This window comes from Microplitis demolitor, chromosome 1, assembly GCF_026212275.2.
Source record: "Microplitis demolitor isolate Queensland-Clemson2020A chromosome 1, iyMicDemo2.1a, whole genome shotgun sequence".
NCBI classification, from domain to species: Eukaryota; Metazoa; Arthropoda; class Insecta; order Hymenoptera; family Braconidae; genus Microplitis; species Microplitis demolitor.
Window position 1 is genome coordinate 15,178,613 of NC_068545.1, and position 144,179 is coordinate 15,322,791.

General features: G+C 32.9%; 5 protein-coding genes across 13 annotated transcripts in view; 2 read left to right on the top strand and 3 right to left on the bottom strand.

Annotated features, from left to right (window-relative positions):
• The window catches only part of LOC103576833 (charged multivesicular body protein 1b), a 14,039-nt gene extending 10,813 nt beyond the window's left edge, over positions 1-3,226 (bottom strand). The window contains exons 1-3 of one of the 4 annotated variants that reach the window (XM_053738395.1): positions 2,121-2,959; positions 1,892-2,032; positions 1,076-1,226 (exon numbers count right to left, since the gene is read on the bottom strand). In XM_053738395.1, coding sequence (XP_053594370.1) covers positions 1,076-1,097 — 22 coding nt within the window. In that variant the 5' untranslated portion in view covers positions 1,098-1,226; positions 1,892-2,032; positions 2,121-2,959. Of the gene's footprint in view, positions 1-1,075; positions 1,227-1,294; positions 1,864-1,891; positions 2,033-2,120; positions 2,960-3,044 lie in introns of those variants that run through there. The other 3 variants (XM_014444328.2, XM_014444327.2, XM_014444326.2) reach the window with 3 other exon arrangements.
• A 5,428-nt stretch (positions 3,227-8,654) lies between these two features.
• On the top strand, positions 8,655-99,626 carry LOC103577772 (bromodomain and WD repeat-containing protein 3). 6 transcript variants are annotated; one of them, XM_053739555.1, is made up of 23 exons: positions 8,655-8,857; positions 9,039-9,341; positions 9,428-9,486; positions 9,566-9,595; positions 29,836-29,895; positions 42,268-42,418; positions 46,797-46,895; positions 46,988-47,325; positions 48,172-48,326; positions 68,396-68,713; positions 68,787-69,204; positions 72,142-72,367; positions 72,432-72,756; positions 73,088-73,283; positions 73,727-73,975; positions 74,563-74,784; positions 74,879-75,257; positions 76,543-76,942; positions 77,016-77,249; positions 77,329-77,509; positions 78,773-78,932; positions 96,595-96,915; positions 98,428-99,626. In XM_053739555.1, exons 2-23 carry the CDS (start codon positions 9,299-9,301, stop codon positions 99,324-99,326), a joined length of 5,463 nt encoding a protein of 1,820 aa, XP_053595530.1. In that variant the 5' UTR covers positions 8,655-8,857; positions 9,039-9,298; the 3' UTR covers positions 99,327-99,626. The 6 variants fall into 6 exon arrangements, with proteins under 6 accessions (XP_053595530.1, XP_053595664.1, XP_053595627.1 ...); XM_053739689.1 differs by having other exon boundaries at positions 78,773-78,890; XM_053739652.1 differs by having other exon boundaries at positions 9,102-9,341.
• Positions 99,627-106,157: 6,531 nt separating this feature from the next.
• Positions 106,158-106,628, bottom strand: LOC103577773 (CCHC-type zinc finger nucleic acid binding protein-like). Its single transcript, XM_008558576.1, has one exon. It carries the CDS (start codon positions 106,626-106,628, stop codon positions 106,158-106,160), a length of 471 nt encoding a protein of 156 aa, XP_008556798.1.
• A 723-nt stretch (positions 106,629-107,351) lies between these two features.
• Positions 107,352-108,203, bottom strand: LOC106694093 (uncharacterized). The gene has a single exon (XM_014444249.1). It carries the CDS (start codon positions 108,201-108,203, stop codon positions 107,352-107,354), a length of 852 nt encoding a protein of 283 aa, XP_014299735.1.
• Positions 108,204-143,648: 35,445 nt separating this feature from the next.
• The window catches only part of LOC128668237 (uncharacterized), a 996-nt gene continuing 465 nt past the window's right edge, over positions 143,649-144,179 (top strand). Inside the window, exon 1 of the mRNA XM_053740711.1 lies at positions 143,649-144,179. This exon is cut by the window's right edge and continues 465 nt beyond it. Within this exon, the coding sequence (XP_053596686.1) occupies positions 143,649-144,179 (531 nt within the window).

The following is a 144,179-nucleotide window of genomic DNA, read 5'->3' on the forward strand; positions in this document are numbered from 1 at the left end:
ATTTCTGCCTCAATACACTGATTTTATTGAACATAATCGGAAATTAAATTTAAAAAATTTACGATGTTAACATTGTAATCGTGGACTAGACTTTCATTGGTGTCAATTTGAAAATGTCTCATTTTAAAATTTGCTATAGTTTTTGTTAAAATTACGATGTAGTTCATATTCTTTACTATTTAACATCATACTTAAAATTAAATTAATATTGGAGAATCCCAGTATGTAACAGAAGTAAAAATTTTACTAGCTTTGTAACGAAATTCCCTGACTTTTTCCTGATTTTTCCAGTACATTTATAATTCCTGACATTTCCAGGTTTTTCAGAAATGTGGCCATCATAGTCTTTACTTCGAGCACGACAGTCCTTCACCTTACTTTAGACTTGATGATGATGATCAACCAAGTCAAAAGCAAGTAGTTTTTTTTTTTTTTTTTTTTTTTTTTTTTTTTTTTTTTTTTTTTTTTTGTAAAATTTGTTTTTCATGTTTCACCTTAATTTTGACTTTTTCGCTTTATAATTTAAGTCGAATAAGCCTAAACCAAGCCAATGTCGACTTGGTTTAGACTTTTTCGCCTTAAATCATGACTAAGTAAGGTAGTTAAGTCTAAACCAAGGTGAAAACTAAATATATTTCATACCTTCGTCAAAAAAGTCGAGTTTGTCTTGTGAAAAGCGACTCTAAGTTTCAATTTGGTAAGCCAACACTAAATCAATTCTTATTTATGACCTGGGTATTCATGCAAAACTTTATAAATTTCATTCACTTTCCTTGCTTAAAAACTCCGATAGATTTTTATAGCTGTATGTATAAGGCTTTATACTTAACTATAGTATTTCTCATAAAACTTATTCATTCTTATAAAATCTCTATGGGAATTTATGAGAATCTATTGGAATTTATGAGATTTTCTGAACAGGGTTAAATGATATTTATCTGTGAAAAAAAAAAAAAAAAAAAAATCAACAGTGTAGTTCCTGAGTCAAAAAAATCTATCGTGAATGATAATATACACTTTGATTAGTGTACTAAATAGTTTAAAATAGTTTATTACAATAAATAAAAAAGGATACTCTCCATCTGTGAGACAGACATCGCTGATTGTTCGGCCCCCGTTTTGATGAATTATAAAATACAGCTGACTCAGGAAACGATTTGGTAAATTTTGTATAAACTTTTATCTTTTAGCCTGTAATCTGTCGTTCGACAATTGTTTTCAAATATCTACAGTAATGAAGCAGATATTAATCAATAAAATTAACATAATAAAACATTAGTATTAATAATTTTACTTTCACAGAAACAGCAATAATGAGTGAAAATGAGTGATTTTCAGAGACAAAAAAAAGGTAAATATATGACTCATAAACACTTCAGACGAATGTCAAATCAAAATATCATACTGTAATGATAACTTTAGACTGACCGAATTATTCCAAGCGTGACTGTTTTCAATCCAAATTTCACAACACATCAATTATTAACACTTAATTTTGTAAACTGGAAACTTTCATATAAACAATTCAGAACAATTAGAAGAAAAAGTGAAAAAAATATAGGTGGGACAAGAATCGTTTACTACACAGCAATAATAATTATTTAAAATATTTCTGCTGTGTTATGTTATGACTTTCTGTCTGGTGATAACTCTAATAGCCACTTTATCCACAAGTTAACTTCAATATTTCTGATAGCCACCCTAACCGTAAGTTAACTACAAGCTACCAAGCTACTGCCGTATTTTAAAGGTAACAAAGGAAAGTGTTGTAGAGCAAGCAGTTACTTTTAAGTTGACAGTAAATTGTCTGTAGCTTGAATTCAATTTAACTACAAGTCCCTGATAGCCACACCCCTAATAGCACAGTTTGCTTCAGCAAAAGTTTACTTACAAAAGTTTCGTTGAATTTTTCGTCAAATTTCCGTCAACTTCGGACTTTTCCATTTTTTACGACAGCTTGTTTGCAACTTGCTATTGAATTTGACGTAAATTTACTGCCCAAATTAGAATGCAAATTCACTCCAAAAGCTGACTAGAAAAAAAATGTTGTTAATTTTCAGGCAAATTTTATGTCAATTTGTTGTTAATTTGAGTTGAAAAATTGTTAAGTATTTTTTTACCGTCAAATTGTAGACATTTTTAAATATAAATTTGATTACCCCCTGGCATGGTAAAAATGAACATTACTGACTTTCCTTGATAGCCAGACATTGCTCTACAAGTGTTGTAGAGCAAAACTTTCAGTTAACTTAACGAGAAAGTTTCTGACAAACCTTGGCTGTATAATACTTTTCTTTAAGTTGGGTTCAGAATACGGCAGTAGCTTGAATGTAACTTGTCAGAAAAACTTGTCGTCAATTTGAAGTGAAACTTTCAATTAACTTAACGCCATTTTCTGACGTTAATACTTGTAGTCAAATTGAATAGAAAGTTGCAGACAATTTACTGTCAACTCGAAGGTAACTGCTTGCTCTCCAACACTCTCCTTTAAGAACGGTTTTCAGATAATTTTGTCCCAGCTTTTCTCTGAAATAAAAGCTCTAAACGCAAAATAAAGACACAGACCCGATGCTTTACTCTATGAACTAGCGAAGTGCACTTGAATTTTTTGATAACTTCCATTTGTTTACGAGAAAAGCTTGGACAAAGTTCCTATTTAATGTACAAGTGCAACAGAGATAGTACCGTTTATCCAGTTGATTGCGAATAGAGAAACAAATGAAAACGCGTCTTAAGTTACCTTTAAAATACTGCAGTAGCTTGTAATTAACGTACAGTTAGGGTGGCTATCAGGGAAATTTTATATTAATTTATTAATCCGAACAAAAACAGTTTCACTGTAAAAAACGCGCCAAGTCCACGTTCATAGAACTCAAATTTATTTGAAACAAAATTTGATTCTTTACAAAAAGATGTGAAATAAAAAGTGATACTTTACAAAAAGATACGATATAAAAAAGTAACCAAGTAACGGTTATAACTCAAAAATTGAAGAAATTTTGTTGCAAATTTAACAATTGAAAAAAAAAAAATTTTAATCGTACTTGGCGTGCGTCATTGAGTACCCCAAATTTTTTCGGATGAATCACAAGCCATTTCTCAATACCGTTTTTATTTAATCAGTTGTATGCTATTGATTTTGGTTATCGGTATGAAAAGGTTTCATGAACAAGACATTATTCTTTAAAACCAGCTTTGATGGCCTTGATGACTAGTCCGAATTATTCGTCGCGCTGCACACTGACTGCTAAGTAATACTGTTTACAGAGGTCGTTCTATTTGGATGTACTTCAGTTCGACCTATCCGCGGGAAGATTTGAATAAAACAAAAATGTAAAATTGGATTTGAAACGAAATTAAAGTTTCTTCGAACTTATTCTTAGATTAGTTTGACTTACTCCATACACAATTCAGTTTTGCGAAACTTTTATGAAATAATAATTCATTAATTATATTTATGCATTTAAAAGGTCCACCTATTTATAAATTTGCTTACATTACAATTACATTCATCAATCCTGAAAAAATTTGGGGTACTCAATGACGCACGCCAACTACGATTAAAAAATTTTTTTTTCAATTGTTAAATTTGCAACAAAATTTCTTCAATTTTTGAGTTATAACCGTTACTTGGTTACTTCTTTATTTCGTATCTTTTTGTAAAGTATCACTTTTTATTTCACATCTTTTTGTAAAGAATCAAATTTTGTTTCAAATGTATTTGAGTTCTATGAACGTGGACTTGGCGCGTTTTTTACAGTGAAACTGTTTTTGTTCGGATTTCATATCTTTTTGTAAAGTATATATTCTTTGAGTAAAACATGATTTAAAGATCGAAACGAATTAAAACATTAAGGTTAAAAATCATTTTATTTAAAATTAAACAAAATTATTTAATTATTTGTTTATTTAAAATCATATAAGAGGTATATAAAAAAAAAACTTAGAATTGCACCTAAGAAACATATCGCAATTCGAGAACTGAACCATGCATAGTTTGTGTTTGAGGCAACACAACACAACTGGCAAAACCAAGCGAGGATTTGTCCGTTTTGCAGTTAAAAGAAAAATATTTTAAAAAACTAAAAACATGGTTTAAGAATTTTTTCATTTAAAATTAATCGAAATTATTTACTTTTTTATTTATTCAAAAGTTATACATCATAAAGACGTTTTTTAACTATTATTGCACGACTCATGATGTGAAGCATCTGAAAGTGCTTTACGATCGAAAAATTTTTTTGACTCATTTCGGAATAAAATTTGGTAATCAGCAAAGCCTTGGAACTACAGTCGATAAGGTTACCAACTTTAAATAAGACGGAATTTTCATAACAAGATATTAAAATAGTTTTTAATTAATGGAAAATATAAGTGAAAATCTTATTTATCATGCTTTTCAGCGTACGTCTCTGCATTCAACGTATATAAATATGCATGCACAGGAAATCTTCACATACACAACCAAAAATTTGCAGACATAAAATTTTCACAAATAAATACAATATATATGCACTCACGTTGAATGCAGAGACGTACGCTGAAAAGCATGATAAATTAGATTTTCACTTATATTTTCCATTAATTAATAACTAATTTACTAACTATTCAGATTGATGCTGTATATTAAGATTTTTCACAATATCAATATAGATTATTTTATATAAATTTCATAATGACAAGTACAATTAAAAGTTCATATTTTGTTTGATTGGATATTCACTTTTTTTTTGTAATAAATCTTAAATTTAAATGTTCCCGGGCATCTGGAAGGAAATCCCACTGCGTCACAAGTATTAATGCGCATGCGCGACATAGCTACACTGGTAATGAGATGTTAATTAATTAAAATTGATAATAAAAGGCGATAAGACGTTAATTATGATCAAACAAACAAAGATTATGAAAGAACAAACGAAAATGAATATTAATTAATTGATAACAGGAAGAAATGAAATGACGATAAGTTAGAGGGGGCTAAGTTGAGGTTGAAGATTCAATTATTTAATTATAAATAAACAATAAACGAACAAACAACAACAATCGACGGACAATAACTAACAAACGACGAACAAACGATTGGAGCATTGAAAAATTAAAAAAGTGTGAAAATCAAAATTGATAGGGACCAGCTTCAGCAAGCCAACTTTTTGGATTTACAACTTTTGCCACCAACTTTCTCAGAAAATGTCTATCAACTATTGAAGGTACCAACTGTTGGCGGTCAACTTGAAGTCCAGTTGCGGCTGCAAGTTTCTCGTCAGTTTCTCGCCAACTTGGCTATCAGGGTTTATTGTTATTATCATATTGTTGACAGTAAATAACACAGTGCATAATACTTATATTTAATATAAGTATTATGTCAAGAATATCGTCGTTTGAAACTTCCGCTTAATTTTATGTAAGTGTCACCTACAGGCGACAATCGAGATTGAATCTATACAGCACTCGTTTAGAATTGCCGAGACCTTAAAACTCATGGAATTTAACACAGGTTGTTACCATTGTTAACGATAGATCTATAAATTTAGTAAACCTCTATACAGTTTATGTAATAGATGTAATAGATAATCTAATGTACCACAGTTTATTTTTATCTATTGGAAAAGGTACCCTGATAGCCAAGTTGGCGAGAAATTGACGAGAAGCTTGCAGCCGCAACTGGACACCAAGTTGACCGCCAACAGTTGGTACCTCCAATAGTTGATAGACATTTTCTGAGGAAGTTGATGGCAAAAGTTGTAAATCCAAAGAGTTGATGGTCACTTTCTGAGAAAGTTGGTGGCAAAAGTTGCTTGCAAAAGTTGGCAATCATAAGTTGACGGTAAGTTTCCTTTCAATTTCCTCAGAAACTTGCATTCCAGTTGCAGCTCCATACTGGCGCCAACTTTCTCAGAAAGTTGGCGGTAACTTGTAGCCAAAAGTTGCAAAAGCTGAAGTTATCGATAACTTGTCGTCAAATTGGTCGGAAACTAATGAATGACCAACTTTTTCACGATCAACTCATGTTATCAGGGTAATGAGTACTATATAGGCTATATAGAAACGTTGTAAAAGTATAATGAGTATAACACAAAACAAATAGACTATGGGTGCGTTCTACTAAGCACTCACAACGATCACGCTACGTATATTTAGATAGGAAATTGATTGTGACCGCTTAGTGGAACGCACTCTATAACTATTGTATTTATTACTTTTGCAACTTTTTTGTATTGTACTTCTTACTTTTGCAACTATGAAGGCATAGTTAAAGTCAGCCTTTCATAAATCCTCTATATTTACACGACGACATATATATCTATATATATACGTGCTTACAGCACATGAGTATCCATTGCAAATGCGCCTTTTTTTACTATAGTTCCTATGTATAGAAGGTTATGTTGCCCACGAGAAAAAAGTTAAAATCTAAAAATCTGGGTCGCTATAGTTTGTGACAGTGAATTTTATTAATTTAAAATAGAATTCATTTTTATTAATGACAATGATTAATTAATATCGGTAATATAAGATATAGAGTATTATTATAGACTATTGTTGAAGGAAAAAAAGGTGTGTAGAATTAATAAAATTTTGCAACCTAAAAAAACCGTTCTGCTCACAGTAAACATACTCGGTCGTCTGGCGCTCCGTTTACTTGAACGGAACTTGGCGCCAGACTCTACCGAGTTTGTGGATTATCACCGTGGTAAAATCACAAGTGAGGGGCAAAATGGACCCCTTAAGAAAAAATGGTTTATATGCTCATTGGTTCTTACTTGTTTTACTTCATTCTAGCACCATACCATGTTTTTTGTCTTAATTTGCTGCGTTTTTTAAAAATTAAAAATACCAAAACTTGGGGCGATATCGGCCTTCCGAAAAAAAGTTTTAATATTTGATTTTTTTACCCCTTACCCTGCTTAAAAAATCCGATAGATTCTAAGGTATAAGGGTATAAGGCCCTATATTTAACTATAGCACTTCTCATAGAACTTATTCATTCTTATAAAATGTCTATGGGAATTTATAAGAAACTATTGGATTCTATAAGATTTTCTAAACAGGGTAGCTTTTCCTAGTCTTTTACCGTTAATTAATCAATATATGCTCCAAAAATAAAAAAATAAAATTTCGGGCAAAATGGGCTCTATAAGAAATCTGCTAAAATAACATTCTATGAACAATAACATTATAGTGTATGTAAAGTATAAATATTGATATTCAATTGATGATGACTAGTAAAATTCGGAATTTCATTAAATTGCAATGAGAAAGTCTGATCATGTTTGAGCAGTAAATAATTCATAACTTAATATGAATTTCTAATTTTAATATTTTTTAAATTTTAGCTTATACACAATTCTCAGCAAGTCTAAGTAAGTTTTCACTCTCCTTTACATTTAAACATTAGTCACATTGTTGAAACGTAATGTCAACAATACGACGTTATTTTTTAATCTGCGCATGACGAATTGGCGACATCTCTAAAAAGTGCGTTTCCAATAGTGTCGCGTCGCCACGACGCTCCCACAAGTTCATTTGTGGACTCGTGCACTACCCTAACAGCCACTTTAGCTTCTTGAAATTGATGGTAATTTGATGTTAAAATTACCTGAAATCTGCTCTCCGGATTTGCAGACAATTTCACAGCAAAAGTTGAAAATCAAAATTTGCGGTTAATTTCTCTTCGATTTAGAGGTAATTTTTTACGAAAAATAACCCTGATAGCCACCCTAACCATAAGTTAACTACAAGCTACTGCCTTATTTTAAAGGTAAGTGTTGGAGAGCAAGCAATCACCTTAAAGTTGACAGTAAATTGTCTACAATTTTCTATTTAATTTGACTACAAGTATTAACGTCAGACAATGACGTTAAGTCGATTGAAAGTTTCACTTTAAATTGACGGCAAGTTTTTCTGACAAGTTACATTCAAGCTACTGCCGTATTCTGAACCCAACTTAAAGGAAAGTATTATACAGTCAAGGTTTGCCAGAAACTTTCTCGTTAAGTTAGGTGAAAGTTTTGCTCTACAGCACTTGTAGAGCAATGTCTGGCTATCAAGGAAAGTCAGTAATGTTCATTCTTACCATTTCAGAAGGTAATCAAATTTATACTTAAAAATGTCTACAATTTGATGGTAAAAAAATACTGAACAATTTTTCAAGTCAAATTAACATGAGATTTGTCTGAAAATTAACGACATCTTTTTTCTAGTCAACTTTTGAAGTGAATTTGTATCCTAATTCGAGTAGTAAATTTATGTCAAATTTAGTAGTAAGTTGCTTACAAATGTCGTAAGAAATGGTAAAGTCCGAAGTTGACGGAAATTTGACGAAAAATTCAACGAAACTTTTGTACAGTAAACTTTTGCTCAAGCAAATAGTGATATTAGGGTGTTTTCGATTGCGGCTCTTGCCTGGTGTCAACTTTCTCAGAAAGTTGGCGGTCACTTGTAGCCAAAAGTTGCAAAAGCTAGAGTTGTCGACATCTTGTTGTCAAGTTGGTCGCAAACTAATGAATACCAACTTTTGGACGAGAAACTCGTGCTATCAGGGAAAATTGTGTCAATAGTAGAAAATCTCAAGTTGACAGCAATTTAACGTCAAAGTAAAGGAAACTTTTGCCTAGTAGCTCTGACTTTCCGGATTGATCTGTTCTGTCTGGAAATCCGACATCAAAATGATATTCATCCCCAATCTACTTAAACTAACCTGCAATTTGTCCGATGTATAAATTTAAGAATTTTGATAGAGTAACTCATGATTCAATAACTATATACATTTGGATTGTAGAACTATTTTATAATGACATTAGTAGAGTTTTTTTCGATCACGTAAATTTTTTTTATTTTGCATTCTTAATTTATTATTGTAAGTCCAGATAAGTTATTCTTTGACTTCAACGCATCTATTAATTCTCTTATTTATGTTCTAACCACATACACACTGTCATAATACGTATGTACAGATATATATATATATATATATATATATATATATATATATATATATATATATATATATATATATATATAATTGACTGTTCTTGTAGTGGCACATGGTGTTTGTACATATACATGAGTGAAGTTTGTATTCTGACCAGCTAAATTTTTAGATAAAATAGACTGGACAAGTGTAAATAGTATTAAGAGAAAAAGTATTTCCAGTGAATTATAGTAAATTAACATCATAATAAAATGCAATGAAAAAGGAAGGCTATTAATGACCTTCTGAATAAATGTATAACATGATGAGAAAAAATACTTTTGTTTTCTAATAAGTAATTACCACAAGTTTACTTATCTTGCAATAATGGAGAGAAATATGTTTGAAAATAAATCTACAATTGAACGAGGTACTTATCAATAAATTAAAAGTGTAATTATTATAATTATTTGTTTATGTGTAATTATTTGTTCATATATAATGATTTTATTTCAGAATTATATTTTCTGATTGCGAAATTTCTTGAAAATAGCCCTTGTATTGAAACGGCAAAAGTGAGTATTCTAGTCAATTAGTCTATTAGTTATTTAATTATTTTTCATGCAGAACACTAATCTTCTTGTGAATTTTCAGATTCTTAGATGTGAATTAGAAACATATAAGGTAAGAGAATCTCACTCAGAATTGTCATCATGGTTATACTTGAATCAAAACAATACCTGAGATTTTAATTTTCCAATTTTATCTATCTGTTGTGACTTTTCCCCTCTAGGAATAAGTGACTTTTATTTATTTGATGTTTGAAAACGCGGAAATATTTATTTGCCGGATAATTTATGAATATCGATGAGTGTGGATATAGCAGTCATCCGACAGCTTAAAACTTTAACTATCGATATCTTTGCGAGAAATGTGAATGCAAGAAATTTAAAAAGTAGCACTGGCGTGTATTTCAAATTTCTTTTCACGTATTTTTGACTTTTTTCATCCACTGCTTTTCTAAAGCTATAATTTTGACATTAAATCTTTAACAAGTTCTCTCATGAATATATATTAAGATAAATTGATGAAAGTTACTTATTTATATCATTGTTAAATGTTCTACTCGTGCCTATTTTTTTCTTTTTAATCAGTAAAATTATCAGAACACAAATTTAACCTTATGAATTACCAAAATGAAGAAAATGAAAAAAAAAAAAAAAAAAGTACACGTATTTATGGTAACAAAACCTATAAGTGCATCTTTTAATTTTTTTAATTTTCAAATTGTATCCGTAAATATTAAGTATTTTCTCATCAGACAAATCTTTATATCAGCATATATTTATAAAAAAAATTTATATAAATAAAAAAATGTCAGGCATATTTCTGTATTTTTAAATACTACATGTGCATCTCTTCATTCTTTCATTTTTGAAATTACACCCGTAAATATTAATTATTTTACTATCAGAAAAACTTTTATATTAGAATACATCTATGAAAATAACTTATATAAATAAAAAAAATGGAAGGCACGTGTATGTACTCTCAAATACGAATGTATTTAAAGCTGTAAGATGGACAGCGGAGGCATAAGGCCCACTAAGATTGCACCGTTTACGGTTAATGAATGTGCATCTTTGTCGACTTGAGCGTAGGTTCGAGTCCAGGAAATGAAGGAATGATTATCACGTGTCTCACTACGTCATTCGACGCAATGAAGTATATTTTTTTTTAAATATACAAAAATATTAAAACTATCGTATTTGAGAGTACATACACGTGTCTTACATTTTTTTATTTACATAAATTATTCTCATAGATGTATGACAATATAAAAGTTTTTCTGATGAAAAAATAATTACTATTTGCGAGTCTAATTTGAAAAATGAAAAAAAAAAAAATGCACTTATAGTATTTAGGAATACAAACATGTGATTGACGTTTTTTTATAGATATAAATTATTTTTACAAATATATGCCAATATAAAAATTTGTCTGATGAAAAAATAATTAATATTTACGGATACAATTTCAAAATTAAAAAAATTGAAAGATGCACATATAGATTTTATCACCAAAAATACGTGTAATTTTTTTTTTTTTTTTTTTTTTTTTTCATTTTCTTCATTTTGGCAATTCATGTGGTTAACTATGTGTTCTGATAATTTTATTGATTAACAAAAAAAAAAATGCACGAGTAGAGCATCTTACAATGATATAAATCAGTAAATTTTATCAATTTATCTTAATATATAGTCATGAGAGAATTTGTTAAAGATTTAGCCACTTTTTAAATTTCTTGTATTCACATTTCTCGCAGGGATATCGATAGTTAAAGTTTTAAGGTGTCTGATGTCTGCTACATTCGCACTCATGAATATCTCTATTGAAGTGACAGCACATTTGTTTGAGACGCTGTTGTATGTTTTTTGTTTGAGTACTTAAAGTAAATTTATACTATTTTGTACACGGAAAACAACAAGATAAGGTAAATGTCCCAATACCGGAAAGATTTGATAATCATTATATTGTATTTCAACTCGTACGCGATGAAACTAAATAAAACTTTCTTTATTTGAAACCTTAATCTTTCAGTTAAAAAATAAGATATAAAATAGATTTTAGAAAATATTAAAAATATGAAAAAAAAAAAAATGTTAATTAGAGCAATAGTCCCGGATTCATGACTTTTTCATGTCTCTTAATGGTTTTGCTAAGAAATCAGTCAATGGTCTTAAGCTTATAGAAAATGCATAGAATTACTTTTCAATAATTTTTTTTTTGTATATGCATTTTAAATGACATAAAATTCAAGAAAACATATTAAAAATATGAAAAAAATAGTATTATCATATTAATTTTACTGTTCGTCTATTGGTACACCAAAATGAACCCGTGCCCAGTACCGGAACAGCTAATCATATTAATGTTATCGATAGACATTAACGGTGACTTTTATTGACTGGCTAAATCAAGTACAATATTAATTATTACTGAAGCCCTAATATTTAATGCAGTATGTATGATTGTTATAAAAAATAGATTAAGTATAGATAAACTCTAATTTAAATCATAAAAAATAAATTTTTGTTTTTAGTTTTTTTTTTAATTATTTTTCTAGTATAACCTCAAATGATTCATTTTGTTTCTATTCTTTAGTTCAAAATATTTATTTTCATTGAATATTCAATCATTTTGAAATTTTAAATACATTTTACATTATGGGTGTGATATAGCAGATATCAGACAAATTTAAAATTATTAATAAATCAAGTAAATAATTAATAATATAAAATTAAAAAAAAATGCAAATTCAAAAAATTTTGAAATTAATAGTGCTTTTTTTGTAAATATTATTTTTTTAATTATTTATCTTATTTATTTATAATTTTAAAGTTCTCTGATGTCTGCTACATTCATACTCGTTTTAAATTAATATTATTTAATAATTATTAATATTTTCACCATGAATAAATGTAAAAAATAACTTATTTTATTTACTGTTCCGGTATTAGGACAACCAAATTCTCGTATTGGGACAAGGCTATTTCAGCGTTCCAGTATTGGGTCTTTTGGGTGTCATGGGAAAATTTTTTTTTTTTTTATATTAAATTTAAGAAAAATGAACTAATTTGATTATTTTTGAATTGGTAAATGTCTATTCTATATAATGTGATAAATTATTTTGGTTTATAATTTATTTGAATATTTTTAAAACGATAAAAATCAGTCATATACCCTTCGTCGTTCCGGTATTGGGACATTTACCTTAGTACTGGTTACTGTTCTGCGCAGTAATCAACGAACAATATAGGTAAAAAGACATTTTAGCATGACTGATTCATGTTAGAACAGGAGTAACAGGAGACATTTAAATGTAGTAACCGTTCATGTCAGAACAGGACTGAGTACTGTTTTGGATATTAATGACAACTATTTTGACAGTAACCAGTCATATGTTTCATGTACTGTGTAGGACAGCACTAGTTACTGTTTAAAAAGTAATAATAATAATAAATAATGATAAATAAATAATAATAGTTCGTCGTAAGCTATGACTCACTCCTGTTCTAACATGAATCAGTCATGTTAAAATGTATTTTTACCTATATTGTTCGTTGATTACTGCGCAGAACAGTAACCAGTACTATCTTGTTTTTTCCGTATATATATATATATATATATATATATATATATATATATATATATATATATATATATATACATATATATATATATATATAGTTTACTTCGAACATTTATCAAACTCATTTTATTCACACAATTAATCGTGTTTTGTTTATATTTCAAGTATCGATTATACTTTAAGGGCATTCTCAGACAGTGCTCCCCACTTTTTAAAAATTTTCAATGATTTTCAATTGTCATGAGCGTATCAAAATTCGATCAATTGATAAAGAAAAAAGTTAAACCCAAACTAAAAAATCGGTCTGTCGGTTGACCCTGCGGGCCAGCCCCAAAACTTCCCGCCCATTTCGAGCTCCTCGAGCTCGAAAAATTGTTGCAGATACATTTTCGAGCTCGAAAATACTTTTGTATACCTTTATTTTCGAAAAAAAACGGTTTTTATTATTTTTTCTCAAACGATATCTCTCGAACGAATAAACCTATTGAGACGTTTAAGGGGGCAATCGACGCGTTTTATTGAGTTCTACAACTGATCAGATTATGAAAATGATTTATTGAGTCGTTTTTGAAAAATTTCCAAAATACTAAAAAAAATTTTTTTTTCTAATTCTTTCGACAACGGTTTCTCTTGAAAGAATAAACCGATTTTGACGGTTGAGGTAGCATTCGACGCGGCTTTTAAAGCTTCAGAGCCCAGTTGATTTTGGAATCAATCCATCAAGAACATGAAAAGTTATCCAAAAAAAACATTTTTGAAAAAAGTTTATTTTTTGATTATCTCTGAAAGAGCCTTACCGATCAAGCTCAATTTTTTTTCAGCTTCTAGATATTCGCAAGCCGCGTTGAATGACACCTTGACGATCAAAATCGGTTTATCCGTGCAAAAGTTATAGATATTTACATACTTACGTACGTACATACATACATACATACATACATACATACATACATACACTTGGACATCATCGTGAAATTAGTCATGATAGCTTCCTAGAACCTCAAAACGTCAAGATCTGTTAGAAATTCGATTTTCGAAAATCGGACTGAAACCAATAACTTTCCGAATTTTTGAAAATTTGCAATTTTCTTAGCAGGAAATTAAAAAAGGACAACGTAGTAGTAATTTCGCGAAGGTATAGATTAAAAAAAAATTATAATTCATATCAATAGGCAGTTACACGATAATCGTTAAATAAATTTCAGTAAAACCTTCATCCCTGGCAGATCCGATTTCACTGAATGCCCTGAAATCCCTCCGTGTAAATGTGAAAAAATTCCACACAACATACATTTAAATTACTCCGTACTCCTCCGGGTTACACGATGTTTACCTGCTATTCCCACCGGAGCTTCAATAGAAGAAAGAGTGCACTAAAACAATACTTATTTGACACCACTGATAATTCAGTGGAAATTTAAATTGTCTGCTTAAATTACCTCCTTTACAATGTATTAAATAAATTGTAAATCTTTGTTCCTATAGTAGAAACTCTATACTTCTTATTAAAATAATTTTTTTTTTGTAAGTCCAACTTTAATTTTTAAGAATAATTATTCACAGAAGTATTGATAATAAATACTAATGCCACGATGTAAAATAGGATATACTATGTTACCATCACAAAAAGTACTTGTCACTCTCTCAAATAACAAAGGAGTACTCGTGCCCAAATTGCTTTTAAGTTTGGAATATAACAGTTCTGAAATAAGTTTCGTACCCAGGACTTTACAACTGGTGGGCGCGATCTCGTGGCTAGCATCGAATTACTTCCGCTGCAGCTTATAGCACCGGTGACTTCCCTCTCCTACATATATACATACATATCTTTATTCCTAAGTTATTTTTCTCTTAGTTTAAGTATTTTTTTTTCTTGGTTGGAGCATACGAAAATTTTTGCGTTATAAAAAAAGGCCATTCGGCAGCCGAAATGGAAGTAAATTTCTCATTATTTGATTATTTCAACCTTTCAAAGAAACATTAGAAGCAAAATAAATTTTTTTTCGACATGCTCAGAAATTCTCAAGGTTATGGAGCAAAAAAAAATTGTCAAAAAATTAAAAGTTAAATGCAAAAAATTTAAGAATTGAAATTAGGAAATAAAAAAAATCATTGGAATGGTAAGTTAAATAACGAAAATTAAAGTTGAAGAGAATTGAATAATCTACAAAAAAGTATTATGTGCTTTTTACTATGATATTGATAGTAAATACAAAATTAGATAAAATAATTTAAGTTCAAATTTCAATTATGATAGATCTGTCATACTTGAAATCAGTCATAAAAACTATCAATAAAACAAAATTGAATCTACACACTTGAATTGAAATATCCATATTTTAGGAGTGATACACGGCATAATATAAATTCGATCAGTTTTATAAATTTCCTAATGAGTGCAATAGTTACGACTCTATGGAATTTATTGAAAGTAGGAGAACCAATGCAGTAGCAAAATTTCATTTAATGAGTGGTAAGATAAGAAATTTCATTGGTTTAGACACAAATATAGGCATGAGAATTAAAGCTTATTTGAAGAGCTTTCAGATTAATTTTACACAAAGTCGATAAGTTATAACATTCAAAAAATATCGAAGACAGAATAAATAAAAATATGAATTTTTGACATTTCGAAAATCGGAATGCTATAACTTCTAAACTAATCGACCGATTGAGCTCATTTTCCAACTTGATCAAGGTAGTCTCCTACAGAATACGTATACCAAGTTTCAATGCGATCGGTTTAAAACTGTGGTAATAATCAAAGTGACAACCTGCATAAAATTAGTTTTTATAATATTTTGTAAATTTTTAAAACCATTTTTCTATTAGAAAAAGTGGTCAAATCAATGAGCTGCATAGTGAAATTAAAGGCAATCGAGCGAGCTTTCAGATAGAACAAACAAAAATAAGCTATCTCTTTCCGTTTAAAAGTTACATCCGGTTGAATCGGTAAACAATATTTTTTTTGAAAATTTTACAAAATTTCAATTAACCATATAACTACTAAACTTATTGGCCGATTTAGCTCATCTTGGAACTCATCCAAGGTAATCGTCTATAGAATAAATGTACTAAGTTTCATTAAGATCGGTGCTGAGCTTAGAGGTAGCAAAAGTTTTTGAAAATTCCATCATGGGGACAAATACAATAGTTAGATTTCTATGAAGTCTACTAAAAGGCCATTCGGCAGCCGAAATGGAAGGTAGATTTTCCGATTAATCTATATAAAAAGTTTCATACATACATATCTTGTCATATATGTTAGTGTATAGTCATAATATGAAATTAGACTCGTTTTCTAAAAGTGAGGGTAAAAAAGGACAACGACTATTTTCGATAGAGAACTTCAGATAGTTGAATTGACAGAACATTATATAGGTAATGTACCACATTAACCTTCACTTAAATGAAGTGTAGAAAATTAAATTAGTATGAGATCATAATTGTAATCGCTATTACGATGGCAAGACGAGTTATAATTATAGGACGTACAGGTACGATTGAAACATCATAAATAATAAAAGAAATACTTTTAAAATATAAAATAGCTATTAAATTTACAGGTTATTTTTTGTTTACAATAAAATACAAGTGACAAAATTGTATTATAATGGAAAATGCATGATTTATTTGGAATGAAAACCATATTTTTAACATTTTTGAATCAGTTTTAGTTTCAATGTTATATTAACTTCAACAGTAACCAAAAATTGATTTTTTCGAAAAATCGTCAAAATTTTATGTAGCTATTACTTCAAAACTAATCGACCGATTTAGCTCATCTTCGAACTTAACCGTTACAATCGTCTATAGAATAAGTGTAGAAAATTTCATTAGGATCGAATAAGAATTGTATACTGAAAAAAAATATTGCTGTAATAGCAATATTGTTAGGTTAGAGTAACCATCTAAAGTTTAGAAAATCGTAGATTGTTAATATAGTAATACTTCATTTGTGTAAAGGCTAGATTGCTATTTTACCCATATAATATTTCGTTAAATCGACTATCTTGGTTATGGTTGGTACGGCAATAAGTATTGCTGTATTAACAATACGTATTGATATATTTACAATCCGGATTGCTATATTAACCATATGCATTGCTATATTAACAATTTGGATTGCTATGATAGCAGTCTATAGGGATCGACAAAACAGCAATACCAAGTATGGGGAACATAACCAAAAAATATGGTTGAATTGACAATACTTTCATTTTAAATTGAAAATAGTTAATGCAGCAATTTAGTATCGCCAAGTTAACGATACATTTTGTTATGACAACTATCTACCATTAGCAATACTTCAGATGGTTACGATAACCAAATTTTTTTGTCAGTGTAGGCATAATCGTTATGACAAAACTGCGTTACATCCCATATATATATATATATATATATATATATATATATATATATATATATATCAAATAGGGATCAATAGTTTCAAATTAGGGGTCTATTTTTATTTTTTTGATGAACATTGAAAAATCGAAAGGGTATCTTAAAATATGGTGTAGGAATAATATGGTGTAGGAATATAATTTTTAAGAACTAAAATTGCTTACAAAAAAGATTCAATGACATTTTATGATTAGTCCGATAGTTTCACCGGAAAAGTAAAAAGATCTCCAATTTTACTTCGAGTTCTAAGAACTTTTGAACAGATGGATTTATCAAAAAATGATAAGAGACTTTTTTTGTAGAGCATTCAATTTCCTATAAAAAAAAAAAACTGTATTGAGAATTTCTGAATTCTTATTAGTTGAAATGGTATAAAATTCAGAGCGAGCAAAAACAAGTTCTTCGAATTGTATCAAACTTTGACGTCGGATATCTTGTGAATGGTTGAATTTCTGTAAAAATTATAAAAGACCTTTTTTGTAGATCAGAAAATTTGCTCCAAAATGTTTGAGGACAGGTTTTTTGTATCTTGATTTTTTCGGAAGTTATGTATTTTTTACCATGTTACTAAATAAAAAATAAAAAATTATCAATAGCCACCTCTAAATATCAATATTAAGAGCTCAAATTTTAACTGTCACCATATTTTAAGATACCCTTTCGATTTTTCAATGTTCATCAAAAAAATAAAAAAAGTTTGGAAAATCCCAATGAGCATGCCTTAAGCGCAATAGAACAATAAAAATGCGTAAATGATAGCGTTCACGCCTAAGACATGCAATTGTTTACTTCAATTTAATGATAATAAAAAACATGCAGTCATTTATTATTTATTTTATTAATTTAATATTAATAGCGAATAAAGTTTTATCTTTTATCTTATGTGATGAAATTAAATCGATAACGGAATTTGACTGTTATCCCGGGTCAAAAAATTAGATCTCTTTTAAAACAAATGATAAATTCGAATATTTTTTCTTTAATTCAAGCTTATAAATCGTATTTATTTTATATAGGAATTTAATCTATTTTCGCCTGTACTATTCCTTATCCAGGCCCAAATTAGATTCATTTTCGGAGAATATTTAATCTGTTTTAAACCGGGTTTAGACTAAAAACAGAGTTTTTTATTATAACTATTAGCCTGTGTTCGATTGGTTTTAAGGACTAGAACAGACTTTATTTACTGTTATTTTTAGTCTGTTTTAATCGCTTTTAGATCAAAAACAAGACTTTTTATAAATATAAATAATAATGATCTAAATTTATAACTTTATTTTAATTTTTTGATATTTGAAACATGCTAATGCGCTTCCGTCCCGAGTAAAAATAAAATTTGACATTTAAAAAATTAAATTTTCATCTTCTGCCGCAACACCGCTGCAACACAGCCGTTTCGAGGACAAAACCGCCGCACGCTAAATTCTTATTCTCTGCCGTCATAGCCTCAACACCGCTGCAACACAGCTGTACGCTGTTTATTTTAATCCAAACCGTCGCTGCAACACAGCTGCACGCTATCATAATTTTATAAACATCACTGCCGCAACACAGCAGCTCCGGGTGAAAATATTTATTATTATTATTGTTATTATTTCATTTAATTGAATAGAATAGAAATAATTGTAATTATCAAATACTTATTTAATTGTCCGGAAAAATAGAATTATATATGGCCATATATTAAAATTTTCCAATATATACATAGCTATGTATAGAAATTTCAAATAAATAAAAAAAAAAAAAAAAACACTTATTCAGTTACAGTATTCTTTTTTTTTTTTTTTTTTTTTTGTTCAATCATTTTGGTGATGCGGGAATCATCAGATATGTGTTTAATTTAATTTCTAATTCAGTCAAAATTTTCTATTTTGCGAAAAAACGCTAAAATATCGATTAATCGCGCGGGCTTTAGTGGGATTCGAACCCAGGACCTAACGAACGAAAGACCGACGCATTAACAACTGGGCTACGCTACCGACAGTGACTACTAATGAACTTGTGCTGTATGAGATTGAAAGAATACATCATTTGTAAAACAGCAAAATATAATTGAAAATTTATTATTATTAATAACAAAAAAATTTCTTATTTTTTTTTTCGTGTGCTATAACATCCGGTATGTAAGTAATTGTGATATGTGTAATTTTGGTTTTATAGTTATGTATAAAATTGTTTAAAAAGTATATTGGCTCTATATATGGCCATATATGGTCATATGTAACTCGTTTTTCCTATACGATTAACTACTATGCTTACACTGTGTGTCTGCCCGTAGCACAATTTTTTTTAAAACAAGAGGTCGAAAACAGCTTAAAATTTTTGTAAAAGATAAAAAACAGATCAAATAGTCCAATTTTAGACTAAAATCAGATCAAATTTTTCGACCCGGGATATCGTTTGAGGCTTGACGGTTACGATTTCATTTTTTATTATTCGTTCTTTTGTTCGAATTTTTCCGAGAGTGGTGTTATCTCCTTTGTAGGTCAAGCTAAGCAAAAAATCTTAACAGATGATAAAACAGTTAGTAATTACACCATCATGTATGTATAGTTTCTGCTTGTTCATAGTTATTTCAATTCTATTTCATGAAAAATAATATATATGACTGCCGAAATCGCAGAAAATTCACTGAACTGACAGTCGGAAAAAATTAACTGTATTGAAACGGAATTATTTTGACACACAATTTTCACAATGGTTTTAGCGAATTCTCTAAGGAATAAAACAAAAAAAAATTTTAATCGTAAAAATAATTTTTGACAAAGTTGTGGTGTTATCAAGTCTAGTACTCCTGAGGATATCACACTCTTATTCGTTTAATTCAACAGAAAAACGAGTTTTTCCTGAGAAATCTTATTTAATCGATAAGAAAATCTATTTAACGTGTTCTGTAGTTATTATTATTTATCTCAATATGTTTTTTATACATAATTTTTTTCATTTAAATTATGAAAATCACGATTTTTAGGCGAGAGTAGAGCATACCTGCGCGCTTCACGCTTAAGGCATGCAATAGACCCCTAATTTGAAATAGTCTAATATATATGTATAAAATTTTTAATGAATGGTATTTTCGAACCCTACTCAACTAATTATAATAAGTTGAGACAAAATTCCTTAAAAAATCGACCATAAGGGCAAATACAATAGTTTGATTTTAGAAAAATCTACCTAAAATGTTATATTGTTTCAAAAAACTGACACATCTTTCTTAAAAAAAATATCTCTCATATTTAGAAAAAAAAGCTCTTAAAACAAGTAAAAATTTTTGTGTTTAAGCATAAAAATATGTTGACTTGTGGAAAAAAAAATTTTTATTTTTTGAATCGTTAAAAAAAATTTTTGATATCAAGATTAACTTTCTTGGTTCAAGTGAACTGTATTACTTTGTGAAAAATAAGTTGTTGGAAGTAAAATGATTTACATAAAAGACTCTATCACATTTTAAGATACGTCTGATAGTTTCGCTGAAAAAGTAAAAAATCTAGAGATACTTTAATGTGAGTGAATAAGTCAAAAAATTTAGAGTGATCATAAAGCACCCTCAGTGCTTTCGCGCTTGAGGTGTGCAATATTACTAGAATTTACTATGAATCCAACTTTGACCTCGAAAAACTTTCAAAAAATAATAAGAGATCTTTTTGTAGAACGTTCAATTTTCAACACAAGCATTCATTGATTTTTCCGATACATTAATTTCCTGGTGAGTGATAAAATTCTAAACTGTAAAAAAAAATTTTCCAGTTATTTAAATCAGAAATCGAAAAATGCGATAGGCTACCTCTAAAACTTGAATTTAAGAGCCAATCTTCTGACAGAATTTTTATTTTGACACTAGCTTTTGCCCGCGACTTCGTCCGCGTGGAATAGTGACTTCCGGCAAATTTTTTGGTTCTTCCCACATAGTTCCCGTTCCCGCAGAATTTTCAGGATAAAACCTATGTTTTTTTTTCGAGTTTCAAACTATATATCTGTATAATTTTTAAATTAAATATAATTATTTTAAAGAACTTCTGCATATACTACATTTTTTGTTTTATTATCTTGTGGCAGAAGAACATATTGATTTTCGCCACAACCCGATCTTGATAACGCGACATATAACTGGCCGTGCGAAAAACAGTCTTGGCGTAAATCGATCCCCACGTGTTTGAATGTTTGCCCCTGTGATTTATTTATTGTGACTGCGAAAGATAATTTAAGCGGAAATTGTATTCTTTTAAAATTGAAGGGTAAGTCGTTGGGTATCATTGGGATGCGGGGTATGAGGACCGTTTGACCAACTGCTGGACCAGTCAAAACTATTGCAACGATGACGTTATTGCGCAGAAATTTTACTTGAAGTCGGGTCCCGTTGCATAAATTTGGTGGTTTGAGATTTCTTAGTAAAATTATTGGGGCACCTATTTTTAACTTAAGAGAATGTGGGGGAAGGCCGCTTGGGTTCAAGGAATTGAGGAACTCCTGTGGGTAATGAACTACATCTTCTTGATCCATCACGGTATCAATGGATGTGTAGGTTACAATATCTCCCGGGAGTTTACTCAAAATGATATCATTTATTTCGTCAACGCTACTATTTCTTGCCGCCAATATTGCTCTTTGACACATCCATTGATGGTCCTTGTTTTCTATTTGGCTGATGTCAGGGTATACCTTAGTTACTAATTCCTCGATGTTACCCACTTTTACTCCTAAATCGCAATCAATTTCAATTTTATTATTAGAATGAGGTATATTCCCGTCTCCTACAGAAAGTAATTTTGAAGGGAAAGTTATACTACCTCCCCCCAAATGTGCTCTCATATTTGTTGATAATTTTAAAATATTTACAAATTTCCATAATGGAGAACTTTTAAGGCAAGCCTTCACAATGTCTGCTCTAGTTCCTCTTACTATTACCGGTAAAGTTTGGCGAAAGTCCCCAGCAAACATAACAGTAATCCCACCCATGATTTTATCACAGCTTCTAAGATCTCTAAGAGTTCTGTCTAGAGCTTCTACGTGAGCTCTATGTATCATGGTACATTCGTCCCAGATTATTAGACTGACGTCTTGTAAAATTTTCCCCAAGGGGCCATTTTTGCGTATAGAGCACACGCTATCTTTCTCTAAAGACACAGTCAGGGGCAGTTTAAAAGTGGAATGAGCTGTGCGTCCACCTGCTAATAAGGTTGCAGCAATACCTGACGACGCTACTGCCAAGGCTAGCTTTCCCAGAGACCTTACTTTTGCTAATATAAGATTAGTGATAAACGTCTTGCCGGTCCCACCGGGAGCATCCAAAAAGAAAATTCTTCCTTCATTAAAACGTACACTGTTCATGACACAATTATACGTTGTCACCTGGTCATTAATTAATCTTGGTTCATTTTGTGCGATATACTCATTCAATTCATTTATGTTATATGGTTTTCGCAACGCTATTTCTAATGGGTCCAGAAGCGAGTTATTTCTTTTTGCTGCAGGAAGCCCAAAGTCGGATAGGGATTTATCTGAAAACTCATGAATTTGATCTTCAATTATGATTAGTCCATCATTGTATATATCATCATTATATGCTAATGTCATATCCTGATTCTCATTACGCATTCTGTTTAATATATCTTCACATAAAGCATCACGAAATTTATTCCATAACTCTAAGGGATCAGAGGGTTGGCAAAATATAAGGATAGTGGTAAATAATTCTCTTAATTTTGTAGCTGGCTCGGATATGATAGCATCGGACATGGTATTTTGCCAATGTTCATCTCCCTCCAGTAAACCTAATTCCTTGCAAGCGCCTTGGTACGTTTGGAAAATAACACCATTCACGGTTCTTAGATGTTGAAATGACATTGGACCGCGAACATATTGCAATAACATTCTTAAATAAAAACATTCAGTTTGAGTTGGATGAATGTTATAAACACGGCCTAAAGTTGTGTCTTTTTTTACACCGGGATATCCCTCAACATCTTGCCCGCGTCTTCTTCTAGAAAATGAATTTCTTTGCCAAACGTAATACTGGGGAACTTCGTGATATAAAAGGGTTTTTGCGAAATCGTCGCTTTTGCAGAGATCAAAGAACGCTGTAAGTGTCGTTGATGAAGGATTGTTCACACGATCTTGGAGATTTTCATTATTATAAAAATATACTCTTTGTCCATTTTCCAAATGAACGGCTAAATGAACTACTGCCGGTAAACGTTCATGAATAGAGAATTGGAAAATTCTCCAAAACGCCTCAGAGGAACTTATATAGCGACCATTTAGATATTTTTCTACTTCATCGTTATTACTTTGTAACGAAAATGTGGCTTGATCAGAACCTTTATGAATATACTTACAGATGTATTTAATAGCTTTGACCGATTGACAAAACTCTACGTTAATGTGTGCATTGAAAATTCGTGATAGCAGTGGATTATAGGGAACCACCCAACGATTATCCACGCTCATTTCTGTACCTTTTACACGAATTATAGCTGTGTTTCCACCATTATCTGGAGACCTGCGTCTGTAGGTTGGATAACCGTCATCCCCCGTTTGTGTTTCCGAAATAAAATGCCTAGGGAACTTTTTAGAACAAACGTTTTCTTTCATACATGGTGATGAAGGATTATGAAATCCGCAAGGACCATGTATCATATTTTTTATAACAATATTATGAAGAATCGGATCTTGTTGTATGTCAGGTATTTCAGCCGATATTATTGCATCTATAGAATCTGGTTGAACTTTGTTAGCCAGCCACAATAAAATGTGGGCGTGAGGTAAACCTCTTTTTTGCCATTCTACACTGTAAACAAAGGCTTTCGATGGGCCAAAAATATTTTTCTTCGTTAATAGGTCTATCATTTTCTTGAGTTTTAAATGAAATACCCTAGAAATTAAATCATGTCTATCATAAGAATGTTGATTGGGCAATAACTCACTTTTTATTTCTGGCCATTCGGGGTTACATGTAAATGTAATGAAGAGGTCAGGTCTTCCAAATTTCCTGACATATGTCATGGCATCTTGACTTTTTTCATTCATGAATCTGGGGGATCCTGTAAATGACGACGGCAATATAACGTGCTGGCCAATATTAGAAGCGTTTATATGTCCATCATTTACGACGGCATCTCTTAAATGAATGTACTCTTCTGCTCTCAATTTTTTTTGATTTCTTTTGATGAAGTCTAGCCTCTCAGAGATCATTTTTGCCGCCATATCAACACAATATTGGTTGAATAATCCTTTGAAATAATGTATACTGTTAAAGTCATTTAGTCTCACCATGAATCTAAATGCATAAAACTGCATACATGAAACAGTTTTAGATGTAGCCGTAGTATTCTGCTGTGGAATATTAATACAGTATCCGTCGTTTCCAAAGGGAAACAGTAAGGGATATTGAAGCGGGTCATAAGATCTATGAATTTCAGAAACTCGTTGAAGTCGACCATCTCTCGCAGTCAATACAATATCACGAGGACCTTTGTCTTCATCTATCATAAGAACAGCTACTTCATCTACTACTGGCGCATTATACCGACCTCTATGCTCATTATTAGGTTTTACATCAGCATGAATGATAAGTTTTAAATCATTCGGTGGTCTATTTTCTAGATTGTACTTAAAACTTTGAATATACGTATTATGATCATGAAGATATGATTGGAGAACATCGATAAGATCGATTTGCAAGCTTGGGTTTAAATTTGAGCGCAAGGATACCTGATCTGCATGGGAAACAAAATATATTTGCAGGAATTCGGGTTGTGCCCCTACAGCTGGAAGTAAGTCACCGATTAAATGATAAACTTGCCCTTGGACTTTAAAAGTGGGCATAAAGTTTCCCTCACGAATTTCTTTGGCACCAAATGAAGTCATCTGAAATAATGTATTATATTGTCTTGAGTGGTTTAAGAAATGCTTAGATAAAGGATGTGAGCCTGATATCAGTTCCTTTAAAACGGATGTTGGTTCCGGAATTATAGGTATATTTACTTTACCACCACTACAACACAGTCCAGGAGTTTCAGCTGCCCATTTTTTTGCTTGGCATAAGTTGCATATTTTATCCATTCTACCAATATCAATATCATTTAGCTCAGAATAGTCAACGGTACAATCATAAGCAAAAGCAGCATTTAATAAATTATGTTGTCTGCGAGTTCTATTCCTAGTTGATCGGGCATTTTGCTGTGCTAATCGTTGGGATCGTTCAGTGCTTGATTCCCGATCACGGTTAGCCAAAGTTCGGGAATTCTGTGAGGCCAAACGTTGAGAACGTTCAGCACTGGATTCCCGATTGCGGTTAGCCAATGTTCGGGCATTCTGTGTGGCCAAACGTTGAGAACGTTCAGCACTCGATTCCCGATCGCGGTTAGCCATAGTTCGGGCATTCTGTGAGGCCAAACGTTGAGAACGTTCAGCACTCGATTCCCGATCGCGGTTAGCCATAGTTCGGGCATTCTGTGAAGCCAAACGTTGAGAACGATCAGCACTCGATTCCCTTGCACGGTTTTGTCCAGTAATTGCTCGTTGTGTAGCCAACCTGTGCATATTTTCATCCTCAGTTTCATTGCTGCGCAAAACTCGCAGCCGCTTTGCAGTAGCAGTCTGCCGAGAAAGCTGAGTTCTTTTTCTCGGCATAATAGTGATGAAGAAAAAACGTAGAAAATGAAAACTTAACTAAAGCGTATCACGTAATAAAAAAAAGAAACGTAAGATTAAGAAGATTAATAATTAGGAACCTAATTACTTTTATTTTAAACGAATATGTCAAAATAACAACCGTAAAACGAAAATAAGGTAAACTAACTTTATGCTTAAACTTAACCCTAATCTAATGAGAATAAATAGGTAGACCACACCTATTTACAGGTTTTATCTAAAGCAAAAAAAAAAAATTGAAACTAAATACGTTAAACTAAACCCTAATCTAATAAGAATAATTAAGTAGGCGACACCTATTTAGGTACCTACAGGTATTATGTACCACAAAAAAAATTAGAAACTAAATACTATTTTTAAATAATCTACCTACATGAAAACAAAAAAGTGTTATTATTGTGTAACTAAATACTATCCTAAAACAAATAAAGTACCTACTATATAGAAAACAACTACAAAATGAAACTGTGTTTAAAAAGTAATATTAGGATGATAATTATATCGCATAAACAAATTAGCGCTGCATTCAACCGTTCAGTAGGGAGCCGACCGCGCGAGTGAGCCGCGCGGCATGGTATCTCGTTGAGCTACACCCCTCCCGGCTTGCCCGCAAGCACCGCCTCTCTCCCGCCGCGCCGGCAAGCGCAGAGAGCGAGTTGGTTTTGTTTCGGAGTTATTTATGATTGTAATTTTTAAAGTTTTTTGTTAAAATTAAGTTATATCAAAGACAATTTTATTCACAATGAAGTACTCTTAACCAACAACATATTTATTTGAATATAAAGATTATAATATTATTATGTTGATACAACTTAAACAAATTATTTCGACCAAATTAGGTACCATAAAAACGGTTTTTGTGAGTTAATCTTAAAAGATAGACATATAATGTCGCGGACTGTTTTTTAGATCATTAAAAGAGCTATTATTCTTTAATACATATTTTTTGTGTATCTTGAACCGTTTTCACGGCGCACGCAACGGAAGGCTTCAAAGATGAAATAATTTCTCCAGTTTTTTACACATTTACCACTATATCTTTGCTCCTATTGGTCGTAGCGTGATGTTATATAGCCTATAGCCTTCCTCGATAACTGGACTATCCAACACAAAAAGAATTATTCAATTCGAACCAGTAGTTTCGGAGATTAGCGCGTTCAAACAAACAAACAAACAAACAAACTCTTCAGCTTTATAATATTAGTATAGATATTTCATTAATTTCTGGTGGTGCCAAAAAAAAATGTTGTTTTTCGGCGCACCCTAATTTTTATATTATAAAATAATTCCAACTTTTAGTATTGATTACAAATACATTTTACAATTGTCTGATTATGCTGCACCGAGTAAAAATAATTATCTTGATATTTTTATTTTAAGTCAAAAATTTTTTTTTCAAGTCGACATATTTTTATGCTTAAATTGAAAAATTTTTAATTGCTTAAAGTGTTTTAATTTCTTAGCATAGAGATACTTTTTTGAAGTAAGTTTTTCTTTAAATATGAAAATGAATTGTATTTTTTAATCGAACAATTGAAAGCAGAACATAGTAAAATGACGAGTTATTTAAAAATTCAAGTTGTAGTAAAACACAAGTACCTATTATAGAATCTGGAGATTGCTTGTTAATTACATATAACCATATATAATTATGTAAGATTATATATAACCATGGGATTTTTTTTGTGGCATTATATATAATTATATGCAATTACATAAAATCATATATAATTATTAGAGTGTGCCAATTTGAGGTGACTTTTTTTTTCAACAAAATTCAACAAAAAGCAGGCTGAAAACTTGCGGGAAGGTGAGAAAAGAAGCCTTTTCGAAGCGGAGCTCTTAATATTAATACTTAGAGGTGCCTATTTCTAATTTTCCATTTTCCATTAAAATAACATGGTAAAAAATATTATTTTTAACTTCCTGCTAAGAAAATTGCAAATTTTCGAAAATTCTGGAAGCTTGGTCGGTAAGGCTCGTTCAGAGATATTCCAAAAATAAACTTTTTTCAAAAATATTTTTTTTGGATAACTTTTTATGTTCTTGATGGATTGATTCCAAAATCAACTGGGCTCTGAAGCTTTAAAAGCCGCGTCGAATGCCACCTCAACCTTCAAAATCGGTTTATTCTTTTAAGAGAAACCGTTGTCGAAAGAATTAAAAAAAATATTTAAATTAAATATATTGTGATACATGTTAGTGTATAGTCATCATAGTATTTTCGAAATTTCTCAAAAACAACTAGATAAATCTATTTAAAAATTTGATCAGCTGTAGAACTCAATAAAACGCGTCGATTGCCACCTTGACCGTCTCAATCGGTTAATTCTTTCGAGAGATATCGCTGGAAAAAAATGGTAAAAAACGTTTTTTTTTTTTTTTTTTTTTCGAAAACAAAGGCATACAAAAGTATTTTCGAGCTCGTCGAGCTCGAATATGTATTCAGAATAATATTTTCGAGCTCAAGGAGCTCAAAAACAGCGGGAAGTTTTAGGGCTGGCCCGCAGGGTCAACCGACCGACCGATTTTTTTTTATTTTCCTAGCTAAACATTCGCACCTCATATAAATAAGTCCATAGAATATTCTTGTAGAGAATTTACCGCTCTACAAAAAAGGTCTCTTATCATTTTTTGATGAATCAATCTGTTCGAAAGTTATTGGAGCTGGAAGTCGAATCTATAAAAAATTTGCAGATCTTTTTACTTTTCCAGCTAAACTATCAGACTTATTAAAAAATGTCATAATACCTTTCTTGTAGACAATTTTATTCCCTACAAATTATTTGTAATATAGCTCATTCAAATTCCGCATTGTTTTCTAGTTGTTTTTATTTTAATGTTAAGTTCTCAGAATAGATTAGAAGACTATTATTTTAACGAGCTTAGCATTCAAATGAAAATAACTAGAAAAAAATGAGGAAGTTTAATAAACTTCATTAAAAATAATTTGTATGAAATTAGATAGTCTATCAAAAAGGTCCTATGACATTTTTTAATCAAACTGATAGTTTACCTAGAAAAGTAAAAAGATCTGGAAATTTATTATATATTTGAATTCCAGCTCTAATAACTTTTGAATGGATGGATTTATCAAAAATTGATAAGAGACCTTTTTTGTAGAGCGTTAAATTCTCTATAAGATTATGCTATAGACTTATTTATATGAGGTGCGAATGCCGAGCTAGAAAAATAAAGAAATAAAATATTTTTTTTCTCATGTTATTTAAATGGAAAATTAGAAATAGGCACCTCTAAATATTAATATTAAGAGCTCCGCTTTTAACAGGCTTCTTTTCTCACCTTCCTGCGAGTTTTCAGCCTGTTTTTTTGTTGAGGAAAAAAGTCACCTCAAAATGGCACACCCTAATAATTAGATAATTTTTTTTTACTCGGGTGCTTAAATTACATTGTATTACACGATTTTTACACGCTATTCTCACCGGAGCTTCAATGAAAGAAAGAGTATACCAAAACTACACTTATTTTACACGGCGGCTGTTTTAGTGGGAATTTCAATTTTACGCTTAAATTACACCATATTATACGGTTTTTTAACAAATTTTTTTAACAAATTTTAAGTTGAATTTTCATTTCAATACTAGGCTTTTAAGTGTGCACTTTTGGAATACCTAAATTTTTTATGTCATTATCATATCATTCGTGCCAATTGTTTTTTGAGTTCATCAATTTTATTTTTATTGCATTACAGATTTTACCGCAACGACTTGATTGGAAAGGAATATCTCATGATCAAAATTTCGAAGAATGGGTATGTATATCGTTATCACTTTACAAATAAAAATCTTACATGAAATGTATCTTCATTATGTTTTAAATATTTTTATTGTTCATAAAGAAGAACGGCATAATTTTTATGATTATTAATTTCTTCAGCGAAAGGCAATTTCTAGTTGATTTTTTGAAACGTCGTCTATCGCATTTGTCTTCGTGGCGAATTTTTCGAAGAATTTTGGCATTACCGATCATAATTATTCCAGTAGGTTCAAAAAGTATGATTAGGTCAAAATTTTATATGGATATAAGGGTGTTTCGGAAAGAAAAACAATTTTTTTTTCTCAAAAACAGGTTAAAAAGTTTCATTCCGATATAAAAATACGCTTACTAAAATTAGAGCTCTTAATATTAACAACAAGAAGTTCTGCATTGCACTTTTCTATTTTCAATAAGAATAACATTGAAAAAATTTTTTTGCATCTTTTGAGTTTTATTACTAGCTAACAGCGCGTCGTAGGAAAAAGTAGCAGAACATTTTTGTAGGTAATTAAAAGCTCTACAAAAGAATATTCTTTTCAAAATTTCATAAAGTCAACCATTTTAAAGTTATAGGCGCAGAAAAGTTAGAGTATCTATAATTGTGCCTTTTTTTTATGTTTGTAGCAAAACTATTAGTTTTATCAAAAAAATAGACATGAATGTTTTTATAATATATAAATCTTGATGTTAATAGATACTAATTAATAGGTTCTTTATAAAATAATCAATATATTTCACATTTTTAAATAATTTTTCAGTAGAAATTAGATCTAAATGTACTTCCTATTCTAATTTCAAAAGAGGCCATTCGGCAGCCGAAACGGAAGGTAGATTTTTCAATTAATCGATATAAAAAGTTAGTTTTATACATACATATCTTGCGATACATGTTAGTGTATATTCATGATATGAAATTAGACTCGTTTTCTAAAAGTAAGGGTAAAAACGACAATGATTATTTTCGATAGAGAACTTTAGATAGTTAATTTGACATAACATTATATAGGGTACCGGCGGGTAATATTAGGTGTACAAAAAAGTTCTACCCGTTTTTTGTCAAAAAAAAATATATTTAAAAATTTTAAATAAAATACAAATTTTAATCAAAATAACCACCATCAGCATCTACTACCCTTTGCCAACGCTCAGGCAACTGATGGATCCCACGGCGATAAAAGGCTTGATCTTTTGTCGAAATGAAATCATCTATTGTTTTTTGCATTTCGTTTTCATTTTGTAAGTGTTTGTCAGCCAAGTAATTTTGCAATGAACGGAATAGGTGAAAATCACACGGTGCAAGGTCTGGTGAATACGCCGGGTGCGGTAAAACTTCCCACTGTAAATCATTTATAGTGTGGTGGACGATTGAACTTCTATGAGGCCTGGCGTTATCATGCTGCAGTATCACTGGTCGAGGTTTTTGTCCCGCAAATCGTCTTTTACTGTTGATTTCATCTGCTAATTTTTTTAATTGACAACTATAGCGTTCTCCAGTAACGGTTTCTCCTGGTTTGAGTAACTCATAATATAGCACGCCCCACTCATCCCACCAAATACAAAGCAATATTTTTTTCCCAAAAACATTACGTTTTGGTGTTGATGTCGTTGGTTGTCCTGGGTCTACCCAATGTTTTCGACGTTTAGGATTCTCATAGTAAACCCACTTTTCGTCCCCTGTTACAAGTTTCCACAAAAAACTTTTTTTTTATGTCGTGAAAGCAACGACAGGCAGGTGTCAACTCGTCTCTCTCGTTGTTCTGGAGTTAATTCATGAGGTACCCATTTTCCTTCTTTTTGAATCTTACCTAAAGCATGTAATCTTTCAGAAATAGCTTGTTGAGTAACGTTTAACTTTTTCGCAAGTTCTTGTTGTGTTTGTGCAGAATCTTGATTCAGTAATTCTTCCAATTTCTCGTCACTGATTGTTGAAGGTCTTCCAGAGCGTGGTTTATCATTTAAATTAAAATCTCCGTTTGTGAATTTCCGAAACCATCTTCGACAAGTACTGTCATCAATAACACTGTCATTATAAGTTGCACAGATTATTCTTTGAGCTTCAGCAGCACTTTTTCCTTGATGGAATTCATATAAAAGACAATGGCGGATATGCTCATTACTTGCTTCCATTTTTAACTTAATAAAAAAATATATATATCGAAGATTAATATATTAAAAGTTTGATGAATTTAAAGAGTACAAACAGCTGTGCATGTACATATACGTATTCATAGCTAACCTATAAATAGCTGTTAGATAACTCCATCTTTGAAAAACGGGTAGAACTTTTTTGTACACCTAATAAGACCTAGCTAAGGGAGATTTTGAATAGAATCGAAAATATTGCATTTAATTATCGGAATGTATCATAGATCTGCTATTTTAATGCATTAGCCATAAAATGTAATGACGTAATGATAATTTATACTAGAAACAAACAAAAAATTTAACTTTTACAAACACCATACGAATAAGCCTTTTTTTTACTGCGGTAGGGTAATAAGGCCTACGGGTTAAACAAACTGGAATAGTTGAATTGTACTTAATAAAATTGGTACTAGAGATGAATCATCACTTAAATTTAGCAACAATACTTTTTTAAAAACAGAAGACTAGATTGTTTTGTTCAACAGCACTTAAAACTATCAGAATCCTTTTTAAGAGTCAGAAGAGTAGATTGTTTTTTATAATTTCTTCTGCGCTATGATATCATGTGGCGGATGATGAAATATAGAAGACAGGGAACGTGGTATCGGGACTCTATGAACTTGTCGTAACATCTCTAAGCAAGACCTTTCTATTAGAGTAGCTTTCAGCGGAGGCGATTATTTTAAATATCATTTCTGTCACTTAGGCCTTATTACCCGCGGATACCTTAGGTAATGTACCAAACTAACCTTCACACAAATAAAGTATAGAAAATTTAATGACTATGACATCATAATTGTAATCGCTGTTACCATGGCAAGACCAGTTACAATTATAGGACGTACAGGTACATTTGATACATCATATGTAATAAAAGAAATACTTTTAAAATATAAAATCGCTGTGAAATTTACAGGTTATTTTATTCACAATAAAATACACGTGAGAAAATTGTATTATAATGGAAAATGTATAAGTTACGTGGAATGAAAACCATATTTTCAATATTTCTTGATTTTATTAAAAATTTCAAGGCTATCTAATTATTTGAAGAAATGGTCAAAACATGCAGCTTAAGGTCATAAATTAAAGATTATTATACAAGCTTTCAGATACTTTTTACAGAAATTGTCTAAAAGTATTAGTTTTAAAAATTACCTGAACTTGAAAGTGTACAAAAAGTGATTTTTTCGAATAACCCTTAAAATTTCAAACAGCCATAACTTCTAAAATAATTGAACGATTTAGCCCACCTCCGAACTTAACCGTAATAATTGCCCATTGAATAAGTGAATAAAATTTCATTAAGATCTAATGAAAATTGTAGGCGCAATCGTGTCCTCAAAACTGCTTTATATCCCATATATATATGTATATATATATGTATAAATTTTTTAACGAATGGTATTTTTGAACCCTACTCAAATAATTATAATAGGTGAAAAAATTCCTTGAAAAATCGACTATTAGGACAAAAAAAAACAATAGTTAGATTTTTAAAAAAATCTACCTAAAAATAGTATATCACACACCAAAGGAGGAAAGTAAGGCATTCCAATCCGCGTGTATAATTGGCAAAGACGCGGATTGGGACATCCTACCTTCCTCTGTGGTGTGTATACAATTTTTCACCGGATCTGTACCTGAAAGTTTAAATTTCTGCCTCTAATTGTGGGAAGAATAGCGCTGATTTTTATCATTTGTTTTTTCATAAGACACAAACGACTTTTTTACCGCTAATTAGAACAGGAATTCAAACTGTTGGTGCAGATATGATGGTAAAAACTATTTTAATATTTCACAATAATTAAAACAGAAAGTGAATTTAAAGCTAGTTTTTTTTACTGAAAAATGATTAAAAGTTGTACAATTTTTCAATTATTACAGGAATAAACTACTAATTAGTATCAATTAACGATAAAATTGATGTTTAACGGAAAAATTTAAGCCCATTTTTTTTATAAAACTCTGACAGTTTTACTGTGAAATCCCAAAAAACAGTGAAATTGAAAGTACACGGAAAAACAATTCTAATTAAATTTACGATAATAATATCGTAATTTGTCCTATTGATTATTGTAGTAGTATACTAGACTTTCAAAATCGTAATTTTTACGATGTAGCGTTGGAAATTTTTTTCAAGAAATAATACTTCAGACAAATGATAAGAAGTCTTAAGCTCTTTAATGTAAATTACGATGTGAATATCGTAAAATTTGAAAAGAAATTTAAAATAAAAGAATAAAATAATAATCGTTCGGACGTTGGATTCGAACCGAAGTACTTTCGAGTGCAAAGTGTCCGATGCCTTGGTCCACTCGGCCACCGAAGAGTCTACACTTTAGATAGATTTTAAGGTCCATATAAATGATTTGAACAAACATCAGAGCGCCTCTTGCGGAGGACAAAGTTAATTTTTAAAAATTACGATACAATATCGTAATTTTTATAGCTTACATCGTATTATAACAGAGGCAGCACTATAAAATTTATTTTATTCAAAAGTACATAGAAAGATAAATATAGAAATAAATATAGTTTTTAAATTGTAATTTTTATTTATTTTTTTTTTTTTTACGATGTTAAATTGTAATTTTTTGAGTAATTTTAAATCATAAAAGTATTTGTTAGAATAACGATCTTAAATAGTAGAAAATGTAACCCACATAGTAAATTTTAAAATAAGATATTTTAAAATTGACGCTAATAAAAGTCTAGTCCACGATTACGATATTAACGTCATAAATTTTGCTAGAATTTTCGTTCCGTGTATATATTCCCATGTATCGTCATATATGCCCCATATATGGACATATGTGATCTATATATGACCATATATAGTTCGTTTTTCCCGGAGAGCTATTCTGACTATTTTAAGAATAATGTCCGCGGGTGTGTGTGTGTGTGTGTGTGTGTGTGCGCGCGCGCGCGTGTGTGTGTGTGTGTGTGTGTGTGTGTGTGTGTAAACTCTTTGTAACTTTTTAAGTAATGAATCGATTTGGATGATTAAGACGGCAATCGAAAGAGCTTGTTGGCCATAAACTTTCCTGAAAATTTCAGATCATTTGATCAAGTAGACTCGAAAATATATGCAAATTACTGCAAAAACTTTTTTTTAGTTTTTTAGTGATTTCTCATTAACGACTTGAACGATCGACTTCAAAATCTAATCAGCTCTAAAATTTGATGCAACGCGTTGATTGCCGCCTTAGCCATCTCAATCGGTTGATTTGTTCGAGAGATATCGCGGGAGAAATAAATGGTAAAAAACAGTTATTTGCGAATATCTTTGACATTACTCAACCAAACAATTTCAAAATCTGATCAGCTCTAGAACTTAATAAAATACGTCGATTGCTGCCTTAATCATCAAAATCGGTTCATTCGTTCACGACATATCATTGGAGAAAGAAATGGTAAAAAACGGCTTTTTCCAAATATCTTCGAAACAGCTAAACTAATCGATTTCAAATTTTAATCAGCTCTAAAATTCAATGAAACGCGCCGATTGCTAGCTCAAACGTCAAAATCGGTTAATAAATTCAAAAGAGATCGGCGTTGAAAAAATTAAAAAAATAACATTTTATGTTATTTTTCCGGATAAATCATAATATAATGTACTTGAATATGTCTATGTGTAAAATCGTACCAACCATTCCTCTTTATGGTTTTTTTCGATCATCATATAATGTCATCTAACTCGTTTTTTAGTTTAAATCATATTATCAACAAAAAAATTCAAAAAATGAAATTTTTAATATTTTTCTCGGATATTTCATATTTCATTGTTTCTGACACAAGTCAAAACTTAATTAAATCTTAATTTTGATCCCTGACATTGATTTCTGCCTCAATACACTGATTTTATTAAACATAATCGGAAATTAAATTTTTAAAATCGCTTCTTTATCAATGATTTTCGATTCTTAAATTTTCAAACTTCAGCATAAAACGTAATTTGTTAGAGCTTGAAAAGATCATAAAAAAAATAACCGCATGTAATAGCATTTTCGAGCCCTAAGAGCTCGAAAATACATCCGCACTAATGTTTTTGAGCTCCTTGAGCTCGAAAACAGCGGGAAGTTTTGGGGCTGGCCCACAGGGCCAACCGACGCCCAGACGTTTTTTACCGGCTACATGTGCCTGTCTGTGTGTTCGTTTGGATGTACTAATGCAACCGATAAAAAAAAAAAATTGGGGGACCGTGCATGATGAAAAAATTTAAAGTTTAGATCTGAAAACTAGAAAATTGAAGCTACAATTTGCTTTTTTTATTTTTACTCTACGGCCATTTCCTACCGAGTTACAGTATGTTGAAAATCACTCAAAAATTTGGAATTTTTTTTCCTATATCCCTTAATTTTTGTGACCAGTGTATCTCCTTTTTTTATCGTCGAACTTTTAAAGCTTAGTAAGGGAGGGTGGGGCAGAGCGGTTCCCCTGAAATTTTGATCAAGAAGAAAAATTTTTTTTTTCGTCTCATTACTATACATCGGATATATTTGCGTATTTTTAGCCATACGCATGACACTCGGGGCAAAATGAACCAGCCAAAAATTGTGAAAAAATAATTCTTTCAATTTTTTATCGTCAAATGTTGAAAAATTTCATATATACATGCATTTTTTGGCTGATTCTCTATAACTGGGGCTAATTTGGCCACTACAAATATTCGAAATTAATAATTTATGTTTTAATTGTTAAAATTTTTCAAATAATGCAAAATGATGTGTAATCTGAAAAATCAAAAAACATGTTTTTCGGGTTTAAAACAATAACAAATAAGAAATACAGAATTGTTTTTTTTTTTATACAGTAACAATCAGTAATTAAGCTAATTGAGGGAAACGATTTATCACACCTTAAAAAATTTCCTTTGAGTAATATAAAACCAAAAATAGTTGTCAAGAGAAAGATATACATTCTTAATGATAAAAACAAAAAAAAAATTATCATTTTTTGGAGAGAATCCTCTCTGTCCCACAAAAATAAAAAAGTTTTTCAGAATTTCGGCAATATATCTATAATTTTGTTTGAAATAGGAGAAAAGTAAAGTGATCTGATAGTTGAAAGCCACAATAATAATAATCGGCATAGGAGGCCGCTCTGCCTCACCCTCCCCCATACATACTACATAAAAAATGTTAATTTCGATAAATTCAGTGATTAAGTGAATCATAAGTAAATTTTATTGATCTAAAACAGCTCTCGTAATACATAGACATTTGACCGGGTAATATCTCAAATTTTGTTATCTGCTGATGTGTGTACATAATGAATACGTCTTCCGTAATCGATATAAGTTTTTACGACTGTAATAAATAAAATGTATTAATGGCAGATCTGGTCAATTACTTTCAAAAAAAATTTTTTTTTTAGCATTTTGAAAACTGTCTGCCACAATGTTAAACGCGCGATAACGGTCTGCCATTATTATTTTTCGTTAATAATAATGATATATTTTGAAATTTCAAAACGGCAGACGTGGTCAAATGCATTCAAAATTTGCCAAAAATTGACACCTATCTTACTTGCGCACACGCCGCGACCACCACTTTGGGTTTAGTGAGTCCCCACCTCATGTACGGTAGGTATAGGGGCCTCGATGAGCAAAAACCCAGGTTTGGTCAAATACATACAGGCATCCGCTCACTGGCTCTTAGACTATTATTATAATAATCAATTAATATATTATAATAATCAATAATAATACTTGCTTTTTCTTAAGAGAATAAAAGTATTTTAAACAAATAGTTGAAAAATAAGAAAAATAAAAATAACAAATATATGTATATTATTTATATCATGACAATAATTTTTAAATATTAATTTATTAATTAATAATTCAATTAATCGTGAACCAAAGTTATTTAATGTTACATACAAATTATATTGATTTATAGCCATTCCGACGAAAGCTTGAAATTTTTTTCTTATCACGGTTTCTTTCCCCACTCTTTAAATGTTAGTTTTAGTGGCTTTGCATATACTCATTATAATATAATAGTGGTGAAAGAAAGAACTGGTGAGAAAAAAATCCCAAGCTTTCATCGGGATGACTATAAATAATTACATTGATCACTAGTGGCATGGTTCAAAACTCCGCCTGAAATTAACCAAACTTTTAGCTGCATTAAAGTTTTAAATGTAAGATTGTACTGAGTCTTATCTTACATTGTTGTCAGTTAAATGTCGCTTACCAGCTCCAACGTGAAATTTTTGTCACAACAGATGGAGCTCAGTACAATCCGACATTGTACCCAGTCCAATCTCGTTCTTTCCGTGTACTTTACTTTTTCTGCGGCTATTACTTTAAAATGGTTAACTTTATAGATTTTAACAAATGAGCTTTTTTGTAGAGCATTCAAATACCTACTATAATGTGCTGCAAATTTTTCCGGCGACGTATTGTTAGCTAATTATAAAAATCAGGAAACCTCTTATTGTTAATATTAAAAGCTCTAGATTTCATAGTCGTATTTTCATATTGAAATTAAACATTTTAACCTGATTCCGAAAAAAAAAAAATTTTACTTTCGAAACCCTAATAAACATACTGATTATTAATCTGAGATCACGATCGTAAGTTGGCGCGATGGACAGCAGCAAGGACTTTGAATCGAGCCACCTTAGGCTCGAGCCCAGCAGTCGCCGGTTTTATGTTTTTTATCAATAAGAAACAAAATTAACCCATCTTTGTAATACCCTCATCCATTATATTAATACGTAAAATCCGAAGAGATTTGTTTTTTCGCGTTCTGATACTTTTCTGAAAAATAATCACTGACTGCGGAGTTTCGATGAAATTAGTAGAATTTTATAAAATTTCCTGATGGTTCATAAAATTTGATACAATTTTATGGATATTCATGACAAAATTTTTCGACTACTCTTATAAGTTTGACTGAATAACGTGAAGTAGAGAGCCTGTTGTACTGTAACAAAAAATTATTAGTAAACCAAAAATGACAATTGTACTAATTAACAGTGATATTTCCGAGAATGTTTGATCTACAATAACAGTATCTTTATTGATATAAACATGAAATGTATGTAGAGAATGAAAAATATTTCCTTTTTATTATATAAATGAGAATAGGTTTTGTAACTTGTGGATGATAGGAATTACTTGAGAGTAATGAACGTATTGAAACAATTAGTGGCCCTGAAAAGGGCCGTTGAGTTTGGCCCTGAGAAGTAGTGATCGTCAAGGAAAGAGGTTAACTAGGGAATCCTCTATTAACATGGCCAACGTTATCGATCGTGTGATAATGCGATGACCTAAAGATAAAGGATATTTAATAGGTTCTAGGCCAGAATATCCAATGTAAAAATATCCAGTGGAAAAAATATCCATCAGTCATTAATTTTCTACATAAACGGATAATTTTTTCAATGGATATTATTGCATTGGATATTTTTGTGTTGGATAATTTTATTATGGATATTCTGAACGGTCACCATTTAATATGACGTGCACGGTGCTTGGTTTTCGTCGTTCTATGATTTAAAAAACGATCCATGATAGGAATATCCTCCTCTATCGAATTACAAAGCAAAGTGACGGCTTCATCTATATTTGGTGGAAGGGATCCCGAGTAACTGCTGCTACGCTAGTTAGAGATAATGTGTTCCGTTGCCCAGTAGATCACTTCGTCGCTTACGTCCTTCATCGTAGTTTAGTGTTGCTTGATAGATAGTAGTAAGTGGAATAAATTGAAATTCCTACCAAAATCGTGTCGGGCAACAACTTTATATCGGTACCAGCGAGCCAATCCCAGCTTTCCTAGTTCCTTCACTACAACTTTGAACTTACTAATACTCAAGCTTATAAATTTTGACTATTTGAAATTGGTTATTCGTCAGTTTTCAGTCAGTGATCTATCGGTCATCTATCAGTCATTTCTAAGTTAAGTTTATGAAAAGTATCTTGAAGCTTTCAGTATTCTGATGAGACTATACTCATATTCAGACAATTTTAGATACTTTCGGATTCGTTCGGACACCTTCGGCCAAATAAGTAGGTAGATATATGTCGAAAATTTGTGGACAACACTAATTTCACATAATAAAAAGAAAATTAATTAATAATTTAATGTTTTTTTTTGTCAAATATTGTAAACTATAATGGACAATATCGATTTTCAATGCAGTCGAACAGTCAAACACCTATTTGCTGAATAAGAAAAGCATACACTAGGATAGTATTTAGGCCGCATTAATAATAAAGAAAAGTATGCAGAATTCAGTATTGTCAATCACCCACTCGAACGAATAGACGTACTCACTTCGTCCTCGCGCCCAGCTTGCGAGCAATGGACAACTTGCCGCACTTATCGCACAATATACTATTAATTTTCCTATCAAAAAAATCCATATGCGAATCCAGCCTAGATTCCTATGTGGGTTCCCACATGGAGTTTTCGGATAGATTCCAATATGGTTTCCTATAGGAATATTAACCTGTTCTCTCATTTATATACAGGTATCAATAGACGATAGATATAGAAATCCAGATACCCTGGATTCTATAGAAATTACTTATAGTGAAACCCAGATTCATACATGAATTTTTTACAAAGAAATCCATGTATTCATTCCTATGTCAAGTTCGTATATGGAAATCCGATACCCACAGTTTCCTACTTGGATTCGTATATGGGAATCCAGATACACATGGTTTCCTACATGGATTCGCATATGGGAATCCAGATACCCATGGTTTCCTACATGGATTCTTATATAAATCTATACACTCCTATATCAATTCCTATGGATTCTTAAATAAATCTATATTTTCCTATATCGATTCCTATAGGTTCTCATGCAACCCCACATGATTTTCTGTCATAGGGTTACTTTAAAAAGTGCAAATCTTGTGATTATCTTTTTGTAAGTGAAAAGATTAAAATAATATTTTTAATTCTGTTTTCGGGTTATTTGAGCTTGAAGACAGTAGATCGACCGTTAGTCAGATTGATTTGTTTTATTTACATTAGCCATGACAATCTCTTGTGTTGAAGTTATACTTCTGTATAGTAGGTCCTCGTTACAAGACTAGCTCGGGGCTGTAGGGGAAAAAATTCATAGAATTGAGGTATCCCCTTATTGTGCTTAACAGCGTTTGCACCCAAACCTCACTATAAGATTATCGCCGTTTTGCGTTTTATTTATGTATTCAGTTCAACTCTACTCTGTTGAACAGTGATTATACTTCATATATAATCATAAATAAGCAGCATTTTGTCGTTCTTTTTTATTAATTAAAAGAGCCATCCAGCCTTACCCGTAATGGAAAGGTAGATTTCTTATGTAAATACAATAAAGCTACAATAGTGTAATTAATACTTATTTTGTAAGCTTAAACATGAATTTCAAGGAAAAGGGTTATGTCTTATCAGTTAGAAGTTATTAGAAGACTAAGCTGCAAAAATAAGCTTTTTTTTATTTTTTGTGAAATTTTCGATATCATCAAATTGTTAGAAAAGATGTTTCAAAAAATCAAGTATTACATCGAAAATTAAAGCTAATCGTTTAAATTTTAAAATACTTTTTTACAGAATTTAGTTATCATTTTCGGTTCAAAAGTTATTTTAGGATAAAGTCAGAAAATTCATTTTTATGAAAATCAGAAAAAATTTTAAACACCCACAACTTCCAAACTAATCGACCGATTGGGCTCATCTTCGAATTTGATCAAGGTAATCGTCCAATAAATAAGTGTATAAAATTTCATTAAAATCCGTTGAGAATTGCGGGCACTATCGTGGTGACAAGGCGCGTTATATTATATATATAACATGTATATACATACATATATAAACTTTTAAGTTGATGGTATTTTTTGACTCTACTAGGTAAAATAAGATATATGGTGGCAAAATTCTTTGATAATTCGATCATGAGACCCATTACAATAGGCCGATTTCTAAAGAAATCTACCTAATTATGTGATACCACGAATTTTAAGTATTCTTTATGAAAATAAATTATTTAATCTACAATTTTTATGTATATACATTTTATCTCGATTTTAGTCGTACTGGTCGTTAGTCTTATATCGAGGTTTCGGCGCGAAACTTTTATTGAGTTGTTGTTGGGGGGAGCGTTCAGAGTGAGTTTTAACAAATTTAGGGGGAGAGTCTTATAACGCTTAGTCTTATAACGAGGTTCTACTGTACTTTATTCAGAACAAAATTTTCATCACCTTGTATTTTTGCAGAAAAAAAGTTATCCGCACATCCATTCGAATTATTTATTACAAATATGTGCAAGAATTCACTCAATGCTCGAACGAGATGTACCTTCTTGTGTCCCGGTTGCTATATCTCTACTTGGAGCTGGTGGGCAGTCACTTCTACGAACGAAGGAAGGTAAGATGATATATCTGATAGTGGATTTTTTTGCGTCACCTTAATTTATATATATGTATGTATATATATATATATATATATATATATATATATATATATATATATATATATATATTAGAGTGCTTCGTTTCCGGCGAAAGTATTTTTTTATTGCTCATCAAGCAAAATATTGTTTTTTATGCTAAAACTAAAATTCCTGCCAAGTTTGAGCTCTTAATTCCAATCCTAAGTACTTTCCATTTGATTTCCAAGATTTTCCATTTAAAATACGCGTAAATTAAATTACTTTTTTTTTTAACTTTCTAATACTCAGCTGCGTTTTATGATATCGACGCGGTTTTAGCCGCAAATTGTAGGGCATTTGGTGTTCTTCAAAAGTGCCCATAGTATCTTAGCTGTAATTCCAGCTGTTTCACTGATGTCCGCTGAGGAAGTCATTTTTCGTATCAAATTGACCTTTATTGGCTTGCAGAACGTAAACCAATGAATGTACACCAAAAATGTAAATGGGAATTTTATAGGAAATTTTATTCCCTTCAAAAAAAGCCCTATAAGTCAAGCCGCTAAAGTCCTTAGTTTCCGAGTTAAAGGAATTTCAATAATTTAAAAAATGTTAGTGGGAAATTAATCCCCTTTTTTCTATTGTTTAACTTATTTATTAATTATCTAAATGATCTGAAAATAAAATTGAATTAGTATTCTAGTTTAAGTTAATTTATAAGGAGGATGAATGGGTGAATTGGGTAGTATTAAATAAAAGTCGTGATTGGGTATCAAATTGAAGAATATATTTGGACCCAAAAAGTTAGGGAAAGCACTACGGCATAAAACCCTTTGAAGAAGTTACAATGAACGGTATGAAAATATTGATATCAGAAGAATGATGATAACTCGTTGAACAATTGACACAAGAACAACGTATATGTATGAGTGTATGCGTGTTAGATGTATGTATGAACGTATACAGTTAGGTATTACGCGATGCTGGATCGTCGTATTGCGTTGTAAGAATTATATGCAAGATATACACGTCTGTATATAAGCAAGAAATTCCAATTGTCCGCTGGGGAACAATTGGATAGTACTTGGTACTAGAGACCGTTTAATTGATGAAAGCTTCGAATATATGTATGCGCAGAGGCGAGATTACCGACGGATCAGATCGGTCTTACGATTCGAATCGCGCAGAATGCTGATAGCTTGCAGTTAGCTTGCAGAAGTTGGAAATTCAATGTTATTGCCGATGGACAATATGATGCGACTAGTCGTTGAATGGAATGATGTCTAGATCAAATCTATTGAATTAGATTACTTAATTATGTTCGTGACAGAGACGAATATTTACTGCAGTTAATTGAATCTGATCAATTGGAATTGACCGATTATTAGTTGGCGACTAGGCCGTTACTTAAATGTATACTGAACTTAAGTAATTGATCACGGATGAATATTTATTAACAATGATAATAATGACGAACGCGGGAAATTTCACCTCAAGATATACTGAATGTTTAATAATAATGAATGATGTATAATTATTAACTAGTCACTGTTAATTGTATTGTTGTCATCCAATATTAATATTAATATTAATATTAAATGCCGAACACAATTAAATTGACTAATCAATGAAACACGAAAGGAATCCCGGGTTGAATGGGTAGGACCCACGCGTAACAGGTTCCGACTTGTTTTAAATACGACGCAGTAACCACGGGAATTTGAGATTGACAAAAATATGGGTTAATTTTTATGAAATAAGTCCAATTAATACCTGGATGATGTCAAGGAATACTTATCTCTTTACGATGCAGTTAAATTATAACAGATAATTAATTTATTTAATGAAATTAGAATTGTTAGCTTGAGAATTATAGCCAAAATGCTCACAGTGTGTGCGCTCGGTAATAAGACTCGTAGTCAACTGGTGCAGAAAAACGCGGTGACACCGGTGCGTTGGTTCGACCAAACGGAAAAATCAGACAACCGTGCGACAGAGAGATGCTGAAGGCATAAGTGCGACGATGAGACATAGCGAAACCGAAGCTATAATGAGCGCGCGCGTTTGCGGTGCGACTCGACGTGGTGGTGAATTTAAATTACGTACCGCCAGGTGGTGACTCTTTTAAATGTTTTGGAATTTTACGTTAATAAGATGACAATTAACATCAGACTTCCATTATCGACGGAACAAAAAATATATTATTAAAAAAAAAAATGACAATTGCTATTTTATTTTTTAAATTATACGAATAATACGATGGAAGTTATAAAAATTACGATGTTACATCGGCAGATATACGACTCAGCCATAAGTGATTCTACCAAAAATAAAGCTCTACCCAATCGAAGTCAGCCGAATCATACCTACCTAGAAAATTTCCGCTCCCATAAAAAAATCTACTAATGAAAATATCAACCATGATATAATCACTACCAGAAAAAAAACACTACCAAGTTGCATTTATGAATAAACTCTACCCGTTTGAAATCCCAACCATTAACTTTAGAATGTATATTTTACAGACAATAAATTTATTTTTAATTAATTAGGAATCATTTAGGGAGATTTAGGAGTATAATTTTATTATTCAGCATTGATTAATTAGTGGATAATTATTTAATATTGTTTGAGCGTTTAGTGCGCATTTCAGAAAATATAATTAACACGACTTTTTCGTTAGCTAATAGTAAACTATTTGGGAAGAAAGTTATGAAACGTTTTAGTTTAAAAATCCCGAATGCTAATTGCTCATTAATTAATTAGTTCTGAATAATAGAGCCATATCCCTAAATCTTCCCAAATAATTCCCAATCAATTAAAAATAAATTTATTGTCTGTAAAATATACATTCTAAAGTTAAAGGTAGAGATTTCCAACGGTCGAGTTTTATCCATAAATGCCTTGGTGGTGTTTTTTTCTGGTTGTAATTATATTATGGTAGATATTTTCATTGGTAGAGATTTTGAGATGGTAGTTTTTTTTATTGGAGCGGGAATTTTCTAGGTAGGTATGATTCGGCTGACTTCAATTGGGTAGAGTTTTATTTTTAGTAGGGTCGCTTATGGCTGAGTCGTATACCTGCTTGTTACATCGTAATTTTTAAATAATAACTGCGTCCTCCGTAAGAGGCGCTCTCGTGACTTCTGTTTATTCAAATCGTTTATATGGACCTTAAAAGCTATCTAAAGTGTAGGCTCTTCGGTGGCCAAGTGGTCCAAGGCGTCGGACACTTCGCACTCGAAAGTACTTGGGTTCGAATCCAACGTCTGAACGATTATTATTTTATTCTTTTATTTTAAATTTCTCTTCCAACTTTACGATATTCACATCGTAATTTACATTAAAAAGCTTAAGACTTCGTATTATTTGTCTGAGGTATTACTTCTTAAATGAAATTTCCGACGCTACATCGTAAAAATTATGATTTTGAAAGTCTAGTCCACCACTACAATATTCAATAGGACAAATTACGATATTATTATTGAAAATTTAATTAGAATTCTTTTTCCGTGTAGTAGGACATTGCAACCTGCGTAATTTTCACCCTCGCCTTCGGCTCGGGTTACAATATTACGCGGGTTTCATTGTTCTACTTTCCTCCCCGGGTGCTTAATATACTATTTTATCGATCATTTCTCTGATTGAAATCGATTAGAATTTATCAATCAGATTCAATCGGAGTTTTTAATCAGAGTGATTTTTGTTTTATCCGATTCCTCAGTAATAATCGCACAGTAATTACATTACCAGCAGTAATTGTTTGACATTAATCGTCACAAGTCACTTTAAGGTCCGCATTAATATTAACAATTGAAGTTTTTTAAATGCTGATTATTTAATTAAATTTACATTAAATCATACTTTTAATTTTTCCACAAGTTTTAGAATAGTAAACAATTGATTTAAAAAAAAAATCAAGCCAATATCTTATAGTGTATCTTTAAAATATATTTTTATAGTTAGACCTACAATCCGCAGAAATACTTAAACTTACCCTTTCTGCTGTTATCGATAAGAACCAAAAAAAAAAACTATTGGATCCTAAAATTTACAAGCTGCACGATTTATCATCAATATTAGGGATATCATTTCAATGTCCTTGTTATACCTTTCTTGGAAAAATTTCGAAGCAAATGAACAATCACTGTTAATAGTTCTCACTTTTTTTATTTTATTTTTTTTTTTTCCCTTATTGTCTCCTCTTAAATGTATCATTTTAGATTAACTTTTACTAATTATGTGATTCATCAGTTTAATTCTGTCGTGGTCATTTTATTTGTTGCTGTATATTTTATAATTTCATATATTCTGGTATTTTTTTTTAATATGCATTTAATAATTAAATCTGTAATTAATCTATTAATTTATATTCAGATATTTTAAAAGAATGTCATAGCGTTGTGACATACTCCGGCAGATCAGGAAGAAAGCCTTATTTTGAACAAACTGGGAATTTAGTATCCGACAATGTTGGTTAGTTTTTATTGTATTTATTGATTACAAACTGAATACGAATGTGTAGTAGTAAATATTACAACTTTTTTTTTTTTTTTTTTATTAAACAGTTCGGGTTCTTCAAGGCCGAGAAAATACTGGATCATTGAATCGACGAGAGGCAATTCCACCTAAATTTTATTCTAAACTACAACTGTACCGCCATACTCTAGGTCATCTTTCAGCTGTTTACTGTGTTCTATATGATCGAACAGGTAAATACATCATAACTGGGGCCGATGATTTACTTGTCAAAGTATGGAGTGCAATCGATGGTCGCTTGTTTGCTACATTCCGAGGAGCTTCATCAGAAATAATGGACATAGCTGTGAATTTTGACAACACTCTTTTAGCGGCCGGAAGCTTAGATAGAATTTTACGAATTTGGTGTTTCCAAACAATGTCACCAGTTAGTATAAATTTTTTAAAATAGTTTATTTTTAGCAAATGATTGAAGTATGCTAATATATTCACAGAAAAACTACTACACTGAGAGAAAAAAAATTAATATAAAGTAATTATTTTTCTTGTTTCCATAAATACTCAAAATAAGTAATTTTTTTCTAAAATTAAATTGATGGTTCTTATTTTAGGAAAACTATTGATTCACTTTGTTAATCAATTTCTTGAAGCATCATTTACTTGAGGCTAAAAATATTTCTCCTATTTAGTTGATACCTTCTCAAATTTATTACAATTAAAAACTTTTAGAAAAAAATTATTTAGTTAAATAAAAAAAAAAGAAATTGAAGGAAGATATAATTACAAATTAGAAAAAAATTTGTTTTTTTAACAAAATGAAATTTCTTGTTGATAGTAATAAAAGTAAAAAATATATTAATTTTTTCGAAAGTTACTTCTATAAACTATTAAATATTTAAATTTTATTATTTAGTTGGATAAATTAATATTCAAGATGCCAAACATCGATGAATAACTTAAAAGTTTATTAAAAACATGATTTCCAATAAGCCGCCATGGCTGAGCGTCATAAAGTCGCGCGTGATCAGTCTGGGTTTGAATCTGGAACATAAATTCGGTAAAAGTCATATTTGTTACCCTTGCCTATGGATAGGTGGGGAAATAGGTATCCGGGTTGCGATTTTTGTTTTCACTCCTTAGGTTTGCAGTATACTATTTTAAAGTATGCAAAATATAGGTTCTGCTAATAAAGTAACAGATATTTGGATAAAAATATTTTTCTAATAATTAGGATAATATCTAAATTTATAAAAATAATGTTTTTTTTTTTCAGATTGCAGTTTTATGTGGACATTCGGGCATGATAACTTCTGTTAATTTTTGTCCTATTATATGCAATGGTATCAATTACTTGGTATCAACAAGTACAGACGGATCAGTTGCATTTTGGTCTTACACTCAAAAATTCAATGAAAGAGCAGTATTTCAGTGAGTTAATTTTATTTTATTATTTTATAATTTCATACGGTTACTGTCTCAATGGGCTACTATCGTAAAGTAATTGTGGCAATAAGTTATTCCGTAATAATATGTACCCTGATAAAATTATAGCATAAGAGTATATTAAATAAAAATACCCATTAACATTAATACTAACAATAAATAATCATGGACATGAAGTATATTAATTTTTGATTAAATTTTGAAAAAATCGGTGTATCAGTATATATAATGTAAAAAATAACCGGGGTATGTCGAAGCGATGTAGGTGTTAAAATTTGCGGTGTTAAATTTCAACACCGAAAGCGGCGTGAAGATAACGTCTCCGCCAGTATAAATATTCTTTACTGGTATTAAATAAAATTTCCCGGTGTTAAAACACTTTACTGTAGGAATATTTTTACTTACTCGATCACTACAGTTAAACAGTGTGTGTGCATGTGTGTTTGAATGTTTGCGCTAGTGTGTTTGAGTGTGTGTGTGTGAAGATATTTTTTGCCTTTTTTGAGCTTTCCAAAGTTAATACTCTGAGCGGACGCTGTTTACCCCGCTTTTACAGCGGTATTTTAACACCGCCGAATTACGCCTCCTACACCGGTATTATTTTATTTCTTCTTAATAATATAATTTATTATTTTTTTTTTTCATTTTAACACCGCGCGGAGTTAAAATGAGTCCATTTTTAACACCGCCCTTTTTACAGTGTATGTACTCGCAGAAGAGGTGAAACTTTTTTAGCTTATATTTATTATAAGCCGTAAAGAAGTTTCATTTTAAAAAATCTAATGCATAGCTAACGCATTTATTATTATTACTTGTTTGTTTAAATCCCCAAGGAGTGATCTCCAGTAGTCTGATTGCTGAGGTCCGTTCCTTAGTGCTATCCATTACTGTTGCTATGCTCTATCAACAATATGGTTAGCAAGCACAGTAGGCCAAATTCTATTGACTAAGTAAACGAAGGGATCCATGGATAACAGCTTTCTGCATCCGCGATGCCAGAAAGTCAACTTGCGACGAACAAGTTGGTATTTCAGTTAACGCAGAAACAAAAGATTCTTTCATCCCTTCAAGGATGCCAACAATGGGTGCGACTCAAGCTTGACGCAGTAGTCTAGCTTAAATTTGCCAATTTTAAACAGGAGATCCTGTGTATCGGTTGTTTGTACTCTTTTTAAACCGAGATATTATACTGAACAGTGATTAAAGCCATGCTTAAAGAACACGCTGTGCATGGCCTTGTCCATGTGCATACTGAGCAGTTTTCGGGTCGAGGTTGTGAAATATTGGGGGTACTCTGGGAGCTTCAGCTTAAACATTCGCTCTCTCCTACATATACTATTCACCCGTATGCGATCATAGATGAATTTTGGGAACCGACCAAGCGATTCATGACATTGCGTGTAATAAGATTCGTAACCAATACTATGATCACATATATCGACGTTCTAATTAGCAAATTGTCTAACTTAATATATTTTAGTAGGTGATTCTGTGCACTTTTAAGATAGTAATAGTCAGAAAAAATATTATTTGAGTAACCTAGACAAAAATATTATACATATACTGGATATGAATCAATATAATCATATGTCAAAAATGTAGCTTCTTTTTCAACATGTTTTATGCTACGGCTACTGGTCACCTCTTTATGTATGGCCATACTTGCGCCATATATGTGCATTCATGTTTATGTAAGGCAACCATGTATGAGTTTATCGGACTTTCCATAAAAATGTCTGAGTATATCCACTTTTGCGATATGATTATACATGTTCATACTTGTGCCGTATATAAGTATACATGATTACAGATGCGCACATATAGCCTGTGACGTTACATTGCCGAACAGGTAGAATTAGAGGTGGAGTAAGTGTGAGTTTAAGTGTGTTGAGAGTATGAGAGTAAGAGTACGAGTACAGTATGTTGTATGTTTGGAGTCTGTGTGATGGAGCGTGGATTCAACGAGGAATGTCTAGCTTTGTCGTGGATAGTGGCCAAGATAACGTGCCTCTCGACCAGTGACGTCAACTAGGCCCAGGCTTAGCCTTCAGGGTTGACGTGGTTATCACGGAGGAGGAACTGAGATGTCACCGCCCCTTCGTGTTGGTACCCGGAGTTAGCTGGGGTACGTTTACGTTTATTTGGGGATGGCAGGCCTCGTTTGCGATGCTCGAGGAAACCAAAAGTTCGTTAACTTTGGATACCATGGGGAGCGACACTACGAGAAAGTCTGTGAGTCCACGGCTTGTATGTGATGAGAGAAGAATGGATGGAGAAGCGAGAGTGACTGAAAAGAAGTAGAGCGTGCGAGTGGAATGGGAGATTAGAGTGAATCAGATGTGTGAATACCGGCGAGTGAGAGAGTTGAAATTCAGAGTTAGTCGAGTGCGAGTAAACCCAGTAGTCGAGTTTGGGGTTTTAGAACGAGTGGTTGTGAGTCGAAGAGCCGCCGAGGTATGCCTCGACCGCTACCCTTGGTTGATGGCGTCATGAAGCCTGTGGCTTTGGGGAGAGTGCTCTGGGAGCCGATTGCCGCGAGGCTTGTCGTTCTGAGTTACCGCATTATTTATTTATTTTTAAGATTTATTTGGGGAAGTGTATCGAGTGTTGAGATTCGTCGTCATCAAGAGGTTCCCGATGTTATATTCTGGTATTTATTTGTCTGACGGACTAAGAGGACTAGACCGTGGGTCTTTTGGGCCCTCAGTGTCGCTCCCGCGTCATATTTACGATGTTTTGTTTAGTTTTCTTTCCTTTATTTAATTTTATTTTAATGTAATTAATCGGCTTCTTCCACAAAATAAGAACCGCGACCCTTTCTCCACAACCTAGCATACTGAGCGCACCAGGACATGCCGCTACCATCTCTCATGTCTCTCATCTCCAACGGATTTAGATTTTAAGTTTTAATTAACGTGTATGTTTAGACCGGTTGCTGCTACCGGGGAAATAAAAGTCGTCTGGCGCCCGTCAGGATCTGAAGGAGATGAGAGGGATGATCGGTGGGTGAAGTGGAACGTATCCCGATTTTGTTAATTTGAGTATTTTCTTGAGTAAAAGTTATGTGTAAATTTGGTTGAGTCTGATTGAGTACAATGAAATATTACGGTACAAGCCATACATGGCTATGTCAAAAATTCATATGTTCTTTTGTATTTCTTATATTTTATTAATTTGATTATAAAGCAATCAAATTTATACATATTTTAGCTTAATTATATTTTTCGATGAAAAAGTTGTAAAGTAGTACTGTATTTCATAAGATTATTTGAGAAGAGTTGTCTTATTAGGTACTTAATGAAAATATTACTTGTTTTGTTCTAAAACATTGTCTAAATATACCTCTAGACATCGGGACAATAAAGTCTACATATTGTCTATACAAATCAGGTGATTCCGAGTTGAGCGCGAGACCCGGAAATTGCCTGAGCCATGTCCGACTTGAGCGCAGGGTCGTAATCTCATCGTCCGACTTGAGCGCAATCGGTAAATTTATATCTGATTAATTTAGCTTCACAAAGTCACAAACCGTCATATGACAGATATCAAGTATCCGAACAAAAACAGTTTCACTGTAAAAAACGCGCCAAGTCCACGTTCATAGAACTCAAATTTATTTGAAACAAAATTTGATTCTTTTCAAAAAGATGTGAAATAAAAAGTGATACTTTAGAAGAAATTTTGTTGCAAATTTAACAATTGAAAAAAAAAAAAAATTTTAATCGTACTTGGCGTGCGTCATTGAGTACCCCAAATTTTTTCGGATGAATCACAAGCCATTTCTCAATACCGTTTTTATTTAATCAGTTGTATGCTATTAATTTTGGTTATCGGTATGAAAAGGTTTCATGAACAAGACATTATTCTTTAAAACCAGCTTTGATGGCCTTGATGACTAGTCCGAATTATTCGTCGCGCTGCACACTGACTGCTAGGTAATACTGTTTACAGAGGTCGTTCTATTTGGATGTACTTTAGTTCGACCTATCCGCGGGAAGATTTGAATAAAACAAAAATGTAAAATTGGATTTGAAACGAAATTAAAGTTTCTTCGAACTTATTCTTAGATTTGTTTGACTTACTCCATACACAATTCAGTTTTGCGAAACTTTTATGAAATAATAATTCATTAATTATATTTATGCATTTAAAAGGTCCACCTATTTATAAATTTGCTTACATTACAATTACATTTATCAATCCTGAAAAAATTTGGGGTACTCAATGACGCACGCCAACTACGATTAAAAAATTTTTTTTTTCAATTGTTAAATTTGCAACAAAATTTCTTCAATTTTTGAATTATAACCGTTACTTGGTTACTTCTTTATATCGTGTCTTTTTGTAAAGTATCACTTTTTATTTCACATCTTTTCGTAAAGAATCAAATTTTGTTTCAAATGTATTTGAGTTCTATGAACGTGGACTTGGCGCGTTTTTTACAGTGAAACTGTTTTTGTTCGGATTTCATATCTTTTTGTAAAGTATATATTCTTTGAGTAAAACATGATTTAAAGATCGAAACGAATTAAAACATTAAGGTTAAAAATCATTTTATTTAAAATTAAACAAAATTATTTAATTATTTGTTTATTTAAAATCATATAAGAGGTATATAAAAAAAAAACTTAGAATCGCACCTAAGGAACATATCGCAATTCGAGAACTGAGCCATGCATAGTTTGTGTTTGAGGCAACACAACACAACTGGCAAAACCAAGCGAGGATTTGTCCGTTTTGCAGTTAAAAGAAAAATATTTTAAAAAACTAAAAACACGGTTTAAGAATTTTTTCATTTAAAATTAATCGAAATTATTTACTTTTTTATTTATTCAAAAGTTATACATCATAAAGACGTTTTTTAACTATTATTGCACGACTCATGATGTGAAGCATCTGAAATTGCTTTACGATCGAAAAATTTTTTTGACTCATTTCGGAATAAAATTTGGTAATCAGCAAAGCCTTGGAACTACAGTCGATTAGGTTACCAACTTTAAATAAGACGAAATTTTCATAACAAGATATTGAAATAGTTATTAATTAATGGAAAATATAAGTGAAAATCTTATTTATCATGCTTTTCAGCGTACGTCTCTGCATTCAACGTATATAAATATGCATGCACAGGAAATCTTCACATACACAACCAAAAATTTGCAGACATAAAATTTTCACAAATAAATACAATATATATGCACTCACGTTGAATGCAGAGACGTACGCTGAAAAGCATGATAAATTAGATTTTCACTTATATTTTCCATTAATTAATAACTAATTTACTAACTATTCAGATTGATGATGTATATTAAGATTTTTCACAATATCAATATAGATTATTTTATATAAATTTCATAATGACAAGTACAATTAAAAGTTCATATTTTGTTTGATTGGATATTCACTTTTTTTTTGTAATAAATCTTAAATTTAAATGTTCCCGGGCATCTGGAAGGAAATCCCACTGCGTCACAAGTATTAATGCGCATGCGCGACATAGCTACACTGGTAATGAGATGTTAATTAATTAAAATTGATAATAAAAGGCGATAAGACGTTTATTATGATCGAACAAACGAAGATTATGAAAGAACAAACGAAAATGAATATTAATTAATTGATAACAGGAAGAAATGAAATGACGATAAGTTAAAGGGGGCTAAGTTGAGGTTGAAGATTCAATTATTTAATTATAAATAAACAATAAACGAACAAACAACAACAATCGACGGACACTAACGAACAAACGACGAACAAACGATTGGAGCATTGAAAAATTAAAAAGTGTGAAAATCAAAATTGATGGGGACCAGCTTCAGCAAGCCAACTTTTTGGATTTACAACTTTTGCCACCAACTTTCTCAGAAAATGTCTATCAACTATTGGAGGTACCAACTGTTGGCGGTCAACTTGAAGACCAGTTGCGGCTGCAAGTTTCTCGTCAGTTTCTCGCCAACTTGGCTATCAGGGTTTATTGTTATTATCATATTGTTGACAGTAAATAACACAGTGCATAATACTTATATTTAATATAAGTATTATGTCAAGAATATCGTCATTTGAGACTTCCGCTTAATTTTATGAAAGTGCCACCTACAGGCGACAATCGAGATTGAATCTATACAGCACTCGTTTAGAATTGCCGAGACCTTAAAACTCATGAAATTTAACACAGGTTGTTACCATTATTAACGATAGATCTATAAATTTAGTAAACCTATATACAGTTTATGTAATAGATAATCTAATGTACCACAGTTTATTTTTATCTATTGGAAAAGGTACCCTGATAGCCAAGTTGGCGAGAAATTGACGAGAAACTTGCAGCCGCAACTGGACACCAAGTTGACCGCCAACAGTTGGTACCTCCAATAGTTGAGAGACATTTTCTGAGAAAGTTGATGGCAAAAGTTGTAAATCCAAAGAGTTGATGGTCACTTTCTGAGAAAGTTGGTGGCAAAAGTTGCTTGCAAAAGTTGGCAATCATAAGTTGACGGTAAGTTTCCTTTCAATTTCCTCAGAAACTTGCATTCCAGTTGCAGCTCCATACTGGCGCCAACTTTCTCAGAAAGTTGGCGGTAACTTGTAGCCAAAAGTTGCAAAAGCTGAAGTTATCGATAACTTGTCGTCAAATTGGTCGGAAACTAATGAATGACCAACTTTTTCACGATCAACTCGTGTTATCAGGGTAATGAGTACTATATAGGCTATATAGAAACGTTGTAAAAGTATAATGAGTATAACACAAAACAAATAGACTATGGGTGCGTTCCACTAAGCACTCACAACGATCACGCTACGTATATTTAGATAGGAAATTGATTGTGACCGCTTAGTGGAACGCACTCTATAACTATTGTATTTATTACTTTTGCAACTTTTTTGTATTGTACTCCTTACTTTTGCAACTATGAAGGTATAGTTAAAGTCAGCCTTTCATAAATCCTCTATATTTATACAACGACATATATATCTATATATATACGTGCTTACAGCACATGAGTATCCATTGCAAATGCGCCTTTTTTTACTATAGTTCCTATGTATAGAAGGTTATGTTGCCCATGAGAAAAAAGTTAAAATCTAAAAATCTGGGTCGCTATAGTTTGTGACAGTGAATTTTATTAATTTAAAATAGAATTCATTTTTATTAATGACAATGATTAATTAATATCGGTAATATAAGATATAGAGTATTATTATAGACTATTGTTGAAGGAAAAAAAGGTGTGTAGAATTAATAAAATTTTGCAACCTAAAAAAACCGTTCTGCTCACAGTTAACATACTCAGTCGTCTGGCGCTCCGTTTACTTGAACGGAACTTGGCGCCAGACTCTACCGAGTCTGTGGATACCGTGAAGCAACATTTTATATTGCATCGAAATATTCCCATTTTGAAAACATTTTATAAATTAAAAACATTATATTTTATGTTTAATTATTAATATCTGAATCAATTATTTATTAGATAATTGTGATCTTCATGAAAAGTTATTTCTATTAACAATAAATTTATTTAAATATTAAAGCTCTGGACCAGACTGAATGTTAAATGAATTGAAATCCGCGTTACTCTGAAAGCACCCGCTCAAAAAAAAAAAAAAAGGAAAAGCTAATTTTAAATTCGATTAAAGTTTATAGTTATGTAGTATCCATATGTTTAAATTTCAAATTGAATACAAAATTTGTAATCTAAAATACAAATGAATTTGTTAATTTTTAACACAACTATCTCAATTGAAAATTTATGATGGAAATATTATTAATTTATTTCATGTTGTTTAATATATTTCCCTTCATACTTTTCCCAGGCTTAGGACTGGCAGTCAGAAGTAATTTCTACTGGCGTGTTTAAAAATATTAAGAACCCAATGTTCTTGCTAGATATTAATATTAAATATATCGAAAAATAAAGTATTTTTAGTGGCCAAGCCGGCCAGTTGTCATTATTTCTTAAAACTAACATGCAATAAACTGACAAATTTAAAATAATGAATGTGAAATTAAATTGCTTAAAGAACATGCCACAAAAAAGATGCTATTACATAAGAAACTTTATGAACTACAACTAATAAATACCAATGATGTAAATTTTTGTTTTGATTAATTGAGAAATTTTTTATTCTAACTCTGAGATGGAATAATTAATTAATTAATGTAACGGGACGGTTAAGTCCACCTCCGTTTGACGGGAGGCCGATACCACGCCCAATAGGGCATACTCGCGCTGCGTAATCGCTTATCTTCTACCGTAATATTATAAAAGCGAAATGTGAGCATAAGCTCACATTAGCTTACCCATTAGGCATGCAGTGCATGTGGGTGCCTCACCAACAACCACCACGAGACCGTCCTCACTCGGACCCAAACACTCCTCCCATCTCAGGAAATAGAGAGACTCTGGTCGAAGTGGGGCTTGGATTGGGTCCCCCATGGTACCAATTCCATGTATTGGTCGACATGCTGCAGAATTCGTGCTGAGCCACAGCCTGCACTCAGTGACCCCAAAAAGGGTTTCTTTCACAATATACACACTCGGGTTTGTGACAGCAGTCAAATAGATTTGCCCTCAAATCACCGAGTGATTATCACTATATGCTAGTGATATTGTTATGTATGGGCTATTTATTACCCTCAGAATTTCAAGACATTCCAAAGGAGGATCCTCACCCACGCAGAGGTACCTATTAGCTTCCTGCAACCACGGAGTTGCCGCATGTTACGGGTGCAAGACATGCGGGCACCGCTAACGGTTGGAGTACTGGTCCCAGAACTCACGAAGAGAGTGGTACTTGCTAGTTTGGCGCCCCCTATAGGGCGCCAAAACAATTTCCGGGTCTGAGATGGAATAGCATCGACTTCTTGTAACGAGCACCTTTTTCGTTTTTGATCCCGTTTCACGTCTTTATTTTTCCTCACAATATTAATGGAGCCGCCGGTAGAATATAATTCCTCCACCCATCGACTCCTATTCTGGTTTGGAAATTTTCGGATCGTGACTTGTTTATTCCCTTTTCTATCTAAAAATCTACAATTATATTTTTGATGGGCATGCTGTAAAGGATGATGTTTTACTTCTGTCGATTCCAATTCTGTTGACATCATCAGCTGGTCGTATTTTCTGTAGATATCAGGAAAATCCCGTTCAATTGGTTTCCCAGGAGTTGATGGTGGTTTTGATCTATTAATATCTTCATTATTGGTAATCACTGAAACAAATGAATACACTAAGTCAATCATAGTAACTGAAATCCTTTTAATGAAATATCTAAACAATTTCAACAAATATTTGAGGTTATTAGTTAACACTGCGATGTGCACGCTAACAAGTTTCACGAAGAAATAATAAAAATGGCCGCATGGCTAGACTATAGACTGTTTCTCACGTAGTATATCAATGCGCCTTCATGTAGGTGAACGATGAATTAAAAATATAAAAAGAACGTTAACGCTGATAAAATAAATTAAATTTTTCTTTATTAGCTTTGTGTTTTACCATAATTTTACCAATTTTAATAAATGCTCAATTTTTTGAAAAATAGATAATTCAAATTTTTCTTACTCGTAATTTTCGAAAAGATAGATAGATCAAATATTCATTGGACTGTTATAAGACTCGAAAAGATACGCGAGCGCAGGCGCACCGTAGTAGCGATGGATAGAGCCGAGCTGTGAGATCCGCTTGAACTCGAGCAGTCAGTGTAAGTCGAACGAAAAAGTCGCGTGAAAAAAAGATAAAAAATAAATAGTTATTTGGAATATAATGACTAGGGTGCTTGATTTAAAACAAACATTTTTTTTTTTTTTAGTGGACACAAAAAAATTTAGTTATTTATGTTGAGAGAAAAATTCCCTGAAAATTCCAGCTCTTAATTAGGTAGATTTTTTTAAAAATCTAACTATTGTATTTGTCCTCATGGTCGATCATTCAAGAAATTTTGTCACAACCAATTATAATTAGTTGAGTAGAGTTCGAAAATACCATTCGTTAAAAAATTTATGTATGTACACTTATGCCATAAATTAAAGGAACAAAAAAAATTTTTTAATTTTTTAGTGATTTTTGTAAGGCTGTAACTTTGTGAAAAATAATCATATCGAAAAATAAAAAAAAAAAAAACATTTTGTAGCTTGAAATCTCTAGTTTCGACTCATTTTCATCAATTTTTTTTAGACCTCCAGCCTTTGCGCGAACATGAGAAATGCCGCGAGAAAAAATTTTCTAAATTTTTTCTTCTCTTTGAGAGAGCCCACGGGCTCCAAAAAAATGTTTCCAGCTAAACTAATGCATAGGTCAGTTAGAAAATTTAATCAGCTTGAATTTGATTTTTTTTTTGAGTTTCGTACGATAACTTGTCGCTGAGATATCAGCCTTCAAACGAAAAATGATCTTTTTGGGTTTGATCATCGATATTTCAAGTACCAATGATCGCACGATAAATTAAAGGGCGGCGTTAGAAACTTGAATAAATTCCCTACAAGACCCTCACGACATTATAATAAAAAAAAAAAACATTTTTTTTTATTTTAACATCCATTAGAAGTAAGTACAAAAAAACGACTTTTTTTGGTTTTTTAGTAAATCGACCGCTACTCTGCAAATATCGATAAAAAAAATAATGTTGCCGGGACTTTTTTTAGCTTAATGTATCCCTAATAACCCTGCAAATTTTTAAATTGATCCATTGAACCGTTTTTTTGGGGTGGATCGATCAAAGTTTTGCAAAACAATTAAAGGAACAAGTTTTGTTCCTTTAATTGTGTAATCATAATCAAAATGAAAAAATAATTTTTTTCCGACTTTTCGTAAATTTTTGCGTTGGTTACTCAGCAAATGCAAGGAAATTACAAAAAAAAAATTCCCAATAAATTTCGAACACAAAAAAACAAGTTGCAATTTTTTTTTCTTTTGATTATTTTTGAGATTATATATATATATAAATGTATGCATGTATATATACATTAGGGTACTTCGTTTGAGATGACTATTTTTTTTTTCCAAGTCCCGTGTCGAAATAACATTGTACAAATTGAAAAAAAAATTCTCACTAAAGATGAACTCTTAATTTTGATTTTAAATACTCCCTAAATGAATTTGAAATTTTCCCATTTAATTAACACGTAAATTTTAATTTTTTTATTTCAATTATCTATAGCTTCGCGGCATTTCATGATATTTGATCGGCCATAGGCAGAAATCACAGAAGAATATTTCCTCTTTGAAAGTGCTTGTAGCTAATTTATGTTTTGTAACCGGCCTCAACAGTAAAAAATCTTAAACCCAATTTTATCTCGAATTTCATGGTTTTTTTTATTTTATTTGCAAACCACTAACTTTACGACAAAATTCTATCTGACTTTTGTGTAGGGAATTTCATTTCCTATAAAACATATAACGGTGGGCCCTGACTACTTCGTGTCCAGTAGCCACGAACCACAGTTAAATAATTTTCCCGAATAAATTAATTAATTAGTAAAAAATTATTAAATATAAATATAAATTATAATTATTTTGTTGCTGGTTCTTAACGGGAAATAGTTCTCAGGTTGCAGGTCGACTTGTTCTTACCGGACACGCGGCTGAAATAACTTATTCTAGAGAACGCTGGTGATAAAAGAAATTTATTTTAGAGACTCAATTACCGTATACGTATATTATAAATTTATTTAACCGTCCCCAAATATGTACAAAGATTTTCCCCTTTTTATAAATAAATAAATTACATTTAAAATAAGTATGCGTCCAGCGACCATGAATAAATTCACTGGAAACGCACAGAGATCATTGGGGAAACAAATTAAATATTAAATTATATCGCGTTGAAGAGAGAGAATATTGTCATACATGAAATATATATATATGATTGAATATAAATTGGCAAAATCTTATCTGGTTTAATTAATACGCCGTACTGGTGGAATAAGCCTTCTGTTCATCCTCGTACCCTGGGCTCGATGCTGGATTGCCTCCCGTAGGTTTGTCCAGGTTCCTTGGGCCGCTACTCGAAGAACACTCCTCACAGAACGCACTTAATTATTTAACTAATGGTTTTCAAACCAAATTTCAAAAGAACCAGAATATTCACAAAGTAATTTATCACAAAAGAAAGTATTTCAATTCAATTTAACGTATATAATAAGTAGGCAAGATACAGTTAATTAGCTCAGCGCGTGGATATTCGATCAATCGCTTGAACTTAAGTCTCCATCGCTTGAGCTCGAATCTTCTTTTATCTAGTCGTCTTAGGCCCCAACCTCAGTTAACCCCTACCTGATTATGCGCACATGATCGATTCACGGTCACCTACTGCGCGAAATCATCCCTTGTGGTTTAGCGCCTAACTCAGCCAAACTTAGCAATCAGGCTGTAATGAGAGAGAGAGAGAGAGAGAGAGAGAGAGAGAGAGAGAGAGAGACCAAACAGAGACAGCGAGAGAGCCGCACTCTCACGTCGTAAACCAACGCTGCCCGGTTACAAACAAATTATGTAAGACAATACCGTAAAACTAGTAGTTTTCGAGATAAATCCAATTAAACATCTCAAAATTTGAAAAATCGCTTTTTTAGTAGCGTTTATCGAAATCATCGCTGAAAACATATGTAATATATAAGAAGAAAATATGAAAATACATATGACACATCCAAATATAAGTATAAAAAGTATGAAACAATTATTTTTTACTGAGAGAGAAAGTAATTAAATAAGCTTCCGATAGTCAAACAAGGGCATTTGAGTTAAGTTAAGATTAGACGAACGAAGTGTAATAGGAGAGAACTTCGTATAACATTCCGGGAAAAAATTTTTTTATGAAATTTCATGAAGTTTTATAAAATTTGATAAAATTTTTAAATAATTTCGAGAAATTATACTAATGAAATTTGGTGAAATTCTGTAAAATTTTATAAAGCTTCATAAAATTTTATGCGATTATATATAATTTTATAAAATTCTATATAATTTGATAAAAATTTATAAGGTTTTTATAATTGTTATGGAGATCCCAAGAAGTTATTGGTATGAAATTTTATATATTATTGTGAAATTTTAAAGAGTTTTACAAAATTTTATAAAAAGTTATAAAATTTAAAAAAAAATTATGAAATATTATCAGAAACTGGGAGATAATTCTATGAAATTTCATAAAATTTTGCAACATTTCATATAATTTTGTAAAATTTCATAAAATTTCGTGAAAGGCCAAAGCTTGGTTTGTGTAAAATTTCATAAAGTTTCGCATCATTTCATAAATTTTTGTAAAACTTCATAATGGTTTATCAAATTTCATTAAAATTTACGAAATTTTACATAATTGTTATGAAGATTCCAAGGACTTAATGGTATGAAATTTTATATACTTTTATAAAATTTTATGAAATTATGTGAGGTCTTATGTTATATTATAAAATTATATAAGACTTCATGTAATTTTACCTAATTAAAGTTTTGGCCTCACACGAAATGTTACAAAATTTTATAAAATTTCATTAAATTATATTAAATTTTATGAAAATTATCTCTCGGTTTCTAATTGATTTTTAAAAATACTTTTAAAATTTCATAGTTCAATAATACTACATAATTTCATGAAATTTCAAGAATTTTTAGAAATCCAAAAAAAATTTTTACAATATTCCTTCGGATTTTGGTAGTGAAAATGTAAAATTTTTATGATATTTTATATAATTTTATGAAATTTTATAAAGTTTCATAAAATTTTATAAGATTTCATAAAATTTTAAAAAAAATTTATGAAAGTTCATACTAATAAATCCTTGGAATCTTGACAACAATTATGTAAAACTTTATGAATTTTCCTGAGATTTTGTCTCCTTTTACAAAATTAAATGAAATTTTATAAAACCACGAAATTTTACAAAATTTTATCAAATTTTATAGAATATTATGAGAGACTTCAAATCGAAAGGACGTAGGTTCGAGTCCAGCAGTCGCCAGGATTTTTTTGTCAATAAAAATTATAATTAGTCTGTCACCGTAATGCCTTCACCCATTAGATCAATGTGTAAGATCTAATTGCAATTTTTTTTCAAAACCTAATATTTTTTTCGAGAAATCAATGGCTACTGTAGAATTTTATAAAAAACCATGAAATTCGAGAAAAAATTGGGTTTAAGATTTTTTACTGTTGAGGCCGGTTACAAAACATAAATTAGCTAGAAGCACTTTCAAAGAGGAAATGTTCTTCTGTGATTTCCGCCTATGGCCGATCAGATATCATGAAATGCCGCGAAGCTATAGATAATTGAAATAAAAAAATTAAAATTTACGTGTTAATTAAATGTAAAAATTCCAAATTCATTTAGCGAGTACTGAAAATCAAATTTAAGAGCTCATTTTCAGTGAGAATTTTTTTTTCAATGTGTACAATAATATTTTGACGCGGGACTTGGAAAAAAAAAATAGTCATCTCAAACGAAGCACCCTAATATACATATATATATTAGGGTACGCCATTTCGGAGTAACATTTTTTTTTAATTGCATGTCGAAAAAATCATAGTTCAACACAAAAAAAAAATTTTCGCGCTAGAAAATAAATTCCATGTTGATTACAGACCTAGCTCATTGAAAAATTCAATTTTCCCATTTAAATAACACGGGAATTTTTTTTTTTTAACTTTGCGTATTTTTAACTCGTTAATATATCGAAAGATCAAATAGACTAATACATATTTTTGTAGGAAGTTGAACGCTCTACAAAAAAGGTGTCTTATCATTTTTTGATAAATCCATCTGTTCAAAAGTTATTAGAGCTCGAAGTAAAGTTGGAGATCTATAGACTTTTCTGGCAAACTATCAAACTTATTACAAAATATCTTTTTTGTTGACAATTTTATTCTCTACAAATTATTATCAGTAAAGTTTTTTCAAATTCCGCATTGATTTCTAGTTATTTTCATTTTCATTTCAAGCTCTTTAAAAAGCGGTTCTGACTGATTTCAAGAGCTCGACATTGAAATGAAAATAACTAGAGAACAATGCGGAATTTGAAAAAACTTTACTGATAATAATTTGTAGAGAATAAAATTGTCAACAACACAGACCTCACAACATTTTTTAATAAATCTGATGGTTTCCCCAGGAAAGTAAGAAGATCTCTTACTTTACTCCAAGCTCTAATAACTTTTGAACATGTGGATTTATCAAAAAATGATAAGAGACCTTTTTTGTAGGGCGTTCAATTTCCTACAAAAATATGTACTAGTCTATTTAATCTTTTGATTTGTTAACGAGTTGAAAACACTAGAAATTAAAAAAAAAATTGTTCCCGTGTAATAATAGAAAAATCGAATTTTTCAATGAGCTAGGTCTGTAATCGACATAAAATTTTATTTCTTGCACGAAAATTTTTTTTTTGTGTTGAGCTGTAACAGATTATTTTTCAACCTTGCCAAGTTTCGCCACTTTATTAATTGATCTTAATGAGGGCGCCACTAGAAAATACTACTCGGCCTTCCAGAACCGGAAATGTAAATTTTGAAAATCAGGATCGTTGCATTTTACAAGAGTGAGGAAGGATGAGGAATTAAATTTAATTATACACAATATTTATTTAATATCATAATAAAACTTTATTTATTAATTAACAATTTTGCCCACTGGGCTTATATACTTACTTATAATTAATTTATCATGCAATCTATCCACCAGACTTTACATTCTTACAACGACGTGTCCCTTGGACTTTGATTTAAAAGCAAACTATTTAGCCCCCTGGACTTTTACTTTTAATTTAATCACCAGCCTAATCCCCTGGATCTTTCAATAAAATTGTCCCCTGAACTTAATTAAAATTGGCAACTGGCCTGACCCCCTGGATCATTCAACTTTCTAATAAAATTGGCAACTTGCCAGATCCCCTGGATCTTAGTTTAAAAACTTAAAAACTCCTGGAATGATTTTATCTCTCACACACACACACACACTTATTTAATTTATTGTCCACTGGACTTCTCACACACACACACGTTTTACGAGATACTAAATTTCCCTTTTCCACTCTTTTTTTACTTAATCTTAATTTACTACATTTATTTATTATTAATTTTCCACTATTAAATCATATTTTAATTCTATACGTTAATTTATGAACACGTTTTAATTTCACGTAAATTTTCCTTTGGATTTAATTGTACAGCGAAAACTTACGTGAAGCCGATGATTGTACTTTGGACTCCAACTTGATCTTAGCGCTGAGACAATTTCCGTAGAAAGTATCTAAATGCTTGTCTAATAAGCTTTAATTTATAACCTTAAACTTTATGTTTGGACCATTTCTTCCATTAATTTGATATTCTTGAAATTTTTAATGAAATAAAAAAATGTTGAAAATATAGTTTTCATTCCATATAACTTATGCATTTCCCATTATAATCCAGTTTCGTCAGTTGTATTTTATTGTGCACAAAATAACCTGTAAATTTTACAGCTATTTTATATTTTAAAAGTATTTCTTTTATTATTTATGTTGTTTCAATCGTACCTGTACATCTTATAGTTATAACTGATCTTGCTATGGTAACAGCGATTACAATTATGATCTTATACTCATTAAATTTTCTATATTTTATTCATGTGAAGGTTAGTTTGGTTCATTACCTGCATAATGTTATGACAAATCAACTATCTGAAGTTCTCTCTCAAAAATGATTGTTGTCCTTTTTTACCCTCACTCTTAGAAAACGAGTCTAATTTCATATCATGACTATACACTAATATGTATCACAATATATTTAATTTAAATATTTTTTTTAATTCTATCGTCAATGGTTTCTCTTGAACGAGTGAACTGATTTTGATGGTTGAGGCGGCAATCGACTCATTTCATTGAGTTCTAGAGCTGATCAGATTTTGGAATTGTTTGGTTGAGTTGTTTCAAAGATATTCGCAAATAACTGTTTTTCACCATTTGTTTCTCACGCGATATCTCTCAAACAAATCAACCGATTGAGATGGCTAAGGCGGCAATCGACGCGCTTTATTAAGTTCTAAAGCTGATTACATTTTGAAGTCGATCGTTTAAGCCGTTTCGAGAAATCAATAAAAAACTAAAAAAAAAAAAAAATTTTTTTTTTTTTCGTAATTTGCCAATATTTTCGAGTCTACTTGATTAAATGATTTGAAACTTCCAGGGAAGTTGCTGGCCAACAAGCTCTTTCGATTTCTGCCTTAACCATCCAAATCGGTTCATTAGTTAAAAAGTTACAAAAGGTTTACACACATACACACACACACAAACGCTCGGACATCATTCTGAAAAGAGTCAGAATAGCTTCCTAGGACTTCAAAACGTCGACATCTGATGAAAACTCGATTTTCGAAAATCGGGATAAAAACAATAACTTCTCGAATTTTAAGAAAATTATCGATTTTCTTAGCGGGAAGTTAATAATTGAAAATATACGGTTTTTAATATTTTTCTCGGATTTTTGATATATTATCGCTCTGATCTGAGTCAAAACTCATTCAAATCTTTATTTTTATCACTGATATTGATTTCTGGTTCAATACATTTATTTTATTGACTCTAACATAAAACTTGTTAACCTGTTAGAGCTTGGAAAGCTCATAGAAAACAATTGCATGTAAAAGTATTTTCGAGCTTAATGAGCTTGAAAATGTATTCACTCTATTGTTTTCGAGCTGCTTGAGCTCAAAAACAGTGGGAAGTTTTGGGACTGGCTCGCAGAGCCAACCGTCGCCTAGACTTTTTTCATAATTTTTATCTGTTTTAAGAGAAAAACGCAGACAAAGTTTTCATTTACTGTGTGAGTACAACAAGGATACTACTGTTCGTCCATTTAAGAGTGATAGAGAAAAATAACTGGATCCCTCTTAAATATTCCTTAGCTTAACAATATTTTAAACTTAGTTTATTAACAGTTTGTAAACCATAAATGAAATTGTTTAATCTAAATTTTTGCTTCGCACAACTAAATTTATACTTACATTATAAAATAAGATTAAAAATCCCTTCAAACCGTATAAAAACTTGATTCAAACCAAAACTCAAATTTAATCTATATTAATCGGTTTAACTATAGTTCGCTCAGGTGAATTATTTATTTATTTATCTAAAGTCTAAACGCCAATCGGCAATATGCAACAAATTAACAATATTATAAATTATAAATTTTAATATATGTATCGGAATGAAAGAGGGTACATTAACCAATACATGTGGTTTAAGTTACATTAATGCAACTGTAAAAATCGTCATTTAATCGCAAGTATAAATGTATTTATAGTTCCGCCATAAAAATCAATTTTGTTATGTATCGAGTTTACTAAATTGGCGATCTGGTTGAGTGGACCATCGACTACATAATTCTTGCTGGGCATTGTTGTCTTAAACAAGTGGTTTCGCCTCAGTGGTAGACCCGTGGATGCTAATTCAAATCAACTTCTAATATTAGGAGTGTTAGTAATCCCATTAACTACTTTGTAGTAGAAGACTAGATAAGCAACCTTGCGATGATCATGAAAATTAGTGATTTTGAAGTGACTGCAGACATCTTCCATTGAGCTAAAGTGACCAAATGTTGCACCATGTTGATAGCTCATCTATGTCTTGTTGAAGTCCTTGGATGTCAGAATCATTTTTTATTGCTCTGAAAATTTTCAGATCATCTGCACAGAGCAGATAATTTGATTTGAAGTTGACTCTAATATCATTTACGAAGTATTGAATAGTATGGGACCTAAATGAGACCCTTGCGGTACTCCACATGCTGCATTGTACTTGGGAGATAGATGTCAGTTAAGTAGGATCGAAGCGAGCTTAATGCGTTGCCCCGTATACCATGTTCCCTGAGCTTACTTAAAAGAATGTCATGATTAACCCTGTCGAAAGCTTTGCTGAAGTCTGTATACACGGCATAAACTTTATGACCAACATTCAAGGCATTCAGTAAATGATTGATGTAAGTAAAAAGGTTAGACGTAGTAGATCTTCCACCGACGAATCCTTGTTGTGTGCTAGTTAAGATATTAGAGAAGAAAGGCGTGAGTTGTGATAGAATCAATTTTTCAACGAGCTTGGCTAACGCAGATTGTATACAAATAGGCCTATAATTGGCGACATCAGTTTTTGATCCATCCTTATGTATTGGGCTAATATATGGTGTTTTCCAGTCAGTAGGGAAAACTCCTTGTTATATAGGTGCACAAAATATATGCGTGAGAGGTACACAGAGACTACCAGTACAGTTCTTGAGGAAGATATTAAGTAGTCTAGCGCCGTTCTTCGTATCTAGGGATAATAGGGACTTATAAACATCAACAATATCAATGTGGAAATTATTCAGGGTTGAATTAGATTCCACTGAAATGCTGTCAGAGAAGTGTCTCTGATGAAGAATAGTTTGAGAGTATGCACTTTCAAAATACGAGGCAAAAAGATTGCTAATATCATTACCTGTGACAGCTGATAAATTATTCCAGGTCATAGTTGATGGTATTTCACTATTGTTTCTTCTCTTATTCTTCATAAACTTCCAGAGTTTATTTGTATTAGATTGGATCAGATGCTCTACTTTGTCTACATATCTTATATAGCATAACTCGCTGAGCCTTTTGCATTCCCGTCTGAGGTCACTGAATCTTCTGTAATTTGGTTTGAAATTATTTTTCTTGTAACCAGAGTGAGCTGAGTTTTTCAGTATGATTTTATGTTTCAACTCATTAGAAAACCAGTAAGGGAAATCATTCGCTTTCCTCCTGTGTACAGGGACGTAGAAAAAGATGCCTTCTTGAACAGTGTCATAGAAACTACTGATCTTACTGTCTAATGAGGTAGAGCTGTATAGTTGCAACTAATCAGTATTAGAGAAGTATGCATTGAGGTTAGTGAAGTCTGCATTCTTGAAGACGAAGAAAGGCGAATCCATTGGCTTGAGTCTAGGTTGAAGTTCAATGGTTAAATCAATAGTTGTTATAAATATGTTTATTGCTAAATATATACATACATAGTGTTTTTAAATACTTAACGAAGTTCAAATGATTTCTAATTTTAAACTTTCTAAATTTCTAGACCAAAACCAATACAATATCATGAAAAAATGAGACCCGGACAAGCGCAAATGATTTGTGCATCATTTAGCCCAGGTGGAACATTCATGGCAGCTGGCTCTGCAGACCACCATGTGCGTGTTTATGCCATGTTAGGAGATGAAGGCCCTCGACGAGTTCTCGAGATTGAAGCACATACAGATACAGTTGATAGCATTCAGTGGGCTCATATGGGATTGAAATTTATTTCCGGTTCAAAAGATGGAACTGCTAATGTTTGGAATTTTGAACAACAACAGTGGATGCATAAGCGCCTTTTAATGAACACAAAATTATCTGGGTACATAAATCGTTCAAAATGGTTTCATAGTAATTAATTTTATTAAAAAAAAAAAATTTCAACGCTGTTACAGAGATCTTAAGGTCGATGAAGATACGATTAAAAAAGCAAAAGTAACAATGGTAAGCTGGGATGTAAGCGATCAGTGGGTAATCACAGCAGTAAATGATAGCTCATTGAAAGTGTGGAATGCTAAAAGTGGAGAATTAGTCAAGATCCTAAGAGGTCACAAGGACGAAGTCTTTGTTTTAGAAGCTCATCCTATAGATCCTCGAGTTATATTAAGTGCTGGACACGATGGACAGTTAATCGTTTGGGACGTACTTAATCCTGAACCAATAGCCTGTTTTCAAAACTTTATTGAAGGCCAAGGTAACGGAGCTGTATTTGATGCAAAATGGTCGCCCGATGGTACTATGCTTGCTGCAACGGATTCTCATGGTCACTTATTGATGTATGGATTTGGATCTGGAGTTCAGAAGCTAAAAACTGTGAGTAGATTTTATAAAACCTGTATCAAATACTATTTTATAACACATACTCAAAATGTATGTCATTTAGCGCCTATAGCCGGCCTCTAAAAATATGACACAGGATATAGGTCTTTCCTATCAGAGGGGGTTATAATGAATGAAAATAGAACGATATTTAAATTAAGGGTATTGCAAACATAAAAAGTAAAAATTACATCGATACAAATATTCGATTAGTTTACAATAAACTTATCCTGTAAATCCATTATAACTTAAACTAGCGTACGTGTTTCGCGCGCAAGCGTGCGCGTGTCGTTTTTCATATATTTATTTTAATGTATATTTTCGTGTCGTTTGCATATATTTTTTCGCTTTCGACCAATCACGTTACAAATAGTTTGCCTTCACATATATTTCATCTAAAATTTATTGTAGGATAATTTGAGAAGAAAAAAAATATAGTATATTACACCTGGTGAGGGAAGTAGAAAATCCCAATCTGAGTGTTTGCTAACCTCGCCTTCGGTTCGGGTAGGCAATTATACACGCGGGTAGGAATGTTCTATTTTCCTCCCTTAGTATGTAATTATTATTTTTGCATACTGCCCCGTATACTAAACAAGATATTAGGATGCAAATCAAAGCACACATTATCCTACACATAATCCCACATATTCAATCACACATAAACCCAGTTTCACATTAATCGACCGGGCAAGTTGCTTGTTATCTCACAGATTATTCTACACATTACTTACACGTATCCTATAATAATCTGATCACTCAGATTCATAATAAAACAGATTCCTTGTAATCATAATTCGTTTACACAGGTATCCTTTACATAGATTCACAACTTTTTTCATTGGTAGTTTGATGAAAACTTTACATGTGGTGGTAAAATCACTATTTTTTGGTAGATTTCTTAAAAATCTACCTATTCTAATTGTCCGCATGATGGATTGTTCATAGATATTTGCCAAGATATATCTTAATTAGTCGAGTAGCTTCCAAAAATACTATTGGTCTGAAAGATTATGTAAATATGTGTATATATTAGGGTGGCCCAAAGAACCGACTATTTTTTTTTCGATTCTCTTCTTAAAATTTGTTAGTTTAGGATGTTTTAAGAAGCTTCTCAAAAAATCAACTCGATAAAAAATTTTTTTACTTCTAAATTGTTTCTTTGTCGTGACAGCAATAGTTTATATTCATAAAATCATGTGTTACATTCTGGCTTCTCCATTTATTAGACAGAATATTTTTAAATTGACCAGGTTGACGTCGTTAGGGTGTCGATAGACCCCAGGTGCGTCAGCCGTTGACCTTACTTTATTTTATGAAATAAATTTTATGGACTTACCATGATGACGATTATGGGCCTCATAACTCGGCCCAAATAATCCCTTGATGCTTCCTCTGAATGTAAGCAAGACGAGCCCCGAAGACTCGGTTCCTTCATAGGGGAAAGTAAGTCCAATTGGTTGATCAAACCACCAGAGCTCGAAGGCTCAACAACCGAGCTGTACCGCACATCCTGACCTCCTGCTTCTCGACGTGAATTTTGGATTCGGAAAGGAAGCGCTTAGGCTGCCGGTATCAGCGCCCAGAACAGGTGAGAATATTAGGCTGCTGGTAGCAGCGCCCAATCTAAGGTATGTGATTTTTGGGCTGCCGGTAGCAGCGCCCAAAGTTTAAATAAGGAGTGCGTATTTTAATAAAATACGGATATATATTTTGCCTCAAAGTCCGAGTAACAGGATCAAGCCACCAGGTTTGTGTAGAGCTCTTGACTCTACTAGATCTTGTGATCCACTAACTTGATTCTGTCGCTCCTTGGTATAATACATTATTAAAATGTTAACGTTGAATCTCAGGTTTCCTATGAGAGAATCGTCGTGGCCCGAGTCTCATGTATCGTCATCTGTTTAGACTATCCGCGAGCCACAGCGACTCTCTTATCGCAAGAGATTTCCGTTACATTGTTGGCGGTAAAAAAAAATCAATTTCGCCAACAAAGTAACGATTTATTAATTTATTTATGATTCTAAGAAATGTCGAACCGTTTATTCGCTCACCGCAACGAATAAATAATTCGAAACTTCAAAAAGAAAAAATTTCTAAAATTTTTAATTAAATGTAACTAAAGCCAGACCATAATACATGCCTTTGCTGAAAATTTCAGCCCAAAATTTAAATATTTTAACGGCGCTCAAGAATTTTGAATATTAACTGATAATATGTAACTAATACTTGGAATTAGTTTTTGTATGTTTTTATAACTCAATTATTGTCATTTCAGTAAAATATAACTTTTGCATAACCAAAAATATACAGGACAGTCTTAAACAATAAAATTTGGTAAATTTTGAATAAGCGAAAAAACCTAAAAATAGAATTAAAAAATAGAAAAGTATGTAAATAACTTAGTATTTCTATTTCCCGGGTTATATTTTCATTCATTGTGATGCAAATTGAGGGTGAAAAAATCCAGAAGCTTTATTATTAATATTCAAGAGTCGCTGGAAATCATCCTAAAGACAGCACTCGGAAACATTCAAAATTCTTGAGCGCCGTTTAAATATTTAAATTTTGGGCTGAAATTTTCAGCATAGTCATGATTTTACAAATATAAATTATTGCTGCCACGAGAAAGAAAAAAATTTGAAATAAAAATTCAAATTTCGATCATTTTTGATATTTTCGAAATTCGTGAGCGACCTCTTGAAAATTTTTTATCGAGCTGATTTTTGGAGAGGCTTCTCAAAACATTGTGAACCAACAAATTTTCATAAGAGACTCGAAAAAAAAAATATTCGGTTTCTTTGGGCCACCCTAGTTTATATAAATATATAAGCGTTGAGTCTCTCATTTCTCGATTTTCCAATCTTTCAATTTTTTATACCCGATTTTATTTTATTTGTTTTTTGTTCATTAACGATTTTATTTTTCCAGATCCCCAAGGAGTTATTTTTTCACACAGACTATCGACCACTCATTCGGGATAGCAATAACTATGTATTAGATGAACAAACACAAACTGCACCACATTTGATGCCACCACCATTTCTGGTTGACGTGGATGGAAACCCGTATCCACCGGCATTGCAGCGATTAGTCCCTGGTAGAGAGAACTGTCGGGGAGAACAATTGGTTCCTAATATAGCAGTAGGCGTAGGAGGTATGTCGTTATATATTAGCTCCCTTTTATATTTATTAATAAGCTAGAAATTATATTAAAATAGGAATGCAAGAAGTTATTGAAGGGTTACCCAATCCAGAACCACGTTCAAATATTGATCGACTTATTGAAGCTCTTGCACAAAGACAGAATTTAAATAGTGGGGACAATGAAGAGATTGCAGATATGGAAGAAAATTTTAATGAATCTCAAATTCGGCAAATTTCCAGCCCACGAAGTAACCGTTCAGGATTACGAAGAGTTGGAGATGTTGAAGGAGTTAGACAAAGTAGTGGAAATTGGCAGAGAGATAATACTACGCCTTGGAATAAGCCGATTTTGGTACCACCTATTCACGAGGCAATACGAAAAACGCAACTAAAACAATTGTAAGTATTTATAATAATATGAAATTATTAGCTTATTTGACCCTTTAAAATCACTTTTTTCGAGTTCAAAGATATTATATATGAATATGTTTCTAAATTCATCGTAAATCCTCACACACACACACACACACACACACATATTTCCACAAATTGAAAACTTTTTTTAATTGCGATAAAATCATTATTCAAACAATAATAAAGTGACCAGCACTGAAAATTGTCGATTAAAAAAGTTGAGTTATGGAATACTTAATGCTATATATTCATGCATAAATATTGTAATATTTTATATCATGATTAAGTGATTAGATTTCTTATATAATTTCAATAGGTATTCAATGGCTGATATGGAGACAGATATTTGGAAGAGAGAAATGAAAAAAAGACCATTACCTCCTGTAAAACTTGCTGAAACTTCAGATCACGCAGTTGATTATTTAACAAATCGGAAACGCAATAATGGTGTAAGACACGGTTATCGAACTCGAGCTGCAAGAGATGAACAACAAAATGAAGACGAATTTAATGTAAGGATCACCTTTTATAGAAGCTAGGAATTTATTTTACAAATACAATTTGTTACAAACATTTCTCAAATATTTTCACGTCACATAAAAAGACAACTTTTTTAAAAATGGAAACATAATAATTTTAGATTTTTCTAAAAAATTCGAAAAATTATGATTTTGAAAGTCTAGTCCACGACTAGAATAATCATCAGGACAAATTACGATATTATTATCGTAAATTTAATTAGAATTTTTTTTCCGTGTACTCGAAGCATTTTTTTTAATGCAAGGGTTATAAACTAAAGACCAATATTCAAAACGTATATAACTATACGTTCAAATTAATTTTTAATCAATCATTTTTAATTAATAAAAATTATTACGTTTCATATTACATTCCATTCCTAATCTAGTGACTAGTATATCATTTATTTATAGTATGATATTTATTTTATTCTTAGAATTTAGAAAACGGAGAATTATCAGGAAGTTCAGTAAGTAGTAATAGCAATGACTCTACAGCTCATGAAGAAGATTTGTGTTCTGATACTACTACATCAGATACGAGTAGTGAATATTCCGATTGGATTGCTGATCACGGATTAAATTTGGAGCCTCCGACGCGAAGTAAAAGGAAACCTATAAGTAAAAGAACGATCACACCATCTAATGACTTGAGTAAGCCTAAAAATCAACGTATGAAAAAAAAGGTAAAATTTTCTCAACGTTATTTTGTTTTATGCACTCGAAGTCTATTAAGTCGGAACTTCTCCTCAATATTGACGGGTGGTCACCAAACTTAAGTAGCATCAAGCATGATTACTACTTGGCTGGGTGATCGCTTAGCCACGCACCGGGTTCGAACGGAGGTCTCTGACCGTTAGGCGTGGGATGAAAATCCAGTGATCGGTAAAATGGGAATTTTATTGATCACTGAAGCTTCACTCAAACCGAAACTCCATTGGCTAGGTTTTCTCTGTGGTTTTCCTACGCCACTGCACCTCCATTGCACAAGGGAGGTAGCAGGGCATCACCGTAATGGTGTAGTACAGTACTAACACAAGTCGGGCCACAGCCGCACAAAAAAAAAACCGGATATAGGAAAAATTAAGCTGAGTAAATATTGTATACCATGTGACAGGCAACGCCTACATACATGGTGGATTTGCAAATAATAATAAATAATAAATAAAATTTATTAACATGTAGTAGTGTTTTGGAAAAAATTCTGATACGCATTTTTATTCCTAGCGAATAAATTTGTCTCTCAGTATACTTATCTTATTTATTCTTTTAGATAATCTCAGTACCAAATGGAGTTGCGGAAGTACCCGATATTTTTCGCCCGTCAGAATGGCTTACTGAAGTAATTCCTCGCAAAGCACCATACTATCCACAAATAGGTGATGAGATAGTTTATTTCCGTCAAGGCCATAGTTTATATCTTGATGCTGTAAAAAACAAGAAAGTCTATAGTCTAAGTGCTCGATGTGAACCCTGGTCTAAAATGACTATTAAAGTATGAATTTTTAATTTAATACGAACCTTATTATAATAAAAAACTTTGTCGTATTATGATAGCATAACGATCACTAAAACTTAAAAATTTTTAGGCTCATGAATTTGTAAAAGTCGTGGGAATCAAATATGAAATTCGTCCGCCTCGGCTGTGTTGCTTAAAACTAGCGTTGATGGATGAAGAAGGCCGTTTAACTGAAAATAATTTTACGATTAAATATCATGATATGGCAGATGTATTAGATTTTTTAGTGCTACGACAAAGTTTTGAAACTGCATTAAGCCGAAATTGGTCAGAAGGTGATCGCTTTAGATGTATGATTGATGATGGATGGTGGATGGGACAAATTGAATCTATGGAACCAGTTGATGAAGAATTTCCCGAATCATATTTTATGTGTTTTCGTGTAAGATGGGATAATGGAGAATATGAGAAAATGAGCCCTTGGGATTTGGAACCTATCGATGAAGAGAGTAAGAAATATTTTATTTAAATTTATGGAAACAAAATTAGTCCTTCATAATTTTATAGTATTTTATAACAAATTTAATCACAGTCGAATTCCATTAATTTGGAACTTCCCCTCAATCTTGACCCCCACTACAAGCTACGCTGTCTCCGACCTGATACTACCCTTTGTATGTGTCTGTGTATATTTATATATGCATCAGTCATATAGATGAAAAAGTTCATGCGTTGTAGTTTACTCTTTGAAGGAGAAGAAGCATTCGATAAGTCAAAATTTCCAGGAAATTTCTGTTCCTCCGTATACTAACTCTCCAAGTTGATAAAACTCCACTATAAATCGACGATAGTATTTAAGAAATTTGAAAACCGCACGGAAAGAAAGAGATTATTTATTTATTTATTTATTTATTAATAATTTTTCGACCCTGGAATCGAGATTCCCTAAGGGCCGCAATATACAAAAGTATTACAAAGTATAGTATAATAATAATATTTATATATATATATATGTATATATACATATATATAGTAAGTAAAAAATTTAGTAAATTAATAAATTTAATTAATTAAGCTAATAATATAGATAGTTCGGTAGCTAAGTCGGTAGACTCCAATTATATAATAATAGTATAAAATTAGGTTGGCTACAATGTAATATTGTACTAAACTCCATTTTCAGTAGAAAATTGTTTACATGGAAATTGCTATTATGTACATTGTAGTGACCACAGTGTGTATTTAACATATTTAATTATTAAAAATTTAATTAAATATTTTTTTATTTGATTGAAATTAAAATCATATCTATAATTTATTCTCGAACGAATCCGAATCACGTTAAACTACTGCATTTTACCGCAAAATACCTTAAAAATATGGCAGAATACGGTAATTACCGCGATTTGCGGCATTTTTACCGTAACACAGTGAAATACTTCCCTTTATGGAAAATACCGCAGGATCACCGGAAATTTCGGTTAATTACCGCACCTTTACCGTAAAATACCGTAACTTTCCGCAATTTACCGCAAAATACTTCAACTTACCACCAAATACCGTATTTCACCGTAATTTGCCGTAAATACCACAATACCGTATTTTATCGCAATTATTCCGATTACCGTAAATTACAGTTATTTACCGTGATTCGGATCTGCCAGAGTTGTTTTTTGTTACTGATCGCAGTAAACTATCAATTTCCAATCAAATCGTTAGTGAGTAAATCCACAACTTGACAACAATAATTTGTGATTTGTATTTCTTTAATTAATCGATATTTTTGTGATGCAGGGCTTCCTGCTGAAGTTGGGGGTGCAGTTCCTGTTTTGCCTGAAGAAATTCAAAGTACGTTATATCAACCTCAACCTGAAGAATGGCCTATGGGGGATAGAGAAGCAACTTGTCGTCGAATAGTTCGTGGAGTCGATCAAGTTATGTCGCTTGCTATAGCTGAACCATTCATTACACCAGTTGATCTTAACATATATCCTGCTTATGCATTTGTAGTTGAATATCCCATCGACTTATCAACTATAAAAACACGTTTAGAGAATCATTTTTATCGTAGAATTATATCAGCACAATTCGATGTTAGATACTTGGCTACTAATGCTGAAAAATTCAACGAACCCCATAGTCAAATCGTAAAAGCCGCAAGAATCGTAACAGATTTATGTTTACGTATAATTAAGTAATTAAATTATAACTCAGCGAATAAAATTTGGACTCTTTCGAATTCTATATCCCAACTTCTTATATTACAGAGAAACTACAGAGATAGATGTGCCAGCTGTTTATCATCAATTAGTTGATACATATCAATCTTCAGATTCAGAAGCTGAAGTAGTTAATCATAAGGTAATGCCTTCTACTAGTCGACAAAAGTCGGTATGTAATAGAATCTTACGCTCTCATCATGGAAATTCAATAGATTGGAAATTAGCGTGTCGGCAGTTACTGGAAAGTTTATGGCAGTGTGAAGATTCTATTCCTTTTAGGTAAATATACTTGTTACTGCATTTTAAATACTTCATTTCATTAATTTGCACCAATCAAAATACAATATTTTTTTGACAGAGAACCGGTGGATCGGTTAGAACATCCTGATTACTACCAATTGATAGATACACCGATGGACCTTCGTACGGTGAAAGAAGATTTACTCGGTGGAAATTACGAAACCCCTCTAGAGTTTGCCAAAGATATGAAATTAATATTTACGAATAGTAAAAATTATAATACTAATAAACGATCAAAAGTAAGTAAATATCATTTCATTATCCGTTGAACACAATATTCTTAGCACTCGTCTCCGGTACGCACAAAACAAGCGCCGGCGCTCATGCGTGTACACTAGGGTGATTCAAAAAATAACAAGTTTTTTTTTCTTCTCGGAAACGGGTTCAAAAGTTTCATTTAGATATAAAAAGACGCATGTGAAAATGAGAGCTTTTAATATTAACTTTAAGAGGTTCCGCATTACACCTATCTATTTTCCATAAGAATAGCATGGAAAAATTTTTTTTGCGTCTTCTGATTTTTATAACTAGCTAAGGATGCATCATAGAAAAAATCAGCAGGCATATTTTGCAGTGAGTTGAATGCTTTACAAAAAAAGTCTCTTATCATTTTTTGATAAATCCATTTGTTCAAAAGTTATTTGAGGTTGAAGTTGAATTTATATTAAATTTTGAGATCTTTTTACTTTTCCGGCAAAACTAACAGACTTATTACAAAATATTATAGCACCTTTTTTGAAGACATTTTTATTTCTTACAAATTACAGATCATAAAAGTTTTTCGAATTCCGCATTGTTTTCTAGTTATTTTGATTTTAATGTCAAACTCTTAAAATCGATCAGAAGATTATTTTTTTTATGAGCTTGACATTAAAATGAAAATAACTAGGAAACAATGTGAAATTCGAAAAAACTTTGCGGGTAATAATTTGTAGGAAATAAAAATGTCTACAAAAAAGGTGATACAATATTTTGTAATAACTCCGTTAGTTTTGCCGGAAAAGTAAAAAGATCTCAAAATTTAATATAAATTCAACTTCAACCTCAAATAACTTTTGAACAAATGGATTTATCAAAAAATGATAAGAGACTTTTTTTGTAAAGCATTCAACTCACTACAAGATATGCCTGCTGATTTTTTCTATGATGCATCGTTAGCTAGTTATAAAAATCAGAAGACGCAAAAAAAAAAATTTTCGATGCTATTCTTATGGAAAATAGAAAAGTGCAATGCGGAAACTCTTAATATTAATATTAAGATCTCTCATTTTCACAGGCGTCTTCTTATATCTAACTGAAACTTTTGAACCTGTTTCCGAGAAGAAAAAAAAATTCGTTCATTTTTTAATCACCCTAGTGTACACCTACGACTCTTGTTAAAAATATTGTGCTTCCCGTATAAACTCATCTAGCTCACTAGCTCTGCAATGTACTATTATATTGATGATTATAATCCTAGAGAAAACTGCAATCTTATTACTCTAGTAACTTTTTTAACTTAGATTTATTCGATGACCATAAGATTGTCAGCTATGTTTGAAGAACATATGCGACGAATTGTATATACCTGGAAATCAAGCAGACGACGAACTCAAAACTGCCAGATTAAAAAACGGAAATGTACGTCAAAAAGTTCAAAATCCCACCTGGCGAATGGTGCTGGTAAAGTATTTATTATTATTGTTTTTAAATAATATTTGTACAAGCTAGAAATCCGTAAGTTGTATTTTAGTTTGTTTGTAATTCTTATTAGTCAGGTACATGTCCTGAGAACCAACGATTTAAAAAAAACTTTCGATCGTCATTTCTAAGACCTTCCTAGAAATTGTCTTATGTCCTAAATTCAACCAAGGTTCTGTAAAGGGAAAATAAAATCTCCTAAAATCATATAATTAATTATACTTGAATTAATAGCACATCGGTACTGGGGAGAATTCCAGATCGAAGTAAAGTCGATACCTCAGAGGTCGTAGGCATTTGTATAAAATATCTATGGGAATTTATGAGAATCTATTGGATTCTATGAAATTTTCTAAACAGGGTCTACTCTTCCTTTCGCTCATGCGTCCATAACACATGACATGCAACACTTTGAGTTGGTAACGGATCGGGTGAAAATATTAAATATATAAAGTTAAGTAGCATCGAACATGATGGCTACTTGGCTGGGTGATCGTTTAGCCACGCGTCGGGTTCGAACGAAGGTCTCTGACCATTAGGCGCGGGATGAAAATCCAGTGATCGGTAAAATAGGAATTTCATTGATCCTTGAAGACTAGAGATGCGAGCGGTTCCGTCATTGACATTTTTTTTGGTCATCGGACGGTCACAGGACCGTCCGACGACTGTTTGTTAAATCACGGACCAAGCTGTGGTCTTTAGGGGGATCAGACACACTAAATTATGAACTCAAGGATTATCAAAATATATCAATTATTTATTTAATCAACGTACAATCTATTATTTACTTAAATATTCACTAGGCTTAATGTAATTGCACTTGTCGTGTAATGAATGTAATGTTGCTAGAACTGTAGCAACTAGGAATGTGTGTGTATGTGTATGTGTATATGTGTGTTGAGTTTGGCGCTAGTGTGTTTTTATTTAGTGTGTTTTTATTTCCGGGCGGTAGGGCGGAGTCTTGGTAGCTTTCATTGCTGAACTCGGCAGTAAAGGCGTGAGCGAGGCTACGAGTCCGCCACAAACAAGCGAAAATGCTGCCATCTAGTGAATATATAAATACTAACATTTAATGCTTAAAAGCTAAATTAAAATATATTTAATGCAATGGTTTAAATAATTAAAATTAATACAAATATTCTCTAAAAGATATAAAATGTTATTTATTTAAAAAAAAGATATCGTTATTAACCTTAAATATGAAGCTATATAAAATCTCAAAGATAAAAATGCAATAATAACTATTAATAAGAGCCATCCAGCCTTACCCGGAATGGAAAGGTAGATTTTTCTTATAAAGACAATAAAGCTACAATAGTGTAATTAATACTTATTTTGTAAGCTTAAGCATGAATTTCGAGGATATGAGTTATGCCTTATCATTCCGAAGTTATTAAAGGACTAAACTTCAAAAATAAGCTTTTTCAGTTTTTTGTGAAATTTTCGAGATCATCAAATTGTTTGACAAGATCTTTAAAACAAAACAAACAATATAGTGAAAATCAAAGCTAATCGTAGAAGATTTTCTTTAACAAAACTAGTAAAACTAACGTACATGGGTCTCATACTGACGTTAATTAGACGACAATTGGTTTAATAATAAATCATATTTCTTATAATTATTTCATAAAATAATATTAACAATAAATCCTGAACATGACTCTAAACTGTAACAATATTCTCATAATTCTCTCAGTTCTTAAAAATTTTCTTTAATTAAAACAGTAGCATAATACCTCAAGACTCTGACTCGAACCCGATTAATTATTAATAATTATTTCATATCTGTGTCACGATTGGAGATCGTGATGGGCGTAGGTACGATATTCGTATAAAATATAGTGAATAAAAAGGTACTTACATTGATCAAGGACCGATCCTATGACCTGGGCTCACGTGACCAAATGCTCAGTTTATTCTATTTTATATTTAATTCGCGCCCACACAATATTGTTGAAGACAATATTGATAAAACCCAAAACGATTTCCAATTTATTATGTGACTGATCTAATTTCACAATCAAACGTCGAGCGGTAAATGTAAGGTTGTGTACCCCCCACTGTGAACTATCGGTCTGAGCGGCTAGACAGGTAGTAAGATAAGGGATAAAGGAAGGTGGGTTGCCGAAAAGCCTCGTGAAGCTAGTATCTCATTGTTAAAGTAAAATTGTCTGTTAAATAATGTTTTCAAATGTTTTATGTTAACGAGTATTTATTTATTAAATGACTCAATATTCTCAAAATACAAAAGGGTTACAAATGGCAATATTTAGAATAGTAAATATAAAAGCAAATGTTTCATGCATATGGGTTACAATTATTTCAGAGTATATAAAAATAAAAATACCAAACAATGGTTATAATATTTAAAAACTTACCCTAAACAGGTTTTGGTGAGGTGTCAAGACTGTCAGCAGTTACACAGGACACTTATTCACGACGCGTTCTCGCGGTCAATTATTGTGATTCTAATTTATCGAATTATTTATTTATTTATATCAGTTTCAATGTTTATGCGTTTTAAAATCTCTGTAGGTTAAATTAAAATGAAAGTCTTCGCGCTTTTCGTGGTAAAATAATTTCAATGTATTCAAAGTCTTCGCGTCTTCGCGGTAATATAAATTTATAAAATCTTCGCGTATTTTCGTGGTAAAAATATTTCTAAATATTATTCAAATTCTTCGCCTTTTCGCGGCAAAATATTCTTTGATTCTTCACGTTTCTCGTGGTATATTTCAATATAAAAATGATAAAATGAATGAAATTAAATGGATTATAATAAGATGAAGATAATCAATGCTGTACCGGTGCTAAACGGTTGATATTAGTTCACGACTTACAACGATCAAGGACCAATCGTACGATCTGGGCTCACGTGATCGGATGCTATACGCTAATATCGCGTTGATTATGCTTCTGAAGCTAGTAGAAAATAATATACCGATTATACGAGTGCTTACGACGATCAAGGACCGATCCAATGATCTGGGCTCACGTGACCGAATGCTCAATCGGGATATCAATCCTCTAGCCACGAACACCGTCAAGTGTCCGGAGTTCGGTAAGGTTCAGAGTTTGATTCCCAAAAGAACTGATGAGCTAAAGTCCATGGTCTTTTTATATGATCCTCGCATATGAAAAGTGGTGGTAACCAGTTTCCCATACGAGAGGACTCGGACTCGCCCGAAAGTTCTAGGCCCATGCACACGTGTGATCCCTGGGAAACAGATTTTGACTATTAAAGTAGGCTGATGACCTGGCGCCACTCTTTCGCTGAGCATGCTCGTGTAGGAAACCATAAATTTGGAGGTTTCCATTAGCTTTCTCTAATTTCCAAGAATCACATGCAGGTGCGCATGAGTTGGGTGGTCTATAGGTTTAAGATGAAAAATCAAAGAAGACTACCGCTTCTATGCTTAGATTAGTTAAATGGGAACGGATACATAAATTTTAAAAGTACGTTAAGTAAAAATGATGAAATTTCCAGAAAGAAAAATATATATAATACGCGTGGTCCATTAGTACAATACGACTTAATTGTAAAGCTTTGACAACGCTCAGGTAGGTATATTTGTCCGGTACGACTTCTGGCGTCAGTAAGTTGGCGTTATACATAAAAAGGTTTACGTACAGGAGTTTTTAGTGTGTACTTATTTTGGAAGAGAGAGAAAAAAAATTAAAAATTTTTGAATGTAGCAGCCGTGACATCTGATTACTGCTGAATAAAATATCGAGTAAAGTCTTACACTGTTTTAAATAATACTTCTGTAACAATAATCTTAATCTGTATCTTTCCGCAATGCCATGAACTGTAGCGCCATTTCTGGACACGTCTGCTCGCTTCAAGCGACCAGAGCTGAATGCTCACGTCCGTACTCTTCGAAGGTCACCCTTCGACTTCCTAATTCTCAATCATCCAAAACCTAAAACTTAATCTTATCATCATCAATAACTGACCTCTATATTCTAAATCCATAAATCAATTCCCAAACTCTACTATATCGGTAACTGGAGGCTCAAGTCCTCACCAAACTTACTCACTAAACCTGATTCTGAGCATGGATATCCTTGGTAGTTGCTCTCCTGAAACAGACTTCAGCTAGGATCGTAAAACTTAAAAACTAAGTGACTTAAAACTATGACTTCCTCAGCGGTACAAGTGGACATGGCTTGTCCTCTGAGGCCTGTCAGACTCTATGGTAACACTGACTTCTCCACGGTAACACTGACTTCTCCACATACTCAAAATTCCAAAACTGTAAACCAAAACTCCAATTTTATCATTTTTCAAACTTTAATCCCAAACAATATTCCATATTCAATTTCCATAATTCTGATTCTAAATCTTTACTGTAATTTTCTTAACAAAACCCATAACTGTAGCTAAACGTTACTCCATATTTAATTCTTACACTATATCTTAAATGAAAAATCTGTATCAAAATCGTTAATACCTGTACGCTAAATTTTAAGTCTTGAGTTACTATGCTCGTAACTACAATAAAATCAGTTGGTGCTTGTGACGTTCACTTTGATTTGACCCCCATACGAAAAATAACGTCACAATATATATACATACATACATCCATACATATATAAAATTTTGAGTAGGTAGTATTTTTTTATTCTACCCATTGCAATAGGCCGATTTCTAAAGAAATCTACTTAATAAAGAAACGTTTGTGATAATAATAATACGATTTATGTCATTTCATATTTATTGCATCATTTAATGATTGAAAGTTACTTTAAAAGACAATTTTAAAATGGTACATGAAAAAATTATTTTTATTCGACTTTAAAATGATTACCTGTACAATCTAAAATTGAAATATCTCAATAAATTTCGGTAATACAATGATCAATTTCTTTAATAGTTTTTATTGGAGATTAAATTATAATTGGAAATTTTCGTGACAAACGCCTATATAGATGCTCTTCGAGCTCGAAAATGTATTCTCAACAATGATTTCGAGTTGAGGGAGCTCGAAAGGAGCGGGAAGTTTTGGGGCTGGCCCGCAGGGTCAACTAACAGACCGATTTTTTTTTTCGATCTATTTTATATTTGTTAATTTTTAATTATTTACTTCTGGCTTTTACCGTTGTTCTCGTAGTACAAGGTTAAGATAATATATAAAAAGGTATTCCAATCCTGCAATGCATGATGGGAAATGTGTCAAGACGTCGCGCCGCCATAAATGTGTCTGGCGCACTAACCCGTCTCTGTAGTATTTTCATGCTAACTCCCGTAATATTAAAAAAAATTTTAAATAATGAATGGACATTTAAAAAAATTATTTCCATCACTCAATAATATTAATAAATTATATATAATAACTGGGAAACCTTATTTAATTTAATTAATCTTATTTAATTGTTTTTTCAGTTAAACCTGTTTTTCTCAAATGCGATTTATAATTTACCTCGAGTATCACATACCCAGTGGTTTGTATAGCACATGCATTTTTTGCAAGCTTACTAATTAACTCAACTGGGTTCGAATCCCCAAATGATAATTTTTTTTTCTTTTGTTTAATCCTTGTTACTCTGTAGTCTTACTATTATTTTTAATTTCTTATTATATCAATAAATTTTTGATAAGCATGATTTTGATCAATATCATTAGTAATAATAATTTGAACAGTGTTCATCTAATGGTAAGTGAGCAATTATGATAGAAATTCATTTAGATCTTTTCCTTAGGAAAACACTTGTTGTTTTTAAATTCATTCAAACAATTCCTCTTATTAATAAACGATAGTTATTTGTACGTGCAATAAATTTCTCACAGCGATACGAATTTTAATGGCGGGAAATGTTGAATACAACGTTACTCATTTGTATTCAGTAAAAAATTTTTAAATTATGCATTGCTCATCATAGTAATTAAAGAGGACCATCATAATCAATAATGGTTTATATAGAATTAAAAATAAAAATTGTACGTGCTTCATATTCTGTACACAAGCATTTATATTGTCAATTTAAAATATTTAATTCATTTGATTGATTTACGTAGTATAACATTTAGTGATCGTCGTTTATTTAAAAATTGCGATTTGCTTTTAATGACGTTTTGTTGTTGATTGTGTGATTTATTGAAGTGCAAAACAAAGTAAGTATATAAATTTATATTTTAATTTATTGTTTTACTAATAATGATAGATTGTTTATAACATTATTTAAGCTAATATAAATTATAGATAATGGGCGGATGCAGCTTCTCAAATTGTCACAACAGCAGTGAAAAAGGTTTTAAAATGCTGCGGTTTTCTCGATCAGTTGATCTGAGAAACAAATGGGTAACTGCTTGCAAAATTTTGAAACCATTAACAGAGAATTTTCGCCTGTGTGAGGTATATTCCCACAGTTACAAAAGCCGTATATTTAATTAAATAAAATCCGTTCACCAAACTTAAGGATTCAAATATTAAGTTTGATGTATTGGTTTTTTTATTATTGACAAGGTCACTTCCGCAAAGGATTGTTTGACTGTGACAACAATTCTTATAAATTAAAAAAAAAATGTTGTCCCAGATATTTTGGTACCTTCCCCACGTAAACCCTTTGATGCTGCCTTCGAAACTGATGATGATGATTGTTCAATCAGCAGTAAGAGGTTTAAATCTGGAGTATCCGAGTTAACTGAACGTAAGCCTAAACTAATTTTTTACTTAATTTTTACATATTTCAGACCGTTACATGATAAAATATTAAAACAAAATTTTTTATTTCATGCGAAGCAGTATTTGGAAAATGTTATATTCGTAATGTAATAATTTCCAATGGATAATTATCAATATAATATATTTATTTGTCGATTGGGTGAGTGAAACTCCTGAAGAAAAATATAGAACTTCCGTTTTATATTTAATTTGTACCTTTTCATTCTTAATAGCATGACGACTCTAATTATCAAAAGATACTAAATTTTAAATCATATTAATTTAGCAACAATGTTTTTTGACCAAGTAATAGTAATATGGATTTTCATAAATAAATGTACTAGTGTTCTTATACTATTGAATGAACTCAACCACATCTATACACTGCTTGAAAATCATTTTACTCTGTCAAATTTTTATTTTCATTCTAATTTTATATTCCATCACTTATTATCTCAGCTAATACATATTTTCTCTGATTCAGAATTAGAAATATCGTCAGGTGTCAGTATTCAAGTAACTCAGGAAGATTTACCTGGTGCTTCAAGCCATCAAAATCAGTCATCACCTCACAATCCACTAAAATCATCGCGAGAATTATTGTTAGAGCAACAAATTAATGAGCTTATTAAAGAAAAAGCTTCATTAAAAACTCAGGTAATATTAAAAGATGAATATTAATTCCACTACATTACTTATTAAACTATAATTATTAAATACGTGATTAAATTTTATGAAAAGTAATAGCCCTGCTTTAAAAATATCATAGAATCCAATAGATTTTCATAAATTCCCATAGAGATTTTATAAGAATGAATGAGTTCTATGAGAAATGCTGTAGTTACGTTTAGACTTTTATGCATATAGCTATAAGAATCTATTGGATTTTTTAAGCCGGGGGAATGTACTTATTTTTAGTGGAGTAAAAACTAAAAAATAACCGAAAAACCCTAATTTCAGATTGCTCACATGACTGAAAAATCAGCAATACTTAATGAAAACTTGAAGAAGTTTTTAAATCCAGATCAGTTGTTATTTTTAAAAGGCAATGCTTCTACGAACTCCAAACCCTGGTCTGAAGAAACAATCAAAAAAGGTCTGCGGATTCGATTATTAATGGGTACTAAAGCATACAAAAATTTAAGGAACGCTGAAGGGTTTCCGTTACCTGCTTTTTCTACCTTATATAATCGACTGTCTGGTTTTAATTTTGCTCCTGGAACTTTCAATAGTATTATTGAATGGCTAGGGGTTAAAATTCACCAAGAACAAGATCAAACTGCTCATTATTGCGTATTGGCTTTAGATGAAATGTCAATTCACCCAGCTGTTGAATATGATCGCGTCCTAGGAAATTTTATTGGATTAGTGACGCCAGAATTAGCGAGTGATTCAACTGAGGCTGACTCTATGGCTTCTCACACGATAGCTTTTGTCGCTCGTGGGTTGACAAGTCATTAGAAACAAACAGTTGGTTATGCTTTGATTGGAAAATCAGTAACCTCTGCGGTTCTCTGGAGTTATGTTCAGGAAATAGTAAAAATGCTGTATCAACATGGAATTATTGTTAAATGCATTTCTACGGATAAAGGATCTACCAAGGTTGGTATGTGGACACAATAGCATAGCATCCAGCCGCCATTACATCTCTGCTTTCAGTCAACATCCACCAAACTCTGAGGAACGTCTTCATTGGACCTCTGATGTTCCGCACGTACTAAAACGAATTTGGTCTCAACTATTAAAAACTAAATTCATTCTAAGCTCGGCTGTAGTTGACGCGAACAACCTACCATCATCAGAAGTTGATATCACCAATGTTCGCCGTCTTATGGAATTACAATCAGCTGGTGGGCCTGTGCTAGTAAAAGGTCTTACTGCTGCAATTCTTGATCCATCACAATTCGATAAAATGCATGTTGGACTGGCTAAAAAAATTTTTAGTTATGATATGGGGCACGCATTGATTCTGTCAGCTCAAACTGGTCTTCTTCCACAAGAAGCTATGACAACCGGTTGGTTTATTTTATTGTGTAGCCAATGGTATGATTTCATGGTTTGTCGACACAAAAATAACTCTCTTGGAGTTGATGAATTGTCTTTGGAACGAGTGGAGTTCCTACAAAGTTTTATTGAGATTATTAAAGAACTACAATTTACTTCTGATAATAAATGGAAGCCTATTCAACGAGGTATAATTCTTGCGACAACCACTGCATTAAACTTACGTGAAGAACTCGTTTTATCAGGAAAGTTACAGTATCTTCTAACAGGGCGCCTAACTTCTAGTCCTGTTGAAAATTTATTTTCTCAGGTTCGAGCTGGTGGCGATATTCATCCGAAACCTCGTCAGTTGCGTTATCGAATGCGCTTAATTGCGGTAGCTCAGTACCTATGAGTTCCTTCATCTGCCTCGTATGAAGACGATGATGAGCCGTATTCCTTAGAGTTTTTAAAACAAAAAAAGGCTGAACTTGATGTTGCTGGTGATGAAACGCAAAATATAATCGAAATGCCAGAGAGTTGTGAATTATCAGAAATTCAAAAGTATGGACTATATTACCTTTGTGGTTGGGCAGTAGTTGTTTCAGTAAACGGTTGCAATGATTGTGAAGCATCAATAATCTCCCCGGTACCTTTGCCGAATGCAAGCTCGGCTTGGACAGACGCAATAAATCGTGGCAATTTGAAACACCCGACAGAGATTGTATATCAACTTTTGAAAACTGCCGAACAAGTTTTTACTGCTTACCGAAAATCTTTTTTACATTTGAAGTCTGTTCATCAAGTTTTAATGAAGAGTGTTCAAGAAGCTGTTAATGATTCATTGATCTTCCCAACATGTCATGATATTCGGGATAAAGTATTTGGGAAATTTATTTCATTGCGGCTACACGTACTTGCAAAGGATATAACAGTGCAGCCCGACAATCAAAATCTCGTTGTCTTCAGCTCACGAAGTGCGTACATGTGTACTTCTACGAAAACTTTCCGTAAATAAATTAATTTTTATTGTTCAATTATTTATTTTCTTTCTCAATAAAATTGTGAATTATAACTTTCAAAAGTAATTTCTTTCATGTAAATATTTTATTATCCAATAAAATTGATGAAATATTCAGTTAAAATTTATCTAAATGAATTACTATCATAATTGCTCACTTACCATTAGATGAACACTGTTCAAATTATTATTACTAATGATATTGATCAAAATCATGCTTATCAAAAATTTATTGATATAATAAGAAATTAAAAATAATAGTAAGACTACAGAGTAACAAGGATTAAACAAAAGAAAAAAAAAATTATCATTTGGGGATTCGAACCCAGGTGATACTCGAGGTAAATTATAAATCGCATTTGAGAAAAACAGGTTTAACTGAAAAAACAATTAAATAAGATTAATTAAATTAAATAAGGTTTCCCAGTTATTATATATAATTTATTAATATTATTGAGTGATGGAAATAATTTTTTTAAATGTCCATTCATTATTTAAAATTTTTTTTAATATTACGGGAGTTAGCATGAAAATACTATAGAGACGGGTTAGTGCGCCAGACACACTTGTGGCGGCGCGACGTCTTGACACATTTCCCATCATGCATTGCAGGATTGGAATACCTTTTTATATATTATCTTATACAAGGTTACATTCGGGTTTCTGATTTCACCCTCTCCCTCCCCCTTCCTCCATTGTCTGTTTTTCTTATCGTTGTACATCTAATTGATTGCATCCTTGTCTGTATTATGAATAACTGATTTAGTCAGTACAGTATATAGATGTTCGAATTTTTATATGAAAAATCATCAGAAAAATTTCAGCTCCCGACCGGCATGAATGTCAGATAGATATCTTTTTGATATCAAAAAGATAACATAATTTATTTAGATAACTTTATGATATCAATAAGATGACTTTCTGACATTCATTCGTATGAAAGTCGAAAGTTATTTTCGTACTTAAATTGATGATGGTTGCGCATGAAATTTTACTGCATCAAACAATAGAATTTGCTGAGACTGATACATACTTTTTACAAATTGACGAAGTATAATATACAGTTTCACACAGTCAATCTTTATTGATTTCAGTGAGAATATTTATTATTTGCTTTAATAATAAATATCCGTGAAAATTTATTTATTTCCGTTTATGTCATTAAATTTGACTTGACTAATATTAAAATTTAAAAGCAACTTCTGCTAAAGTTTCTTATTTAAAGGACTTAGAAAATAACGTTCTAACTAAATTTTTTATTTTCTATCTTTTATATTTTATTATTTGAGACTTTAATTTCTTATTTTACAAACAACAGATATTTAAGCTTTGGCTGTTAATCTTTAGAGTTTAATTTTTTCAACATTTACTTTGTCTTTTTTATAGTTTTAAATAATAATTTTATCTAAATGAACTATATATTTTAGCATTCAATTTATAATTATTATTTATTAAATATTGAAACCATGATTTTACTATTTGAAAGAATATTAATTGCTAAAAAGATTATAATTATAAGACATCAAGCTTTATTTATTACAGTTCCTTTTTTTCCATGCAACTTTGTGCTATATTACGTATCACAAAAATTATTGAATGTTTCCAATATCGAATAAAACCAACGTATAATAAATTACTCGCGTACGAACGATCAGATACAATTGTCAATGTAACCGGTAAAAAAATTAATCAATCAAGTAAGGTAAAGTACCCAGTACTTGAACAGTTTTCAAAGTGAAATTTATTTAACCATGATTTTGGCAAATAAAAATTAATTAAATCGACAAAATAAGTGTTACTTATAAAAGTAGGGACATTTTTCAATCTATTAAAAAAAAAAATTAATAAGTTATAAGATTTTCATATTGTTGCAAGGTTTTTAAAATGTACTAAAGAATAGCAGTAGTACTTGAACTATCTATTTAGACAAGCCATAGTAGTTGAAAACTTTGAGACCAATATTTGAACAAGTATAAGATACAGATTACAGTTTGAAAATCAATAAAAACTCATCGAACTTTCTTAATTTTAAAAATTTAATTATACGTGATTTAATAATGACTAGTGTATAATATTATTAAAAATTTATAATACTCCAGTTAATAGAATATTTACAATTTATTTATTTATTTTGACGAACACAATGAATATCAACAAATAAATTTATTAAACAATATGGACAAAATTTTTTACTTGCTATTTGTCAGTTTATTTTTCTATTTTATTTGGTTTATTAAATACAAAATACTAATCATCAGCCCTGCCTAAAAAATCCGATAGATTCTTATAGCTGTATGTATATTAAGGCCCTATACTTAACTATAGCACTTCTCATAGAACTCATTCATTCTCATAAAATCTCTATGGGAATTTATGAGAATCTATGGTCGTCCCGATGAAAGCTTGGGATTTTTTTCCCACCAGTTTCTTCCCCCACCATATTGTCAGCAATTAGCAATGAAACCGGGTTGGCTATCGTGCAGTTGTCGGCGGATTGACGATATATTTGCTTAATTGAGCATAAAATGAGCGTCAATATTCGAGTGTTTATAACACAGCTATAAACACAGATATAAACATGATATATCAATTTTTTTTTGATATTTTTCAAAGTTCCGTGCTGTACTACACTAAATGACATAATTTTCTTAATATCCTATGTACTGACTCATAAGTCAACCACCAAACCTTAAGATATATGCCTGATTATCATAATGTGTGTAGTTTCTTCCTAAGTACGTTAACAGACTCGTCATTAAGGTTATGTTAACGCATTTTTGCCTTCGACTACATCTCTTACTAGTACGTACCATTGTTGCCAGAAAAATTTTTCTAAAACCCGCCGGTGAGCAGCGTTGAAGTAGCCCAAAAGTAGCCCAATCGCGGAGAATAATAAAAAGATCAGATTTTTAAATATTTTTTTATACTTGTTACATTCTGGCTTATCCAATCATTAGACAGAATAATTTTAAATTGACCAGGTTGACGTCGTTAGGGTGTCAATAGACCCCAGGTGCGTCAGCTGTTGACCTTCTTTTATTTTATTCAAAAAAACTTAACGACTTACCATGGTGGAGATTATGGGCCCCATAAGTCGGCCCAAATAACCCCTCTCTTGCGTAGTTTCTTCTCCTCCGCCGGTGCGTACGCGTCCCTGCCGGTGGCCTGGAAATAGGCCTCGGAATAGTACCCGTAACGAGGGTCGTGGAATGGAATGCTTCCACTGGGTGGATGGACGGATGGAACGTCCACGGAAACTAACTGCCAATGGTCGCTGATGCCGGTCCAGAAGGCCGGGTTTTCTCCTGAGACCTCGCCTGAGGTTGAAAAGACTGAGCTCTGGAGATTCGAGTCCTCCGTGAGGACAAGTGATTGTAACTGGCTGATCAGATTGCCCGAGCCTGATGGCTCAACAACACGCGAGCGCAGAGGCTCAACAACACCGGATTTTGATATCCCAATCCAATCGTTAGCAACCACTCGCGGTATTACTAACGTTACCGGCTCGATGAGGACTTCCTCAGATCTTATTCTCGGTCGACCTTGTGTAAGGTCCGCGATAACGCCTTGAAGTACGCGACCGAGCTGTACGGCACGTCCTGATTTCCTGCTACGTCGGCCTCGAGGCATAAAGGTTGTTATGATAGGCGGTGAAGGAGCCCGAACTGCTGGTTAGCGCTCTGAGCAAAGGAAGGGTGGAACAGCTAGTAAGCGCTCGCCCCTTATAAGGTTCTCAAACAAAATTTTATGTAAAGGTTTAAGTTAGGTTTTATTCCTTTAAAACCGATGGAGACAGGCGGATCAGTCAGTTAATTGTACAGAGTTTCGTGCTCTTTGAGATCTCGCGATCAACTGGCTGATCCTGCTGCTCTTCGACTAAATACATTCGTCAAAGTTTTAACGTTGCATCTCAGGTTTCCTATGAGAGAATCGTCGTGGCCCGGGTCTCATGCGTCGTCATCTGTTTAGACTATCCGCGAGCCACGGCGATTCTCTTATCGCAAGAGATTTCCGTTACATTGTTGGCGATGAATAAAATAATATCACCAATAAAGTAACGATTTATTAATTTATTATCTATTTATGATTTTAAGAAGTGTCGAACTGTTAATTCGCCTACCGTGGCGAATAAATAATTCGAGACTTCCAAAAAAAAATTTCTAAAATTTTTATTTAAATTTAATTAGAGCCAGAACGTAACATACTGTATAAAAAATGGAACTTAGATGATATAATAACAAAAATATTGCTAATAATTAAAAAAAAAGATAGTTTTATTATAAACTATTATTTATAAATATAAAATACATCAACGTATTTTCTTACATTGAATCAACTATAAAACAAAATATTGTATGATTAATCATCACACTTGAATAATTTTTTTCTTAAAATCTACTTCTATTAAGCTATCACTACTATTTAGTCATTATTTTAATGTGTAAACATCGCAAATACGTTGGTATACTTTACACTTTATTTTAAGCTCGTATGCTTTATCACATTTAAATAGTTTATTTCAGACAGACATCTAGCATGAAATTATGCTTAATTATTCATTTTTTGTTCGTATGCTTCATTACATTTGAATATTTCATTTTAGACTTAAACATCTAGCATAAAATTATGTTTAATTATTCATTCATTAACAAACTCCAGTAAATCAATTGATTCTACAAGATTAGCATGATCGTTATCTTTATTATTGCTTTTATAAATATGACACTTTGAAAGATTTTTCACTATTAGAGTTTTCAATTTTTGATACAACAATCCAAAACTTAGTGATGCCCACATTTCATTCATATCCGCATTGAAACGTCTTCCATTTTCATTGCAGTCAGTTGCCTCCACTGCATTTCTATTAAATCACGATCAGCATCCTTTGCTAAATTCAATAAATAAAGTTAATTAAACCATTTTTTAATGAAAATAATTTATTATAATTAAATACTAGTACCTGCCAAGGCCCAATGCAGTTCACTAATCGATATAGTTGATGTTTGAGACAAACAATATTTTGGTGAAAAGTATCGAATTCGTTTAACCACCGTTAAGTTATTTAGTAACCGTTGTACTAATTCATCACACGACTTCACTATAAGTAAAGTAGCCTGTTCTTTAATGTCTTTAATTACTGTTGAAGTCACAGTCTTTTTTTTTTCGTATAAGCCATAAAACGGTCACCAAAATCTCAAGCTTCAGTAGGCAATAACGAGCTACTGAACTCAGAAAAAGTTTTTGATAAAACTAGCTTTATAGCAGCAATGTCCGTAGAGTGAAGCATCTCGCGGTCATCATCAGGCGCTATCGATCTTAAATACCGTGATTCAAAAATCCTTCTTGTTAATGAAACTAATAAAATTTTTAAATCAGCATACAGCTTAGTGATGTCTGCATTAGTCCGTTGAAATCCAACATTTACTTTTGTGACCTTTTTCAAAATATTATCGAAGAAGAGCAAGTACAAATAATTAGAATCATCATTATTAATTTTCGCTATTGTGAGTGCTGTATAACATTTTTCTTTTGATGACTTAACAACTTCGTTAAAAAATTTTTTCAAAGTATCCCACTAATTTAAATTTGATGAGATAGCTTCATACCAAGCTAACCAACGGGTATTGGACAAAGTTACGAACTTCGGTGGCTTACTTATATTTATTCTTTTATAAATCTTAGTGTAGGTCAATTGTCGGAGTGGTGAGTGAGCAAACCAATTTCTTGTCACACGTAATAGAAACTCGAAATTCGATGGTAACTCCTTGCAAGCTTTAGATGCGCATAAATTCAAAGTATGACTGCTACATTTGAACAGTTGCAGATAAGGGAATTCTTGTTTTAGTAATGTATATAAGCTTTCATTTACTCCACAAAGATTCGATGCATCATCTGTGCCGATACCGACCCAATTTTCAAGCTATAATCCAATAGGTTTTATAAAATTTTAAAAATCTTCTTGGAGTCTTTTTGCCGTTGCCGAACCAACCTCATTAAAACCAAGGAAATTAGTACACATACTGTTTATCTATTTATTGTAGTAACGTATACAATACGCCATGTATTTAACTGTAGAAACATCTGTGGACTCATCTAAAATAATAAAATAAAATTGATCCCCAACATCTTCAACTAATTCTTTCAACATCCCAGGAGAAACTACATTGAGTATCATTTTTGAACACTTTGTTCTGTGTAATTTTAATTTTTCTAACTAGCTTCCTGACCCCATTTCTTTCAGTAAATTACACAAATGATCTACGCTATTAGTAGAGTTGTGAGCTGCAACAAGTAAAACTACCCTGGCGGTTCAGAATCACAGTGGAAACACGGTGGGTTTGTTCCATTTTACCACTGTGATTACGTGGTGTATCCACCGTGATTTCACGGTGGCTTTACCACCGTGTATACACGATGTTTCCACTGTGATTACGCGGTCAAATTATAATTTGGTGTCGTTTATTTTCGTTTGATTGTCAATCGTCATTTTAACACCTGGAAAAAAAAAGTTATAAGGTCAATTCATCATAAATTTAAGTCTTTATAAAAAAAAAAGATAGATACCAGAATCTAAAAGAGTGCGCTGAGTTCTTAAATTGAAAGCTGCGGCTTTTTCTTTGTGTTTCTTAGTTTCAGCATGCACTTTTAAGTCATTCCTTTGAGCTCGCAAAGCCACCTGACATATTTTACAACATGTTTCTCCGAACCTAGCAAGAATAAGAGTTTTTCGATTTTTACAAAGCCAGCTTTCATGAAAAACCAAGGGAATTTTAATTTATTACAAACAATGTACCAGAAGTTTGAAAAAAATAATTATTAGTGTCAAGCGTAAAATAGAAATATATATATTTAGGTTATAATCATCCAGAGCATTATATAAATACCTAAAGATCGTTTCATGCTCCCATTCTTCCCTATAATGCTTCGAATGTTAAGCGTATTTTCCCATAGCGTGACTACAAGATTTTTTAGATTTTTTTTTAACACTATATTAATAAATGTTTCTAATTATTTTCATTTAAGACGCGTGACGACGAATAAATATCAACAATTCACAAATTGGAAATTTACTAAATGCACGACACGCTAATATGATAATTACACATGCGCGTCTTAGCGCGCCAAACATGAAAGATGAAATATATTTGATAGTAATGATCAACTGACACAAATAGAAAATTAAGTAAATTAATAATTTTTCATAATATAGATTTTTGATGCAAAGAGAAAACTTTATTAAAAAAAAAAAAATCATATACCTTCAAATTCAAAATAGCCCAAATGGCTATTAACCACCAACAGTAAAATTTAACCGCCAATTGACAATTCAAATAGCCCAATTGGTGGTAAATAGCCCAATCTGGCAATACTGCGCCAGCGTAAAACTGTGTTGTGGACTTCAGCCAGACACTATACTAGCAAAGAAAGGCGGATACTGTCCAAACTACTTGCAACAAAATGTTAGGTGAGCTGTTGTACACCGTATAAGTATTGAAATAACACAAAATATGCCAATTTTCCACTATTACAAAAGTTTAAAATTTTTTAAACTCTTAGTTAGACCTTTCCATCGCCACCGTTCTTCTTACGGTATTATATAAAATTACTTATATGTATATTAAAATATTTATTTTTGAAAATTAGCATGATTTTATGTTATTTTTATCAATTTTGAACACTTCATTTGCAAAGTTTGGATAGATATCTAGTGTTAAAGACAAAAAAACATGCAGAAAATTTAATCCGCCGTGTAGCTGAACACGTGGAAAAAAAAATTAATGATAGATATTTAAGGTGTAAGCACTTGGAACTTTGAAAAATGTGTGGAGCCGGAATATAGACAATTACCAAAACCGTTAACTCGAATCAAGAAAAATATACTTGATTCAAGAAATGTTTTTTTAACAATTCGGAAAATTAAAATTTTTCTCTACGATTAATTATTATTTTTAATCGGGAATTTCGTTTGTTCTAGGCCCGTCTACGAAAGGGAGTGAGACTACAAGTGATGACGATGAGGATGATGACGATCATGAAAACGCTGATAATAATAATGATGACGATGACGACGATGATGATGACAATGATAATGGTAATGATAATGATGATGATGATGATGATGATGATGATGATGATGATGATGATGATGATGATGATGATGATGATGATGATGATGATGATGATGATGATGACAATGATGAAAATGATGAACGAAAAGGAAATTCTTTGATTAATCATGATGGAAACGAAGAAAACCTTCATAACAACAAACGACCATTCTACAGTTATGAATCAGGTATAAAAATATGAATAAAAGATATTAAGGTTTTTAATAACAAGTTTAAGTCGAGTATAAAATTTCATCGCAAATTTCAAAAACAGTTCGTGTTCAAACATTACTTTTTTTATCTTAATATTATATATTAATTGCTGCAAAATTTATCGTAATTAAATCATTAATTTGGGAGATATTGTAAACGATACGTTTCAAAGACAACTGTACTTATTTTGTATTATATAACTCCAAAATCACTCAACTAAACGGTTTTATTATATAATGAGATCTGTTTCATGAAACTATTTTGATTGATGTCAAAATAGTTTAGATCAATTTTTCTAAGTAGTCCGGGAGCCGGCCATAAGATTCGTATACGATCCGGGGTCGATGGCTAAAGTGATGTTTTTCTTATGTATTTTGAGCTGCTGGTAGCTGATAGATTGAGAACCGCGGTCGCTTCGATCTCCACTCCGCCACCCGAGTAGCAATAATCGGAAAAAAAAATTCATAACTCGAAAACAAAGAGAGATACAAGAAAAAGTTATCGATTATAATTGCTTTAAAATAATTCATTCAATTAGAAAAAAAAATGTTTTATAATAAATTTTACAAATTTAACAAAAAATTATTGTTTAAACAAAACGCATCATTTTTTTTTTGTAAATTCTAACAAGCATATTCTTATTCAGCAGCTCAAAATCCTTAAGAAAAGCATCAATTTTGGCATCGACCCCAAATTGCATACAGCTCTCATGGCTGGACTCTAGTAATCCCCGATGAAAATTGACTCTTTAGCGCTTGACCTTGAAATCCCAATCCGTATTCAGGCGGGTCGGATAGACCTGGTGAGTCCATAGTACCCGCAGCAGGAGCGTATTATAGGAAAAAAAAATAACTTTTTTCTTTCAATATTCAAGTTAGCCATGTAAACTATCCTAACTATGGCACTGTTACTATACACAAAATAGGGTTAAAATGAGTGGAAAGGAACACATAGTAACACTACTACTCTCACATTGCCCTAATAGTTGACACATTGAAACATTTCAAACTCTCAAACAATAAAGGTTTAAAAAATCGATCACTTTTTACGTTATTCTAATTTTTTGAATCATATAACTTGACCATAAAAAACGGAATACTTTTAAACTCAAAGACATAAAGCGTTCTTAAGGTTATTTATTTTTATTTTTATAACATTTACCTATACTATAGCTGTATAAAATATAACATAAGAAAGTTGAAGTCCATTAACTCGGAACTTCCCCTCAATCGTGACCCCCCACTACGCGTTACGCTGTGTCCCACCCGATGCTATACATTTGTATGTGTCTGTGTATATTTTTCTATACACCATTGATGCAAAAGTAAGCGCACATACGTTCTAGTTTACTTTTTAAGGGATAAGAGGCATCTATTAACTTGTGAAATTTTTAGAAATTTCCGCTCTTCCGTAGACTAATCGTCCGAGTTACTGGAATTCGACTATACTTAGATGAAACTTATTCATTGGTTTCATTTTCATTGTAGGTCCATCTAGAGTGGCGAATTGTAACACTAAACGTTCCATTAATTCAAGACCAATCAGACTTAAGAACACTTCAATAAAAAAAGACTCTGAAAGTGAAAATAATTCCAGTGATTCAGATACAACAGCTAATCGTGACAGTAATGATGAGCAGCCTTTTCGGCAGACGAAAAAACAAATAAATTTAAGCAATAATAGCGATTCAAATAAGAGTTTCAAATCTGTAGATCGTAGTAAACCGTTAAAAAAAAAAGTATTACGAAAGTGTAAAAAAGTTATTCGTACAAATAGATCAACATTGCAAAATTATACTGAGAGTAATTATGAAGAGGACGAAGAAAATCGAGTGTTTAAGAAGGGAGAAATGTTAACAGGAAGTGAAAGTTCTCAAGAAGACAGTGAAAATGAAAAAATACCGAAACGTACAATTCCACGAGCAGTGAAGGCAGCACAAGATGAAACATCTCATTCTAGTGGCTTATCTCAAAAAGATGAAAGTGAAGAAACATTGTCAGACAGTAACAGTGCAGAATCCTCACATCAAAATGTTTTAAATAATAGAGATTCTGACAGTTTAGATTCAATACCAAGAAATAAACCTATAAAATCACAAAGAAGAAAAAGAAGAAGAAGAAGAAGAAGAAGAGTTACTAATGATTCTGATAACGAAGACATAGAAATTTCTAGAAGAGGAATGAAACGGATACGTTACTGTGAAGAGAGTGATGAAACTGATTTGATCCCTTCAAGAAACAGACGACAAGTCAAAAAGCGTTATTACGCTGAAGAAAGTGACGAAAGTTTACCTGAGTTACCTGAGCCTGGAATCAGTATAAGTAGCAGAGGACGTGTACGAAAAATGACTGCAAGAGCACGTGCTTTTTTATTAGAGTCACCATAATGGCCTTCTTATATTGTCAATCCTTGTCTATTGATACTTAAAAATTCAGGCCAAAATTTTATATACGTTTTGCGGCTATCAATAAATTACATTTTCCAATTTGTTTTTCAGATCTTAATCATGAATGTATTGAAAACTTATATTTTCCATATTTTCTTGGTTTAGAAGATATATATATTTTTTTTTATTGTTTAATGTCAAAATTAAACTGCTAAAATTTGAAGAATTGAAAAATTAGTAATTTATGTAATATTTAGTAACTATCTTAGCTACCCGATTTAATACAAATCCGAAATTTTATGTAAATTTTCTCAAAATACACTAAGTTACAAAAAAAAATTGTTTTTTATTTTTAACTTCCTGCTAAGAAAATCGACGATTTTCAAAAATTTCAGGAAGTTATTGTATTCACCCCGATTTTCGAAAATCGAGTTTTCATCAAATGTCGACGTTTTGAGGTCCTAGGAAGCTATTTTGACTATTTTCAGAATAATGTCCGAGTGTGTGTATGTGTGTGTGTGTGTGTGTGTATGTAAACTCTTTGTAACTTTTCAACTAATGAATCGACTTGGATAGTTGAGGTGGCAATCGAAAAAGCTTGTTGGCCATCAACTTTCCTGAAAATTTCAGATTATTTGATCGAATAGACTCGAAAATATTTGCGAATTACGAAAAAAAAAAAAGAAATTTTTTTTTAGTTTTTTATTGATTTCTTAGAAATGACTTGAACGATCGACTTCAAAATCTAATAAGCTCTAGAATTTGATGAAACGCGTCGATTGCCGCCTTAGATATCTAAATCGGTTAATTTGTTCGAGAGATATGGCGGGAGAAAGAAATGGTGAAAAACAGTTATTTGCGACTATCTTTGAAATTACTCAACCAAACAATTTAAAAATCTGATCAGCTTTAGAACTCAATAAAATACGTCGATTGCCGCCTTAACCTTAAAAATCGATTTATTTGTTCGCGAGATATCGTTGGAGAAAGAAATGGTAAAAATTGTGTTTTTCCAAATATCTTCAAAACAGCTGAACCGATCGATTTCAAATTTTAATCAGCTCTAGAATTTGATGAAACGCGCCCATTGCCACCTTAAACGTCAAAATTGGTTAAATAGTTCAAAAGATATCGGCGTTGAAAAATTAAAGAAATAACATTTTATGCTATTTTTTCCGAATAAATTATAATATAATGTACTAAAATATGTCTATGTGTAAAATCATACCATCTTTTGCTTTTTAAAGTTTCTTTCTATCATCATATAATGTCATCTAACTTGTTTTTCAGTTTAAATCATATTATCAACAAAAAAAATGAAAAAACGCTATTTTTAATATTTTTCTCGGACATTTCATATTTTATTGTTTGTAACATAAGTCAAAACTTATTTCAATCTTGATTTTGATCCCTGACATTGATTTCTGCCTCAATACAATGATTTTATTGAACATAATCGGAAATTAAATTTTAAAAACCGCTTCTTTATTAATGATTTTAGATTCTTAAATTTTCAAACTTTAGCATAAAACGTAACTTATTAGAGCTTGAAGAGATCTTAAAAAAACAACCGCACGTAATGTCATTTTCGAGCTCGAAAATACATCCGCATTAATGTTTTCGAGCTCTTTGAGCTCGAAAACAGCGGGAAGTTTTGGGGCTTTATTTATCATGTTTCATTACAATAGATAATCAAAATATTCAGTGCAGATACAAATTATTAGTTTTTAATCATTCTTCAGAAGATATTTTTAATTTATGTCGATAAAGATGTTAACAAAAGTTATATATAAATATGAATTAAAGTTACAAAGTTTACAGTTTCTTAGTAGACGATCGAGATGTTCGATTTTTATGAATCCTTAAAGTTTTATTTCTCGGAATCATCTTCAGGAGTACAATTTGGAACATCCTCAGCATCATCCGACTCTTCAATGAATGAGTTTTCAGTGATTTTGTTTTTCTAGAAGTTAGGTCTGTACAATTTTCACACAGTTTAGAGCAGAGTAATCCTGATTTTATGCAGGTGCAAGTTTTCGGTTTGCAGTTTTTTTACAAGTACACGCTATTAAACGGATGAACTTTTCTGGAGCTGACGACATAGATGTTGTTACATGAACTAATGAGTTATCAATCAGTTTTCAACCCCACGATATTATGGGTAAAATATTATTATACCAATGTTGTACATGCCAATATACGCGCAAGATGTGTTGGTTTGCTGCAGCTCGCGTTGAAGGTAACGACGCTAAACTAAAATCGGATTTTCTTGTTGACTTCAAACTTTGAAAGTAATAATAGTTTTGAAAGGACCACGTCTAGTAAACATAATTATAACAGAGTACATTTCCCCCTTGCCTTGGTTTTGGCCCCTTTATTAATCTTAACAAGGGCGCCACTAAAAGATAATACTCGGCCTTCCAGAACCGAAGATGTTATTTTCAAAAATCAGGGTTGTTGAAATATATAAGAATGAGAAAGGATGAGGGATTAAATTTATTTAACACAAATTTTAAATTAATATAATTACCAAATTTTATTTATCAGATAATAATTTGCCCACCGGGCTTCCATTTCATTTCTACTTTTATTTTAAAATTTTGTCCGCCGGATTTTTATTCCTTAATTACTAATGGCACCTAGCCTGATCCACGGGATTTTTTACTATAACTAAGTGACCACCGGCCTGATCCCCTGGATCTTTATTAAACGAGTCCCCTGGACTTTTATACTTATTGGTCACCGGCCTGTTCCCCTGGATCTTAATTTAAAAACTTAATTCCCCTGGAATTACTCCATCTCTCACACATACACGTATTTATTTATTTATTTATTACCAATTTTCCACTAATGAATTTCATTGTCATTCTATACGTTAATTTATCAATACGTTTTAATTTCACGTTAATTTTCTTTTAGCGTTTATTGTACTGCGAAACTTATGTAAAGCCGATGATTGTACTTTGGACTTTTTTTCCTAAGACTTTGGACTCACTGACTTTCCATCCAAACTCAATTTCCATAATTTTTACTTCACGAATTATTCTAATAAAATGTCTCCTTATAATTTATAATTAATTGCTAAGTCCTTAGTATAACAAATTAAATTAATAATTAATTCTGGATTTCTCTCCGAGAATTAAATTTTACAGAAATTAATTTAACAATTAATTTAATAGTTAACTCTGGCTTTCCTGCTGAGAATTAATTTTTCGCAATAATTAATTTATTTAATAATAATAAATTCTCGTTTTCCTGCCGAGAATTTATTCTATTGAAGATGCAGAATTGTTAACACTTCTTATAACTTTACACTCGGTGTTGATTAATTTATTGATTCTGGCTTTCCTGCCGAGAATTAATTTATCCACAGCACTACTATGTTAACAATAAATTTTGCACTTTTCCACTGGATGTTACTATTGGCGTCTATCTGAATTCCCTTGATCTTCACTTGGTTTCCGGCTTCCTGGACAAGGCTCACGGCAGATGACGTCCGTTTAGCTTGTCAGCTCGACCGACTCTCCTCGTTTTTGCTACTGTCTTGTGGTTATATATTTTTGGCTCGGTCATTTTTGACAATTTCCGGAAAATGGCCTTCCTACTTAATTAATTTTGGGACAGAAGTCTGAGCTTCTTCAATTAGCGCACCCGGCGACGTCGAAAAACTCAATCGGGTACTCATTAAGGGTTACGGCTCGGGTAACTGACCAGCCGCGGAAAATCACGATTTTCCCTGATAATAAATGAATCTTACCCCGTTACATAATGTTGTCTCCAAACTTATTATTTAGGATCTCTTTGATATATTGATTGACGGGTACTGGGTCGCCTATGACTTGTTTAAAATCTTCGAAGCTTCACTGACGATCTTCAGCATTTTCAAGAAAGTTAAATAATTTTTTAAACTGACTAGAATATTTTGACTTTTTATTAGAGTTTGTCTTCTTATCATATTCTCGATAGCGAAAAAACCGTTTACAGCAGTCGAGATGGTATTTCGCTCCCACTGTAGATAAGTCCTTAATATCAATAATTCGCGCTAAAACTCGGACCGATTCTTCATCATCTTCCTTACATGCGTTCCTTATGCGTTCTCTCATAGGAAAATCGGGCATTATTATACATTCTATGCCTTTTGTTTAAGATCTTTTTTTCAATTGTTTGATCGATTTGATTTAAAATCAAAAATATTCGATGTAGAGACTTCAGAGCTCATGGATGTTTCACATAGTTTTCTTTTTCTTACTGCTGCAATAGTTTTTTTACTTAAATATTTTACATAACAACTTTTATATATTAAGTGAGAACATCCGCGTTAAGCCATTCGAAGTGTTTACTTTCTTCAATTTGTTGGCTAATGCTAATTAATTTTCGTATTCCCAACTTTTGCACGGTTGCTTTAACTGGATACGTTCCATCGAATCCTACACGGAAAAAATCTAGTAGTGGCAACTCTCTGAGATAGTACTCAGTACTATCTCAGAGAGTTGCCACTACTATTTTCTTTTCCGTTTGTATTACAATTTTCCTCTTCCATGGTTCATTATATTAGCACACCAAAGATGTTATACATGAAAGTTAAATTCTCAATCGATTAAAAGCTCTGTTTATCTATAAAAGACTAATAATAATAAAAAAGTTATCAAGTTAAGAATAATTGCACAAATCTTAAAATCAATATTTCTTGAGATAATATTAAAATTTTTTTCACTGTATTATTAGAGTTTCATAAATACATGCTTTGGTTTACTATAGCACAATCAATGAGGCAAAGCATATGAGAAAAATATTCTAACTCAACAGAAACTGGGTTGCCGGAAAATTTTTGTCTGAGTCACCCCACCCCTATGGTCAAAAGTAGCGAAATACTTTAAGCCTGGGCCTCACCTGACAAAATCTCGAATTTAAGGTTTCTAATTATTTATTAAATATTTATCATTACAGCGGTTTTTTTAGCTTCCGACAAAAAGCATAAGACGACAAACTTCCTCGGAAGACTTTCATCATTTGAGTCTCATAAATATTCAAAACGTAATTAGAAATCTAAAATTCGAGATTCCAATAGGTATGGCCCAGCCTTAACAAGTCGCCTAATTATTTTTAAGTTTAAAATAATTCTATTGGCTTACAGTTTATTCTTTATTAGCCAATGAAAGTTGTAACGAGATATTTCTTATACTCGATCAAACAACAAAATTTACCTCTAAATTTTTACTCAATTACTCACGACTCGACTAAACCAAATCGGGATACATTACACTTCGCCCTCTGGTCACTCCTCTCATCTCCTCCAGATTCTCGGTATGCTAGGTTAGGGAGAGAGGGTCACGGTTCTTATTTTGTGGAAGAAGCCGATTCATTAAATTAGAAGTAAAATAAAATAAAGGAAATATTGGAAATATGACGGGGGAGAGACACTAAGAGCCCGTAAAGCCCGCGGTCGAGATCTAGATACTCCCGGTCCGTCAGATAAATAAACACCTGAGTACCCGCACAAAAAAATATATAAATAATCTATATGTCTCAGATAGCCAATGCATTAAGGCATATATGTCACATATATATTTTTTCATATGAGTATGACAACAGGAACCTCTCGAGGACGACGAATTACGAAACGTAACACACTTCCAGATAAATTATAAAATAAAATAAATAATTCGGGACGACAATCGTCACGACACACGGCTCCCAGAGCACAATACGTAGCGCTACAGAATCCAAAACGACAGCAGTCAAGAGTCGCAGTCGATACCCACTTTGGCGGCTCTCCGACTCACCACCACCCACTTTAAAACTCCAATATCGACTATTGGGTCCACTCGTACTCGAGCGACTCCGAATCTCACTCTCTTACGCCACGGTCTTTCCTCAACTGCTTTCTAATCTCCCACTTTATTCCTTCGCACTCTCTACTCCTTCCCGGTCACTCTGACGTTCTCACTTCTCCATTCATTCTTCTCCCATCACATACAAGCCGTGGACTCACGGACTTTCTCGTAGTGTCGCTCCCCATGGTATCCAAAGTTAGCGAACTTTTGGTTTCCTCGAGCATCGCAAACGAGGCCTGCCATCCTCAAATAAACGTAAGCGTACCCCAGCTAACTCCGGGTACCAATACGAAGGCGCAGCGACATCTCATTCGCTCCGCCGTGATCACCACGTCAACCCTGAAAGCTAAGCCTGGGCCTAGTCATTATCACTGGTCGGGAGGCACGTTATCTTGGCCACTATCCGCGACACAGCTAGACTTTCCTCGTTGAATCCACGCTATACCACACAGACACTCCAAAACATACACCATACCGTACACGCACTCGTACTCTTTACACACTTACTTCACCGCACACATACTCCATAATTTCTATTCACTATCTAATACACTCAACTCCACAGACATACTAACTTTATCTCTCTCTAACACACAGTTTCCTCCTTAGTCCGCCTTCAACTCCATCTCCTCGGTAATGTAATGTCACAAACTCCCCCCTCCTTCGAGACAGGCTCGCCTGACAAGCCTTCCGGTGTCCGCAAACGAGTACATTGCCGAACTCACGACATCTTCGTGGTCCACGACCACACGACAAACGAAATAACATTGCGATATATTACGGTCTTACGACCGTAACTCTAAAATGAAAAAAAATAATTTTTGCCTTAAAGGCGCGGTACGAATCGACTAAAGACACTGGAATAAATCTTGAGGTTCGTGATACTTATCGGTAGACTTATTAACGAGATTTAGCCCGTTGGACCTCAAGTTCCCCTGGAACAGGTCTCAACTCGGCTTCTTATACTACCGGGAGAGGAGGTTTGAATAAACGGACGCTATATCAAGGATATAAGAGTTTTATTCTTACACTTGCCTTCACGGCACTCTCTAGTCAGCCTTCCCCCGACTCCACTGTGGCCGCTTTCACTCGTCCTCCGGCACGCAGCGTCCCACCCGTAGGGGCCTCGTCGAGTCCACCGTGTACGACACTCCGGGCAGTCGGCCAGTGTCTTCTTCACCCGTCCACAACCGTAGCAGAACTCGCCATGGGGTTTGGGGCACTCAGCATACTGATGCCCTTTCTCCTTACAGTTCCAGCATACTGGACGCAAGTGGGGTGGAAGAAGCATCTTACGCCTCTTATCGTCCCTTCCGTGCGATGAACTTGGACGCGGGCGTTTCCCTATGGCATCCTCTTTCCGCCCTTCTCCCGATGACGCTCGGGGTCGCTTATCTCGACCCGAGGTCGATGTAGTTCGTGCGGTATTGGTAGACGATATGGCCTCGCCTGATTCTGTCACCTCCATTGGTGCTGCGGAGGACTATTGTTCCACAGCCAAGCGGGCTGCTGCTCTTCTACGCCGGGCTCGGCGTGCCTGCGCTGGTGGTAACTTCGCTTTGGGCTGGGTCCGTTCTTCTTCCGGCACAACTGGACTCATAACAGGAGGTCGTTCCTCGGTGACACTTCCCAGCTGGCCCATGTTTGGGGCATTTCCAGTACTTGTACCGCGATCCCCGAATGAATTGCCCACCCCCATGGGCGCATCGCGAGACGTTGGTGGAGGGTTCGGTGCCTCAGGCTCTTCCGTCTGAGTTCCGACGCTCCTCATTAGCGGGATATCGCTGACCTGTCCACGAGTCGCGTAGACGGCGCGACGCATGGTGGACCATTCCAGCACACACCCATGCTCTCCCTGGTGACCCATGTTGACGGCTGTCACCATGATCGCTTGGAGGAGACCTGGGCGGTACTGCTCCAGCCACTCTAGATACGGCAAATGTGGCCGGACCGGGTCCCATACTGGGACTCCATCGCCGCATCCTCCTCTTCGGCTGCTAGCATCATGCATGCTAGGTCTTCTTGCAGCTCCTCTACACTCTTTGACATCTGTAACAGGGAATGGATTAGTGTGTGGTAGCGGTATGACTAGCCAAGCTATCACCAGGATTAATAAATAGACCATTGTCCTCCCTACGAATTTACGTGATTAAAAAAAACAAAGCGAGAAGAAACAAAAGAAAATGCGATACTAAATGACTCGGAACTGATTACTCGGGAGGATGGTATGGTTTGAGGTCCTGGACAGAGATCTTCCGAGACTCCGTCCATCCAAGCTCTCCAACTCATACACAGTATCAGAAATACGACGAGAAACAACGAATGGTCCGTGAAACGGGGTCATCGTCTTAGCCGTGAATCTCTTCGCGACTAAGGATAACACATGCTGACGCTTCAGTATCAAGTCACCGACTTGAAACTGTCGATGTCGTCGGCGCAAGTTGTAGTAGTGCGCCTCACGTTGGAACGCGGTCTCCAGTGCATGCACTATGGACTCTCCCCACCGGTTTAGCCGTGCCATGCGGTCGACCCATTCCTGATGTGGTCGTGGAATAATTTCGACAACTCCTTCCACCTCTCGCCGAAGCGAAATAGCCGCCTCGGGCTCTCTACTAAAATTGGCAAAGGCTGGAGTGGCCCCCACGGAACTGTGGAATGCGGTATTGTATGCGAATCGGAACTCATGTAGATGCAGGTCCCATTCGCAATGATCAGCACCAATAAAAGCACGTATCATAGTCCCTAGGATTCTGTTGACTCTCTCCACCGGATTTGCTTGCGCGTGATAGGGTAAAATGGTCACGTGCTTATACTCAACTCTCGCCGCCAGAGCGTGCAAATCTCTGTTGACGAACTCGGTACCATTATCGGTAAGTAAAACTTTCAGCACTCCCCAGCGACACATAATTAGGGCTTCCAAGGCACCCAGGATCTTTGCTCCAGTTGCTCGTTTAAGTAGATATAATTCCACCCACTTGGTATATAAATCCTGAATCACCAGAATAGCTGTGTGACCAGATTTACTTGGAATACCAGCACACATAACGTCTACAGCGATTATGGCCCAAGGTGACTATATAATCCGTTGGTGCATGTGGCCCACGGGTGCAGCTTGCTCCACCTTACCTCGCTGGCACGCATCACACCTTCACACGTACTCCGTCACATCTCGGAACATGTTTGGCCAGTAGTAGTGTAAGGCCAAACGGTGATGAGTCTTATCCACGCCCAGGTGACCTGCTTGCGGGGTCTCATGATTCTTCTGGAGCGCTCTCTTCCTCATCTCTTTCGGTAGCACCAATTTCCAGGCGTCGACATCTTTAACTTCACAGTTGACGGAATGATTGGGCTAGTGGTGATACATTCTATCACCTTCCACGCGCCAGTCGGGAAATCGATCAGGGGCCCGCGTGATATCTCGGCTTTTGCGCAGATACCACGGGTCTCGTATCTCCTCGAGTAGGTTCAGCAGGTCTGCTTCACCCTCTGGTATTCGCTACTAAGCATCCGGTACATGATAACAAGCTCCACGCTGGTGAACAATAGTGAACGTGTGCTCCATCATCTCCAGGGCCCATCTAGCTAGACGGCCCGTAGTATTCTTCAAGTTATTCAACCAGCGTAGACTACTGTGATCGGTGATCACAGTAAATTCATACCCTTCTAAATAACAACGGAATTTTCTGATCGACCAGATGACTGCGAGACATTCTTGCTCGGTCGTGATGTATTTCTTTTCAGCCTCCGTAGGCTATCACCCGCTCTTGGCCATCAACTGTCTGCATCAACACTGCTCCTAACCCTACGCTACTTGCGTCGGTCTGGAGAGTAAACGGCACTGAAAAATCGGGACAGACTAGAGTTGGAGCTGACGTCAACCTAGTCTTTAAAATCTCGAAGGCCTCTTACTGCTCTTCCGCCCAATGTCATGAAATATTTTTCTTGGTCAGCCTGGTCAAAGGTTCAGCCACGGTAGCAAACTCTGGTATAAATCGTCGGTACCAAGATGCCATACCAAGAAATATTCTCACTTGCTTGAGGTTTGTTAGTATCGGGAATGCACAGACTGCCGAGGTCTTCTCTAGGTCCACTTGGACTCCTTCGCTATTCACTAAGAAGCCCAAGTACCGGACTTCAGCACGACAAAAGACACGCTTGTCCCTATTGATGGTCAGGCCAGCCATCTTTATCTTGTCTAAAACCTTCTCCAGCCAGTACAGGCGTTCTTCGAAGGTTCCAGTGACAATAATAATATTGTCCAGGAACACGAAGACGTGAGGATACATTTCAGGGCCAATAAGACTATCCAACAACCCTTGAAAGGTCGCTGGAGCGTTGGTAAGTCCATACGGCACCTACCTGAACTGAAATAATCCTCGACCTGGGACGGTAAATGCAGTAACCTCTTGACTATCTTCTGTCAGTGATATTTGGAAATATGCTTGGCTGAGGTCAAGGGTAGTAAGATAATTGTCCCGCCTTAATTGACTTAATATGGCGGTCATGATCGGGATCGGGTATGCGTCCCGCTTAGTATTGGCGTTGACTTTCCTGAAGTCGATACAGAAACATGTAGTCGACTTCCTTCCACATGATCTAACTGGGTGTCATCTCAGAAAGGCAGGGGAAGAAACCACGTCCCCTCTCGACCAACTGTGGTATGTCAACCAATACATGAAATTGGTACTATGGGGGGCCCATTCCAAGCCCCACTTCGACCAAGAGTCTCTTTATTTCCTGAGACGGAAGGAGTGTATGGGCCCATTTGCGGTCGGACTCGTAGTGGCTGTTGGTTCGGCACCCACATGCAAAGGATCTCTGATCCTAAGGGTTATAACATCCGCCAATATTGAGCTTGCTCAATGTTTCGCTTTTATAATATTATGGTGGAAAATAGGGGATTTGCGCAGCGCGAGTATGCCCAAAAGGGTGAGGAATCGGCTCCCCGTTAAACGGAGGTGGACTTAACCGTCCCGTTACATTAATTAATTAATTCTTCCACATGATCTCGAGAATGACTGGCGACACTTGGTAGTGGCGCTGTTTAATCGGCTCACGCGTACGGACATCGATAGAATGCTCGGTTAAGGTCGTAATTCCGGGCTTATCAGTGCTAGTAGGTAAGTGGGAGTTCAGAAAAATTTTTAATCGAGCTGCCTCGTCCTCGGTCATCGTTTGGAGACCGTCACACACCATCACCGCACATGGGCGAGTCCCAGGGGTAAAAGTATGCACTGTAGATGGGCAATTTTGAAACCACCAAGTGTTGGACGAAAAATCAATCATGATTTGGGCTGCTCGAAGAAAATCTAAACCCAAGACACATGGTTGGGTTAAAGACAGCATCCAGTAAAAGCGATGGCTAATCTGGCGGTCTTCAACGCCCACACATACATCACCGGTACTACAAACTCTTACTTCTTCTCCAGTGGCTACTCGTACACGCCTAGGTGGGGTTGGTACACTGAAGATCCCGAGGTCTGTAAAGAGAGCGATATATTCAGGGCCTATAAATGTTTTACTGGCTCCTGAATCAACAAGTGCTGTAATCTGGACTCCCTGAATGTCCAGATTAATATAAAAGGCAGGGGGTACTTCCAGTGAGCTATCCAGATCGAGGATAGTCTCTGACGGGATTGCCGGACTCGATATCTCGACGGGAGGGATACTTTCCGACAGCTCGGTAGTCGTGGATGTTGCTGTCGGTTCAACATTCACCGCCGGTCGTTTCCCGAGTTACAGTGCGTGCACTGGGCTCGGGTGACTCCTGGGGCGCGACAAAGGTAGCAAAAGAATCGACGCGGCCCAGTACACATACGATGCCGGTGACCATTCTTGTTGCAATTCCAGCAAACTAGGTCAGCCGCGCGACGAGTATCTCCCACGAGAGCACTTGGGGCTACTCTAGGAGCTGGTGTCGGTACTGATTGAAGAGGTTCCGGGAGAACTCCCTTCTGGGCTTCAGATATCCCCGGGGGACCGTCTGGGGTCCTCCTTGGGTGCGACACGTTTTGAGGAGTGGCGGAGGACTGTGGCGGAGACTCAAAGGTCTTCCGGCGTGGTGAATAACGCCGCCCAGTCATTTGGGCGTCCAGTAGCTTCACTGGTGCCTCCTCATCGTACTCCTCCGCATACAACTGATTTAAGAGGGCCCACCGGGGAGTTTTACTACGCCGGGGTCCCGCGTATGCGGAGCTTGAACACACGGAGTCTTCCGGTAATGGTGGTGGCTTATGTGCGACTGCACCTCGCAAGATCTGCTCTTGCCGGCCCGCCATCACCACCAGACTATCCAAAGTCATCATTTCCTGAAGCGGAATCACCAAACGATAAGCAGGAAGCAAATTCCTGTGAACGTGGACTACCCGTTCCCACTCCTACCATGCCCTTAGTCCGCCTTCAACTCCATCTCCTCGGCAATGTAACGTCACAATATATATATATATATATATATATATATATATATATATATATATATATATATATGTATATATATGTGGCGTTGCTACAATAATTACGATCGATCGATTTCGGCAATATACGCTGAACATCGATTTTCACATATTCCGTCTCTACCTCATTCGTAGAGACATAACATATTACAAGATGCACCGCTGAACTACGTACATGCATTCAAGGATTTTTTCATTTCTTGTAGACTTTCTTTTTACTGTGTTAATTACGTTGGTCAAATAAAACATTTATTTAACATTATTAGTTGATTTGAATAATTTATTTTAATATAATTAACTTTTACCCTTGATCACTAAATTGGTGACCTTGACGTAATCTCTTTTTAAGGAAAGCGTCAAACACGTGCGTTACACAGTTTATAAAATCTCGCGAGTTCTCGTGTCGTTTTGCCACGAAGGTTTTGTCGCGTTGCCGTTTAATCGGTGAGACCGTGATTTTTTCTCCACAGTTATTTTTGTGTGAATTTATTTTTGAGTTAATTAGTGCAATGATTGTTTATCATTGTGCAGTTTTATATCATTTTTATCACCACTGGTGCATTGCCGCACATTCCTGAGCCGTGCCTCATCGATAATCCTTCGGTAGCACTGTACCGAATTAAAGACATTGTTGACGGGTGATGTCAGACTCTGAAACTGAGAGTGACAAGAAAATAAAATAATTTTAAGTGCAGGTGATATTGTTATTATTATTATTATTTGTACATTCTATATTTCAAAATGTACGCATCCACCGCAGAGGAAATCGCTACTTTGCGTAAGCAACTTGCACTATCGAGTGCCGAGTATAGCGAAATGCTTACTCAGGAGCAACTTCCAAACACACGATCCAGAGCACACCGACACCATCGTCCTCGGAAAGTTAAAAAATTTGACTATTGCTGGTATCATGACAAGCATGGCAAAAATGCCCGATCATGTGCACCCGGCTGTAGATGGCAGGGAAATGCTAACGAGAATCACTAGGGGCAGAGAGATATTCTCAATCGATTTCACGCCGATTATTTATTAAAGATCGAGTCACTGGGACCGAGTTTCTCGTGAACACTGGCTCTGATTTATCAGTTTTTCCTCGCGGCTCGATGAAATCGCAAACAACTCCCATAGGTTATCAGCTTTATGCCGCCAATGGCACAATTATCGAAACCTATGATTTATCATTACAATCGCTGAATCTCGGACTGCGTCGAGATTTCACGTGAAATTTTATTGTTGCCGATGTCACTAAACCGATACTTGGGGCCGATTTTTTGAGTCATTTTGACTTGCTAGTTGACCTCAAACACAAATGCTTACGCGACAGCATTACAGGTTTGACATCATCCGGTTATTTCCACGCAACAACAGCATTGAACAAAATCAAGGCTGTAGATGGTGATTCCATTTATGTGAAATTGCTACGTGAGTTCGCCGATATCACATGACCTGATCCATCCAACAAACCAAGGAAACATTTAACGGTGCACCACATTCGTACAACACCTAGTCCACCTGTTTCTAGCAAAGCTCGTCGCTTATCGCTTGACAAATTAAAAATTGCTCAAGAGGAGTTCCGTAAAATGATTGAGCAAGGCATTTGTCGGCCATCGCAGAGAGCTTGGTCTTCGCCATTACACATGATCCAAAAAAAGGACGGTGGATGGAGACCATGTGGCGATTATCGCCCAATAAATGACCGTACTCTTATCGATAAATATGCGCTTTGATATATGGTTGATTTTGCCGCGTATTTACATGGGAAACGAATCTTTCCTATCGTCGATTTTACCAAAGCTTTCCTCCAACTTCGAGTAGCTCCAGAAGATATCGAGAAAATGGCTTTTATCACTCCGTTTGGCTTATTTGAGTTTTTATTCATGACTTTTAGACTCAAAAATGCAGCACAGACGTTCCAGAGATTCATCGACGAAATCATCCGTGATCTGAATTCCATATTTGCATTTATCGACGATATACTAGTCGCATCCAAAGACGACGAGGAGCATTCAAAACCCCTCAAGATATTATTTCAACGTCTTCGTGATTACGGACTAGTAATTAACATTCCAAAGTGCCAGCAAAGCAAAACCGAAGTTAAATTCCTCGGTTATTTAATCAATGAACACGGCATTAAACCATTGCCGGAAAAGGTTGGGACTATCGTTAATCTCCAGCCTCCTGAAACCGTTAAAGCACTTCGTGGATTCCTCGGCACAATTAATTTCTATAGAAAGTTTATTAAGAATGCTGCAGAAATTTTGGTGCCATTAAATAAAGTACTGGAAGGACCAAAAATCAAAGGATCGCATCCTTTCAACTGAACAGCTGATCTACAAAACGCCTTTGATGCCGCTAAACGATCTCTCGCTGATGCACGACTCCTCGTGCACCCAAGAACCGACGTGGATTGGGCAGGTTTTACCGATGCATCAGAAATCGGGATCGGTGCTGTCCTCCAGCAACTCGTAAACAATGACCGGCAGCCGCTGGCTTTCTTTAGCCGGAAATTACAGCCGTTGATGCAAAAATTGTCGACTTATGATCGAGAACTACACGCGATTTACAAAGCCATGAGACATTTCCGGCATATTTTCGAAGGTCGACACGTAATGATCTATACAGATCATAAACCGCTTCAACACGCATTCAAACAGCGTATGGAGAGAGTTTCACCATGTCAATTCCGCCGTTTGGATTTCATTGGTCAATTTACGACTGACATTAGACATGTGTCGGGTAACAATAAAATTGTCGCTGACACATTGTCTCGAGTCGAAGCAGTGTCTACTGCCATTACATCGGAAGAACTCGCCGATGCATAGAAGCAAGATCTCGAGCTTCAACAACTGCTGCGACAGACAACCGTGTTGCAGCTTCGACGAATCAATTTCGACAATGGTTTATCATTGTACTGTGACATTGCGTCAGGTACGGTGCGACCTTACGTTTCAGAGCCGTTGAGAAAGAAGGTGTTTAATTCATTGCACTCGCTAGCTCATCCCGGAATCAAAGGATCATTGAAAATGATCTCTAAACGATACGTTTGGCCGTCGATTAATAAAGATTGCCGAGAATGGCGAAATCTTGCATCGATTGCCAGAAGAATAAAATCCAGAGACACGTGTCATCGCCGATCGCCAGTTTTGAACCTCCAACTGAACGATTCGAGAACATTCATATCGACCTAGTGTCTTGAAAAACGTGAAGAGGCTTCAATCAATGCCTAACGATCATCGACCGATTCACGAGGTTTCCTGAGGCTGTCCCGTTATCCAATGGAACTGCAGAGACGATAGCACATGCACTATCGCTGCACTGGATTTCACGCCACGGAGTACCGAAACGCACAACTTCAGACCAAGGTCCGTAATTTGAATCGTCGTTATTCTAGTCGTTATTAAAAATGTATTGAATAAAATACCTGCATACCACGCCGTATCATCCGCAAGCCAATAATCTCGTCGAACGTTAACATCGTCAGCTCAAATCAGCACTTTTGTGTCACCAAGAGTCATGGTACGACGCATTACCAGCCATTGTGCTTGACTTACGCACTGCCTGGAACTACGACATACAGACGACATCGGCTGAATTAGTATATAGTGAGCCTATTCGATTACCCGGTGAGTTACTGTCTCCCACTAATAAAACTACGCCTCATAACATAGTCGATACCTTAAAACGTCATTTTAACTGATTGGCACCGGCCGAAATGTCGCGTCACAGCAAGCATTCTGTTTCAGGAACCTTAGTACAGCTTGAAGTATTAATGCCTGGTTACATTATTTCTCACTCGTAGTCAATCTATTGAAATGTATGGTGTCGCGGCTGATACGTTCAACTCGTATCCTTACAAGTCGTAAAAATATAAAAGAATTTCTTTTATATATTATTTTTTCTCTTGGGAGGAAAGAGTACATGAGAAAACTATTTTTCTCAAGAACTATGACGACATAGTCAGAAACAGTGAGACACAGGCGGCAACACAAAACGATGCGTTCCGAATAGACCTTCAGTCTTTTTTTTTATGTATAATAATTAACAGAGTGACCATCAGTACTGTAGATCGCATAACGGTCCACCCAATACGTGAGAACCCAAAAACCTCATGCACTTAGACCTTTCTTTTTTATGACGCCGACTTACTGACGCCAGAAGTCGTACCGGACAAATATACCTACTTGAGTGTTGTCAACGCTTTATAATTAAAACGTATTGTACTAATGGACCACGCGTACTATATATTTCTCTTTCTGGAAATTTCATCATTTTTACTTAACGTACTTTTAAAATTTATGTATTCGTTCCCATTTAACTAATCTAAGCATAGAAGCGGTAGTCTTCTTTGATTTTTCATCTTAAAATTATAGACCACCCAACTCATGCGCACCTGCATGTGATTCTTGGAAATTAGAGAAAGCTAATGGAAACCTCCAAATTTATGATTTCCTACACGGGCATGCTCGGCGACAGAGTGGCGCCAGGTCATCAGCCTACTTAATAGTCGAAATCTGTTTCCCGGAGATCGCACGTGTGCATAGGGCTAGAACTTTCGGGTGAGTCCGAGTCCTCTCGTATGGGAAACTGGTTACCACCACTTTTCATATGTGAGGATCATATAAAAAGACCATGGACTTTAGCTCATCAGTTCTTTTGGGAATCAAACTCTGAACCTTACTGAACTCCGGACACTTGACGGTGTTCATGGCTAGAGGATTGATATCTCGATTGAGCATTCGGTTAACGGTAGCTGGGCGTACGAACCGGACCTTGATCGTCGTAAGCACTCGAATGATCGGTATATCATTTTCTACTAGTCTCAGGAGAATAATTGACGTGATATTAATTTCACCATTCGGGCAACGGTAGCTGGGCATACGAACCGGACCTTGATCGTTGTAAGTCGTGAACTAATATCAATCGGAGGCACCGGTAGCGTTGATCATCTTCATCTTATTTTAATCCATTTAATTTCATTTTTATTATTTTTATATTGAAATATACCACGAAAAACGTGAAAAATCAAAGAATATTTTACCGCGATAAATGCGAAGATTTTGAATAATATTTTGCCGCAAAAAAGCGAAAAATTTAAATAATATTTAGAAATACTTTTAACGCGAAAATACGCGAAGATTTTACAAATTTATATTTTATATTACCGCGAAGACGCGAAGAATTTGAATACATTAAAATTATTTTACCGCGAGAAGCGCGAAGACCTTCATTTTAATTTAACCTACAGAGATTTAAAACGCATAAGCATTGAAATTGATACAACAAAGTATACTAAATAAATAAATAATTCGATAAATTAGAATCACGTTATTAATTGACCGCGAGAACGCGTTGTGAATAAGTGTCCTGTGTAACTGCTGACAGTCCTGACACTTCACCAAAACCTATTTAGGGTAAGTTTTTAACATTGTAACCATTGTTTGGTATTTTTATTTTAATATACTCTGAAACATTTGTAAACCATATGCATGAAACATTTATATTTTGCCATTATATTTATATTTTATATTTTTTGTTTATATTTTGCCATTTATAACCCTTTTGTATTTTGAGAATATTGAGTCCTTAATAAATGAATATTCGTTAACATAGAACATTTGAAAAACATTATTTATCAGACAATTTTACTTTAACAATGAGATCCTAGCTTCACGAGGCTTTTCGGCAACCCACCTTCCTTTATCCCCTTATTTTTCTACCTGTCTAGCCGCTCAGACCGATAATTCACAGTAGGGGGTACACGATCTTACGTTTACCGCTCGACGTTTGATTGTGAAATTAGATCAGTCATATAATAAATTGGAAATCGTTTTGGGTTTTATCAATTTTGTCTTCAACAATATTGTGTGGGCGCGAATTAAATATAAAATAGAATAAACTGAGCATTTGGTCACGTGAGCCCAGGTCATAGGATCGGTCCTTGATCAATGTAAGTACCCTTTTATTCACTACATTTTATACGAATATCGTACCTACGCCATCACGATCTGCAACCGTGACAATGGTAAGCGCTTGAAAAATAATGTTGGTTACACTGGAGCGCAAGTAAAACGTGAACTTGGCATATTTGTGATGTTGTTAATTAGGATGGCTAGTAGTGGAAGAATTTGACAGTTTTAGGTAAACAAATAAATATAAACAGTGGAAGAGGTTATCTTTAATGTGAATTAATTCGAATCAATAAAATTGTCGGATTTTATTTCATTAACATGTCGAACTTTTTTATAGATAATTCATTTAATTAATATTTAAGTTTTAAAATAAATTATAATTTTATAAATTATCAATTTATTTAGGATTTGTTTCAACGTATTCCTCCACAATGTCTAACATGACCAGATTCACTTAATCATCTATCAATGTGAGCATTTAATGAATCATATGCTCCATATTACCCTGGATTTATTTCTCATGAGATTTATTTCTCATTAAATGCTCACATTGATAGATGATTAAGTGAATCTGGACACGTTAGACATTGTGAAGGAATATGTTGAAAAATATTCTAAATAAATTGATAATTTATAAAATTATAATTTATTTTTAAACTTAAATATTAATTACATGAATTATCTATAAAAAAGTTCGACATGTTACTAAAATAAAATCCGACAATTTTATTGATTCGAATTAATTCACATTAAAGATAACCTCTACCACTGTTTATATTTATTTGTTTACCTAAAACTGTCAAATTCTTCCACTACTAGCCATCCTAATTAACAACATCACAAATATGCCAAGTTCACGTTTTACTTGCGCTCCAGTGTAACCAACATTATTTTTCAAGCACTTACCATACATTTCAATAGATTGACTACAAGTGAGAAATAATGTGACCAGGCATTAATTCTCCAAGCTGTCCTTGCAGTCACGTACTGGTACGGAATGACCAGGTTGGACCATCTTTCTCAGCGCCGTACGAAGGTCCATATCGTGTGATAACTCGACACGACAAATACTTCATCGTCGATTTCCGAGGACGACAAATCGCCATTTCAATAGATAGATTGAAACCGGTTTACGAGGCGAATTCAGTCGACACGGCGACAATAACAACAAATTCCCAACCGAATAACACAGCAACCGAGACCAAAAACGCCGAGTCTGGTTTAATATTGAAAAAATTTACGCGATTAAAATTTTTTTTTTACATAAAAGTTTTTTTCAACTTCCCGCTAAGAAAATCGACGATTTTCAAAAATTTCGGGAAGTTATTGTTTTCACCCCGATTTTCGAAAATCGAGTTTTCATCAGATGTCGACGTTTTGAGGTCCTAGGAAGCTATTCTGACTATTTTCAGAATGATGTCCGAATGTGTGTATGTGTGTGTGTGTGTGTGTGTGTGTGTGTGTGTGTGTGTGTGTGTGTGTGTGTGTGTGTGTGTGTGTGTGTGTGTGTGTGTGTGTGGGTGTGGGTGTGTGTGTGTGTGCGTATGTAACTCTTTGTAACTTTTGAACTAATGAATCGATTTGGATGGTTGAGGTGGTAATCGAAAGAGCTTGTTGGCCATCAACTTTCCTGAAAATTTCAGATTATTTGATCGAATAGACTCGAAAATATTTGCGAATTACGAAAAAAAAAAAAAATTTTTTTTTTTAGTTTTTTATTGATTTCTCAAAAACGACTTATACGATCGACTTCAAAATCTAATCAGCTCTAGTACTCAATAAAACGTGTCGATTGCCACCTCAAACATCAAAATCGGATATTTCGTTCGAGAGTTATCGCGGGAGAAAGAAATGGTGAAAAACGGTTTTTTCTAAATATTTTCGAAACGACTGACGCGATCGATTTCAAATTTTAATCAGCTCTAGAATTCAATAAAACGCGCCGATTGCCACGTCAACTATCAAAATCGATTGATTAGTTCAAAAGATATCGGCGTTGAAATGTTAAAAAAATAACATTTTATGTTATTTTTTCCGGATAAATCATAATATAACGTACTAAAATGTGCCTGATATCATACTAACTCATCTTTTTTATGGTTTCTTTTGATCATATAATGTCATCGAACTTGTTTTTTAGTTTAAATCATATTATCAACAAAAAAATCGATAAAACGTAGTTTTTAATATTTTTATCGGATATTTCATATTTTATTGTTTCTTACATGAGTCAAAACTTATTTAAATCTTGATTTTGATCCCTGACATTAATTTCTGCCTCAATTCACTTATTTTACTGAACATAATCAGGAACTAAATTTTAAAAACCGCTTCATTGATGATTTTCGATTCTTAAATTTTCAAACTTCAGCATAACAGGTAACTTGTTAGAGCTTGAAAAGATCGTAAAAAAACAATTGCATGCGATAGCATTTTCGAGCTCGAAGAGCTTGAAAATATATCTACACTAATGTTTTCGAGCTCTTTGAGGTCGAAAACAGCGGGAAGTTTTGGGGCTGGCCCGCAGGGTCAACCGACGTTCAGATTTTTCACTAAGTAACAATTCATCACTGTATTGTACTCATTCATTTACTCATTTATTTATTCATATCATTTGTAAATATTCCATTACTTTAATTATCGTGTATCAAATTTAAAGAAAAAAAAAACAAAGGAAGATCTGTAGCGTTGCTGCAATAATTACGATCGATCAATTTCGGCAATATACGCTGAATATCGATTTTCACATATTCCGTCTCTACCTCATTCGTAGAGACACAACATATTACATTACAAGATACACCGCTGAACTGCGTACATGCATTCAAGCATTTTTTCATTTCTTGTAGACTTTTTTTTTACTGTGTTAATGACGTTGGTTAAATGAAACATATATTTAACATTATTAGTTGGTTTGAGTAATTCATTTTAATATAATTAATTTTTACTCTTAACCGCGAAATATATATATATATATATATATATATATATATATATATATATATATATATATATATATATATATACATATATATATATATATATATACATATATATATATATATATATATATATATATATATATGTATATATATATATATATATTAGACTGTTTCAAATTAAGGGACTATTTTTATTTTTTCGATGAACATTGGAAAATCGAATTGGTATCTTAAAATATGGTGACAGTTAAAATTTAAGCTCTTAATATTGATATTTAAAGGTGGCTATTGATAATTTTCGATTTTTCATTTAGTAACATGGTAAAAAATACGTAACTTCCGAAAAAATTAAGATACAAAAAATCTCTTCTCAAACAACTCGTAGCAAATTTACTGATCTACAACAAAGGTCTTTCTTGATTTTCGCATAAATTCAAGCATTCACAAGATATCCGACGTCAAAGTTTGAAAAAATTCGAAGAACTTGTTTTTGCTTGTTCTGAATTTTATACCATGTCAACTAATGCGAATTCAGCAATTCTCAATATAGTTTTTTCTAGAAAATTGAATGTTCTACAAAAAAGGCCCTTATCATTTTTTGATAAATCCATCTGTTCAAAAGTTATTGGAGCTTGAATTCAAGTTAGAGTAAATTTCGAGATCTTTTTACTTTTCCGGCGAAATTATCGGACTAATCATAAAATGTCATGCAATCTTTTTTGTAGACAATTTTATTTTCTACAAATTATGTCTGATAAATTTTTTTTAAATTCTACATTCTATTCTAGTTATTTTCATTTTAATGCCAAGCTCTTAAAATCGATGAGAACACTATTTTCTTAGGAACTTAGCATTAAAATGGAAATAACTAAATAAGAGTAAACAGAATCATACAAATTTACGGCTTTATTACTAAAAATATCCATACTAGGAGAAAATTCTTGGAGTAAAATTTGATGAAGCAAGTTAAAAATGCAATTAACATACTAGGCTCATAAAACATATAAAGATTCAACTTTTCTATTTGCATTATATTCTACTTTTTTGCCTATAGGTATATTGTCCCACGTGGCCAGGCTCGTTTTATGTTAGCTTTTAATTGCCCCTTCCCCGTTAACTTTCTGCTATTTCAAAATGTTAATAAAATGATCACAAATAGAATTTTTAAAAAGTCAACATTTAAAAGTTTTCTTAAAGTTACCAATAAAATGCCAACAAAACGTAACATAAAAAATGTTAGTAAATAGCTATTATAAAATGACGTAATAAATGATGACTATTTGAAGATCAATGAGTTACCATTTTAATACTAACAATTTGTTATTCGAAAATTTTAACTAAATTTTGACTTTTCAACGATATTTAAAAGATGACATTGAGTTGTTAATATTTTGTTAATTCCCGGGAAAAAACGATCAGACCTGATCAGACATGTTCAGGTCTGATCAGTTATGTTCATGCCTGTTCATGCCCATCCGGGTTAAAAAATTATAGATAAAAAATGGCCCTATATAATTATATATAATTAAGTATAACTATATACAATTATACATCATTATTCCTATAAAAATAAAAGAAAAATCAGACTATCGGTTGACCCTGCTGGCCAGCCCCAAAACTTCTCGAGTATTTCGAGCTCCTTAAGCTCGAAAAATTGTTGTAGATACATTTTCGAGCTCTTCGAGCTCGAAAATACTTTGGTATGCCTTTGTCTTCGAAGGAAAACGTTCTTTACCATTTTTTCTCAAACGATATTTCTCGAACCAATGAACCGATTGAGACGTTTAAGGCGGCAATCGACGCGTTTTATTGAGTTCTACAACCGATTAGATTGTTAAATTGATTAATTACATCGTTTTTGAGAAATTTTTAAAATACTAAAAAAAAATTTTTTTTTTTAATTCTTTTGACAACAGTTTCTCTTGAAAGAATTAACCGATTTTGATGATTGAGGTGGCATTCGACGCGGCTTATGAAGCTTCAGAGCCCAGTTCATTTTGGAATCAATCCATCGAGAACATAAAAAGTTATCCAAAAAAAACATTTCTGAAAAAAATTTATTATTGGAATATCTCTGAAGGAACCCTACCGATCAAGTTTATTTTTTTTCAGCTTCAAGGTATTCGCAAGCCGCGTCGAATGGCACCTTCATGATCAAAATCGGTTCATCCGTTCAAAAATTATAGATCTTTACATACGTACGTACGTACACACGTACATACATACACTCGGACATCATCGTGAAATTAGTCAGGATAGCATCCTAGAACCTCAAAACGTCAAGATCTCTTGGAAATTCGATTTTCGAAAATCCGACTGAAACCAATGACTTCCCAAATTTTTGAAAATTTGCAATTTTCTCAGCGGGAAGTTAAAAATAAAAAATTCAGGTGTGTGCAGGATTTGGACCGTGGACCTTACGCTCGAAAGTTTAACCCGCTACCCGTTAACCTCAGAGATTGACTTGAAAATTAAGTTTTGTATGAACTTCAAGTAATAAAAATCTTATGCGTAATAGATGCTTGGTCAACAAAATTTTATATCTTATACATGATAGATTTTTAGTCAACAAAATTTTATATCTAATTTCTTAATTATTGATTTCTACTATCTGGTCATAAAGTATTGACCCTAAATTTAAAACATGAATAACTTGTATTAAAAAAATCGCATTAGAACGTGAAACATATAGATGGATAGATCGAAGTCTCTTCTACTCCTATCCTAAATTTCATAAACCTAAAAAATTTTTTACCTGAGATATAAACAATTGAAGTTTGAAAAACGTAGTTTTTGAGGGGTCTAAATTCAAGCACCAACTTTAATTGTTTATAACTTGATAAATAATTGTTCTGCTGCTACGCTGATTCTTTTGGTGTATAGTGGATCCTTTCCGAACAGAATTCGAGAAAAAAAAATTTTTTTTTTTTCATAAATTATTGCTACAATTTATAGTTTATGGTCACGGACTACATTAGGATCTAATTATGATACGAATTTGATTCAAATTTGTATCTACGCAGAAAGCAATATTGAGTATTTTATGTGAGTGATGACTGATGCTGATTGCGATTCTTCTGAATTATAAGCTTTTTTAGTTTTCACGCAGGTGTTTATGACGGTCATAGGCTTAAAAACCTTCTGTAAGTGATACATAGCCCATCGATGTAGTCATTTAAATAGACCTGAGAAACTGTATTTCGTTGTATTGTTCAGTATTAGAACTAATGGTCAAAAAATTTAGCAAATAGTTCGAGGGGTTTTTGAAATAAAATATTGTTATAATATGATTAAAAATTATTTTACATTTTTAATAGAACAATGCAGTTTGGATATTTTAAAATATTCTATACCCATTTATTAAATTATAGGTTTCGACAATTCAAAGTGATTTATTGAGTAGAAAAAAAATTTTTTTTCTTTACTCATTATGAATAAAAAAGTTAGTGTGATAATATAACGTGTTCTTTAGACTGTGTCAGAAAAAAAATTTATTTTTCATTTTAATTAAATACATCTCAAAAGTTACTTTAATAGGAAAGAAACATTCTCCTAAAATTTCAGCTATATATCTCGAAAATTGAACTGGCGCACGGGAGCGCATATAGGGTCCCCTTTCTCATTTGAAATACACTTAAAAAAACTTATTTTTTCTATTTTATAAGTAACTATGTCAAAAAAAAAAAAATTTTCGATTTTTAAATTGAGCAGTCTTGTAGAATATTAAATTCTCTGTAAAGACTATCTCTTGTGTCATACACTGAAAGTTAATAGACAAAAAGTTATGAAGGTTGATAGATAATTCAATTCTCTATAAAAACTTTAATGGTGAAATATTAAAAAAAAAATCTGGGCGTCGGTTGACCCTGCGGGCCAGCCCCAAAACTTCCCGCTGTTTTCGACCTCTTCGAGCTCGAAAATGCTATCGCATGCAATTGTTTTTTTACGATCTTTTCAAGCTCTAACAAGTTACCTGTTATGCTGAAGTTTGAAAATTTAAGAATCGAAAATCATCAATGAAGCGGTTTTTAAAATTTAGTTCCTGATTATGTTCAGTAAAATAAGTGAATTGAGGCAGAAATTAATGTCAGGGATCAAAATCAAGATTTAAATAAGTTTTGACTCATGTAAGAAACAATAAAATATGAAATATCCGATAAAAATATTAAAAACTACGTTTTATCGATTTTTTTGTTGATAATATGATTTAAACTAAAAACCAAGTTCGATGACATTATATGATCAAAAGAAACCATAAAAAAGATGAGTTAGTATGATATCAGGCACATTTTAGTACGTTATATTATGATTTATCCGGAAAAAATAACATAAAATGTTATTTTTTTAACATTTCAACGCCGATATCTTTTGAACTAATCAATCGATTTTGATAGTTGACGTGGCAATCGGCGCGTTTTATTGAATTCTAGAGCTGATTAAAATTTGAAATCGATCGCGTCAGTCGTTTCGAAAATATTTAGAAAAAACCGTTTTTCACCATTTCTTTCTCCCGCGATAACTCTCGAACGAAATATCCGATTTTGATGTTTGAGGTGGCAATCGACACGTTTTATTGAGTACTAGAGCTGATTAGATTTTGAAGTCGATCGTATAAGTCGTTTTTGAGAAATCAATAAAAAACTAAAAAAAAAAATTTTTTTTTTTTTTCGTAATTCGCAAATATTTTCGAGTCTATTCGATCAAATAATCTGAAATTTTCAGGAAAGTTGATGGCCAACAAGCTCTTTCGATTACCACCTCAACCATCCAAATCGATTCATCAGTTCAAAAGTTACAAAGAGTTACATACGCACACACACACACACCCACACCCACACACACACACACACACACACACACACACACACACACACACACACACACACACATACACACACTCGGACATCATTCTGAAAATAGTCAGAATTGCTTCCTAGGACCTCAAAACGTCGACATCTGATAAAAACTCGATTTACGAAAATCGGGGTGAAAACAATAACTTCCCGAAATTTTTGAAAATCGTCGATTTTCTTAGCGGGAAGTTAAAAAATCCTGCTAGTTAACGAGTAAAAAACACAAATTTTTTCATCCTAAAAATTCGACTTTTTCCCTCTAAGTTTCATGTCCCATAACTTTTTTTCTATCAACTTCAAGAGTATGACACGTGACCTTTTTTGTCGAGAATTTAATTTCCTACAAGATTGCTGATTTCAAAAATCGAAAAAAATTTTTTTGCCATATCAACCGCGGAAGTTGAATTTTCGAGTAACATGTAGAGGGCGCAAACTATATGATTTCTGGCAATCTATAGTTTAGTTAACTTTCCTTGAACTAGTATCGAAAATAACTATTTCCAAATTATTCGAAAATTAATTCTAATTAATCTGGAATTCTCCAAAATGAATTTGGTTGATTTAAATTACTTAAGATTAATTCTAATTAGTGAAGAATGTTCTAGATTGTTCTCAAAAATTTCGAGAGACATCTAAAATGCTCCAAATCGCACTTAGTTGATTTAAATCACTCAACATTCATTCTAAATAGTCTAGAATGTTCTACATTGTTGCGAATATTTGGATCCCGAGTAAAAATAAAATTTGACATTTAAAAAATTAAATTTTCATCTTCTGCCGCAACACCGCTGCAACACAGCCGTTTGGAGGACAAAACCGCCGCACGCTAAATTCTTATTCTTTGCCGTCATAGCCTCAACACCGCTGCAACACAGCTGCACGCTATCATAATTTTATAAAAATCTCTGCCGCAACACCGCCGCAACACAGCGGTTCCGTCGAAAATATTTATTATTATTATTTCATTTAATTGAATAGAATAGAAATAATTGTTATTATCAAATACTTATTTAATTGTCCGGAAAAAGAGAATTATATAAGGCCATATATTAAAATTTTCCAATATATACATAGCTATGTATAGAAATTTCAAATAAATTAAAAAAAATGACTTATTCAGGTACAGTATTTTTTTTTTTGTTCAATCATTGTGGTGATGCGGGTATCATCAGATATGTGTTTAATTTAATTTCTAATTTAGTAGAAATTTTTTATTTCGCGAAAAAATGCTAGAATATCGATTAACCACGCACGCTTTAGTGGGATTCGAACCCGGGACCTAATGAACGAAAAACCGACGCATTGACGACTAGGCTATGCTACCGACAGTGACGACTAAGTTTACTTGTGCTATATGAGATTGAAAGAATACATCATTTTTAAAACTGCAAAATATAATTGAAAATCTATCATTATTAATAACAAAAAAATTTCTTATTTTTTTTTTCGTGTGCTATAACATCCGGTATGTAAGTAATTGTGATATGTGTAATTTTGGTTATATAGTTATGTATAAAATTGTTTAAAAAGTAAATTGGCTCTATGTATGGTCATGTATGGTCATATGTAACTCGTTTTTCCTATACGATTAACTACTATGCTTACACTGTAAAAAAATTGCGGAGTAAACGCGGAATGAATATGGAGTGAACGTGGAGTGAATGATTTCCTATTTCTTTTGTCCCCCCGAAGTGAATTTCATTCCTATGGAAAGTTTTAGAATGTATGAATTATAAAAAAAATTACTAATACATAGTGAAGTTAGGTCTTATATATTTAGACATTTATATTGACTACGAAATAATTACGAGCTCCCTTTACATATATTAATAAGAAATAATTGTTTAAAATTATAATCTGTTAATAATAAAGAATTTTGCTCGTATGAAGTTCAAGAAATCGATTTTTCATTCTCGCTCATTAATAGTTTTCACTCAGTGTTATTAAAGCGAAATAAGTATTATCATCTGATGGTAAAACATTGACAAATTATGACATAACAAGATTTTTGCGTTAACGCAGATCAAGTTTTCTGTCTTTTTTACCAATTTCTTTTTTGTATTAAGTACATCTATATCTGTAACGTGAGCGAATAAACTAAAATGGATCTGGTTTAGGCGTGAGGAATTAAACAATTAAAAATTACACAGTTTTCATCAATAAATAACTGAACGATTTATTAACTTGTTCACACCTTAAATTGTAAGAAATTATGATTAATAGCGAATGCGACAAAACAGACACGCGATAGCGAATGCAACTTTAGTGATAAGATTCACGTATATAATTGACACGTGGTCGAGCGATTATCTAAGCAGCAATTATTTATAATATAATTATAAATCACAATTAATGAATTTACTCTCAATAAATAGCAGCCTTAGTATAGTGACTAAATAAAGAGAGAAATTAACGTAGTGGGTTGATTTAATATCATACAAGAATTAATAAGCGAAGTGGTTTCAAGAGCACGAGGTAACAAGTAGCAAAGCACGTTGTAAAATCCCAAAGATGGTAGCATCGTTGAGTCGTCGAGAAGCTTCGTGTCGACGTGGCAACCTTGCTGCATATAACGAATTTTCCCATTGGCTTAAAAGCGCGCCAACAGGTAGCAGTTGATAGCGAACTCTCTCATTGGCTGACCAAAATTGTATGTACCGGGCCCAAATAGCGAGTGACCCGGCACAATTCTGACCTTCAGTCAGTAGCGAGTTCGGCAACTCCCGGACTTAGCCGAAATGCACGAAGCTGGATTCAAATTAGTCAAGCTCGTGACTGAACAATATCAATCGAACCAATTTATAAACTGTTTTATTGCAGAATGTTACATCTTAACTTGGCATTATTTAGTAATTTCAAATATTTTTGTAGAATAGTAAATATATTATTGCAATTTGAACGTGTACTTGGCGCAATCTATTACAGCTATGCTGTTTTTGGTATGATTTCAAATCTTTTTGTAAAGGCATTATTATGTATATATATACATATATATATATATATATATATATATATATATATATATATTAGGGTGTTTCAAAATAAACATTTCTTTTTTTTTTAAAGTCTTATGGTCTTAAAAGTTAGTCTTAGGTATTAGAAAAATCCTCCCAAAAGAGTAGCTTGAAAGCTCAATCCTGCTAAGAGCTCAATCAATATTAATTTTCTCATTTGACTTACATATAAAAAAATTTTTTTTTTGTTTTATATATATGTAAAAGTATTTAAAAAAATTTTTTTCAAAAATCAAAGTACGTGGTCTTGTAGCAAATTAAATTCTCTAAAAAAAGCCTTTGTGTTTTCTTCGTACAATTAACAGAAAAAAAGTTATGAAGCTTGAAACAATAGTGAATTGAAAAACTTAACGTAAAGATAATTTCCTGATTTTATTACGTGTACAAGTTTGTATGGTGAATCTATATGCTATGTATAATCAGTAAGGTGTTTTAAAAAGATTTCTGAAATCTTACTTATTTTTCGTAATAATTTCGAAAGAAAAATATTTTTTTTAAGAATTAAAAATTTTTTTCTTTCTGTATTTTTAATTTAAAAAAAAAGTTCTGTTCTGAAAGTAAGGAAAATTTATCCCATGTGTTCAAAAAAAAATTGACAGATAACATTAGTTCAGAAGAAAAAACCTAAATTTCTATTTAAAAAACTGTTTAATATAATGGAAACATGAAGTTATACTATTTAATATAGTTTAAAGCTTCATAACTTTTTTTCTGTTAATTCTCCGGAGAAAACAATCAGAAGCTTTTTGTAGAGAATTCAATTTCCTACAGAACCGTGTGCTTCGATTTTCGAAAAAAAAAATTTTTAATACTTTTATTTTTAAAAAACAAGAAAAAAATTTTTTTATATCCAACTTGAATGGGAAAATAAATATTCATTGAGCTCTTAGTAGAATTGAGATTTCGAGCTGCTCTCTTGGGAGGATTTTTTTATACCTAAGACTAACTTTTGAGACCATAAGAAAAAAAAATTTTTTTCTGAAACACCCTAATATATATATATATATACAATCGAGGACATTAATTCGAGTTGGTTTCTCGAGCAAAGTAAATTTCACTTATCTCTACAAATAATTTCAAGTTCAATCATTTTTATGCCCAATGAAAGATAATCAAATTCTTTTATTATTTGACACCGCCAAATGTAAGGTTATCAATAAATCTCGAAACTCAGAAACCGACTCGAATAAATGTCCCCGATTGTAGGTGTATGCGATGTCAATTTTATAATTATAAGTGGCAAACAATTTTAAGCACTGCTTCAATTTTTCGCTAGATAGCGCCTAGTTTAAATCGAAGACAGTGCTTGTTTATTCTTATAGGGTAAACGCCAATTTTTTAAGGTCAGCTTTTTAATCCGAGATTCTTAATCTGCGACTTAATTATTGCTAGTATACTTGTATATTTTCATATGAATGTACGAGCAATAATAATCTAATCACGTATTAATAAAATTTCGTATTGAGAAATTAGCCTTGAGTAAACGTGATTATATGTATAGACCGAGTTACTGATATTACATTTCGGATCAGTTTTTCAAACCGAGTATATTATCAATTTGGGTTTAAATTATTGTTACTGGCATGTCTATATATTATTAATACCAGCACTTTAATTCAAACTCGGATTAAAACGAACCCAGTTTGAAAAAACTGGTCCTTTATAAAGTCTGCTTAACAAATGCTAAGAACAAATTAATTATACATATATTCTAAAATATATATTGATGAAAATATACACACACAATTCATCAAAAATTAGATTTATAAATTTGTTAAAATTATCAAAAACGGCGCAAGCAAAAATTTAGAAATTTAAAAATGATAACTCAAATATTAAGCTCAAAGATTTCTAATGGAATCGGTAGAGAATGATGAAAGATTAATAAAGAAATAGGTAAATAACAGATATAATTTACATTTATCTATTATTAATCAATTTAAATACGAGAGAGGTTAAACATGCATATGACACCGGTATAGAGACACGGTCAACTCGCGCCGTCACGTTCACACATATGTATATATATGTGTTTGAACGTGTACTTGGCGCGAGACACGACCGTGTCTCCGGATCTGGCCGAAAACAGGCCAAAAAAAGGCCAATTCATTTGTTGGCAAAATATCAGCCAATTTTCGGCACCTTTAAACAGAATAAAAATTTTTCGGCCGGTTTTCAGCCTCTTTCATTAAAATTTTACAGTTTCGGCGTGATTTCGGCCAAATTAAGCTGTTTCGGCCTATTTTCGGCGAAATATTTTCACCTGGGGCTCTCTGATCATTTTCAATCTGAACTTCAAAATAAGTCACATGATGGTATGCGACTTAGAAAATTGTTTCAAAAATGATAAAATATATATGATTCGTTTGTCGAGTGTTGCGGCTATGGTGCAGTGGTGTTTCTGCAATCATAATTTTATTTCATCATAAACTTGTTGCAGCGGTGTTGCGGGCATTAAAAGCCCGTGCGGCGCTGTTGCAGAGGTGTTGCGGCTATTTTTATGTTTTTACTCGGGATAATCATTCGGAAAGCTCCAAATTATAATTAGTTGATTCAAATCTCATAAAAATGATTCTAATTGGTCTAGAATATTTTGCAAGGTTCCAAAAATTACATTCTAGAAAATTCGAATATATAAGTATGTATTTATATTAATGTAAATGTAAATACATTAAATTAAATTAGTAGATATACAGGGGTGTTTCCCCTCCCACAACAGGGATCTGAAATACCATCGTGAATAAGTGGGGGCTGGGGTAATCCTCCATACCGACAGTCGAGATAGGCGGCGCTAATAGCGCTTTCTGTTGATCTTCTATACTGGCACCCGAGAGAGGGCGCTAGTAGCATTTTTTAGTCGATTTGGTGGGGAGTTGGCCTGAGGGAAGAGGGTGTGGGATTGGGAAAGGGATATGAGATTGATACTGCAGGTTTGGGGCTTGGAATATGGGGTGGGGGTATGGGATTGATATGGTTCATAAAGGAGGATGTAGAAGGCGTTGGAGTGGGGGTATTTTCAAATTTAGGTGGGAAAATGACGTATGCTATTATCATATTGTTTAAATGTTTTAAGATTAAACTTTAAAATATGTGGAAGGATGAGGGGCAGGGGGTATTTTTCTAACAAATGACGTGTTTTTCACTTATTAACGTATGTTTTACCTTATCTTATCTTTAGCAACTTTCACTTTTTTGTTTATTACAAATGAATCATTTGTTTTCTGAAAATTTACACTTTTATCTGATATTTATCTATTTTTCCCCATTTTTCCACCAAAATCGTAGTGGGGTTTGTATTATAAAGAGTGTTTTTCGTTCCGAGTCTTTACAGTTCTTCACCAGCTCTCAACTGTTCTCAAAAGTAGTAGTGAGTGAAGTTAAGCATAAAAATATATCTCAGTGAACCCGTAATAGTTATTAAAAACCTTCTGTTAAAGTGCTTATGGGTTGTTCAAAACAGTTTGGAGAAGAAAATTTTATTCGTGAGTATTATCTATTTATTTTTCTAATTCGAATTATGATATTATTGAAAATGTTTTAAATTTCGACAGTCGGCAAAATGGATTTCACAAAAATTAATGGAACCACAACCTTGAAAGACATCTTACCTAAAAATCAAATGGGTGAATTAAATGTCGATGGTGAATACCAGGTCACTAAATTGAAACTGATTAACACAAAATTTGGTGACAGCATTGTGGCATCGCTGGACAATCAGTTTTCTGTTTATCTGCTAAAACGTGCTACTACAGCCATTCGAGACGATCCAACACTTTTACCATCATTGAATCAAATTGTTGAAGAACAAAACTTATTTATTAGATATCTTGGTGGGAAATATAATAAATTTGAATTCTTTGTAAAAGAGCAGAACTAATGTCACAAACTAATAATATCAATAATGATAATATGTACATGTTTAGAATAAAAAATAAATTCCAATTATAATGTACTCAAAACGTCTTAATTTATTCATAAATAGTTTGCCATTTCCAAACTAAATTATTATTAAATTGATAGTAACAATAATTATTATTAGGTAAATTATAATTTAAAAAATAATAATAATAATATTAAAATTAAAAAATAAATAAAATATATATTTGTGAAAAAAATTTTTGCTTTATTAAAATATAATAATAATAATAATAATAATAATAATAATAATAATAATAATAATAATAATAATAATAATAATAATAATAATAATAATAATAATAATAATAATAATAATAATAATAATAATAATAGTAATAATAATAATAATAATAATAATAATAATCGTAATGACAAAGGTCAGTTGAATTCAGCTTCCTTATCGACGTCATACGCTTCCCCATTCAACTAAGTCAGCAGCACTCGACAGTTTCGCTCCAGTTGGTGGAATTGGAGCTGCCAGTAATCTATTGCCTGGCTTTGCTCCACGAACACTTCAGCATCGTGGTCCTGCAGCATTCTGAAGCGTCTTACTTGAGCTTCCAGCGACTGTTGACGCTCCTGACGTCGCTGAAGCTCCACCTGTTGCTCTTGAATCTGAAGCTGCTGCTGCTCCATCTGAAGCTGCTGCTGCTGCTGAAGTTGTTGGAGCCTTTCAATCTCCATCGACTGCTGCTGACGTATATGCTCCAACGCCCACAACGATTCAGCTTCAGCTAAATAAAAAACAAACAAATGAGATAAATAAATACTTTTCAATTAATAATGATAATAATAATGATATAATGATAATAATAATAATAATACCATCATAAGTCGATGTTGACTCAGATTCACTGGCTGAAATCTCCGATGATGGTGGTTGTTTGCGGGTATGCCAAAGGGGCTTACCCCCATAAGTCAATGGAGCTGCTGCTGGCTGTTGTCGGCACTGCTGCTGCTCCTGATCCTGCTGCTGCTCGACTTCTTCCAGCAGTTCATCGATGTCAAGCTGATCATTCAGCACATCATCGATGATTGTGTCCATCGACTCATCCACATCGTACCACCCGGTTGACTCCATCAGCGTGTTGACCAGCGATGGAGGTGGTACGGCTGTTGGCGAGCCCAACATCGCTTGATTCTTAAAAAAATCTATTACACGCTCTTCAATTAGCGTGTAATTCGATGCTGATGGTTCCTCCGCAGCATCATGGGTTAACTTGAACCACCAATGACTATCAGTCCAAGTTAACCGGGTCGGAGTGCCACCGCCAACGGTGAAGATGTGGTCCCACAACCACTCAGACTTGATGACCGTATGCTCATTTTTCATGCACAGCTCGACCTCACGATCCACTTCCTCAAAAATAAGGAAGTGTGAGCGGCTGCCGATCGACTCATCAGGGATGTAACAGGAGTTGATCACGTTGCCCATTTTTTTTTATTCTGTAAAATTTCAATCAAAATTAAAAACGAGAGCTAGATAATAATACGAGTTTTTAAAATATATAATTCTAATAAAATTACTTACATTCTTTTTTTTTCCCTGAAGAATCAAATAAAAGCAAGTGTTGACAGCTCCACACTAATAAAACACTACACTTTGGATAGTTCGAAACGAATTGTAAATAAAACTTTTTTAGTTAAAAATTTTACTTAATACCACACACACACACACTACACTATTAATTAAAAAACTGTAAAATGCAAAAATTTTATTTAGTACACACTACACTTTTTAATATTGAGTAGAAGATATGTTGTATATTAGTAAAATGCAGCCATTTATATACAAGAAATTACTACTTAACTACTATAAAGACAACCCATAATTATCCTGTAATGACCAATAGCTGTGACGTTTTGGTAGAAAAGTTGACGAAAACCTTATCACTATTTCCACTACCTTCAAAATAAATTTTGAGCTCCACCCAAAAAAATTTTTTCTATAAAATTTATATCTTATGAAAACAATGCTTAAATAAATTTATATACATATATCTTAATGATTTTTTTATTTAAATTTTAATAAAATTATAATTGAAGCTTTTCCATATAAAGAAATACAAATTATTAAGCTTTTAAATAAACTATTTCAACAGATCTCAAAACTGATTATTTACATACTTAAGTTTGATACATGAGAAATTTGTTAATTTCATTGGTTTTTAATATAATTTAAATATTTTTCTCATATACAACAATCATTTATGATTTAATTGAATAATATGTTGAATATAATAATATTTAATGGTTATTAGTAGAGAAGATAATTAGTGATAATTCGTTTCTTTTTTTTAACATTGTTATCAATACAATCAGTTGTAAGTTTTTTAATTCTATCATAAAACAGAGTAGCATTTTTTAGTGGATTATTAATTTTCAACTAAAAATAAATTGTCATTATACGTTCGAGTTTATGTAAGATAAGGGTCTTATTTGTATAGAGGCCATAAAATTTCTAACTTTCGTTTTCAATACAAATAACTCATTTGAGGTTTAAATTATATTTGAATGATTTCTTATCTGTACTTATTAGTATACCTCAAGTAGCAAACGTTTTCGTTTAATGCAATGTTCGAAAATATTTTTTCACTAAGATTCTTATCACAACACTATAGAGAAAATATAAACTAACATAATTATGATAGTGCATCAGATTATTATTTTAATCTCTTTGAATCAGTTAAGAGAAGATAAAAAAAATACTTTTTTATCGAATAACATTTAAAAAACATATTAAAAATAATCATTTTTTTATAATTTCACATAATTATGATAGTGCATTAAATTATTTTAATCTCTTGGCATCAGTTAAGAGAGAGGCAATAACTAAAAAATCTTTTTATCTCTTAACATTTAAGAAATTAGGTTGAAGTGATTTATTGCTACACATGTATGTACATTCAAATATTCAATTAGAAAATTTTTTGGAGATGAATCATGAAAAGAAAATAATAATAATAATAACGATAAATATATACAACTCAAAAATATCATTGATGAAGAAAATAAAATGCATCCTTTTAAGAACCCTCATCTTCAAATTTATACATTTAAAATTTTTAAGAATGTGTCATATCATTAAACATTTAAAAGAGAAATTGTTTTCCTAGAATTGATATAAATAATGATAACTTCAAGATTGCCCATTGGTCAGAAGTTTTATCATTGTCTATATAAGAAAGAGTTTTCAGTAAGAATCATCAGTTGATTTTTTTAAGTTAAACACGTTTTAATTGTGAAAAACTACAATTATTATTATATGTTATTATTAATACTGTAGCTGTAACAGAACATCATAATGTCTATCGCTGAATATAATGATGTTCTTAAAACAGTAGCTCAAGCTTATGAACTATTATCTCAGCTTGATGCTGTGAGTGAAGAGAAATGTGGCACGTGGATAAGAATTTGTAATGATACTTGCGAACAGTTCAATAAATTATTATTAAAATGTAAAAACAGTGTTCATGAAAAGAAAAACTTACAAACTAAGATCTCACTTCTGTGTTGGTATAGTGATAAATTTTTACAATTATCTAAGCCAGTGACTGGTGGTGCTCTCAATACCAATAATTTTGTTCAATGGCGGGACTTGGAAAATGCCTTACAAAATAGAGTTAAGACCGGTTGTGTTGTTAACCGAGGGCATATTGACTTGAGAGCATTTTTAAATTATGCAAAAGTTTTGATAATTGAAAAAATTAGTAATATTCAAAAACATGAGGGAAACCTCAAAGTAAGCGTCACTCTTTTATGCGGTTTTGAAAATGTTAAAAGTGACGTTACTATAAAAGACAATAAATCCTTTAAAACTAAAAGCAATGAAATTTACATATCTACTTCACTTACTGATTGGTTCAATGATAGTGTATATGAGCCGCTATTGAAAAAAGTTGAAGAATTCAATCAGAAAGATTCAGGATGGAGTTTGAGTGAAATTATAAACTTAATTGTAAACATATCACGATACGCTCCACTGCAAGTTGGTTTTTCAACATATGTGAATCTACCCCAAGATATCAAACTCAAAAAGGCTGTTCTAAACATCAAGAATCATGATGTCTACTGCTTTCTTTGGTGCATCAAAGCTGCATTGTTTCCAGCAAAAAATAACCACCCTGAAAGAGTGTCATCATATCAACATGTGGATGCAGTTTTTAACCATCAAGGTATTAGATTTCCGATATCTCTCAAAGATATCCCTAAATTTGAAAAACTTAACAATTTAAAGATCAACGTTTACGGTATAGAATCAGAAACTGTAAAAAATAAAGAAGATAATTTAGATAATAATATTATAGTTCCTTTATATTTAAGTGTAAATAGTTCTACTAAAGAAACTATTCATTTATTAATGGTCGAGACAAAAATTACTTTGCATGATGATGACGAAAATCCTGAAAGTTATCAACCTATACATCATTTTGCTTTGATTAAAAATCTCTCTAGATTAGTTAAAAGTCAACTTACAAAATGTCAATCAAAATTATGGTTTTGCGATCGATGTTTAAATCATTGTAAATTTGAACGTTCACTTGAGAAACACAAGCCAGAATGTTTGAAATATAAAAAAGTAAGAATGAGATTACCAGAGCGAGATGAAGATAAAGTGTTAAGTTTTATAAATTTAAAGCATAAGGATCCTGTACCTTTCGTAGTATATGCTGACCTGGAATGTACGCTTGAGATTGAGACTAATGATACGCAAAGGCATGTCCCTCACAGTGTTGCTTATTACCTGCATTGTAGTTATGACAATTCGTTATCGAGGTTTGAAATCAATCGTTCAGTTGATTGTATTAGATGGTTTTTAAGAAAATTAGAAATTCTAGGTAGAAAAGTTAACACTTATTTAAAAAATAATGTTAAAATGTTACCACTTACTGCAGATGAATAATATTATCATAATAATTCAAAAGCTTGTCACATCTGTGGAAAATTATTTAAGTCAGCTGGTGAAATAAGGTGCCGCGACCATTGTCATTTTACGGGGAAATATAGAGGTCCTACCCATAATGCATGTAATTTAAATTATAAACGGAGTCATACTATTCCTGTTATTTTTCATAATCTATCTGGTTATGATTCACATTTCATAATTAGGTCATTATCTACAGTTTTCGATGGTCAAATCAGTATTTTACCAATTAATAAAGAAAAATATATTGCATTCACCAAGTCAATAAAAAATACATTTGTGAAGTTGAGATTTATAGACTCTTTTCGTTTTATGGCATCAAGTATTGAAAAATTAGCTTCATATCTTGACGATGGGGATAAGAAAATTACACAAAAATATTATTCTGACTCACAGCAATTTCAATTAGCTATACGTAAAGGTGTATTTCCCTATGAATACATTGATTCAATTGATAAGCTTGACGATACTAAATTACCCGACAAAAAATTATTTTATTCTAAACTTAATGATTGTGATATTTCAGACGAAGATTACAATTATACCAAACAAGTTTGGAATAAATTTAATATAAATACCCTCGGCGAATATTCCGATTTATATTTAAAAACTGACGTCTTATTACTGGCTGATATATTTGAGAATTTCCGTAGCAGTTGTTACAAAACATATGAGTTAGATCCATTGCATTATTACACTGCACCGGGACTTGCTTTTGATGCTATGCTGAAGCTCACAGATGTAAAACTAGATTTATTAGATGATCCCGTGATGATATTATTCTTCGAAAAAGGCATAAGAGGCGGTGTTTCTGAATGTACAAATCGATATGCAAAAGCTAATATTCGATTTATGGGTGAAGTAATTTATACGGAGCAGCTATGAGTATGCCTTTGCCCCAAGATTCTTTTGAGTGGATACATGAGGATATTGATGTACAAAATGTTGACAAATTTTTTAATGATAATAAGTCAATTGGATATATTTTAGAAGTAGATTTAAAATATCCTATAGAATTACATGATGAGCATAAAGATTTACCTTTGTGCCCTGAACATTTTATACCGCCAGGCAGTAAATATTCAAAATTAGCTACAACACTTTATCCTAAGGAGAAATATGTTATTCATTATAAAAATTTAAAACAGTGTCTTAATTTAGGAATGAAGCTTGTAAAAGTTCATCGAATATTGAAATTTAAACAATCAGCATGGTTAAAGCCATATATCGATAAAAATACTGATTGTCGCAAAATAGCAAAAAATGAATTTGAAAAGAACTTTTACAAGCTTTTGAATAATGCAGTGTTCGGTAAAACTATGGAAAATGTTCGAAAATATAAAGATATGAGAATGGTAAGCAAGTGGGAGGGTAGATATGGAGCAAAATCTCTCATAGCAAAACCGAATTTCCATAGTTTTACAATTTACGATGAAAACCTAGTCAGAATAGAATTAAAGAGAGTAAATCTATACTTTAATAAACCAATTTACATTGGTTTTAGCATCTTAGACTTATCAAAAACGTTTATTCATGATTTTCACTATAACTATATTAAGAAAAATTTTAATAGTCATGAATCAAAATTATTATACACTGATACTGATAGTTTAATTTATCAATTTAATGTACCAAATATATATGAGACCATCAAACGTGATATCGGAAAATTCGATACCTCTGACTACCCACCAAATAATGTTTACAACATTCCATTAAAAAATAAAAAAGTGATTGGACTTATGAAAAATGAGTGTAATGGTCAAATGATTACTGATTTCGTTGGGTTACGAGCAAAACTTTATGCATTTAAAATATATCAGAATAAAATGGCTAAAAAGAGAGCTAAGGGAGTCAAAGGGTCCACTTTACGAAAGATCACGTTTGATGATTTTAAGGCTTGTCTGGTGGATCATGTAAACATAACAAAACATCAATATTTGATTAGAAGTAGTAATCATGAAGTGAAAACAATTAAACAAAGTAAATTAGCATTAAGTTGGTGTGATAATAAAAGGAAATTAAGTGACACCTCAACTGATACTTTACCTTGGGGTTATAAAGTATCAAATAAAAAGATAAAACTAAATAATAATAATGTAGATAAATGTCATTAATTCTAAGTTTTGTAAAAAATAAATTTGAATAAATAAAAAGTCAAAATTGTTTATCATACATTTTACTTCCATGCTTTTTAATTATTTTCTCAACTAGATATACATCTGGATACTTGACTTTACTGAGTTCTTCTGCATAAAATCCTCCTTCTATCGGTTGATCCTGATAATCAATCAGTTTGTAAGTTGTTGGATTCGTTTTTTGTATTGTTTTAATTGTGAAAATTTCAGTCGTCCAGTTTGGTGTGTAGCCCTTTTCAAAAACATGTTTATACTTGCTTACTCGAACTTTATCTCCAACTTTGAATTTATTTTGTTTTCGTGCCTGTTCACTTTGAAGAGGTTTGTAAATTGTCTGAAGAATATGTTTTTCATTACCAACAGTTACATTGGCAGGTTTCATTTTTATTGTTCGATGTTTCGTGTGGTTATAATTATCGATTAAGTCTTTAAGTATATCGATCCATTTGTAATTTCCACGTGCTGTAAACTCACGCCACATTTTATTTTTAAGGGTTCGATTGAAACGTTCACATATGGAGGCCTTCAAATTACTAAACGTTGAGTACATATGAATCCTATAATGTTTCATGAGATCTTTGAACTCTTTATTATAAAATTCTTTGCCTTGATCAACATGAAGATGTTTAGGTTTCCGCCTTTGCTGTAACACAGACTTCAAAGCGTTTCTGACGTCACGGCCACTTTTACTTTTGATTAGAACTGCCCAAGCATACTTTGAAAAAATATCTATAATTGTAAGTAGATATTTATATCCACTATTAGCTGTAGAGTATGGTATCATCTCAACCAAGTCAGCTTGCCAAGTTTCATCAAGTCCACGAACGTCAACATGCCGACGAAGATAATTTTTTCGAGCCTGTTTGTGGAGCTCTTGGGCTATTACTTTCTTTTTATTTTCCATTTTTTTCAAGTTTAGATACTCTACGCTCAATATCAGCTAATATTTGACAATCACGTACTACAAATCTCACAAGCGTTGTTACACGATTTGATAGCGTTTGACTATATAGACTCAGTTCACTAAGACTTTCTTCTAATGCGCTCACTTTGGTTCTCAATTCGATACTGAGGTCTGGATCTTTACTCGTCATTTTCTTATCTTTAAGACTGTGTCAATTTATATAGAGATGATTAATTTATACTTATAAAACAGTCAAAACCTTTTCTATAACGTCCATTATTCAATTCACTATCCTTGTCAATAACAACAAATTCGTGTTTATTATCACTTTTCTTATCATTCCAGCATGCTGAACATAAATCTTTGAATTCACTGTACGGCATATCTGTATTCACATGATCATCATATATGTGCTTTAAATTCATTTCATCCTGTTTTGGTATACGCGTATAGGTTTGACAGAGATGAAAGCTATCAACATTTTTGTGTCGCCCCATACAAAAATATGCTCTAACATGATCTTGCTTCTCACAAGCGACGTCATCGAATATCATAAGAGAATTCGGTTGTGCATCATCTGGATTTACAACTGATTCATGATCATTAAATGGGAAGTATCCGACTCCTTCTATAGGCTGTAATGCTGATTCTAAGAATTTATATTTAGGCTGATTTAGTGATCTAGAGTATATATAAATGTTCTCAAATCTCAAGCCATTAGGATGAGTAATCAATGCAAGAAGCGCATTTGTTTTCCCACAATTTGATGGTCCACAAAGGACTGCTCGAACAGTATTCGGTAGCAGCGCGCCATGACGTTTTTGGATTTTTTTCTCATCACCTTGAATTATGTGATCAAAATTGATCACAGGTAATTTAGCTGTCGTTTTTTCAAACTTCATTTTGAATTATTTTTTTAAGAACACTAATTACTATGTTAATCCGCTGATGACTCAATTCTAACTCAACAATATACTTATAAGTATCGAGTATTTATATGATCGAGATTAGTCATAGATCGACAATGGCTAAGAGCAGACCTATCAGTAAAGTCGCAACTAAGCGTGGTAAAGGTTTTGTCAACAGTGTTATAAATAAACTACCAATAGAACTACATGTACCGGGATATCAGTACTGTGAACCTGGTACGAAATTAGCAAAAAGACTAGCTCGAGGTGATCCGGGAGTAAATCCTCTAGACCGAGCATGTAAAGCGCATGACATTGCTTATTCTAAAAATCCTGACAATATGGGAGCACGTCATGCGGCTGATAAAGATCTTGCTGAAAAAGCTTTACAACGTCTTGATGCAAAAGATACCAGCCTTGGTGAAAAAGCTGTGGCTTGGGGAGTTAATAAAACCATGAGAGTGAAGAGAAGTTTGGGTATGGGCATGAAAAAGATGGATGCGGTTAAAAAGAAGTTGAAAATAAAGAGGGAGAAGTCTAGAAGAAATGGTAAAAAGAAAAAGAAGACATTAAAGAAAACAAAAAAAACTTGTTCCTATCAGGCAAATTATAAAATCAGCTAAAAAAAACTATGAATGAGGGTGTACTAATTTCACCGTTGAAGTCGGCATTACGGGGTGCTCGTGAAGCTGTAAAAATGGTTGGTGCGAAAAAAAATATACGATCATCACGTATATTACCAATACCATCACTAAAAGTGGATGGATTTTTACCATTTTTAATACCAATTCTTGCTGGCTTAAGTGCTACTGGTGCATTAGCTGGGGGCGCTGCTAGTATCGCTAAAGCTGTAAATGCTGCTAAGACTGCTAAACGTGAATTGGAGGAGACTAAACGGCATAATTCAACAATGGAAGCTATAGCCCTGGGTAAAGGGTTATACTTGTCACCGTACAAGACTGGAATGGGATTATATTTGAGCCCCCCACCAAAAAACATGTAATGCTACCTCATCGAGCTCTCACCAATTTCGATTTAATCGAGTATGCAAAAGATTTAAAAATTCCATATTTCCGAGGTGTTTTCATAAGAAATAATTTACCAAAGTCTGGTCCGTAGAAAAAAGAGTCAGCAATCATAAATTTTGATGATAAAAATGGTCGCGGAACTCATTGGGTTGCATACAAGAAGAATGGCAATGATGCCATCTATTGTGACAGCTTTGGTAACCTCCAACCACCAAATGATCTCATGAAATATCTCGATGTTGGTAGCGTTAAATATAATCATCAGAAGTATCAAGATTATGATATACTGTTATATATGGACATTTGTGTTTAAAATTCCTCAATAATGAACTATAAATGTTGTGGTTTGATTGATATGTGTTAGTCATGGCTGATTCGTTGACGCTAACACTATCTGGAGCTACCTCCACATTGGAAGCTCAATATTTTCCACCAATTGAATTATCACCAGAAAAAATTTATGAACTGGGACTTGTGGAATTATTAACATTCAATTCTATACCTAATATTGATAAAGGTTGTAATAAGTTCTATTTATCTAGCGTAAATAGAAAGGCGGCAGATAAAGTTATAACAATACCAACCGGAAGTTATGAACTACGTGACATTGAAAAGTATTTAATGAAGGAATTACCTGAGGATGTAGAATTGAGTATCAAAGCAAATAACAATGAATTACATAGTAAAATTAAATGTAATCGAATTGTAAATTTTGAACCGAAAGATTCAATCGCATCATTATTGGGATTTGGAAATCGTCGACTTGAACCGAACCTTATACACAAATCTGATTTACCAATAAAGATCCTCAAAATCGATGCACTGCGAGTTGAGTGCAATATTACTAATGGTGCATATATGAATAACCATAAAGTTCACACAGTTCATGAGTTTTTCCCAAGTGTTGCACCCGGATATAAGATCATTGAAGTCCCATCTCACATCATTTACTTACCAGTCGCAGTACAGTCAATACACAATCTTCAGCTGCGCATTGTTGATCAAGATTGGTATTTAGTGAATTTTCGTGGTGAAACGATTACAATAAGATTGCATATAAAATCAGTGAAATAATGGGAATTGTATTTGATAAAAAGATTGGTAGCAGTTATAAAAGTGGATCATCATGTCTGAAGCCCATCAGTCATCGTGCTCCTGTCAGAGTGCTAACACCTCAGAACGTGGAATTCCTCAAAAGTCTAGGATTAAAATTACGTGGAAGATTGGAAAAATAAGAAAAGTTTGTGCTGCATTATATTACCATGGCGGAAATCTTAGACATTCAGAAACCAATCATCTTTGATGAATCAATTTCTCACTATGAGATTCATTCACATCAACCTATGCATCATCAACATTTAACAATAGTGATGAAATTAGAATCAGTATTCAACATCAAGATTTATGCATCCTACCAAGCAAAAGTTCTCTGCACATTTGTGGAAGATTTGTAAAAGAAGATGGTACCGGCGCAGGTGCAACTATGAACTTAGTCAATATGGCTATTTGTCATATGTTTGAAGAAATACGCTATGAATTAAATTCTGTTGAAATTGATAGATGTAAAAATGTGGGTCTTACAAGTATCATGAAAAATTATATATCTTTGAGTCCTGGGCAACTCAATTTAATGGAGAATGCTGGATGGTTGATCAGTAATGACAGTAAATTAACTAATGACAATGGATTTTTCAACATTTCTATACCACTAAGTTACATACTTGGATTTGCTGAAGATTATAATCGTATTATCATGAATGCTAAACATGAATTGATTCTTATAAGATCAAATTCTGATGTTAATACATATATACATACACCTGCTGCTTCTGGTGATAACGCTGAAATAGTGAAAGTTCTTCTCAATAAGGTAGAATGGAATGTCCCATACGTCACAATGTCAGACAAGCAAAAAATTCAAGCACTCAACTTTATTGCTAATGATCCAGCTATATCAATAAGCTTTCGCACATGGAAATGGTATGAATACCCACTACTCCCTCGAACAACGAAACATGTTTGGCCAATC

Excerpts from the sequence above, each read along its gene's own strand:
- LOC103577773 (XM_008558576.1), bottom strand. The coding sequence starts at position 106,628 with ATGGAGGTGACAGAATCAGGCGAGGCCATATCGTCTACCAATACCGCA.
- LOC103577772 (XM_053739555.1), top strand. The coding sequence starts at position 9,299 with ATGGAGAGAAATATGTTTGAAAATAAATCTACAATTGAACGAG. Across the intron at positions 46,896-46,987 it reads TTTAGTATCCGACAATGTTG|TTCGGGTTCTTCAAGGCCGA; the intron begins GTTAGTTTTTAT and ends TTTATTAAACAG. Across the intron at positions 77,510-78,772 it reads ATACTAATAAACGATCAAAA|ATTTATTCGATGACCATAAG; the intron begins GTAAGTAAATAT and ends TTTTTAACTTAG.
- LOC106694093 (XM_014444249.1), bottom strand. The coding sequence starts at position 108,203 with ATGTGTGCTGGTATTCCAAGTAAATCTGGTCACACAGCTATTCTGGTG.